A 105,513-nucleotide genomic window follows, 5' to 3' on the forward strand; every position below is an offset into this window, starting at 1 on the left:
CATGGTATCAGAGCTTAGTTATCTGCGTGTAAGGCTCAACAGCCACACGTGCTCCCACGTCACCCAATACAATTTGTTCACGTGTAAGGCTCAAAATATCGCCACATGTGCGGGGGCGTGTTGAGAGTAATGTGGAGCAATGTCCCACATCGGAAAACTAGAGTTTAGCATATCTGCTTATAAGACTTGGGCCTCTCCACCCATTGCCAATTGGTTTTGGGTTGGATGCTCTAATTCTATCATGGTATCAGAGCCAGGTTATCCGCGTGTAAGGCCCAACGGCCACACGTGCTCCCACGTCACCCAATACAATTTGTTCACGTGTAAGGCTCAAAATCTCGCCACACGTGTGGGGGCGTGTTGAGAGGAATGTGGAGCAATGTCCCACATCGGAAAACTAGAACTTCGGTGCTTATAAGTCTTGGGTCTCTCCATCCATTGCCAATTGGTTTTGAGTTGGATGCTCTAATTCTATCATGGTATCAGAGCTTGATTATCCGCGTGTAAGGCCCAACGGCCACACGTGCTCCCATGTCACCCAATACAATTTGTTCACGTGTAAGGCTCAAAATATCGTCACACGTGCGGGGGCGTGTTGAGAGTAATGTGGAGCAATGTTCCACATCGGAAAACTAGAGTTTAGCATATGTGCTTATAAATCTTGGGCCTCTCTACTCATTGCCAATTGGTTTTGGGTTGGTTGGATGCTCTAATTCTATCATGGTATCAGAGCCAGGTTATCCGCGTGTAAGGCCCAACGGCCACACGTGCTCCCACGTCACCCAATACAAAATAGGAACATTATTGGAAATTAAGTGCAAGTTGCCCCAAGAAAGAATCAACTAGTGTGCTTTTATCTATTATGTATTAGGTATAACCATCTCTCATTGATACCCTCCAATTAACACTGTTGATTCAGCTTTCAAGTACCTAATATATCTCTTGTTGCAACTTTGATGGGTTCATGGGCTTCCCGGTTTTGATATTGATGGGTTCAATTTTGAGCAGAAAGACTCATATACAATAATCTTTTTAGGGGGATTTTGTATGTACTTTATCAGGGCATCCAGACCCCTAATTGCACTAATCAGTGAACTAAAATAATCAAAAAATTATACAAAAAGATGGGGTGTTGCCTCAATCTCTAAATCACAAGGCTCCATAATGGGAGCACCGGAGCAATGCATCTGTTCCTAAAATACAGGGATGGTGCATCCCATCATTGTGTCCTGTGAAAGTTAACCATTAAATGCGTTGTTCTTCAAATTCAAATTATGTCATTTAGGTGCCACCAAGACTACTGGGTTCTGTAACTTCTGTTATCTGGCAGCTAATTTTTATTGGTGAAACCAAAGTTGTACTTATTGGCAAAAAAGAAACAAAATTGCAGTGTACATTGGTGGTAGTCTAATGCATTGCTATTGGAATCCAATGTTAGCTGACTTCACAATAAACTTTCAGGGATTCATGTTTTCTATTGTATAAAGTTTGGTCAAGAGATTCATGAGAAATTTTATATGGGTATTGTTCATATTCTCTCTGCACATTTGTCATTCCACTATGTCATCCTTCACAAAATGGCACAAATCCAGAGTATTTCGTTAAATAATAGAACGATAATTAAGTTCATAGCCATATAGGATAGCTCACTCAAGCCATGCAATTTAATGGAATTTAAACAATCTTATCCTATGCCTAACAAGAATGCATTTCATATTTTAATTGCATGCCCAAAGGTACTTTATCGAAAGAATTTAAAGATTATACATGGAGATAGCTGTTAAAGTGGATGTCATTTATATGGCCTATGTTAGATTATAAGCTATACTTGTTTCAATTATAGTTAAGTGCTACATATTAAAGGTTATGAATTCACAAAGGTGATCCCAAACAAACTTAAAAAGTGTTATAAATTCTTTTTTTTTTACTCACACATAATATACAAAGCCAAACAAAAATAAATAGAGGATCCGAATCCACGCTTTTCTTAGAAAAATATAAGAACTTAACTAAGCTATAGTTGCAACACATTTATCATTTATGCATTGACCTTACTGTACCTTCATCGTAGTGATCACAAATATCCCAATTAAAACTCACATTTTCCATTATAATTTCTGAGTTAGTGCACAACATTATTCCACTATAGTCAATTAGTCATGGCATGCTAACCATGTCTAGGATCAAACTTAAATGATATTTTGGTCTGTCTGAATTGACTGGATGTTAGTGATGCAAATCGATTGGCCAATTATTGAAGGCAAAGGTAGGGTTTACTTAAGCTAGGGACTTATTATGGAGCTGTCCTAAGTCCTAACCCCACTTTTTTTTCACAAAAGAAATCAAAAGAATGATGGGGTATTTTAAATATTACAGTGCTTCCCTCTTTATTCTCCACCAGTGTCCTTTCAGAGTGGTATTTGGTGTGTTGTCCTTGTCTTTATAGATAATTGAAAGCACTAGCCATCCAGAAAAGCTATTTATATTCCTAATATTTCTTTTTTAAGAACAAACAAAGGACCAATTATTAACTAATCATCAAACCTTTATGCCCTCCAAGTTTCCATTGCAGTCCTTCTGAGTTTACTGATAACTGAAGCCAGCAAGTCTAGTTCTAACCTCTCATACAATATTTTTTTAAAGCAAATTAGATCAGGAATGAATCCTAGTTGTGAAACTAGCTGACTGGTGCTCCCCAAATTAGAAGTGACTAGGGTACCTATAATCACCATCTTGCTCTCTTCTAAACTGATGAAAGATATAAACAACCCAGTTGAACAAGCTCAAAATGTATACGGACAATCATGGTGGTCATCTTGGGGTCTCCAAAATCTGTTAAATTCCATTTATCTTGGTGTTATACATAGCAAATTCAAGTGACATTTTTGTAATGAAGTTCTGCTACATAAAACAATCAGGGGTATTGTGGTAGTTTCCACTGAGGGTCATATTAAGTACTATTCTCTTAATTAACTATGTCCATCCACTAACTTCTTAGACTTAGTGCCCCCAACATCAGAAAAGTGGTCTATCTCACCTTTTTCGTTAAATTTTAAACTGAAAAGCTTAAAGCTTGAATTTTATATAATTAAGTTTCAATTTTCAGTTTTATCTCTAAGAATTCCACTCTAAGTAGGTTTAATGTTCCCTGCACTAATTAATACAGATATATAGGAAAGCATATCCCATTTGGTCCATTAATTCTCTCTTGAATGAGAAAAGAGAGCTGCTTACAAAACAACAAAGTTGCTGAACATGGGTTTCATGTTTCTCAAGAAGTTCAGTATCCTGTTTCTCCTGATTTCAGCATCATTTTTATCAGCCTCTTTTGCATCAGGTTGGTCTCTTTTAAGTCTTCCACTGCAGCCTTTGGTTTATAAAATCATATATATACATACATTGTCAGAGACTCAGAGATGTTACTAAAGAGTTGTATACATATATATGTATGTATATTTATAAGTATATGTACATATATATTTGTATAAAAGGGTTGATTGAATAAGATGTAATTAATTGGCTTCAAATTATGGTCAACATATATGCAACATTATGTTGAAGCATGTATGCCCACATGCATATTAATTAGGATTTTGTTTCAAACACCAGCCCCTTGTTTATAATGTTTATGACTATTTACTGTGCATGGGTTTTTTCTTTGCTTAATACTCTGTCAAGGCAGGACATGCAACATATCATATATGTGAACAAAACAATAAAAGTCTCTTTATGAGCCTTCTTTCCATGTGCAGCATATATGTATAAAGAAATTTGTAGCATCATCACTATACTTTTGATTCTTCTTGGAATGCATTATGTGATGTTCTTAATATTAATTTATGCAAGACAGAAGAAGAATTTCACCTTTTCTTATATGCATGAATGAATTTGCAGGTCGAGGATCCAAGTTTGTGAATAAGGTGGCTGAAGATCAAGTGGATGAAACTCCAGAGGTTTGTATAATTAGAAAGAGTTAATTAACTTCCTTAATTCTTTGGTTTATCTTCTTCTTCCTCCTCTTCTTCATTTTGCTTTCCACTTTTCAGTGATCAGTACTCAAAATCAAATAATCCTTCAATTTAGTACTGTTTGAGAAATTCACATATTCCAAATAAATATTAAGATTGGATCAAATACAATTACTCTACATCGGATAAGTGATTGTCTATTATTTGGTTTAAGTGGGATATTTTCCTAAGTTGTATCGAGCTCTTTTGAGACAAAACACACACATGTGGAGTTGAGGATAATACCATTGTAACAGAATCCGAAAGATGTGACCCAACAATAAAACATTACCAAAGTTAATTAGTATTATTAGTAGTACAATATAACCTCCAGAATTTTAAATCTTGCTGACTGATCATTATCTGTTTTTTTACATGGTAGGAAATATCAGGGAAGCCATTGAACCACAAGGAAGCTGCCAAAATCCATGAGAGGCTTCTCAGAGCTAACACCAGAGACTATGGCAGATACGACCCAGCACCTGCTCTTGCTAAGCCTCCTTTCAAGCTCATTCAAAACTGATCAGCTTCATGGTTTAGCCATCAAACTTGGCAGTCAATGGGAGAGTAGTGAAGTGACTTATCATTAAATAAAAAAATGAAGTAGTAGAGCTTAATAATATATCCCACTATAAAGTCTTAAAATTAAGAATGTCTTAGTACTCCTTAGTGTAATTATGTGACATATATATAGAGAGACATATACTAAGTTTTGAAGTGTAATAATATGTATTTTAAGAAGAATCTTTGTTTGCCATAGTAGTTTAATTAACTGAATTATGTCCAATCCTGTATGTAGTTTTGGGGAGTTGACTCCTCTTGCAAAACATGCATGCATGAAGCCATAGGCATTTGCTTTAGTCTTTTGGGTTTACATTAGGCCTTTGGAATGGACAGGTGCTGACCCGGCCCGTGCCTGTTCTTGAGTCATTTTAAAAGAATTTCAAAAGAATTCCAAGCTTACTTGAACAAATAAATTTCCGAAACTTTGAGAATTTCAAAAGAATTCCACAATTTCATTATAGAGCCGGCCCTGAGCATGAGAGGGAGGGGTGATCACCCGAGCCCCGAATTGAGAGGAGCCCATCACTATTTGGGGCTCAAGGTGGTTTCCCTTCCCTTCCATGACAAATTAGCGTGGTGTGTAGTGTGACTCATATTCATCAAAAACTTTTCTGTTTATGACTAGCTAGCAGTCGACAAGCATATGCATCTTTACAGAGATACAAAAATGCAGAGTTCCAAATTAATGTATCATGGAATATCTGTAAAAACTGAAACATAAATTATGTAGCATACACAAATCAACAGACATAAGTATAACTCGACATTAATATGATTCTATTGATAAGCATATAACCTTAATATATAATTAACTACTAACCTGATGAAGACATATTACTGGCAATTAAATACCTCAAGTCAAGATGCTCAAGTCTTCTAGCCATCACAGCAATGAATTAACCTCTCTCACAATGGGGCAGAGCTTATTGATTCTAAGTGTTAGCTGTGTGATCAGGGACCTGTGCTTATATAGAGTACTCATAGATTCCTAGTTCTTCCCATCAAGGACTTCAGAATCCAATCCTAATAGGACTCTATATATAGACTTTACTGGATCATTGCCTTGTTTATAACATAAGGCATTTAGGTAACTAAGTCTTCCTAGTCCAACTCAGATAAGTAATCTATTTAAGATGGACTTGCTGATTTATGTCTTATTAATAAACCTATTACTTGTATCTTAAGTATTAGTGTAATATTGACTCCGAGTAGAACAATGTATTAGTCCATTTAATTCTTACAATATCATCTTTCTACTATTAAGGTATAGATTCTCTATTATTAGATGTATTTGCATCACATGTGGTGGCCCACTACGAGGTGCAGCTCCACAGTTGTTCCTCTCCAATTATTGAATATAGTCCTAACTGTCCAATTTTTTTAATAAAGCATGCATGTGATGCTTGCTAAAATATTGTCTTAAAGAGATTGCGGCAAGAGCAATGGGGAGTATTTGAGAACTTGTTTTATTAATCTTGAAAAATGAAATTTATAGATCCGCCATTGCCAAACTATAGTTGCTCACATGATACATGTATGTTGAACTTCTGTGATGGATTTTAACATGATTGATGGTTGTACGACTGAACATGTTTGTCTTCCACCGATCGATGTACAAACCACACAAGCTGCTGCAATGAATTTTTGAGAATAATCTGTACTCCTACTCCTTGGTGCTAGTACCATCATGCCACTGAAAATATATCAAATTCATTCTAGTTGTTAATTTAACAGATATATGTTTACCAATTTTCTATTAAGAAATCACTTAAATAAGTTTATTTACAAATATCTTGTGGAGCTAGTTCACTCAACATTGTAGTTCAATGATTTAAGTCATTTATTCTTTACAACTAAAAAATGAATGGTTTCCACGAGAAGTCTCTTAAATAAACTTATTTAAGAGTAATATATTTGAATTCTTTATTGTCCTTAGTTTTACTTGTTTCAATAATAAACCTTGTAAATAAATTAAAGAATTTTAAATACATAGATATAATCTTACTTGTATTCAAAAAGTATTACAAATTTATTTCATCTTTTGTTATGTACCCAATACATGACTAAAATTAAAAGTGAAGCAAAAACAAGCAGATGATCTATATTCATTTAAGAGATCCCCTTATAAAAACTTCTTTTCACTATTGAATTTAGATCACCTACTTCTTTATTAGCTAAGGGCAAATAATGAAATAGATTCATGGCCATTTTTTTGTTTGAATGAGGTTACATATATGTATTTCTAACCATTGAATTTATATCACATAGTTAAGATTGAAAAAAGAAAAAATAAGAACGGCAGAGAATGTACTAACGTACATTTGCTTCATAAAAGAAAAAACAACATAAATTTGCGAAAATGCCATGAAAAGTAACTAGGTATCGCACTGGACCCTCCAAAGCAGCCCAAAAAGTTTTCTCATATGAAACTTGCCCTTGATTTGCGTAGTTGTGAAATGTCCTGAAAAGTCTAGGCATCAGTGCATCACCTGCCAAGCGAATAAAGTAGCTGCCAAAGCACAACCAACATGGAAAACCACATTTCTGAGATGTGGAATATGGAATACAGCAGCTGCTCAACATAATAAGGGGACAGTACTTGAATAGAGGCTGGTTTTTTGGACTTTATTTGAAAAAATTATTGGGTATAACCTCTATATTGTTAGATAGTTTAACCAATCTAATGTGTAAAAGTATTATAGGACGTCAAATTTATATTTGTACGGTATATTATTAATCAATAATGCTAGTTGTCCCACATTTGTATCCCACATGATGTGTCAATACTTTACTGGAAGGGTATTTCCTTTTTCTTTTTTAGGTTTTATTTTTTAATTTTTAGTGTCCAATGTATGAATGTCATGTAAGATGGTATAAAATTGTGGTATAAAAATGTGGTAAGTGTAGCATTACTGATTATTAATAACATCTATTTATATTATAACACATAAGTTTATTATATTATATGGCAATATATCAATTATACAGGATAATTTCTCCTTAATCTGCTCACTATAATTACTTGTAAGCAAGAATGACATGTTTAAATGCTTGGTATAGGTGCCACCTTAACCAACATGCACATGTTTCAAAGTTTGTACAATGAGCAAAAAATAAGGGATTTTATAATATGAAAAGAAAAATAAATACTAGTTAGAAGAATGGAAGAATGGAAGAATGACAAAAATTACTCCATAATATGAATTGGTGATGTGACATCACCAATAAAGAAGATGATAGATCCAAACTCCAAACCTCAATGAACCAAACCCCTTTTTCTCAATCTCTCTATTGGTGGCGTCGGATCACCAATCCTTATTGCAGGAAAGTTTTTTTCAAAGAAGAGACCGTGAAGTTGGTTTTGTTTATTCCTACTTTCTTAAAGACAAGGGAAGGAGGGTCAAGTCACATACCTTCTTGGTCACAAAGATATAAGAACTTTTTATGGGAAAAATTTAGTTGATCGGTTCTTGCAAAGGGGCTGAAATGAATGCTGATCAGCAAGGTTTTTGACATGCAAGTTGAGGTTATAGTACTGCCTTTTTTAAGAGCGGCTAATTTCTAACCAAAGTCGGTATTGGACTCAGTTTGGAATTCAAGCCCGGGCTGATCTCCCTTTCATTTGTTGTGCGATGGAAGATGGGACAGTGAAGGCATATTCTTGTTTGGGTTTCGTCATGACAATTGGGATGGGCTGGTAAGGTCCAAGGGGCCTGCGTGGGAAGGACTCCTACATAAAATTACCTATTCTATATTTTAAGGATTTAATGGATACTATATCAAACTATGTGACAAGAAACAACTTGAATCCTCGATAAAACCCTAATCTGGATAATCTCTAATTAATTATGCAGTCTCTATAATCCCACTTTCCTTGCCAATATTGGCACAATTCCAACCGTCAAATAGTGGTTTGCCTAATATTCCAAACCCAGGCGGCAAAGATTTGTTCTGAGTCATGGCTTTTCATTGTAAGTTAGCTCTTGGCTTCTCCTTGTAGCCTTCCCATTGGTAATTATAAATGACACTAATCCTCCATTGATGTTGATGTCCATTTATTAATTGGATGACTCTCAAGTCTTAACCACACACGCTTCCACTTGACAACACACTTTTGAAGTTTGAAATTTGCAATGGCCACCTCAACACAAAGCCAAAAAGACATCTTCACCCTCCCTTCTACTCCAAGATCCAATTTTAGTAAGCACAACTTCCAGGACATTTTTGGTAAGGTAGAATCTTGCCATCTTGGACTAACAAATCATCCACTTTGACTCCTAAAAAAAAAGAAAAAGAAAAGAAAAGAAGAGAAGAATAAGGGCAACTGCAGCATCAACCTCATATTATTTAATGAAGCACATTATATTCTCATTTACGTGCACAACTAAAAGTCCAAAATTGGTCATGTTGTTTACACTTGCACCCTCCAACTGGTCTCACCACCTAATTAATTGTTTGGCTTGCTAAATCAAATCACACCATATTAAAAAGATGTGTGAAATAGAAAAAGGTTGTGCAGTGCTTAATTATAGGCTTATAGCACAAGCATATTGTAACAAGAATTTATTATTAATAAACCAAGTAAACAGCATGTATTTGTAATGAAAAACAAAACTTTTAGTAATAGATCAATTATATTTTTTTGATCAAATAAATAGTTAAATAAAGTAATTGTAATGAGTAAACGCAATAAAATCTAAAATGAATACTATTCTTTATATTATTGTATCATTTGATTTAATTCTCGTAATTTTTGGGATCTGATTAAATTTTCAATGTTTTATTCTTGTACTTTACTTTGATTTCCTTAGTTTGTACTTGATTGTTATTTTAATTTCATATATTGATTCTTTAAAATTTGTGATCTCTAATGATTCTTGATATCCTCGTATAATGGCTTAAAATCTCACGTTGGTTAAAAGCAGAAAAATTTGGCTCAATAAGTAATTAGCTAAGTAATGATATTTTAATCTTTTACATCTAAAGTAGCTACTAATTATCAAACTCAAAAAAAGTAGCTACTAATTATGTCCAACTAAAAAATTGAAAAAGAAAAAGTATGACCTACTAAATATGAAACAAAAATTAATATTGAAAACACCTGGCATGGATAAATTTTCATGTTCACAATGAAAACATAAGGAATATTTTGGATATGTAAATAGTGAGTTTGGATCTACTAAATACATACTTAAATTAAGTAATGAGGGATAAAAATGAAAAATGAGAAAGGTGGGGAAGATATAATAAAAAAGAATGTGAGTATTTTTAATTCAAAATTAATTAATTAGTTTGGCATGTTGAAATGGAATTGTCATAATTTTAACAATTTTTTTTTTTACATTAACCTCTATCTAAGTTATTGGTTTAGTAATATCTTCTATTTTATACGAAAATGTTTCGAATTTAAATTTCTGTACTTTTTGTAGAAAAAAAAAAAAAAAGAATAACCTGAGAAGAATTAACTATTACAGTACAGAATTTAAATGATATGCAATAAGTGGAGAATAATAGTAATTATTATAATTATTATGATCATGATCAATCTCTTTTTGTGCTGAATTTAGCATTAATGATACTTTACTTTCTTTTCTTTTGTCGATATTAATGATACTTTGCTGGAACGTGAAAAGCCCGGAATGCGTACTGCGCACTCCGCGTACTCCATACGACACCGCCACCAAAATGAATCTTCAATAGCCTTTTAATCTTTCGTAACAGAACAACTTCAAAGTACAACCCTGTCAGCACAATTATCAACTACAGTGTCAGTATGGTACTACCCCTTAAAGCATGGTTTAATTTCCCTAAATCCCAGATTCCCACCAATAAAATTATAATTATTCTTTTTGCCCTTTTTTAATTTCACGAATCGATCGCGAATAATAAACAAAGCGCACACGTGGCGTCACCAAACGCCGTCAGAGCAAAACGGCACCGCTTCGCTGAATAGTCCACCAACGGCGTTACCAGAACTGACTAAAACGACCTCACTCCACCCTCTTTCTCTCTCTCTCTTCTGCAATCGAAGAACAACACACCAGCAGCCTCTCTCTCAGTCCCTCTCTAGCATTATCTCTCTCTCTCTCTCTCTCTCTCTCTCTCTCTCTCTGAGTGCGTCGTAATGCAGGTTTGTGTTTTTGTGTGTTTGTGATGACGATAATATAGTATCGGCAGCTGAGCATGTTGAATTTTAATTTTGTTATTGATTTTTTGTTATTTTTGTTATTATTTATTGAATTTCATAGTCTAGGGATTTATGTGTTGGTTTTTGTATTCGAAACATATGGGTGTTTTGACTGTGAATTCCATATTTTGGGCGTAAACCTCGGATCTCTCTGACCTATGTAGCAGTGACTCAATATTTACTATTTTAGCGCTTTTTTTTTTTTTTTTTCGATTTTAGACTCACTCTTGGAGCTTCCTTAAGAGTAGCAGATTGAATCGATTCCTGGGCCTTTTAATATTTCCAAGACTATATCACTGTTTTTGTTTTTGGTGGTGTCGGTGTTTTCATTTGTACAATAGTGTGCTGTCTAATTTTGAAGCTATACTGAACTACAGAGGTTTATTTGACCGCTATATATTTAATTAGAGTACTGCTTGCCCCATTTTTGTTTTCACTGTGTATTGAACTGGAAAAGGGGAGAACTTTGAGATTCATGAAGCATTTTAAATTGGGTAACCTTTATTTTCATCTTTTATGGTTTCCATTTTGAATTTGGTTTTTGGTCTGAATTTCTCACTGAGATGTAGTTTCTAGGGTAGTATGCAAATTTATCTCCTTTCATGGTATTGTTTATTGTTCTGCAGAACTAGGGATTTATTAAAATTGATCACTTCCTTTTCTCTTCCCCTTATAGTATACATCTTTATTATACTGTTGATCATCATTTTGATGGGTCCTTTCTTTTATTATAATTGCAGAGGAACAGCTGTTTAGGGGATTAAGTGTGCTGTGATTATCAGTTCATCTTCAAGTTTGAGAATGCGAGTTATAGTTGAGGGGTTACAATTGTAAGTTTAAATTGTTGTGTATTTTGAGGATGGGGTCTGCTTGTTGTGTTGCTGCTAGAGACAAGACTATAACAAACAGAGCTAATAGTGAAATTCTGCATCGCAATATTCGGTATTCACCGACATGGAGCTTTCGGTGGGATAACCGAGTGGGGGTTGCAGCTGAAGAGACTTCTGCAAGTTGGTTTTCTGATGGAGTTAGTAGAAATGATGGATCTGAAGTCAAATTCGAGTCAGCATGTGTATCAGAGGAGGGAAGTCCATTGGAACTTTTTCGAAGACATACAGAGCAAAAGTCCTCAGTTTCTGAGGGAACTGCTGGGCATGTTAGGACTCCTGCTTCAGGTAATTTTTAGTATGCCAGCTCTTTCATTTGATGTATAACTTTGTAATTTTGTAGTGAAAATTTCATGGTTTTCTTTTCTCTTCTGCGGAGGTTCTTATAGGCAACCCATGGGTTGGCATCAGAGAGGTTACTCTCAACTTTCTCAAACCCTCTTATTCTTACATTTGTTCTTGCAAATTGTCCATGAATTTGGCATGTATCATATTGTCTTTAGGGTCTCACATGCTTACAGGAGGCATTGACAACTATACAAACAATATTCTTGCATCCAATAAAAGTAACTAATTGGATGAAGTCCAAAGTAGACCAGTAGAGTGAAGTAATTTGATCTGTATAGGTGCCAACTAGTTTACATTTTAACCAATTTTCTCCCAAACTACCCAGTATGCTAAAAACTTGGTTGTTTCCACAGTTTTACTAATGCTGTTCATACCAAAGAATTTTGATAATAAGAGAGGATATCGAGTTTATAAATTAAACTTCATAATGTGGCAGTTTGTTTGCGTGTAATCCAAAGGCAATTCTGACATATTGCTTGATGGATAGAAGCTCATATTTCCATGAAATGCCACACTGAACCAAGGTTGACTTTATTGGGCCATGTGTTGCCAAATATGAACTGATGAGAAGGAGAATAGTAGTTTGGAAGAAAGGCACTAATGAAATGGATTACATTTTTACATGAAGCTGATCAAGAGGGTTCAAAGCAACAAATCCCTGTATGTAAACATGGATGGAAGAAAAAGTTTGGTTTTTCCTTATTTTGAGATAATCTAGCTTGCATTATTTATTGAAGCCATGAGGAATTAGAAGAAAAGGATTGAATGACTTGCAACTTGCAACAAAAGTATGAAGAAATGTAAGTGCATGGAAGTGTTAGGAAGATGGTGGTTTCAAACTACGCAAACACAACACCAAAGATTTATACCACATTATATCAGTTAGAATGAGAAGATGAGAGACATAGTTGGTTAATTTCTGAACTAGAGCCCTGTACATTAATGCATGTTCTTATCACATGGTTTTAGGTGACAATGAGAAGCTGTCATGATTACACTTCACACGGTTTTACATTTTTTAGGTATTAACGTTTTTCCAGCCAATGGCCTTTGGGTCCAGTAGCACCTCCTTCCCCTTAAGAATAAGGCTAGTGTTGTGTTCTTATCGCTTTCCAAAAGATATTTCCAGCTTTTCATGATGCCATAGTGGTAGTTTTAATGCTAACATCCTTTTTCTTTATAAGTTCTAATGCTAAAATTGTATCCCACTCATAAATACAATGTTGGTATTTCTGTGACTGTTCTTCTCAAAACCATGTACTATGTCTCTTTTCTTGGTTTTTATGTCAATGAAATCACTTTTTTCTTGAGTGGTTGTTTTGATTTTGTTTAAGTGGCCTGCTAGCTCTTACAAAAAAAAAAAAAAAAACAAAAAAAACAAAACTGGCCTGCAAGTTGGGCAGGTGAAATGAGATATATAATGCCTTTTCTGTCTAGAAAGCAGGTTTGTTGTCAATTCCTATTCATTAGATAGTTTTGATTCAATATTATGTTCTATAAAAGATAGTTCAATCAAAAGAAATTGAGATTACACTGACCTTGTAGAATCTTAGAACCTATCTTGTGAAGCTCTGTGCCTATTTCAATTTTCTTGCAATTTATGTTGAAGGCTTAAAAGGGCTAATGTATCACACACCCATGTGCTTCTTAGTTTTTAAATTACTTGTACTTCATGCTTAACATAGTATTTACTTTTCCTTTTTTCCCAAATGATGTACTATGAAAATAGAATAAAATAGCAGTTTATTTGTTAAATAGATGGTCTCCTAAAGATTCTTTTAGTTGAATTTTTCCTTTTATACGTTAGTTGTTTACCATGACATGTTATATCTGATATTTTTGTACATGTCTATTACAGATAAATCTATTTCAAGAAATATTTCCATGGATCCAAGTCTAGAACAGGTATATCATATGCGAGTGGAGGTACTTTCTGCTATGATTTAAGCACCATTAATTCCGTAGCAATCCATGAAAATGACATTTTTCTCCCTCATTTTTGGATCATATTGTAGGCAAAGGAGTCAACAGAATCCCCAACAGTTTCATTTCCTTCTCCTACTAAGTTATCAGTTTCAGTGCCTTCTACTTCATCATTGTCTACGTCCCCATTGTCATCCCAATGTCACCTGCCTCCTGCTAGCTCAACCCCATTAAGGTGGCCCCGTGGTTCTCCAGGAAATCAGCTATTAAGGCAAGTGTCTGACAGCCGAATCCCAGGAAACAAGTCACCAAACAGCTACTCAATTTCTGAAGATAGGACAAGGCTTCCTTCATGGAGCAATGAATCTGCTAGGGGCTCCCGTGGTGGGTCTTCAGATAGTTGGTCTATGCATGCATTTTCTGAACTCATGGCCACATCTAATAGAGAAAGGTGGTCTTTTGATAGTGAGTCCTTTGGCTTTAATCGTGAGAAGATAACTAGATCCAGTAGCAGAATTTCAGCTTCACCCTCTGTTGATTTGCAGACGTGTGGGGTTTGCTCAAAGCTTTTGGCTGAGAAATCTTCATGGAGCAGCCAAAAGATTATTGCAACCAATGAGCTTTCTGTGGTTTCAGTTCTAATTTGTGGGCATGTTTATCATGCCGAGTGTTTGGAGCATATGACGCCTGAAATTAACAAGTATGACCCAGCTTGCCCAGTTTGTACTTTTGGGGAGAAACAGATGCACAAGTTGTCTGAAAAGGCATTGAAAGCTGAAATGGATTTGAAGGCTAGAAACAAGAGATCAAGGAATCGGGTGTTAGATATTGATTCTGATTCTGTTGTGTTTGATCACTTGAAAGGCAGTGAGCATCAAGGAAAGGGTCCTAAGATGGGATCCAGTTCCAGCATGAGAAGCTCCTTGGGGAAGCCTTTTTTGAGACGGCACTTCTCATTTGGCTCCAAGAGTGCTCGAGCCTTACAAGAGAATCATTCTACTCGGAAGAAGGGGTTCTTCTGGGCAAAATCTAGCAAGATGTGAACTCACTTAAAGATGTTTGGGAGGTGAGCATATCTGTTTCTCATGTAATATTTGCTTGCATCAGTATATCAGTAAAATTTCTTTACTATTCCTTTGGCATATTATATAAATCCTACACTGTTCATACACCACAGCCATGATTTATCCACCTGGTATGTCTGGGATTAAGTTATGTTTGGCACCGAAGTCCTCAACTTCAAAACCTCCGAATACGAGACCTGTGTTGTCTAATTGGATTTTTTTTTTTTTTTTTGGTTCTTGTTGGACTCAGTATTGCTATTACAGATTTCAGTGTTGATGCTCCTTTTGCAATCTCAGTTGGATAAAGAAATGCGAAGAGCACATTTATCAAGACATTGCAATCATCTGCAACTGCATACAGTCTTGAGATTCAACAGGGTTAGCTTGTGGAGTTACACTGTAAAGAAGAAAAAGAGGAAATATATATATATATATATATATAGAACAGTTCTTTATAGTGAAAGAAAAAGATTGTAGAATGGAAATGCATAAAAAGACCTGTGATCTGATTCTTATTTTGTACAGATTTTTTTCTTTCTTGCTTGAATTCATACATGAATTTATCAAAATGAACTTATTGTATGTTGGATGGATCCTGGGTTTGCCAAAATGGCAATATCATCCTTTCTTTCAAGTGTGTTGTGTTGCGCAGTAATTTTTCTGCTTGGCCACCATGCAATATTACACCATTTTAATTGGCAGACCCTTATGTTAGTTGTAGATGATGATTAGAGAGCACATAGAGATTTTAAAATTTGGATGATCAAATGTGTAGAGACCTAGAGAGAACAGAGAATTTTGAAGTGTCGTCTTCTTTATATCTTTTGTGTCTTTTGGGTTTCTTCATGTAATATCAGCTGTTGGATTTAGTTAGATGAGCTTGTAGAAGCTCTAGCTCCATTCGAAACACTAAAATAATATGATTTTGCTATATTCTATGATAATTGATGCTATTTTCACTTGTTTGAGGTGCAACTCAAGCGTCCCCCACTGGATGTAAAGGCAATCAACGTACTTTACGCAATGGACCAAAGTGACCATCCCAACCATTGAAAACATAAAATACGTGGGTTGTTTGACAGGGGCGATATTCGACATTTTCATATTCGACATTTTCAAGTATCACAAAATACTTATTTATTTCATAGCATATCATATTCTGTATAATACACAAATATGATGTTTTCTCATCAACATATGTTGGTTAACAAGATAAACGCAAAAAACAATAATGGTAGAGAAACTTGACACTTCTTCAATAAATTTCAGTTTTAGTACCAGATAAATTCTCCCTAAAACAAAATTATACTTTTATATCTTTAATGTCCAAGTTTTTTTTTTTCTTTCTTCTATATTTTTCTATTGATTCATATCTTTCGAGTAGAATTATAATGAGATATTGGACAAAACTAAGTGGTTCCCACTATAATGGTAATGGAGTTCTTGGAGTGCCTCTAATGTGAGTACATATTGAAAAAGTCCTAGTAAATGTTGCAACCAAAGGATAGAGAGTGAACTGCAAAAACGTGGGGGTAAACTTGAGAGATTTCTTCTTTTTGAAGTTTGAAGTATCTATTGGGTAGAATGGAAGTGTTTGTTATTTGATGATTTGACATTTGTGTGTTTCACATTTCCAAACGACCTCTCTTTATTAGCATTATCAGTAAATCAAATTTTAATTAGATTTTGGGAGGTTGTTCAAAAAACAAAATCCATATCAAATGTCACTGCTGGATGCAGGGTGGGGTTAATGGGGTCAATTGACCCATGAACCCAGAAATGCTGAGGTTGAGGTAAAATGTTGATCTTATAAAGCTTGTGTCTTGGTGGCAAGTGCAGGGGCAAGAATGCAAATAAGGTGTTTGTATAAATGTCTAAAAAAGAAAAGAAGACCAGAAGAAGGGGAAGAAAGGGTGAGTCAAGTGAGATTCTTAATCTTGACCTTATAACGGTTGATTTATGAATCTGCCACAGTCAAACGTACAACTGAAATTAAGGACTTTCTATAGGGCATTATGGGCAGTCATTCAGTCTTACAATTCAACAAAAACATGAGACTATCAGATCATCAATTAACGTATAATAGACGGTCATACATACGGTTATCTGGTTTCTAGATAATCAAACCATCCGAACCAATATTCACGGTTAACTAAACCATTCGAATAGGGCTGGATCGACTTGGTTTGGTTTTGGTTCTCAGGTTGGCAATTTTGAAAATGTTGGTTTGGTTACGGTTGTTCATTGGTGGTTTAGTTTTTCGAACCATACACACCTAATTTAAACTTGATTGCGATCATTATAAAAATCAAAAATTAAAAATAAAAATTGTCAAAATTGAAACTACACAATGAAAGTAAAAGACTACTGATTTAAAGACAAAAAATGTCATTTGATATATTTTTTGTCGAAATATAAAACACAAAACACTTTTTCTTATGATCAAAGGGGTACGTTTAGACAAAATGGTGAAGGTGAATTGAGTACATGGTAAAATTAAAGTAATTCGTTCGATTCCTTGAAATTAAGTAATGAAAAAAAAAAATTAAACGGCCGATGAAAGAACATCCGGATGATATTTTTGTAGTCTCAGACTCTCAAGTGGAGATTGATCTCTCCTCGATCCCAATCCAAAGCCACAACCACGAAACATCTGTCACCCAAACAACTTAACACGTGTCCTCTTTTATCTAACGTGGCAAATGTTCTTCAATCTTCATGGCTTCTTTCTGCAGACTGCAATACCACGTGTGAACACACTGTGACATGCAAGGCAACACACGCCCAGCTAGTTAGCTTTTCTCCACCGTCATTCACTTTCCTTTTAAAAAACGGCCCAACCCTCATCAAACTTATTGTACGTTCCAAGATCAAATACCATTTCTGATTTCTTTCATTCAGAAGCTCTTTCAAAATACCTAAAAATGGCTGAAATTAGAGACGAGTATGGCAACCCAGTGCCACTCACTGACCAGTACGGAAACCCAGTCCAATTGACAGACGAGCGTGGCAACCCCATCCACCTCTCTGGTGTGGCCACCACACACGGCCTCACCGAAGGGCACACGGGTACCGGTGCACACATACCAGGCACGGGTGCTCACGTGTCTGGTACTACTGGTGCGCACGTACCAGATACGGATGCTCACGTGTCTGGTACTGGTGCGCACTTGCCAGGCACCGATGCTCACGTATTTGGCACGGGTGTGCACACTAGGACTGGTGGTATAGGGACCACGGGTGGAGCACTCGTGCCTAGTACGGGTGCTCACGTGCCAGGTACCGGTGCCCCCGTACCTGGTACGGGTGGTACAGGGACCACGGGTGGGTATGCGGCAACAGTTATGGCAGGGCATGGCATGCTTGGTGGTAAACCAACAAGTGAACCTCATACTATGGGTGAGCATCTACAACAGCAACGCCATGGGGGTCTTGCTGGTGAACAGTACCGTCGCACCGGCAGCTCAAGCTCAAGCTCCGTAAGACATTTAATTTTAGTTTCTTTAATCTGAATCGTGTAATTATTTTAATTATTTGCATTAAGTTCAAGTTTCTGAGACTCGTTTTTTTTTTTTGTTTTGGTGCAGTCTGAGGATGATGGGCAAGGTGGGAGGATTAAGAAGAAGAAGGGACTGAAGGAGAAAATAAAGGAGAAATTGAGTGGTGGAAAGCACGATGAGCATGCACAGACTCCAGAAGTTGGCACCACCGCTCATACAACCGCAACAACCACTACTCCTCATGGTGAGCATGAGAAGAAAAGCATGATGGACAAGATCAAGGCGAAGTTGCCTGGTCATCATGCCCACTAGACCAAGCTAGCTTTCTATGCATTCTACTCTAGAATCGATGTGAATTGTATGCACTTTGCGAGCCCTGTGAGGCAATGTAATTAAAGTGTAATAAAGAAGCCTGCTTTAATTCGTAGTTAATTATCTGTATTCATCTAATTAATTGCAAGGGTACTTTGCTGTAGGCACTTCTTTCTTAAGATAGATGGGTACATTTGAATTGCAGCCTTTTTTTATAATTAATAGAGTATTTTACTATTTTGTGTCTTATGACTCTTATCTTAACTATTATTATCCGAATTAATTAAAGGGGGACGTGGTAGTTTATTAGAGTTTCCAAGGCTTATTAAACAGGCTCATTGGGCTGGCCTGAGTCAGCAGAAATGCAGCTTGATTTTTTCAAGCCATGGGCCTGGGCCTGGGACGGATCCTCCCCCGTTATATATTTAACCTTCTAATATTAAAAAATAAAATCTCTTTGGCATACAGTCGGATTTGCAATAATATGGTTGTAATTGTTACTTAATTATATATTATAACCTTCTAATTAATATTCTTGGCCAAAAAAAAAGACCTTCTAATTAATATTAAAAAATAAAATCAGGAGTGAATGTAATTCTAAATGTTTGATTACAATTTGATGGTGGTGGTGCGAATGGATCGGTCTACTAAAAAGTGGACGAATTTACTCCCACTAAGAAGCGAAGATTAATTGTTTTTTTTAATGCATTTGTTAATTTATTATTTTCTTCAAATTGAGCTTATAGAGAAAAACTTGTAAAACCGAGTCCTCTTTCACCTCTGCGGCCTCCAGCGGAGTATCCGTGTCTCCCGGCAATGCTCTCACAGATTCCCAAACCCCTCTCCTACTCCTCCTTCCAAAACCCTTCCATTCCTATTCCCATTCCCATTCCCAATCCCAACCCTCCCACCCTCCGCTTCTCAACTCCCAACCCCTCACTCTCACTCCTTCTCCGTCGACCCACGCTCGCAATGGCCGCCTCCAACTCCGACCTCCCAAACGCTGCCGTTCCGCTCCCCCTCGGCCTCGACGATCGCGAGCTTGATCGCTTCGCCGCGGTTGCCAACACAGTAGCTGACGCCTCCGGTGAAGTCATTCGAAAGTATTTCCGCCAGAAATTTGACATTCTCGATAAAGAAGATTCCAGTAAGTTTCTGTTTGTGTATATGCTTTGTTTGCTTGCTTAGAAAACTGAGAAACTTAGAAATGGAAAAAAAAAAAAAAAAATTTAACTTAGAAACGGACAAATTTTCTCTGTTTTTTTTTTTTTTTTTTAATTGGTACTGGGTTTTTTTTTTTTACCGTTGAGTTTTGTGCTGTTTTTGTATATAAATATAACTGGGAAAAATTATTTGCTTTGATTAAGCTGAGATAGTTAGTGTTAAGCTGAGTGAATTAAGTTTTAAGAGAGTGAGTTAGTGATTGGTATGGACTTTTGCAGTGTTGGAAAATTATAATAAATCATTGATTGCCTGATTGATTGTTTTACTGCAGGCCCTGTGACAATTGCAGATCAAACAGCTGAGGAAGCTATGGTTTCTATTATATCAGAGAATTTTCCTTCTCATGCTATGTAAGTTTTGTATGTAAATTAATTCATTTCCTAGAAAATTATAGTGGTAAAATTCCAAGTCTTTACGTTATAGCTGATTAGATCCAAAATATGACCTTAAAAAAAAAACCTAAATTTAGCTAAAAAGAAATATTATTAGAGCCTTTATGTGTATGATTGGTTTGGTTTCAGATTTGAAAATGATAGCTTTTGCTAAAGGTAGCTAAGTAGTTTTATTAGATAGAGGGGGTGTAGATTTCTGATTTAGCTTCTTTTTTTTTCTTTGGTGTCCTTTTCTGACTGTTTCCTTGACAACCCAATAAGAGAAAACTCATCTTGTCTAAATGTTGAATTTTGTATGTACAACCATGAAGTTCTATATTTGGTTTTGCTATTGCTAAAGTTATTATAGAGTTGTATTGCAGTTATGGGGAGGAGAATGGGTGGAGGTGCAAAGAAAAGTTTGCAGACTATGTATGGGTTTTAGATCCAATAGATGGGACAAAAAGTTTTATCACTGGTATTTTTCTTTTATTTTTTTAAATTATTGTTATGAACTAAGCTTTTTCCAAAGCTTACTTTGGTGAATCTGCACCTTTTTTTCCCAGGAAAACCCGTGTTTGGTACTCTCATTGCTCTGCTACAGCGGGGTAAACCAGTAAGAATCACCTGCCACAACATGCATAAATAAGAACAGGCTTCTTCCTCCCTTTTTTGAAATAAAAAATAAAAGCGAATATGCAATTGCAGTATATGTGTTTCAAGGGAAATATGTTTTACCATCATATACAACAGTTGGGAATAGAAGACAGTTTTTTTTTTCTCTATTGAAAAAGTAAAAAAATAGTGTAAGAGAAGGGAAGAAAATAGATAGATCATCACTTTTCAGTTGAAATACTTTTGCTTTTGTTTATGCACGCAAATCTTATTTTCAGTTTCATGAGTGTAAAATTGCAAACTGATTTAGATAGTTGCATATAGTTTGACTTCCAAGACATATACTTTCTTCTTGAAACGATAATTGTTTTTTCTCCAGATTCTTGGCATAATCGATCAGCCTGTTTTAAGGGAAAGATGGGTTGGGCTAAGTGGAAGGAAAAGTACATTAAATGGACAAGTAGTGTCCACACGAACTTGTGCAAATCTGACAAAGGCTTATTTGTATGATTTTTCTCTTTTTCCTTTTTGAGTACCTTTCTATTTATAGTATAATATTGTTGTACAGAAGGTAAATCAAGTGATCTCTATCTCACATTGTATAGAAAGTAAAATGTTGGTGCACAAACCCTTTGAGAGATGGATGTATAACCTTTGTTTGTTTTGGTTTTTTGGGATTTCTCTTATATTTTTAATTATTCCTCTGATTAGGTACACTACAAGCCCACATCTATTCAGTGCAGAGGCAGAAGAGGCATTTATTCGTGTTAGAAATAAGGTCTGTTTGCAACTTTGCATCCATTCATAAAGTAAAGAGGATGCATGGTTTTAAGCATTTAGGTGACAGAGAATTCTGCTCGGTATCAGTGGGATGCACTTGTAAGATGTGGGTTATATGAGAGAATCAGATTCTGTTCATAAGCATTACCTGAAAGGGAAAATAGAAAAAATAAGTTGGGCAATGTTACTGTTTTGGGTTTGGGTTTGCAATACGTTAAAATATTGTCCATCATTGGTCATGCAATGTAATTCTATTTGTCGTTTTAAGTTTGTATGCTTTTGAATTTCTTTTGGTTTCTTTTTTTTTTTTTCCCCCTGTATCTTTTACTTTTTGTGGTGTTCCAATGTTTTGGGGGGTAATCTGAAGTTGTCACTTGATAGTTGATACCAAGAAATATTGAGAGTGAATATAAAATTGATGCTTCAGTGGAATTACCTAGTATATAGTTAGACACCTGGAAGTTTTATGTGAAAACTTGACTACTAGGTTTATTCATATAGTTTTTGTCCAGTAGTTGTTTTCATTCTTAAATATTCCATGTTTGGTCTGCAGGTGAAAGTGCCATTGTATGGCTGTGACTGCTATGCTTATGCCCTTCTGGCTTCTGGTTATGTGGATCTTGTTGTTGAGTCTGGTCTGAAGGTAAGTTGAATTCTTCATTGTTAAATTGTTTATACGACTAATACACCAAGAGATACACTCTCTTTTGGATTTGTTCGTCCATAAATATAGCTCTATTCCCATGATAAGGGCAAACCAAACAGGGGATGCATTACATGAGTGGCACCTATTCTATTGACCTTTCTGGTTGAATTGGAGAAAAAAAATATAGAACAGAAGGGACTTCTATTATTTTCTGATGATGTGTCAGAGTACCTCTATCATATGTGCATTTTGCTTTTCTGCACTTATGCTGTGTATTTTGCTTTTCTTTATTGTTTTTTTGCCTTTTGTTACAATGAATTGGCTTTACTATGCAACCATACAAATCTAGTTGCACTCTTCGTGACATATGAAAAATGTTATTGTGTTATTGCTTTTATCTAATAATTATTTAACTATTTTGTCAGCCATACGATTTTCTTTCACTGATACCTGTGATAGAAGGTGCTGGGGGTGTCATAACTGATTGGAAAGGGCACCAGCTTTATTGGGAGGCTTCTCCAAATTCACATGTAACAAGTATGCTAACTTCCAGTGAAGTGTTTGTGCTGATATGGCTTTAGTTATATCTCATCTCTTCCTGATTGGAGTCAATATTGATTATTTGAGTTATAAAGTTTAATGCTATTATTGATTAATGTGCTGTTTAGCACTTGCAACTGTGTTTCTAAATTGGTCAATGGTTTCTGTTGTGTTCTCCAGGTTTTAATGTATTGGCAGCTGGAGATAAACAGATTCACCAACAAGCTCTAGAGTCGTTACAATGGCAATGAAATTTTGCATTGTACTGAAAATATATGATGGTTTGATGCTTCGGCTTCTCTTTTGGGATTTAAGGTTCATACACCAAGAGCCAATGACATCATGGAGCTATGTGGATTGATCAATGGGTAAGAAGTGAAATGCAAAAGGTGATCAGGAGAAGCTGCATTTGTCTTCGTATGATATACATGTGCAAGTAATTGCAGCAGAATTGGTCTTCCAATATAAAATATTCAGCAAGGAGATGCTCTCTCATATATCTAGGTTTGTTGGCATTTTTTCACTGCTAATTCTTCAGTCGTAAAATGACAAGAACCCAAAGTCACCTTCAAGCTGCTGTAGGTTTCTTATCCTATGATCTAAAACCAATGTTTGAATGTAACATGAATATTGATAGTTTCAGTCTGTTTTTTAGTAGATAGTATGCCCTTTTTTTTTTTCCTGGTAAATAGATAGTATAAGTCTTTGATTCAACAACCAAAAATAGAACCAATAAAAAAAAATGCGATTCTTGAAACTTGAAGGTAAAAAAAATGCGATTCAGTCTTTGATCATTTTTTTTCATGTATTGAAACTTGAAGGTTGCTGATTCTTGAAAAAGAAAAAACTTGAAGGTTGCTGATTCTTGAGAAAGAAAAAACTTGAAGGTTGTTGTCTTGCTAATATTAAAGTTGTGACTATACCACCCAACTGTATTGAAATGATTGTAGTTATGATCATATGGCTAAATAATTTTTTATTTAATTGCATTGAAAGGTTGATGATTTAGTTATATATTATGATATACATTATGTGGTGGTGGGCCTAAAAAAGTGGTATGTTACGTTTGATCTTACATACTGACATGTTTTAGAGCAGCGTTGTTGTAAACACAAAGCCGACCATGAGGGTACAGGAAATCGTACCACACAGGATTTACGATTTTATAGGGCTCCAAATGTTAAGTCAAAGTATCGAAGTATACTTCAGTCAAATATTGATGCAACCCTAAATCGTACAAAAATGATACTTCCGCAAATGTCTTTTCTCTATGTGTTACACATATACACACCAATAATGAATAAACCAACACAAAAAACAAAATTATAATAATTTGAAATTACATTCACACTAATATTGTTAGTTACCGTTCGACAATTTCCACCGTCCAACAGGGTTAAAAAAAGGACTCTGAGCACTTGCCAACGACCGAGCCCACGACATTGATCAATCTTGAGCCGATTTATCATGTTAAAAGAATGGCTGGACCTTTTTACACTAAAAGCATTAGATGAGTTTTTTTATCATAAATACCTTCCAAGCGAAACTTTTTTCATTTATTGTAATTGTTTTTGGGAACATGAAGCCACGAAGGGTGTAAATACTAAATAGTAAAATATATAATTAAGATCAAATAATAAAAAATATATTGTTAATTAGTTAATTTTAAAGTATTCTTGCATATATATATAATTAAGACAAAAAATGACTAACAAAAATAAATAAAAAATATAAAAATAAATAAATAAACAAGTCGGAGTTGGAAGTTGGAACTAATCCCTAACGTGGGCGATGAAAATGTTTTGGGGTTAGTAGTTAGGGTTTTACCATCAATATCATTTGAAGCTCTACCTGGCCATCAGCAACTCCTCTAAGCAAGCTCAGTAAGTTCCCTCTTTTCTCTCTTCATTTCTTCTTCTCCATTTTCACACTCAAGCAAGCTCCTGCATTTTCCTACTTGTTTCCCTCATACTGAAAAACCCTAATTCTCACTCAATTTTTATCGGTCTTTGCTGCCAGGTTAGGTTCCAACCGGTCCAACAGTTCGCACTTCGGTTTCAGATCGGTCAGTTGCTTCTTGCGTTCCACTCTTCTCTGTTTTTTTTTTTTTTTTTCTAATTTTGTTTTAAGATTTTGTTAATATAGGAAGATCTGTTATTTTATAATTTTATTCTCGATAATTTAATGCTGGTTTACTTATTTTTTTAATTCCTTTCACCTTCATGATTAGAAATGTGCCGATATAATACAATTGTTTCATCATCATGGTTTGCTATCAATGATTACTTTTTTTTTTGAAACTCAGTAATTTTAAGGCTTTGCTTATATTACTGGAATGTTTGTTTATGTATATTCTTTGCTGTTTTGATCATTGGAAGTCTTAGGTTTAGTGTCGACGAACTGAATAAATAATAGAAGGAATTGTGGTTGCATATGAATACTGTTATGTTCAATTATTTTTTGCTTATCCTTGGAAGCCTCAGGGTTTCTTTATTTTGGAGCACTTTTGAGAATAGGACATTTTGATTTCATACTCTTGTGTCTGCTGATGCATTATTGCATCTTGTTTCTGTTCAATTTTGAATTAAAAAATTACAGAGTCAATCAACTGATGACCCCTTATTCGTAGTGAACAATTCTGTCATTATGTAAGTCTTAAATTAGTGTTGATATTGTTCTTCACATTGATTTTCATAATTATCATTGTTCAAACAGATGAACAGAATGTCATGCTATAAGATGATTTCATGCATAAAAAAAATCGAGTGTGTGTGTGTGTGTGTTTCTTCATCCACTTCTTTTGTTGTTTCCTTTTTAAGAAATTGGTCAGTATAGCGAATTAATTAGATTTCTAAATCTGTGACAACTTTTTCTGAGTTTCTCTATCTACATTTTTCTATGCAGTCAAACAGAGCATTAAAGAAGCTTGTCGATTTGGTTGAAAAAGTTACTGTTAAGGAATGGCCGCAGCATTGGCTTCAAAGTGTTCCCGCGGTATGTGATTTTCACAGGGGTTTTCAAGTAATCTATTTGTGCTATTGTGTCATTTCTTGCTCAATAATAGACTCTAAGGCTATTCAGTTAGTGTTAGGAAAATCTCTGTAAACTTTGATTCTTCAAGAATCAGGAGTTTCTTGTTTATTTTGTTGGAATTGATTATGTGGAAATTAGATGGATTTGGGACATCATAGCAAAGCAGTTTGAGGTAGAGAACTAAAAAAATATAAATAATCAACAACTCTAGCAAAAACCTTTGATATCAATCAACTCAACTCTTTGCTTAAGCATTTGCATATGGTGTGGAAGCCTAGCCCATGTAAATCAAGTTTGTTGCATCAGAGGTCAAGGAATTATCCACAACACTCTTTACTTTAAGTAACCCCGTGCCTGCATAATGACTTTCGGTGACTGTAAAAACTGTTGTTGGTCCACTTGGTGTATAGCTGTGGTGGCTTCCTCATTGTCTCCCTCTCCTTTCAAGATAACTAATGTAAAATAGTAGAGTGGACCTGAAAAGATGCCACACTTTCCAAATTATGGCTCTTTAGTATGGGGTGTAAATTGCATCTCTTGGAATATTTCTATGTTGCACTGAATCATATTTTTCTGATTTTCCTGGATTATAACAGTAATTTAAGCTTTTTGGTCTCTGCTCTATAATTATTCTCTTACCTGTTTACTCACTGCAATCTCTCTGCTGGAAAATAAACCTAGTGGGCCGTTCATTGTTGGGGGGCCTGGGCAACAACTTGTCTGGCTTATTGAGCACATCAAATGAGATGACATGCAGCACTTTCTTGTCTCAGGTCAGTGTGTTTGTCTGATGCTCCATTACTTTTCGTATTGATGTGAGCTTGATTTTTTATTTTTTTTTCTGTTCTTTTTGCATTTTGTAGCAGCAAAGGACTTTCATACAGATGAGGACTGTTCTCAAAGTCGTGGACAACTCAGGAGCAAAGAAGGTGATGTGCATACAAGCTTTGAAGGGGAATAAGAAAGGGGCAAGGTTGGGAGATACTATTGTTGCATCAGTAAAGGAGGCCCATCCCAATGGAAAAGTGAAGAAAGGAGTAGTTGTGTATGGTGTGGTTGTCCGTGCTGCCATGCAACGAGGCCGTTGTGACGGGAGTGAGGTCAAGTTTGATGACAATGCTGTGGTACTTGTTGACAAGCAAGGCCAGCCAATCGGGACTAGAGTATTTGGACCTGTCCCACATGAGTTGAGGAAGAAAAAGCATGTCAAGATTCTTAGTTTGGCAGAGCACATTGCCTGAAGTGTGGAGCACAGTGGAATGCAGATGTACAATAAGAACAGAATGTTCTTATCTTCTGATCACTTGTACAAGTAATGAGGTGTTCAAATTTATTTCACAATACCCAAGTGACCAGTTTTTTCAGTTAGGTCTTGTATTGCTCAGGCTCTCCTGTCACTTTTATAGCCCACTCATGTGTAATGAATGGTTACCAAAATCAAGGATGGGTATTGCAATTTGTCAAGTTTTGATTTCAATTTATAGAATCAGCACTGAATAATTATGAATATTGGGCAGATTCCGTTTTTCCTTTGCAAGTTTTGGATTAAATCACGCAATCGATATTCAATATATTCTGTACTAAGAACCAGAAACCAAAAACCACACTGCATTTTTGTGCCAAACCTCCATAACCCAATCTCCAAAAATCCAGCCAAAAGCCTGTTATTGTGTTGAGATCAAGTATAAATAGAAAGAACCCATGTCTCAAATCCCACAAAGATACCTCACAGAATTAATTGAATTTTTCAGTTCATGCATGCTCCCAACCAAAAGACGCATTCGAACTATCCTAATTTTTGAGAAATTTTAAAAACTAGCATTTTTTTGGTTTTTATTAACTACTTTTATCTGTTTATTTAAAAATTTTGAAATCTAATTCTTTAGTAGTGCTTGAGCCTCAATCAAGAACTACTCGAACTCCTGTCGAGCAAAATTTTGAACACTAACATTTTTTTTGGCTTTCATTAATGACTTCTAGCTGTACGGCTATTGAGCACTACTACATGATTCGAGCACTCCTCAAGAGTTAGATTAAATTTTGGGTTAAATATAAAAATAATCAATGAACTTTATGCTGATTCTCAATTTGGTACACTAACTATAAAAAATGTCAATTTGGTTAATGAATTTTTCAAGTTGTACCAAAGCAGTACAAACGTTAACTTTTATAAAAAAAAAAAAATTAGAGCATCTGGTCACATGAAAATATGATGAACGGTCTAAAATGCCTCTGAAAATGTAGTAACATGGTGTGCACATGACCAATATCCATTAATTTTTTCGATGGAAGTTAATGTTTGTACTGTTTTGGTACAGCTTGAAAAATTTATGAACTAAATTAACATTTTTTATAGTTAGTGCACCAAATTGAGAATTACTGTAAAGTTCGTAGACCATTTATGTATTTAACTCTTAAATTTTTTTTTTTTTAAATGGCAATATTGGAAAATATTTGAAAAAAGAAAAAGTTATGGAGTATAGAAAGTAAAAAATGGGGTTGTTTTAGAATTACCCTGAAGCCTAACGTAGCGGTAGATTGAGTTTCTGAGGTTAACCAAAACCCTAGGGTTTTTCATTTCCGAGCTCAAATCTCTCTCACTGTCTGTGACTCTGTGAGTGCACGTAAGTCGGTCAGAGAATGACGAAGTTCAGGAAGCTAGGCCGACACACGGCCCACCGCATGTCCATGCTCAGGTTCCTAATTAATTTTCCCAATTTTAATTTAACATTTATTTTGGTTTTTGAGCTTAATTTCCATGCCCAAAAGCTTTTCTCTTAATTTCTTTTAATAAAAAGATTCTGATTTCCATCTCCAGGACGATGGTGTCGCAGCTGGTGAAGCACGAGCGCATTGAAACCACTGTTGCCAAGGTACTCCTCCTTCTTCTTCTTCTTCTTTTGGAATTTCCACATTTTTACAATTTTAGGGGGTTTCTGGGATGAGGGTTTAGTTAATTATTGCGATTGAAGTATCTGATTATAAAATTTTTGAAGTGAATTTTAACTGGGGAAATTTGGTTCATTTTGATTAACAAAAGTTCATGAGACTCCCTAAATTCCACATTTTTTGATGACTGGGGAGTTATTATATTAAGTTTCAGTTTCTACGTTGTTTATTTTTCAAGAAAAGTAATTTTATGTTTGGTTATTTTCATTTTGTTTTCTTTTATTTGCAGGCAAAAGAGATTCGACGTGAGGCTGATAAAATGGTGCAGCTTGGAAAAGAGGTGTGCATTGATTTTGCTAACAATTATGTTTAAGATTAAATTGTTAATCTTCATAAGATGAAAACTTTGCTTTTTTAATTGTTTTTTAGCAGAGGTATTTATACGTTGGCCTGTAGCCATTGAAGAGGATCTCAAAGTGGCTATTTGTACTGACAATATCAATCTATTTAACTCTTTCAATTAAAGAAATTAATAGGTCTGAAATAACCCACTTTCTGAATGATATATGAGCAGCATGTCTTTGAGTGACCTCAAGTTTCAAAGTTTGTTTTTCTTATGAGTTGTGACTTGTCATTGTAATTGCATAGAAAATTGTATTTGATCTGAGATAGCCCAACATTACTATATGAGATTGAAATATGAGGTGCATGCATTGGAGTGACCTTGAGTTGCATTGGGTATGCTTCATGTTATCCTTTGCTCAAGGAATCAAGTTTTGGAACTTCTAAAGTTCCAAACACATGTTTGGTGTTTTTAATTTGGTCTGCAGATGTGGACCTTACAATTCATTTGAACACTGCATGTTTGATGATTCAGTTAGTCTGTGCGTTTTTGTATTTGGTATTCAAATCACTTGTCTGATGAAGACATCCCTAGATTAATTAAATGAAAAAGGCTAGTTGGACCTGCTATTTGGATCCGAAATATCTACAGTCATAGATAGGCTAGTTTATTATTTAATTGGAGAGTGACCTATTAGAGGTTGTGGTAATCACACATTGCAAGTGCCTTTTTTTTTGGGAAAGGGGAGGGGGGGGGGGGAAGGAAATTTGTAAACCAAAATTTTGGATTTTTGTTTTACTATTATTTTTTTCTTTTGGGGGCATGAGGGGCTCTCCTAAGTCCCAACAAAATCTTCACGCAAGTTCATATTTATGTGACAAGGAAAATTAAAACTCCAAATACTATTACCTGATAAATCATACCCTAGAGAAGCCATAAGGTCAGCTGCTCAGTCAGTTTCATGAAAAATTGATTTATTTCTCAACCAAAAAAATGAATATGATCTATTTGAAACTCTCCTATATTAATTAGAATTTTTGTATTTTGAGAGGATTGCTTAGGCAAACCCAGTGAATGTCTATCCACAAACACTTTAAAAGGTATTTGGCAAAGTTCTAACTCAAAATCTGGGTGTAAGATTCTGATGTATGTAAAGATATATGCTTACCTGTACATTAGTTTTCTGGTGTAGAGTTTGGGGTTATCTTCACCATAGATTCACTTTTATTGGATTTTTTTGTCTTCTAGCATGATTATATCGTCTTTCAAAATTGTCACAGGGTTCTCTCTGTGCAGCAAGACGTGCTGCTGCTTTCTTGCGTGGGGATGATGTAATTCACAAGCTATTTACAGAACTGGCTTATCGATACAAGTGAGTCTCAAACCTCTTGTTTTTCCCAAGTCTTGTATCTTTCTGCTTGTTACATTGGTTGGATGTTATGTTACAGAGATCGAGCAGGTGGATACACAAGACTACTTCGGACTCGTATACGAGTTGGTGATGCTGCACCGATGGCCTATATTGAGTAAGGCTGTTATTTATTAGTTGACCGAAATATGTTTGCCTAATTTAGAGACTTGTAGAGGTGGCAGGGTTTACCCCTGCCCATTTACCTACTCTAAGTAAATGAGTATCAGACCACCCATTTCACATTCGGGTGAGGGATGATCCATTTAAGACCATAAGTGTGTGATATATAGGTGCACACTCGTGACCCTCCCAAACAGAAAACAAAAAGAGACAAATCCACCCATTCAGCCCATCAATTCGAATTTTAAGAAAAATCAAGTGGAGCCACAGAAAAATCAAATGAGATCAAGCACCAAAACATCAGCAGCACAATTCACTTGTCTACCTACCCAACCAACCAATTTAAATGCCTTCTCAGTCAATTTATGTGATCAAATTTGTCAATAGTAAAGAGTGAAATTCTATCCACTAGATATCTCTAGTAATACATAATTTGTTCATTGACTGCTTTCATCAACATTGATTGAAGCTGGATTACCTTTTGACTATGAATTGGCACACTTGTGTAGGTTCATTGACAGAGAGAATGAGCTTAGACAATCAAAACCACCGACCCCTCAACCACCACAGAGAGCTCCCATGGATCCTTGGACAAGATCCAAGCTTTGCAAGCAGTTTGCACCTCCTAAAGAAGATAACAGCTCTGGGATTTGATTTACCGTTTTGACATTTATTTTCATAATTTCCTTAGAGAAAGTCTCCAATATCTTGTGATTCTCTCCAGAGAACTCTAATTTTTCTTTTTTGGTCTGTTAACTTCTTTGATTTCCTGTGATTCACAGGTCCAGGGAGTAGGCACTTATATTAGGGTGCACTTTGGGTTCTGCTATCTATTTTATGTTTAAAAACACATTGCAATTTGTAACCAGAGAAAGATAAATTACATTGCAATTGCAATTGCAGTTGCATTGGCGAGTGTCCATGTGTGAGCTGCATCAGGCTTTATACAGTAATGGGTTTTTTTTTTGGCCAAAGTATATAGTTATGGGTTGAATACCCAAGACAAGGTCATTTTGCGCATAAAATCTTCGAGTTGTCTTGTCTCCTAAAAGATAAAAATTGAACGCTGAGGTAGCCTTCCTATGGAGGGTACGGAACGGAACCAAACAATTTCATAATTCTTACAGCGTTTTAAGACCAAAATTAGCACAAGCATCAATCTCAAAATTTGCTTCTCTGAAAATATGTTTAAAACCAATGGCTTTAAAGTAATAGATGAGAACTTCATGTCATTAATGCAGTCAATAATAATCTTCATGAGGCAAAATACGGTCTTATCCCTCCAGATGTACAACAGGAACAGAAGGTTCTTTATCTTCTGATCAATGTACGAGTAATGAGGTGCTCCAATTTCACAATACCCAAGTGACCAGTTATTTCAGTTGGGTCTTGTAATGCTCAGCAATCCCGTCAGTTTTATATAGTCCACACGTGTGTAATGAATGGCACCAATATTACTGAAGTGGGTAAGACGAAAAAGATTGTGGACTCAAAAAAGATTGTGTTCAATTTACTGCATTTGTGCATCGGTATGTGTTGAGGGTATGGAGGAAGGTGAATTCTGTGAAGCTAGGGAAGACTTGGCTGGTCTTGAGAAGGACAATGAGAAAGTTGGGGCAGAGTCTGCTGAAGATGAAGATGATGAGTATTAGAATTAGAAACTGCCAATGGACTCACTCATTGGTTTGTAACATCGTCTACTATCTGCTACCTTGTTTTCCTTATTTGTTAAACTTAGGATTAATGGATGCTTTGTTTGTTATAATTTGGTCTTGATCTGATCATGTATGGCATATTTGTCCAAGCATTAATTCTGGGCATTTTTCTTTTCCCGGAAAAGGGGTGAAATGATTGACTCACATCATCTCATGTATTTTTTTTTTGCTAAACTGTACACCAACGTTTGCATATCAAACGACTACACTTTTCCTCCTACGGAATCAAAACAAAAAAACTGAACACAGGTGAATTCTAACTCCTTGTTTGTCTGCTCCGAATTTTCATCTTCTTGGGCTTCCTTCAATGCTACTCCTTCTCCCTGAGTAAAAACAATATAAAAACCGAATCAAATCAGTGCAGGTTAATTTTAGGATACGGGCCGGCCCAACTAATCTGGGCTCCAAAATGAAATATTTGAGGGCCCAATAATCAAAATCCTTGTAATTTTACAGTCGAGTCCACGGGGGTGAAAAGATACAAGTAAAAAGTTTCTTTTTAAAAGGAGTAGAAAAAGCCAAAAGCGGGAACTTTCGCGCGAATGTGAGAGGCCAAAGCAACTAATAACTTGGAAGTTTCTGTTGATGAGGCCGTTTGGATAGTGAGAAAATTATCAGTAAAAAACAAAGACAATTGGAAATTCACCGGACAGAAAAAGTTGGATATTCTTAAGCTCATATAAGAAATTTACACCATCGTTCGATCCGATTAGAGGATTTAGCAAAATAATCATTTATTTCCAAAACGATTTAAGAAAGAACAATTTTCCGTTGATTTCCAAGAGTTTCCTCGGCTTCCAAACAGCAGGTCAAAACAACCAAGAAAAACGAAATCATCAAGAATTTGCAGATCAACGTCTGAAAACCATCAAGATCATCACTGATTCTAGATATCGGTCCAGAATTCATGATCTCCTCCGTAACAAAATCACATAAACTAAGAAATTAATTCAATTTAGAAAAAAAGAAAAGAAACAAACCTCAAGAATATTAGAGAGCTTAGTGCAAAGCATTGACAGTATTCTTGAGAGGCGAGGAAGGCAAGATAGGCCTGGCGAAAAGCACAACGTCCATGCGCGAGGCGACGGCATGAGCGACCTTGTTATTGTTATCTTTGGCGCCACTGAAAGTAACACTCTCGCCGAGATGCGAGTCCTCTTCTCTGATCCTCAAGATCTGGCTGTGCACGTACGACATCTTCTTCGTCGTCGTCGTCGTCGTCGGCGTCCTCCTCCATCGCCCTACCGACCTCGGCGACTCCATCTCCTCCGACGATCCTCCGCTGTCCTGATCAAATTCCTCTTGATCGGAACACACCTTCGACGACTTGGACGACACGACCAGCGAGCTCCGTTGTTGAACCTCCATGACCTGATTGATCATCGATTTATTCATTGATTCGTGAATATCGTATTTGGTTGTTCGAGAGAGAGAGCGATACGGTGCCGTTTGGGCAGTGGAGAGTGCTTTGCTTCGGGATTTGAGGCTTTTATTGCGACTGGGAACTGGTTACGTGCTAGGAGGAAACTTATGGATGCGCGACACGTGGCACTGGTGTTATTAGAAGTGATGGGACATGTGGTCGATAAAACTCGGACTCCGAGACCGGCCCAACGGCCTCTGACTAGTTTTGCTTCCCTGAATGGTTGCCACGTCATCAAGTAACATTTTTTTGATAACTTATCTCTGTTTTTGGGGATAATTAGGCGGATTAGTGATTAAACTAATCGATCGTGGATTAATCAAAGGATTATTTGACCGTGTCACTATCCTCAACAGTGAAGAGCAAAACATGCACCATAATTGGGATCTCATTTAGTATAATTTTAGTGGGATTAAGTGGGGTCCACGTGGCACGGGGTTTATTGTCATGGATGAGACTTGGACAAGTGGCTTGGGGTTGAAGGGGTTAAGTCAACTTCAACACATTTTAGGACTTGTAAAAGTTGTAATGCCCTCTCTCTCATATTAAAATAGAAACGTGGTGAAGATAAGATGAAGAAGCATTTTGAGCATTTGCAAATAAATGGGATTTAAGTAGACACGTGGTGAGTAGACTTTACCTATATATTTTCAAATGAAAAGCATGATGCTATTTGATTTTAAATGCGTGCACGAGAGAGAGAGAGAGAGATAGAGAACCAACTCCAGAATTAATTAAAATGTAGCTCTAACAATATAGCATCAATAATTGGAGGCCAATTAAGGCTCTATAAGAAGAGACCTTGACTGAAAAAGAAGAAAAAAAAAGATGGGAACGAATTACTGTAGTCATTAACCTGTGAACGAATAACAACCAAAGAAAAAGATGGGAGATACTTGATGGGAGAACATGGAGGCCCAAATTAATTAATTGGGTATTTAACCAGACTACACGGAGGCCTAAATTAATTAGGGACCCCCAATGGTAGTTAGGGGTCGGCTTTAGACATTTATGTTTGATAATCATACAATTATCAGATAATATCATTACGGCAAAATTCTTTTTTTTTTTACTTTATATATATATTAAAATGTTATAAAATTAACTAGTTAGTAAGTTAATATAAAATTAATTATTTTTTTAAACTTACTACATAATGTAATTTCATAATTTAGACAATTTATTTTTTAGATCCTGTTTAAAAAATCATTTAGTCATACCTAAACGAACTAAGCTCCACTGCAGCCCCATAAAAGGAAAATTGCAAACACTAGCAGTAGAAGACAAAAGGGAATAAGTAACGTTTTTGTTTTCACTTAAAAAATTACTTTTTCCTTATTTTAATGAATTAAATTGTCTATTTTTTATGTAATCTTAGAGTTAGTTGAGTTGTGTTAATTAGTATGTGCGTAGATAATTTATTGTTTTATACATGAATACTAGCAGTCTTTTATATATCATTCTAATTACCTTTTACGTTTCTTCTTAAATTTCAAATATATTTCTTGGTATTCCAAAGAAGTTAAGAAACGTGGTCCAAAGTAGCCTTGTTTGGCTCGAAAAAACTATAGCTTTCAAATGGTACCACCAATGGCTAGATCAACGACCCACTGCAGGCCCATCCTTATAACTGGGCAAGATACCACTAACCCTCTAAATCTTGACATTAAGGCTGAACTCAAAAGTTCTTTTAGTTGATCAGTGCTTACAGATTGGTAGCTTAATTAATTAATATGATTACTTAAATTGTTATTGTGATATATATCTATATATATATATTTTACTTTTGGATGCTGCCTTCATTATAGTGTAGCTTAAAATTAGTTCTTCAAGACTTCAAGTTTATCTTATAACTTAGGCACCTGCATTGATATATTAGCAGTCTCATGGGTAACAAGTACTTGTCACAACTGCAAAGTATAACAGAATTTCCCCAAACCCACTCATTCCCACCCATTAAGTAAATTAATAAAGAATGCCTCATTGAGAAATGAGTAATCTACTACCAGTCCACCTACTAAAAAACAGAGGCTGAGCATAAATGGTATGTTCTGACCCAAAAAAAAAGAAGCATGAATGGTGTGGTCTGAGTCTTCTGACAAAAAAAAGAGCATGAATGATTGAATGGTGTGTATTCAAAACAACGATATACAAAGAAAATACATAAACGGTAACTCAAACTTTTGTTCAATAAAAACTCATTCATTAAAATTAAATATTGACAAGAAAAAAAATCGCACTTTGTTACTCACACATGTACGAATTTGCAGATTATAGGAAACAGACCAAAAAATTGGTTATAACACCCACTTGTTAATAAAATAGATTCCATCCTAATTTTTTTCATTAGTAAATTTACTATATACTTTACATAACCAATGAAGAGAGAAATTGTGAATACTAATCGCGTGAAACTAGATAAATTTGAGTTAGATCTAACAAAACTAAGGCCAACATAACTTATTATAGAGGATCCTAATCCTATACTAAAAACTCAATTAAAATTCAGTCAAACAAAGTCAGCATTCCCACATTATCAACTCTCCTTGTTCTTGTTATGGGTTATTGAGATTAGAACTCCAAATTTTTAATTTTTGATAGACATATCGAAGTGGATGTTGGTAAACGTTTATTGTGATTGTATATTACGAGTACAACTCCAATGTTTTACTTTTCATACCCATATAGCTGGTCTTAAGTAATGAATCTTGTGGTAGCTTAACGCCAGTTTAGCAGTGAATTTATTGTCTTGGCTCATTTTCAGGTGGTATTGTTACTGTGCCAAGCCTGTCCTCACTTCAGCTTATTTTCACTTCACCACTTAAATTGAGTTAATTTGACATCTTAATTTCGATAGGTTTGATTACTTCTTGTTCAGTAGGACCCAACTCCAACAGCAAACATCAATGACCAATGTACCTCATCATACAAAAATGGAAGAAAATTGGGAATTTTGGATTTCATATCCTAACAAAATCCAAATAGCAAAAAAATATATTTGCAATATTTCAATTTTTTTATAAATAGGAAAACACACAGAAAGACGTCAGGGTTGGAGGAAGGTGGGTTTAGATCGGGTTTGGGTAAGGGGCCAAAAAAAGCAAGATCGGGTTGGGGTTGGGGTTGGGGGCAGATGGGTACTTTAATTTTCTTTATAAATGAATAAATAAAAATACTTTTTAATTAATTAATTACAGTTTAACAATTTTTTAATGGGGTGGTGAGCAAATTTGCTCTTCAGATTTTTCATCACCCCAGCACATTCAAGAAAACCTGTTATAAATATTTAGCAATGCTCTTAAATAAAGGAGATAATAGTCTTAACACACCACACAATTCATTACATAACCAACTATATGGGGTATCAAAATTAAAACATGGGGCGTTCTCAATAAACCAGAAAACTGAAAGTCAGGAAAGGAAACTAACAAGAAAATAAAATGACAAAATCAAAACAAGATCTAAGCCCGCTAAAATGTATTGGAGTTTGGAGTTCTCAATACATTGGCGTCTACTTCATTCCTCCTCATCTTCATCGCCATCGCCACCAGCTGCCTTCTTAGCAGCTGCCTTCTGGTTCCTTCTCTTCACCCTTCCAGGGCGACCACCTCCAAGGGGACTTGTGAGGGAGAAATCAATGTGCTTCTGGGAATCAACCCTCACCATGAAAGACGGGATGTTGACCACCTGCCTCCCAACCCTGATAAGGAAAATTAGTGAATAAAACAATAAACACTATCAGCATCAACAATAAACGCACTATCAGCTTCAACAATAAACACACTATCAGCTTCAATATTAAACACACTATCAGCATCGACAATAATCTTATTACATAACATGCAAGGATTGTCATGAGCTTTTCTGCAATAAACTTATTACACATCTCTCTAAAACACTGCACCATGTAGCAGATACATGTCACAACTGCAGAAATATGGCACATCCCACCCACCACAGAAAGTAAATAAATAACAAATAAAAATATCTTAGCATGCCTCATTCAGAAGTGAATGAGGCATGCTACCAATAAGTAACTGTACCTGATTAGGACATTGCAACCATTAAAGCGCAATTAACAATCAACAACATTGAACAAGTTAAGAGCTGCTAACAATTGATAAAGAATGAAAACAAAGACCACATAATAAGAAACTATGAGAACAAACAAGGATTATACCTGATGTGCCTTTGCCTAATGAGCACCCTGGCGTGATGAATGGACTTGGCCATACCAGTTTTGAACACAAGGGTTTGAAGCCGACGCTCAAGGAAATTCTCCACAGTCAATGCCAAGACATAATCAAGCTTGTTCTGGCTCTCATCCAGAAGCCCATACCTGTTCATTCTGCGCAGAAGAGCCTCACCTTCAAAAATTCGTCGTGGATTTTTCTCATCAAGAGTGAGAAGTTCCCTCGCAGCATTACGGATGCGGCTCAGTGCATACTGAACTCTCCACAACTCACGCTTGCACCGAAGCCCATATTCTCCTACGAGCTTCAGTTCAGCATCCAAACGTTCCTTCTCATAAGGTCGACGTGGTTTCTTGAAAGTTTTCCCATCTGATACAACCCATTATATGCATCAAATTTTTTGATAAAAGTCATTCATTTCTATAAAATAATGACAAGAACAAAAATCTTAATTTGAAACTTAATTTTTCATACTCAACCATCTACAAATTTTCAGATTATAAGAAACAGACTAAAATGGATAACAACTATAACAGATTATTAAAGCAGATTCCATTCATAACTCATTTCCAATAGTAAATTTAATACACACTTTAATCACCCACCTAAGAATTTTATACTAAACACTGTGATTTCTGACTTTTTTCCCTTTCCAAACGACAAAAGCTATAGAAGCAAAATAGTTGACAACAAAATTGGGAATGCTAAATTCGTGAAACTAGAAAAGCTTGACTTAGATACAACAAAAATGAGACCAACATTATTTATTTTAGAGGGTCGGTACAATACCAAAAACTCAATCAAATTGATTGAAAATATAACAACAAAAAATTTGAGCAAATAAAAAAAATAAGAGTTTAATACTCTTTTTAAGACAATGGGAACACAGATCCCTGGAGCATTTTCAGGGGATGTTTAGTTTACTAATAATAAAATGGTGAAATCAGAAGGTAGAGACCAACAACGTTTCCGATTGGAATAGTAAAACGAAGCAATTTCAAAACCCTAATCGAACGATTTCAAACACATTTTAACAGCTCACTCAAAACCCTAATTGTTCTACACATATAAGATACAGAGAGAGAGAGAGAGAGAGAGAGAGATAGGGCTTACAGTTGCGGTAGAAGCTAACGTGCACCATGGCTCGGTCAGCCTTGGGTCAGATCCAGGCAAGGGTTTGAAAGCTGCCGAGTTGTGAGGTGAGAGAGTGAAACAAAGTGGACAACGTTTTGCTATATATGCGAAGTTTCAAACCCTAAAACGGCTAAACCCTAGTCACAGGATGAGCGTAATGACCAGTTTACCCCTCAGTTGTCCAGGTCTACGACTGGGCTGGGCTTCAACGTAGAAAGCCCATGCCTTTGATTGGGTTCGGCCCATTTGGGCGCCTCTACCCCTTCTGGACTTTTGGTCCAACTAAATCAAGTAATGTCCACCCCCTTAAACAAGTTTTAATCTTTATAACAAGATAAATTAATTTCATGTATGCTAGTGAAAAATTTAATGAAAGATTGGATTTCTTTTGGTCATAAATTCATAATGAACGTTTGGATTCAAATCCTTCAATTTTTTTTGGGCTCAAGGTATTTAAAATTTTATTTTGTATATTTGTTTGGGTACAAATTTTATTTTGTTTATTAAAATTAAATAACTTATTTTTCTTGCAGTATTTTTGTTTTTTGTATTTGTTTTTATTGAATGGTGGTGTGAGCTTATTAAACTACCTCTAGATTAAAAAAAAATTATTGAGTATAACCGATATACTTTTTTTATATTATACTTCTTTTAACTTCCAAGGATAAAGCTATTTGTATATAGCATGTGACCGGGGATATAGGTAGGGGTGGACATAACCCAATGCAACCCGACCAACCCAACCAAAATGGGTTGGGTTGGTTCAGTTTCTAACACCCAATTTAGAGAGGTTGGCTTATAACATGACCAATTCGACCTCAAATGGGTTGGTTAGCAGGTTGAGGTTCCAAATAACTGATCAAACTCGACCCAACCCGACCAAAATAAATAAATAAATTAAATTAAATATTCACATGTCTAGTTTCTCATCTCACCTTATTTAGAATGGTCAAAGGCTCAAACCAATGAGAACTCATCTCACCTTCCCTAGCTAGTTTCATGGCCTATGTTCTTTAATATCATAATAAGTTAATATTAATCTTTCACATGGTTTTATTCTTTAATATATTAATATTAATGTTTCACATATATAGTTTTCTTGTTTTACATGTGATTGTAATTGTTCCACTGTAAAAGCAGACATGCACTGAATTGGGTTCATATGTAGAAAATAGAGACATTAATTTTATAACTTAAAGTGAGTTTCATTCATTTCTAATTTGGGCCTAAATTTTAATTGTATTTTGAGACATGCCCAAACCGACCAACCCAACTCGAATTTAATTGGTTTGGTTTGGTTTGAAAAATCACCAACCCGAAGGCATTGGTTTGGTCTACGATTTGAGGGCTAAACCGAACCAAACCGACTCGTGTCCACCCTTAGTTATAGGTAAATTATAAATTTTATCTCTATACCCTTTATTTTTCTTGTAAAGTAACAAACTATAAAATTAGTATGATAAAAGTAAATAAATTAGTGTGAGAAAGATTGAACAAAAGTGATGCAAAGGAGGGTTATAAAGTAAGTTATGGGGATTAGTTAAAGTGGTGAGGGTGGTTAGGATAATGAGTTAGGATGATGAGAAGGGATTTGTTCCCTCAAATAAAATTATAAGAATAAAATTTTAGGGATTCTAAATTTGTGTATTAAATTTGGATATTAATATTTTACTTGTCGTAATTTATGAGTCTTAGGATTTGATTAGAGTTCAATTTTTCTACCAAAATAGAAGAAAAAGAGATAACTCATCCTATTAACAAAATTTCCTATAAAAAAAAGAACACCAATAAGGAATCATTTAGATTATTATGCGGCAATGTATCGATTATGCAAAATAATTTTTCCAAGAGGAGGTGGGGGTGGAGGTTGGGTGGTATTTGTCTCAATGCTTTCAAATCAACAAGAGCTAAAAAAAAGAAAAAAGTGTATTATGGAAAAATAATAATGAAAGGACTTAGAAGAGTGATTTATTAATATTAGGTCAAATGACACTTTTGATCCTTATACTTTCACGAAATTTTTATTTTAGTTATGTATTTTTATTTTTGGCAATTTTGATTAAATACTTTTTATATGATAGCAATTAAGTATAAATACTTAACATCGTTTAAATTGTTGGCGAAAAATTTGATATGGAAGCACGTGCTTCGCACATGAGTGACATTTCAAATATTTGAGTTTACTTAGAAGCCTATTTAAGTCATTTCTCGTTATTTAACATATTTAGTTTGACGTTAAAACTTGTTATTTTTCTTTACTAGTTGTGTATGAGAGCGGATTTGAGCTTATATAGGCATCCATATAGAGTAAGATGTCTGAAATATCACTCACGTGCAATGCACTTCGATTTTTCATTATTAATTTAAACGAGATTAATAATTTTGACTTAATTATTATTGTATTGAAATTTGAAAATACATGATTAAAAGAATATGACCAAAGTGCAAATTTAGTGTCATTTGGCCTTAATATTATTTAAAGAATTAAAATACAGGCGTGGACGTTTCTCTCTCTCTCTCTCTCTCTCTCTCTCTCTCTCTCTCTCTCTCTCTCTCTATCCTTGTCTCCGCCATCATCATCCTCAATTTCTCCTTTATTTACCCGCTATTTCACTCCCCTCTGCAATCGAAAACCCTAATTTCTTCAATTTCTTCAGCTCAAACCCCTTAAAACTCCAAAACCTCTTTCTCATGCTCTTGTTTCGTTGCTCATCTGCTCAATTCGGGTCAACAGCTAGGGTTTGCTTGACGAACCCAAATCATCCAATCTCAATCGGGTTTTAGGGTAGTTCGATTCAAACTGAGGATTGGATTTAAGGCTCGTGGTAAGTGAAATTTGAGGAGATGAGTGCTCAGAAGAAGAGAAACTTCCAAATTGAGGCTTTCAAGCACCGGGTCGTGGTTGATCCGAAATACGCAGAGAAGACATGGAAGATCCTGGAGCACGCGATTCACGAAATTTATAATCACAACGCAAGCGGGCTTAGCTTCGAAGAGCTTTATAGGTTTGCTACTCTTAGCTTACATGTAACACAAAAACACACGCACATATGTATAATCTATTATTGGGTATTGAAAGTTTTATACTAATTTGGAGGTCACTTTCTTTTTGGGTGTCTTGGAAATGTGTAGATAACCTTATTTCTGAGCATTATTAGGCTTTAATGGGTCTGCCCCAGTTATAGTTTGTAGTCTGATTCTCTTACTGTCGGACTATTTTGGATTTTTTGTTATGCATGTTTGCTTTTTCACCTTTGTGATTTTCCATTATCCATCTTGTGGATTATATGCTGATTTAGGTCTAACTGATGTCTGATGGTCTTTTTCATCCCTTTGTTAACTTTAAATTTGTTGCCTATTGCCCATTAGTAGGTGAGAGGGTAGTGTGGGCGCTTATAGTTGGAAAGTGCATGATTCTAGGCTATCTAAAGAGTGGGAATATCTTAGAGAGTGTAGGCATAGACGATCGGGATTGGAGTTGATTGCTATGGTACTAGGAGATCTTTGTATCATCTCTAGGCCGCATCCTTTCTATTTTGTCCATATCTGTTTGCTCTAGACTTTGGGTTATTCATGCTTGAGAATATTGCTATTGTCTCATCTATTTCCTTCCATTGCATTGATTGTTATCTCTCACCCATTTTTCTTTCTGAACTTTCATCTTATTCTCTTTCTTCACTTGGGTGAGTTTCCTGTCATTTTTCTGTTTATCTGTTCTTGTTGTAGTTATATAAGGGTTTTTCATTTTCATAATTTTGGAATGGTCCTGACCCATATGTTGGTCAGGACAAATTTGGACCTTATTTTCTGCCCTTTTTGCAAGGCCTATAGTTTTCATACCTTGACATGATTTCGATATCTTGAGAGAGCTTTGCAGAGTAAGAGTGTTACTTATTGAGGAGGGAGGATTCTCTCTCTCTCTCTTTCTCACCCAGTTACTAACACACACATAATATATATTTTCCTTTTCCACAATCTCTCAGTGAGCTTCTACTTATTTTTGATATAGTAACCATGTGGGGTGAGTGGGAAACTAGAGCAGATGAATTTTAAAAAATGAGCATATTTGAGAAAGAAAAAACAAACAAAGATTATTTATAAGTTTGTGCAACTCATGGGCGACCTAATAGCCTGACCACTCGTCCCAAATGGTAGGTGCCCTTATACTTTGAGGCTTAATTGTCAAAATTCTCATGTTTGATGTTAGAGGCTTAGAGCCAATGATTTAACTAAGAAAAAGTTTTACCTTGTGTGTCTTGTCCAATGGGTTATGAGTTATATTACTATCTAAATTTTAGCCATTTATCTGATGTCTTTCTATTCTGTGTTCATACTAACAAAATCTTGTGATTATAATTTTAAAACTTTGGAGTTCATAGCTGACTGTCGTAATCAAGTCAGCTTGTTTGCAAGGGAGAATGTGCTTGGAATTCATTTTCAACAATTTATTATATCTAATTGTTGCAAGTTAACTTGCAAGTGCTTTGGGTCTTGCTTTATAATTACTGTTTCTTTCACATCTTGAAACATTACTCTTCTGATGTTTAACCATCTGTCATGCATTCAGGAATGCTTACAACATGGTGCTGCACAAATTTGGGGAGAAACTCTACTCTGGTCTGGTGAAAACCATGACTTATCATTTAAAAGAAATATCTCAATCGATTGAAGTTACTCAGGGAGAGTTGTTTTTGGAAGAGCTGAACAGGAAATGGGGGGATCATAACAAGGCGTTGCAGATGATTCGAGACATATTGATGTACATGGATAGGACTTTCATTCCAAGCACCCACAAAACCCCTGTTCATGAGCTTGGGTTGAACCTGTGGAGGGATGTTGTCATCCACTCTAGAAAAACCCAGTCTAGGCTTTTGGATACGCTTCTTGAGCTAGTGCATAGAGAAAGAAGTGGTGAAGTAATTAACAGAGGATTAATGAGGAATATCATAAAAATGTTAATGGACTTGGGCTCTTCTGTTTACCAAGAAGACTTTGAGAAGCATTTTCTTGAGGTTTCAGCTGATTTTTACCGCTGTGAGTCTCAAGAGTTCATAGAGTCATGTGATTGCGGGAACTATTTAAAGAAGGCTGAGAGACGCCTAAATGAAGAAATGGAGAGAGTGTCCCATTATTTGGATACTAGAAGTGAAGCTAAGATAACTAATGTGGTGGAAAAGGAGATGATTGAAAATCACATGAACAGACTAGTTCATATGGAGAGCTCAGGTTTAGTTAATATGCTTGTGGATGACAAATATGAGGACTTGGGAAGAATGTATACCTTATTTCGCAGGGTGCAGAATGGACTTGTATTAGTAAGAGATGTCATGACTTCTTACATCAGAGATACTGGTAAGCAGCTAGTTACTGACCCAGAAAGGTTAAGGGATCCTGTAGACTTCGTACAACGTCTCCTGGATTTGAAGGATAAATATGACAAAATTATCAGTTCGGCATTTAACAATGACAAAACATTCCAGAATGCTTTAAATTCCTCTTTTGAATACTTCATTAATTTGAATGCCCGGTCCCCTGAATTTATTTCTCTGTTTGTGGATGACAATCTTCGGAAAGGGCTAAGGGGGGTTAGTGAGGAGGATGTAGAGGTTGTACTGGACAAGGTCATGATGCTTTTCCGTTATCTTCAAGAGAAAGATGTGTTTGAAAAGTATTACAAGCAACACTTGGCAAAGAGGCTTCTTTCTGGGAAAACTGTTTCTGATGATGCAGAAAGAAGTCTGATTGTTAAGCTCAAAACAGAGTGTGGATATCAATTTACTTCTAAATTGGAGGGTATGTTCACTGATATGAAGACCTCTCATGATACAATGCAGGGTTTCTACTCAACAGTTGGTCCTCAGTTAGGTGATAGCCCAACGCTAGCAGTCCAGGTCCTCACGACAGGTTCATGGCCTACTCAGCCAAGTGCCACATGCAACCTTCCAGCAGAAATTTTGTGGGTATGTGAGAAGTTTAAGAGTTATTATCTTGGCACCCATACTGGGCGTAGATTGTCCTGGCAAACGAATATGGGCACTGCTGATTTGAAAATGAATTTTGGAAAGGGCCAGAAGCATGAGCTTAATGTTTCCACGTACCAGATGTGTGTGCTGATGCTATTCAACAATGCTGACCGGTTGACCTATAAGGAAATTGAGCAGGCTACAGAGATACCAGCTTCTGACTTGAAGAGGTGCCTGCAGTCTCTGGCGTGTGTTAAGGGAAAGAATGTTCTTCGGAAGGAGCCTATGAGCAAGGACATAGCTGAGGATGATGCCTTCTTCTTTAATGACAAGTTCACAAGCAAGTTCTTCAAGGTAAAGATAGGTACTGTGGTTGCACAAAGGGAATCTGAACCAGAAACTCAAGAAACCCGGCAGAGAGTAGAGGAAGACAGGAAGCCCCAGATTGAGGCAGCAATTGTGAGGATCATGAAGTCAAGGAGGGTACTGGATCACAATAATATTGTTGCTGAGGTCACGAAACAGCTGCAAGCGCGATTCTTGCCCAACCCTGTTGTAATAAAGAAACGGATCGAGTCCCTCATTGAGCGGGAGTTCTTGGAGAGGGATAAAACAGATAGAAAATTGTACAGGTACCTTGCTTGAAGAAACACTATGGTTGGTTTATTTTATCATGGCATTTGGCACAAGCATTCACGATTTATCCTACATTTGGTTAGTTGGAATATTGTTCTTGAATCGTAACAGGCTTTGGGTGGGTTCCAATGGAGTTCAATGAATGCCTCTTTGTTGCTTTAAGTCTTTTCTCTCTTTTATTAAACTTTTCAGAGTGGGATGACTGAAATGTATTGGAAGGAATCAATCTGCCTCGTACGTATGTCTAATTTTGATACCCAGTATTTAAACCCCAATGACAATGCAGGGTTTATAAAACTTAATTGTCAGGACTTCGTTTCACAAACGTTGGGGCCTACATGGGCTTGGTTTTAACTTTTAAGCTTGGCTCGTGAAGCTTTGAAGTTTATAGAATAGAATTACTTGGAAACTAGTTGAAGTATTTGGCTGGGTTACGCCTGGGTCAGGTCGCATGGTCATGTTTTTTTTCAGTTTTCTTGAATTCTTGACTGGGTGAGGTCGCATTCTTGGTTTTTTCACTTAATTTTTTTTAAAAAAATTTTATTTATAAGTAAATGGGAACTTTCAAAATAGGGGAATAGTGAATAATATATCAATCATCAATGTAATTAGACTGGAATTCTCGATTATCATGATAATCAGCTGCCAAACTTTTATCTTCCTAATTGCAATTTTATTATATTAAATCTTTCTTTGATTAATTGACAAAGTATGAAGGATCCCAGCAAACATTCAGTGCACAGCTCAACACCAGCTGAAGCTAGAAGCCAACTAAAACGACATAGAGACCAGCATTGACTAAAAGACTACAAAATACAGAAAATTGAAAACTCTGAAGATCACCAGTATAAACAAACACAATACATACACCAACCACATCAGAGCCTTTAGATCAAAACACTTCATGGAAACCCAAAATTGGGTATAGTTTTCTCTGATCTTGTCGGGTTAATCCATGTTCAAATATGTTGTTATCTGTACTTGGTGTTCAGATGTAGTATGAGGGGTTTTTTTTTTTGGCAATTAGTTGTAGCTGAAACAGTTTCTTTCCTCTGATAAAATGAATATTATTGCAATTATTCTCTGTTGGCAAATGGTAATTTCACCAACAAATTCTTTATTTTTCTTTTCATGGATCATAAATATTCATTCCAAGAAAAAGAAACTGATTCAGCTAAGAACAATTTAAGAAAAATACTGCACAAACTGAAAAAAAGATTAGAAGCCTCGTACAACAGTTGAACACCAACTATTTACAAATAACGGATTTGAAGCTTTTTTGGGAGTGAACTCTAGAAGTTGGAGATGAGATGTTGGAGGAAACCAAATAAATTGCGTGATAATTCTTATGCCAATTTGTTTGGTGCCCTCCAACCCTCAAATACGACTTTTAAATGGAAAAATAATGTTGAATTCAGGATTAAATGCCAGGATGAGATGGTGGAGGGAATCAAACAAATTGTGTAATCAATCTGATGCCAATTTGTTTGGTTACCTCCAACATCACATAGGGCTTTTAAATGGAGATATAACATTGACTTCGGGTTTAAATGTCGGAGATAAGATATTGGAGGAAATTAAACAAATTATGAAGTTCCCATTGAGAGATTAATTTGTTTAGTTACCTCCAATTCTCATTTATGGCTTTTAAAACAGTAATGAAGAATTTATAATTTAGAGATTGAAGGTGAGATATTGGAGAAAACTAAACAAAGTGGACACTTCTTATTGAGAGATTAATTTGTTTAGTCCCCTCTAATTCTCATCTACAACCTCTTCATTTTGAGTGAGTGCAGGGTCTGAAGAGCAACCATGTATTTATAACAAAGCATGGTCGGATTTCAGTCTGACACAATAAACATGTTTCATTCATGCATTGCCTCAGGGAGCAAAATTTGCATGCCACCAACCAAACATGTACAGGCATACTGACAAAATGCAACCGACTCTACAGACTCAAAAATGTACAAACCTGTGTTTATTAGTTTTGGGCCCCAAAAGCAAAACTTGAAGTTATGGCCCAACCCAATTTCTTATTGGGTCATTTGGGCTAAGACTGGCCCAATTAGATTTGCATAGTTTCTCCAATCTGACGTTGCCCTAACTGCTGCTGGTTCTGAGTTTCCAACTTCTAAGTTGTAACCAACAACCAGCTTCAGGCTCTGAAGCTCGAACTTCTCAACCATGTCCTCGAAATGGCGTGCCATACAGCACCGCCATCGTTACACTTACAACACAGTCGTTTTCCCCACCTCCTACACCGAGTCCTTGAACTCACTGCCACTACAAGTATCGCACTCAACATTCTTTTCATTACTGAAAGAACTAATCTCTCTAAATTCCACATATGCCCAACTGAGCCACACAAAGAGCCTCGGTTCGGCTTTCGGAGACTTACTCGCTAATGGGGACGAAGCTTTAGTCTCCCAAGCCGCACCCTTTTACTTGGAGCTTCTGTTTCTGGAAAATTCACTGCCTTTGCACAAAACCATCGTCTCTGTTTTGGCAAAAGCTCGTAACTTTCAGTCTCTGATTTGCCAATGCTTCCGTAAGCTTTGCAAAGACTATGGTGGTGGCAAAGGGAAGCGGTTCTGCGTGTCCCGCTCGGCGTTATCGGTACTGGGTATGCCTAAGTTGGGGTTTTTAGTTGATGTTGTCGAAGAATGCTCGATTTTGATTGCTTCGGATATTGTTGTTAGCTTGAGTGGTCTGCTTTCGGAGACTAAAGCGTGCGCTCGGCCTTCGCCAATCGTTTTGGAACAATGTCAAGAGGCTTTGTCTTGTTTGTATTATTTGCTTCAGCGTTTCCCTTCTCAATTCAAGGAATTTACTGGTTCTGGGAATGGTTTTGATGGTGGTCAGTTGAATGTTTTGGAGATGAGTATGACTGTCGTTTTAAGCATTTTGAAGTCGGTTGCTTTTTCGAGGGACTGTTTCGTGGCTGCTGGCGTGAGCTTTTGTGCAGCACTGCAAGTGTGTCTCAGTGTTGAAGAGCTCGGCTTGTTTATAATTGAAGGTATATTTGATCGAATTGATTGTAGTGGTTTGGATGCTAATATTGCCAAAGTTCCTTATAGAGGGGATCTATACACTGAAATACGTAAATTATCTGACTTGAGTAGACTTTGCTTGATAAGAGGGATTCTTACAGCGGTTTCAAGGACAGTGCTTAACACCCCTTTTGATATGTCAAGGGGTAATTCGAATGGCTATGTGGGTCAAATAAATGGTGGCAGTTGTGTTAAGACTATACTCTATGATGGAATTTTGCCCGAGTTATGTAGCTACTGTGAGAACCCTACTGATAGCCATTTTAACTTTCATGCGTTAACTGTGTTGCAGATTTGTTTGCAACAGATAAAAACCTCAATGCTAGCTAATCTTACCACCCCATCCGAGCATTATGATCCAATACCTGTGGAAATGGGAGCCCGGATATTGAAAATTGTATGGAATAATTTGGAAGATCCTTTAAGTCAAACAGTCAAACAAGTTCATCTCATTTTTGATCTCTTCCTAGACATTCGATCCACCCTTCGTTGGTCAGAAGGCAGTGAGAGAATAAAGTCATTCTTGCAACATATTGCTTCAGATCTTCTTCGTCTGGGTCCTCGCTGCAAGGGGAGATATGTTCCTTTAATTTCACTAACCAAGAGATTGGGCGCAAAAACTATGTTGGATATGAGTCCTGACCTGCTGTTTGAGACTGTACATGCGTACATTGATGATGATGTGTGCTGTGCTGTCACATCATTTTTGAAGTGTTTACTTGAGCACTTGCGTGACGAGTGTTGGAGCAGTGATGGTATTGAAGGTGGTTATGCACTGTACAGAGGGCATTGTTTGCCCCCGTTTTTATATGGACTTGCTTCTGGGGTTTCAAAGCTGCGCTCTAATTTGAACACTTATGCTCTGCCAATTTTACTTGAAGTGGACGAGGACAGTATATTTTCTATGCTTGCTTTTATTTCAGTTGGTCCAAGTAAGGGTGAAAATCAATTGTTATATCCTGAGCTCTGCCATGCAAACATGGAACTCAGAGTTGAACAGAAAGTGGCCATCTTAGTTTCACTGCTCAAGGTATCTCGTTTTCTTGCTTTGATTGACGGGGACATTGATTGGTGCAACGATTCTGCAGTATGTCAGAAATTGGGTGGACTGGAAAAAGATTTCCCTGATCAAATTGCTGTTGTTTGTATCAAGGGGATAAAGGTTGAAGTTGTTGTCGAGTGGCTAGTGCTGGCATTGACCCATGTTGATGAGTCATTACGTGTGGAAGCTGCAGAGTCTCTTTTCTTGAATGCCAAGACAGCTAGTTTGCCTTCCCATTTAGAACTTATGTTGTTAAAGGAAGCAGTGCCATTGAACATGAGGTGTCCCTCTACAGGTTTCCAAATGAAGTGGAGTAGCTTGTTTAGAAAGTTTTTTTCTCGGGTTCGAACAGCCCTGGAGAGACAATTCAAGCAGGGAAGCTGGCAACCTCTTGAGAATAACAACAATGAAAAGTGTCTGTCAAATGGAAGTGAGCATACTGAAGCTAACAGAGCAAGTGAACTTTTTCATTTCATGAGGTGGTTAAGTTCATTTCTATTTTTCTCTTGCTATCCTTCTGCCCCTTATAAGAGAAAAATAATGGCCATGGAGCTCATTCTAATAATGCTTAATGTTTGGTCTATCGTGCCTGCTACTCAAGAAAAATATGGTTCTTTTTCTATTGAATGCCGTCTCTATCCTTATAATAAAGGAATCACTCTACCTGATTCAACTTTGTTGTTAGTTGGATCTATAATTGATAGTTGGGACAGGCTGAGAGAGAGTTCTTTTCGCATATTGTTACATTTTCCAACCCCACTTCCTGGAATTTCAGATGAAGATATGGTCCAGAATGTGATTTTATGGGCTCAGAAATTAGTTTGCAGTCCACGTGTGAGAGAAAGTGATGCTGGAGCTCTGACTTTAAGGCTAATTTTCAGGAAGTATGTCTTACAGCTAGGATGGACAGTCAGAACTTCAGTTAATGTAGCGTGTCTTTGTTCACAGTCTGGATTGGAAAACGGGGATCATCAGACCTATAATTCTAGACACCCTGTAATGGAATATTTAAGATCATTGATTGATTGGTTGGATGTTTCCGTAGTGGAAGGGGAGAGGGATCTTTCTGAAGCATGCAAGAACAGCTTTGTTCATGGGGTATTACTCACACTACGATATGCTTTTGAGGAATTGGACTTCAACTCTGATTTAGGACTGTCTAGTATCTCAGAGATGAGACATTCATTAGAGAAGCTCATGGAGCTCGTGATGCGAATAACTTCTATGGCACTTTGTGTGGTCTCTGCAGATGCTTGGTATCTTCCTGAGGACATGGATGGGATGGTTGATGATGATGATTCTTTCTTATTGGAGGTTCCAGATGAGGTGGAGGTGAAAACATCTCTGCTGGAGCATGAAGATAGGAACCCCAAACTTGTACAGAATAACAGGCAATCCGAACAGAATGTAATGGTTGGTTGCTGGCTTGCAATGAAAGAGGTATTTGAATTGTTGTCTGCTTGTAGTTTTTCATTGGAATGCATTTGTAGTTGAAGGTATATAATTAAACCATCAAATACCTAGGATATATGAAACTGTAGTATGTAGTTGTACTGTCAAGGACAGGTTTGGCAAATTTCGTACATCAATGAGGACCATGTATTTAATGGTTAATTATGCCTTAATTTTCAGGTAAGTCTTCTTTTGGGAACTATCATAAGAAAGATTCCTTTACCAAGTAGTCCTTGCTCAGAATCATTTGATTCAGAAGGCACCTCTTCTTGTGCTTCTGATGTTTCAATTATGATTGTTTCGGATGCAATGCTTGATTTGAAACAACTTGAAACAATTGGGAATCACTTCTTGGAAGTCCTTCTGAAGATGAAGCATAATGGGGCAATTGATAAAACAAGGGCTGGATTTACAGCTCTTTGCAACCGTTTACTTTGTTCAAATGATCCTCGGTATGTTTCTGTTTCATTCTAACTTTTTTCCAGTTGGTACATTCTAATATTATATACTATTTTATTATGTTGTCTTCAAGAAAGCTACTTTAGTATAAGATTTTCATGTATATCATGACTTTTATTCATTGAATTATGTCATCACCATTCAGAAGATTGCTTGTCACAAAAGATATGAGACAAAAGAAATAATGCAGCCCCATAGTTTATGTATGCTCCTAAGGAGTAATTGAAAGCTGAATATCTAAATGTTGAACTAAAATTTAATGAGGCGTGCAATGGCCATAAAAGAAGAGGAATAATCAAAGTCAACTAGGTTAAATTAGTAAATACTATTTAGTTAGCAATATATTTTGGTACAAAATCAGCATATTACAAAATTGTCCTGTCTAAGACTTACGAAATGACTGGGAACTGCCATAGACCAGTGAAAACCAAGGGTTGGCTGAAAAGCTTGCTAGCATGGATATGAGTGCGACATTACATGAACTTCTAAAAAAGAAAGAATAGAAAAGAAAAGAAAAGAAAAGAAAAGGCAACACTATATGCATATGCTGACGCACAAAACTTCTGAATTTTTTTTGATAAAGTACAGCATGGATTGCGTAGTTCATGATAGATGCAATCATAGTTCATAAAATATCCCAGAAACCCTTCCTGTTTTTTGCATTACAAATTATAAAACACTTCAAAAGTGGCTATATTCTTTTGGATGTGGTACTTTAGTTTTAATTGATGGGGTAAATTTTCAATTTCTTATAAGACCAACTAGGTGCTGTTAATTTCTTCCTGTCTATAAGAAACTACTGTTGTATATGCCTGATGTTAACTCGTTCAACTGCATTCTGGAGATTGTTTCTTATGATGAGTCCATTTTCTAAGATGGTTTTGCCTATTCAGACTTTGTAAGTTAACAGAATCCTGGATGGAGCAACTTATGGAAAGAACTGTGGCCAAGGGTCAAATAGTGGATGACTTGTTAAGGAGAAGTGCTGGTATTCCTGCTGCATTTATAGCTCTATTTCTCTCAGAGCCAGAAGGTTCACCTAAAAAACTTCTCCCACGGGCCTTACGGTGGCTAATTGATGTTGCTAATGCATCTTTTCTGGACCAAGTTGAAACCAACGGCTCTAATGGTGACCTGTGTAAATTTTCTTCAACAAAGTCAGACAAAATTTGTGAGTCTGCACTGCCATCAGAGATAAATATTAGTGACAAGGTTTCAAAGATCCGTGATGAGGGTGTCATTCCTACGGTACATGCATTCAATGTCCTCAGAGCCACTTTCAATGACACCAACCTGGCCACTGATACATCAGGTTTTTCTGCTGAGGCCATGATTGTTTCAATTCGCTCCTTTTCTTCTCCCTACTGGGAGGTTCGGAACAGTGCTTGTCTGGCATACACTGCTTTAGTGCGTCGCATGATTGGATTCCTTAATGTCCAGAAGCGAGAGTCGGCAAGGCGGGCACTAACTGGGGTCGAATTTTTTCGTAGGTATGGATTCCGTGACTAATGAATTCAATATATTTTTTTTGTCTTTCATGGTCTCCAAATTTTTATATACTTTTCAGAAATATATGCATTGATCAACCCATCCATGAAAGTATAAAATTTCACATAATTGAGGTCAAAGTTTAATTTTTAATCCCCACAAGGCCTCTAATTTGAGTTCCTCTCCAGGTTGACTAAAACAGAATTTTAAGGACCACTATGTTGTGAAAGTTGCTTTTGATACTTGGGAAACATGCTAGGAGGGGCATCATTCTGTTTCTGCTTTTTTCTAATATGTGAATTGCTGTTCTTGAGAATGACTAATGCATTATTCGTGATAAAGTGGAGAAGTTTGGACCAGTATGCTTTGTGTACACTTTATTGGTTCACTTTTATTAACACACCTTACTCCTTTCTGTTGTGGTCTCTGATATATGGCTAATGATGAAAAATTATGTACGAGTCTAAAGTTGCACAGTTGACATATAAATAAATTCATGTTAAGAGAGGGCAGAATCGTTTCCTCTTTTCACTGTCTTATTTGTTAAAATTTTCCAGTTTGCTTTTATAAGGTCTAAACTAAAGCAGTTATAAAAAGAAAAAAAAAAAAAAAGACAGAAACAAAGAAAGGGTCTAAACTAAAGCTTGCAAGTTTAGCCCTTTAAAATGCTTGTGGGGTCCAAGCACAGTGGTAGTGGACAAATGCTATACTATATACTAGGAATGCATTGTCTGAGTATTCTATTTTTCGATTGAAATAAAAACCTTGGACCTTTTTAAAATTTGGACTTAAGAATATGGTTTCTGGATAATGGTTTAAGCTGCCCTAGCTATAAGTAGGATGGCTTCATCATTTGGGCTTTACTTTTCTAACATTCTTGTTATCATGGGTTCTTTCTGAATGCACTGAGATTATATTAGGTTTTCCTGAGTAACACTTAAAGCAAAATGTCTTTTTCCATGTAGGTATCCCTCATTACATTCATTTCTATTCAAGGAACTGAAAGCTGCAACTGAGTTGCTTGGGGATAGGCCATCTGGACCATCTGAATCCAACCTGAAAAATGTTGTGCACCCAAGCTTGTGCCCTGTGTTGATTCTGTTATCCAGGCTGAAGCCCTCAACAATCGCAAGTGAGACTGGAGATGACCTGGATCCTTTTCTGTACATGCCATTCATTAGAAGGTGCTCAACCCAAAGCAATTTAAGAGTCCGTGTTCTTGCATCTAGAGCTTTAACAGGCCTTGTATCTAATGAGAAGTTGCCAACTGTTCTCCTCAATATTGTATCCGAGTTGCCTAGCATAGATAACCAAGCCACGATGACTCCTGAGTCATCCCTATTACTTCACAAAACCGAAAGAAGACAACAGAGTTCATCTAATTGGATTCATGGAATTCTATTGCAGTTAAGTTCTCTCTTGGATACAAACTGTAGAAATCTGGCTGACTTCTCAAAGAAAGATCAGATTCTAGGTGACTTATTTCAAGCTCTTTTATCGCATTCATGGATTGCAAAGCCCAGTTGTTGCCCTTGTCCAATCCTCAATGCCTCTTTCTTAAAGCTGCTGGATCACATGCTCAGTATTGCAAGGACGTGCCATATGAGCAAAAAATTTTATGCTATCTGCAACCTACTGTTGGAGTTATCTACAGAATGTTTGGATGTAGAAGCTTCTTACAGGCATCCATATTATGATCCAACAATAGCAGAACTTCGTCAACAAGCAGCAGTGTCCTATTTCAGTTGCGTGTTTCAACCATCTGAGGAAATGGCTGAAGAGACTTTTCAGATGCCGCAGAGATGTTCTCAGATTGATTCAAGAATTTTGAAGATACCTGAAACAAAGAACACTTTTGCGGGACTCCAGGAAAGGGTGGTCCACTCTCTGTCAGATTCAGAATATGAAGTTCGACTTGCAACATTGAAGTGGCTGCTGAAATTCCTAAAATCAACAGAATCTGGTAGTGATTCCCATGATCACATCAGTGAGATTAGAATTATTCAGCAGTGGATCAGAACTAACCTCCAAACATCATTGGTTGATCTCTTAGATGTGGAGAAGAATCACAGATGCTCATATTACATTCTCAGGATTCTATTCACTTGGAATGCACTGCAGTTTCAGAAGATTAAGGATGAAAAATGCACTGAAACAATTTACGTTGGTGGTATGGAATGTGATTCTGTGTTTTTGCTTTGGGATAAGTTGGTTTCCTTGTACAAGCTCACAAGACATGCAAAAACTCGAGAAACACTCATCTGCTGCATGGGAATCTGCATAAAGAGGTTTGCAGGTTTATTTACAACTTCTGTTCTCTCTGATGCAAGGATGAGTGAGTCTGACCAGTTAGAAAAATTGGCCCAACTTTATAGCAAAATTTCCTTTTTCACCAACATTATTATGAAACATAGTGCTTCGTCTGAGCCAGTAAACATGCGCAAGGCAGTGGCAGAGTCTATCATAGCATCTGGTTTGCTGGAGCAAGCTGAGCTTATTGGTTCTACTGTGTTCAATAACCAAATCCCTTCTGAAAATCCATGCTCTTATTTTGAACCAAAAGAAGCTGTTAATATATATGCTCATCAAACACTAGATATATGGTTCACATGTATCAAGCTGCTGGAGGATGAGGATGATGGGATTAGACAGAGGCTTTCCATGGGTATTCAAGGGTGTTTTACTTGCAAAAGATCTGGAAGCTCTCTTACTGGAGTAGTTCCAACTCAAGTGGAGAAAGTGATAGGATCGAGTTTTGAGCATCTATCTTCCATCTTTGGCCACTGGATTGGGTATTTGGATTATCTTTTACGCTGGATACTGAGTGCAGCAAGTTATGAGGTGTCCAAAGGAGATCTTGTGAGACAGGTATTTGATAAGGAAATTGATAATCATCACGAGGAAAAGCTGTTGATCTGTCAAATTTGTTGTTCTCAATTGGTGAAGCTTCCAATAACAAAATCTTGGGCGGCCAACGTTCTGGACAAATGGCAGTTTAGGGATTATTTACAAGATTGGAGACTCAGATTTTCCCGCCAGTTGATGTCATTTGCCAAGGACCGCATTGGGAAACTAGGTGGAGCCGATTGGGTTGGTGGAGCGGGCAACCATAAGGATGCATTTCTGCCACTGTATGCCAATTTGCTTGCCTTTCATGCCCTCTCAAACTGCATATTGAATGGGAACACTGAAGATAATATGCATCTACTGTTTGATGTTGTTGAACTCGCCAGAGCTATCAATCCATTTCTGAGGAACCCTTTGATTTCTAACCTGTATTTGTTAATAGTTAAATCTCATGAAGATGTTATTGGTTTGACCAGTGACGTCTTGATATCCAAAATGAGAGTAGATTATGCAATTTGGGATGGATTCAACCCCCATTTTCTTCTTAGTTAAAGATCTGATTTGTATAATACCTGTGATTCACATTGTTCACTCAAAGGTCCTATCAGAAACATATATTGTTCACTCATACAAGGTTTTGGAGAATATCAAGGGAATTAACTGTTCTTTTTCTCCTTCTTTCTTTATTTATTTCTTTTTCCCTTTTTTCTGGGGAATGTACTATACAGGTCAGCTGAACATACAAGAATTAAGCTCTACATTACTACATGTCAACTTTCCTAATGCAAAAGCTACATTTCTGTTGGAGCTTTATGAGATTCAAAGGAGTGTACTCCCGCCAAACAAATAGTAAAACTCTGAATTGAACCAAAACCTGTTCGTCACAAATTTCTGTGTCCATTCAAATTCTGAGTGCATTCAAGATCCACTTTTCTTGCATGCAATCCTACATTAACTAAAACCAAACACGGTCGCAGCATAACACATTGAAACTACTGACTATATTTCATGCTATCGTGGTTAACACTCGTACATCAAAAGAATGTCTATGCTTCCCCTCCACATGAAATAAGAGTGCTGGCCTTTCTATAAACACAACCATTAAATGAACAATACAAATTATAGATAAGGAGGTCTAGTTTTTTTATTTTTATTTTTATATATATAGCAATGTCTCTCAAGTCTTAATGGCTTCTCTGCACTGCAGGAGTGCAGGGCTCATCTTCTAGGTTTTCTTTGTCGAAGCATTTTGTAATTTTGTTGATAAGATTTTAGGATGGAAATTTTAAATTGTGAGAATTCCACTAGAGGAAAAACATGAGAGGATTTTGTGTTTCTCATAAAACCCACTAGACCGAAGATGCACTAGGATTTTTTTTTTTGGTATAGAAAGAATGTTCATTGATATCATTATTGAAACGTGATTTGTTCATCTGCTTGTAAAACTGAAAGATTGGGTTCGCTGCCATTGAGGAGGAGACCATGGATTTTGTGAAATATATGTCACTTTCAATAAATCCATATACATTTTTTAATGGACAAAGTGATCATTGCCAATAAAGATGGGCAAAAAAGAGAATTTTTATTTTATTTTTTAAAAATGGATAAAAGAGATAAAGAACTCAAAATGATCAACCTGATATCAAAACAAATTTAGCAAACTTTGTACAATATTTATCAACTTCCTTATAAATTAAAAAAAAAAAAAACTATAGGGGTTGGTAGACCCCATTTCCCCCACCATGTCCTCGCCACTATTAATCTTCTCCGTCATCATCCTCACCATTCTCCTGTGCATGCACATCAGAAGTTGTCAGGACAGTCATTAAAATCAATTGGAATTATTCAAGGAGGTCAACTCGGCCTAGATTGAACATAATATAAATAATGTCAACTGAAAAAGCAGAACTAAATTGAGGTGCTGGGATTAGTTGGTTGCAATCAAGAATTGAGAAGTAAAACTCAAAAAGTACAACATAAACAATTTATTTCGTAACATGTTGCATGCCACTATGTAATGAAAGACCAATAACTCTATTATGTAGAGATGAGCAATTGTGTACAACTCAAACTATCTTCACCGTGCAACCTTTTACCACAAAAGAATACAACATATATAATGTGTATAGGCGTGCGTCTAAAAAAAAGTGAGAGCATCACAAATCTTTACAACCTTTGCAGCACCAACTGGTCCAATTACAACATATATTAGAGAAGAAGAATATATTTTTTATTTATTAGAGTTAGAGAAGAAGAAAATGAATGCATATGTAATGTAATTTCATCCACGTTACCTCGTCATCATCTTCATCACCTTCAGAATCCTCTTCATCAGCCTCCTGAAACAACAAATTCAAAAGTTACCCATTGCCTGCCAAGGTTAGGATTCCCCCGGGGAAAAATAGAGATGTCTCCTTAGATTGAAAAGGGAAACTTTAAATCTCAAAATCTTCATGTTTTTTTTTTTTTGTTCTTGGTAAATAGGCTCACACTCCCAATAGATCTTGGACATAAGACATTAAGACCTCACCCTCCGACCCATACTAATGACGAGGAGACGAGATGCCATCCCATTTGTCCCAAAAGCCTTAATAAAAAATCTAGAAATCTTTCCTAAGTCCACATTTAAATAAAAAAGGAAAAAGCAGTTGAAAGGTACTTTAAAACACACACACACACACACATGATAAGAAAAGATTACATTATTGAAAAACTTTAGAGGATTGGGCCATAAGTCATCCTTAATAATCTCTGCCACCTGCAATTTCACAGTAAAAAGATGCAGAAATAAAGAGTAAGAAGAAAATGAAAGCTGATTCATATAACTTCAATTGAAACCCAGTAGAATTGACTACAGTTAAATCTTAAAGGATTATAACTAAAAACCACCGATAGGGCATAAAAATACTATTGATTACTTTTGAGATCACTGATGGATTTTCTTTTCTTTCCTTTTAGAAAGAAGCATTTTACATATGCAAAATTAGCATGCATATATACATGCAACCATACCTCAGTGAATAGATATACACAAAAACAGAAGTTACCTCATCCTGAATCTCAGCTATATCTTTCTGTTCAGTTTCACTAAACCAACTGAAGAAACTGCAATTATCAAATTATTGATAGGTGAATCAAAGAGCATGAACTACAAAAATACATTGTAAACAAGAAACAAGAATAAGCAAATTAGTTCAAACATTTTTGTTCAAAACAAACTTAATGGATCAATCACACACGTTGCTTACTTAATATATACATGGCAAAAGAGAGCTTAGCACTATATGGAATTTATAGTCTTATCTCTTAATGTAGGAAAAATGTGAACAGAGTCTACAATCTTTTATTTCTTGGTTCAGTTGTACAAAAACTGATAGACTCACACTTTATGCCAAGCAACTAAAGATCTTAATAGCTCATAAACCCTTCAACCCCAGCCAACTTGAACTAAATTAGATACAAATAGGCACATAGGATGAAAAGAATAGAACCTCTCCTCGGCAGGTGGTCGTTTGTTTCCTTTTTTCTCGTGATTAACTCCATTTGCAACACCCTTCACCATTTGCAATTCAGTAAATTTTATGAAAAGAGAAAAAAGATAAAACAATGTGAAAAAAAAAACGATGACAAGGACCAAAGGTGCAAGAGTGTTGTGAATACCATGCCTTCCTTCCATTCGATGGTTGTACCAGTAATTTTATTTGTCCCGTCATCAAAGAATGTGAAGGTTTTAGTCAGCTTTGTATCTTTAAAATAAGGATTGTCGTTAAAATTCTGAAATAGAGGAATTCAAACACTATTAGAGAAAAAGGGCAGAATATATAAGAAAAAAAATCCAAAAAGACAATAAATAAAACAGCCAGCATGAGAAGAGGAAAAATAATATTATGTGAATGACTAAGGTCAACTAAAGAAGAAGAACAAGCTTACAAATGTGATAGAATACCCTGACTTGAGATCTTTAAAGTCCTCCACATCAAGAGAATTTAAATACTTGAAGATCTATGGAAGAAAAGAAAAGAAATAGTAAATTCACAACTATTCAATTCCAGTCATCTGACAGAATTAACACAATAAATTTTGGGTCATTATCGAATTATTTGTCCGACCTTCTGGTCTTCTGTGTTCAAAAGATCACAAAGTGCAGGATGGCTCAAGATCTGCGTGGAGCAATAAAGCAAAAGTTATAATATAACTCGCACAAATTCTCAATCAATCATTAAACATTTCAAAAAAAAAAAAAGATTTCAAAAAGAGATGGATAACTAACAGCAGTTAGCCAGAAGTCAGGAATGGTTTTTATAATCTCATTCCGTTTCATATAGACGGGCCTGCGTATGTCATTATACTTCTGCTCAACTTCCAACACTTTGTCACTCGCTTCTTCATTAACCTGTTGTGTGCCAATACAATTTCAAACTTCATCAGAATTATATACCAATAATAAATCTCAAGTTGATATCCAATGAACAACTATTTTGAAATAAGCACAGAAAAATGAATAATAAAATCAACTTAATACATAGGGCCATATTTGGACATCCCATTCCAATAATATTTGAATTCTCCTATTAATGTTCTGTCATAACCTTTTATCACAAATTACCTTATAGCGTTACCAAGTTACCAACTTCATTTTTCTGCAAATTATATATGCTACTAGTCCAAACAATACCCAGCTTTATAGATTGATTCTAGCAAAGCTGAAGAAAAAGGAAATAAGACACTCAAATCTTATGAGTAATAATTCCTTTTTACAAAAATTGAAAAGAAAGAATAAGTTGTCACAACTAACCCAAATATCATAAATAGATTCTCAAATGAATAAAGAAGGTCCTCCTTTTAATTCCCAAACCTTGAAAAACCCAAGTTCCAAAATCTTTATTCGATTAGCTAAATAGGTATATGATACTGCATTAAATTACATTTTCTCAAATACAGAAAAAAAAAAATACAAACTAAAATTCGGATACCAACACCAACAAACCCAGCCATATCAAATTTCAGAAAAAAAAGAAAAAAGAAAAGCGAAATTGAAAGCTACAATAGTGATATACAAACACTTGGGCATATACATTGTACATACAGACATATATGCGAAACACAGAGAGGGAAAGGGAGGTTACAGAACCTTCTCGAGGTCGTCTTGAACCTCCTGCAACTTCTCGATGGAAAGCACGAGCTCACTATCAATGTGATCAGTTTCGTCCTCCTCCGGACCTCTCTCAGTGGCCTTTGCCTTCTTCCCCTTGTCCGCCACCATTTTGGAAACGAACCTAGTTTTCTCGGGAAAGGAAACCCTAATTACTCTCCGGAAAGTGAGGAAAACTCAGCTAGGGTTTTACAACAACTGTGTATGTATATATATATATATATATATGCTTTTGGGTAAACAGAGAAGATCGGCTTCGGGGTTTCGAAGTGGAAGCTGTTGGTTGCTACCAGCCTATCGCGTATTTATACGAGGGAGAAGGAGTGAGTATGTGTGTGTGGGACCCTCGCTCTAAGTGGACCCGGCCCTGTTGGGCTCGAGTCGCAAAGAGAAAGAGGAAGGCCTCCGGTTTGGGCCTGCTTCTAGGGTTTATGTTTTGGGATATTTTAAAAGAACCCCAATGTTTTGCTTTCAAAACTCTACAAGATTTTATTTCAAAATTTTTCCAATTTTATCCCTTAAACCCTTAATTGTACAAACCTCCCTCCCCCACTACCCACCCTACAAGCGTCACTAGTACCACCACCAGCTAGCATTGTTGACACACACCACCATCAGCTAGCGTCGCTTTCAACTTCCTCCCCTTTGTTTATCTCTTTCCCTCTCTTTTCCTTTCTCTTCCTCTCCTTTGGGAGAAAGGCGACATTGGTAGGGCGGGTGGTGGGGGAGGGATTTTGTCTTTCCTTTTTTTAACAATTATGGTCTAAAGGGTTAAAATAGGAAAAAAAAAAATTGTAAGGTATTGAAAGGGGGTTCTTTTAGAATTACCCTTATGTTTTGGGCCTTTGGCCCTATCTAGCAATTAATTAGAAGAGACAAAAAAAAACCGATCAAGTTTTTTAATTTTTATTTTTTATTATTCAAAAGCAAAAGGAATCAAGTTTAATTAACCGTCCGCCTGTATAAATAACGTCTGGCACTGAACTTCCCTCCCATTTTGTTACACTCCCTTACTCTCACCAGAGAGAAAAAACCAGAAAAATCTTTCACTGAAACTGTAAAGTTAGGGTTTCTTTAGCCGCTTAAAGCTTGTATATGCAGCGCTGTTTGGCTACTCTGAAAATGTACGGTACATTGTTCGCCGAGTCCTGAGGTTGATTCGGAGCTGAAATTAGGGATTTCAGATGGATCTGGTGCGAGACGTACTTAAAACTTGATTATATTTGAATTAGTTTTCACTTTCATTTGAAAAAGTACTGAAAATCTTAATTAATCGCAGGAAACACAAAGATTCGGAGCCACGGAGCTCCTCAAATCGCTTCCAAAATGTTCCTATTTTTCGTATAACCTCGAAAACTTCGCTATGAATGTCGAAGTCGACGACGATCGCCGGAACGCGAAGAGTGAAGTATTGGACCTGGTCGAAGCTGAAACGTGCTTAATCAAGTCCATTTACCTGGACAACAAGGCTCAGCTCGTAAGCCACGCCAAACGGCTCGTCGAGACCAGCTCGGAGCCGCTAGACCGAAACACAGTGTCGAGGCTCCTCCACCTCTGCTGCGACTTCGACGCGGCGGACTGCGCCGCCGCATTGCTCAGTGGAGAGCTCGGAACGGTGCCGTTGGTGAACTGTTTGGACGAGTCGGGGAAGTCGGCGCTGCACACGGCGGCCGTGGCTCACGCCGCGAAGTGCGTCGAGGTTTTGCTCAAGAAACACGCTCGTACGGACCTGAAGAGCAGGGACGGCCAGGCACAGCTAGCTCTGGAGCTCTCGCTTTCTAGCACAAGGTAAACCAATCAAAAACGTCCAAAAAGGACGTCGTTTTCACTGTGATACGTAAATAGTAAAAGGTGACCCCTTCCCCAGAAACACCTCTGCAGAAATTGCTTCATATAGAAAATTTGCTTTTTCTTTGCAGTTCGCTTTTGACTATTTTATATTAATTGAACCTCCTTTTTTTCTTTTCCTTACATTAATTTTTTTTATTTTCTCGACCGAATTCTTTTTTTTTTCTTCTTAATTTTCAAATGCTGCAAGACCTAATTCGATCGCCTTGTGATTTCAGGTTGGATGTGAATTGGAATCCAGATGGTTACTCCATTGAGGACTTGGTCGTCCTTGTCGGTGAAAAGGTTAACTGTTTGCTTGATTTGTTAAGGCTGTTTGGTAACCTAGAAAGCTAGAAAAATGAGAGAAGAAAATTATGAAAAAGCTGACAACTTTGAAAACCAGTTTTTCTTGTATTTTTCTTCCGCTATACCACAACTTTACAGCGTAAAACAACGCTGATTAACTCTTTTTAAATCTATTGCAAGATATTTATCTTTTTATTTTCCCATATTTCTCAGGATTTGACCACAGTCAGACTTCTCAGTGAGAAAACAAAGGAAATGGCTGAGGTAGCTTATTCAAACGCCATTAGAGGGCGTATAGTTGCTTTAGCTGCTCTGCTCATTGTGGCCGCCGAGAAGGTTAACGAGTCGGTCTTGGAGCTGCCTGATAACGATTCGGGTTCGAAGCAGAAGGTGACCATTTACGAATGCGTTATACGGGAAGCTTTGTCCCTGGCCCGTGCAAAGACGCCGTCGGGGGAAGCCAAACGCGCCACTACTGCGACGGAGGAGAGCGACAACTCCGAGAAAAGGAACCTTTTGCTTCGCGAGATAGAGTTGCTGCAGCTTTTCGGAGCTGTTGCTCAAAGCGATCGTACGGACAAGAAGGTGATGTCACCACTCATCCGTGCAGCCCAGGTAAGCATAGCGTTCTCTTCTCTTATTATAAAAGAAGAAGAAATTCTCTTTTTTTATTTTTTTTAAATTAGAAAAGGAACGATTTAATTGATAGATAAAAATCATGAAATGCAATGGACTTCTGACCAAAAAAATTAAGATAAAATGCAATGATCGAAGTATCGAACACATATTTTGTTTGTTTTGGTAAACCAATGAACACATCTACTTTGGGACTTGTAATGAATTAATGAATTGATGACCCCACCAAACATTCTTTTCAGATTTAGTCCTTGTTCTCTTTCATTGCTGTTTTCTGATTGTTACTTGTTAGTGGTTGGGGTCTTGGCCTTGCTTTGTATTCTCTGTTGTATTTGGGCTTTGGGTCTGTTTGCTTGTGACTTCTGGTGTTGTGGCCTTGGTGTTTTCTTTTTGTTCCATTGTTTTTCCTTCCTTATTTAATTAATTGATTCTAAAAAAAAAAAAAAAAAACTACATGTGAGGCACGTGTCTCATTCCTGCATGCAACGTAATTAATCTATAGTTGTAACTTCGAATACAATCCAGAAGACAGTATGTCAAATTTGCAGGGAAAAATATTTGCTAATTGAAGAAGCTGCAAGTCCCTGTTTTTCAACTACGGAGTGAGCAAGTACCATATATATAATATACTTCATACTAATTTAGTGTTGGGATTATATTGTGATGTGACCAGAAACTTTATGAAATATGGATAGGTGGGAGATGTAGCCGTCATTCAGCTGCTTCTGAAGACAAATATAGATTTAAATGATGCTGATGCAGAAGGGAATTCTGCTCTTCATTGGAACCTTAAATTGTCAAGATCATCATATCCACAGCAGATGAAGTATCTCTCTCTCTCTCTCTCTCACTCACGCACACACACACACATGGACAGAGTTAATTACCTTAAAAAATTTTGGTTGCCTTCTCATTCCCAGAATTTTATGGCTTCTACTTAAACATGGTGCCCAAGTGAACCAAAGGAATAAATTAGGGTTAACTGCATTTCATATTGCTGCTGGTAATGGTAATTCAGAGGCACTTCAGGTACTGTGTATGTTTTCTCTTCAGCATACTTCTCCAATTTTCTTAATGCATCAACTTCCTCTTGGCCACCAAAAATAGATTAGAAGCTTTAAGTTTTCCTGGAATTTGTTAGTATTTACTACTTTGAGCCGATTGACAGGTCCTTCTACTGGAAGACCCAGATGGCATCCAGTATAAGACGGAAATTAAAGAAACCCCACTGTTTTTTGCCGTGAAGAATGAGAGTATGGATTGTGCTGAGCTTCTTTTGAGCTGGGGAGCAAATAGTGAAATCTTCAATCTGCGGTAAGAATCAATTAATAAATCCTTCTCATCCAGTTCAATGATGTTAGTATCTTTTCAGTAGTTGTCTCTAGGAAGCTGGCCGTCAGAATTCAAACTTCAAATTCTAACATTTATTTGTACATGTCTGCTCATATGTCTGCAAAACTGTTAAAATTGCCAGTAGACAAAGACCTATAGACCTGGCAACCTCCCAAGATATGCGTTTCATATTGATGAACCCAACCAGTGTTAGACAAAGTAAGTTGAATTTCAAAAATGTGTATCTGAGGATAAGATCAAATTGTACCAATCAATGTGGCCCTGTACATTTTATTTCACATCCCTATATTTTGATGTGCAGTCAATCATGCTCTCCTCAATCAACATAAATATACTGCTTTTGCACAAGGTGATGAGGCCATTTCAAGCACCTGCGAATCTCTTCTAACCATGACAGATGAAGACACTGCTACTGAAAGGTGACCCCTCTTACATCATGTGCTTTGTGTGTGTATGTGTGAGCATGCACCCGTTAATTTCTTGAATCTGTTCATATGTTCAAGTTTCTACTGCATGTGAATGCTAGAAATATTCACTCAAGCACCAAGATGATCTGTAAATACTTCGACTCTCCCCGTGGATGTGTCAGAGGATCTAAGTGCTTTTATGCACATGGTGAGGAGGAGTATCGGAAAGTGAAGCAGGGAGCATACCAGTATCATTATCCTGTTGCTAAAGAACAACGCAAAATCTTTGTCGGAGGGCTTTCTCCGTCAGTAGACTCAGGTTATCCCCCTGTGAAAACTTTAATAAAAAAACATTTATGTTTTATTAATATGAATAGTCAACAATTGATAAATCATAAATGGTTTAATTAACATATATTCAATTTTATATTTCTGGATAACATAATTCTCTTAATTTACTTTGTGAAGCAGATTTGTTGGGTAACTTCTTTGAAGAAAAATTTGGGCCAGTAGAAGATGCTGTAGTCATTTTAGCTCAAACAGAAAACAAGGTACAATCTCGAGGATTTGGCTTTGTCACATTTAAAGAAGAGAAATCTGTTTCAGCAGCTGTCCAAGCCCACTACATAACCATGAAAGGCAAACAAGTTGAGATAAAAAGTGTGGTCCCAAAATCGTTTTTAGCAACTGAGCAAGAGAAAATGTCACCTCGACAACAGGAAGAAGAGAGGAGTTGCCAACCTCAACTTCCAGCACAGACGTCACCCAACGAGACGACTATGGAAGCAAATAAAGGTGAGCAAGGTTCTTGGGTTGATAAGTTACTCCATGGCCAACCAAAGGCGTGTTCCATTGAACCTCAAGCACATGTTCCCAAGACCTTTGAGGATCAAAGCATTCCTACATGGCTAAAGGTTTTCAAGAAGTGGTTTCCTGGCTTCTTAAAACATCTGTCAAAGCACCCAAAGAATGGAGAATATGCTCTCTCTTCTCTTAAAGGTGATTTCAGGGCTAAATTTGGCTTAGAACTGAATCATGCCTCTCTCGGCTTCCCTAAGCTCAGTGACTTCATCAAATCTTTCTCCAAATTATGTACCATTAAGTTTGTCCCCATAGGCAAACGTGGAGCTCCCAATCACATGATCCTCCTGCCAAGTAGTCCCAGGCCTCATCACCAACTCCATACACTCAGAATGCCTCACATTCCCCCTTTTTCTCCAGCCAGTGATGATAGTGGTGATTCAAAGTGTTGGAAGGACCTTTCGTCAGGGTCTGGTGAAAATGTTGGCATTACTGGTACTAGCAATGAGGATCACATGGTCCTCCTGCCAAATAGTCCCAGTCCTCAACACCAACTCCTTCATACACTCAGAACGCCTCACACTTCACCTTTATCTTCAGTGATTGATGATAGTAGTGATTCAAAGTGTCTGCAGGACCTTTCGGCAGGTTCTTGTGAAAAAACTGGCTTTACTGGTACTAGCAATGAGGAAGAGAAACCCTCCCATAGGTACCCCGAAGTGAACTCAGGGAAGGATGTATCACAGTGTGTGCACCCAAGGTTCCTCCAATTCTTGAAGCCAGATCCTCTATTCCATGGCCAGCCATGGGTGCAAAAAGATCAAGGGAGTATAAATCCTAGGGATCCACAACGACATCTGGTTCTGGAGGCCCTTTCCGGAAAAAGGAACAAGTCATCTGGGTACATTCTTCGTGAATTTGATTTCTACAAGGTGAGCAGTGGCCAGTGGACAATATATTATGATTTCTATACAGTTAAAGAGCTCTTATATACTGTGCACATTATGAGATTATGATGATTGTTTCACTTCCACATCGAGATAACACTATAGTATTCACGCAGGATTACAAGGAATGCATAATGGAGGGGAAGTGTTTTGCATGCAAGCAGCGCAAGATGTTCTGGGCCAACTTTCCATGCCAACACTCACTGTGGTGCAGCGAGTGTAAACTGCAGGCCATGCGAGCTGCTGGTGTTTCTGTCCACAAATGTGTGGTGTGTGATGCGGAAGTACAGAGAATCATTTTACTTGCGTTGCGTGGAATGAATGGTGTCAACCTGTGAGTTCCCACCTTTATCCTGATCATATAGGAAGGTAAAGATCTATCTTTGTAGTCCATCAAAGAAGAAGAAATCTTCATTACTTGCTAACTGATGTTGTCATTGCTGCAAAGGTTTCCATGGACAGAGGAGAAAAACTTGAAGTGCTATATACCACCTAAGCTAGATATATATATATATATATAAATATATAAATATATAGTATGTTGAATCAAAACACAGAAAGAAAGAAGAAATGTATAGTATGGGGGTGTGGGTGAAGTGTAAAGTGCACCCAGAAAAGTAAAACGGAGATGCAGGTTGGGCAGAGTTTCCCTCCCGTCACTAGTACTACACATACTTTTGAGTTTTGAACTCCCCAATTCAATTCTAGATTTTGTAGTAAAAATAGTAACCACAAATTGTAAGCATCCTCTAGCCACTGATATCAATTTTTTTTTTTTTTTTTTTAATTTCTTCTTCTGAAATATCTCATTTTGTTGAATTTACAATAGAACTAACCTAAATTTAAGTCAATTAAAGACTTTTAACCTTTTTCAAAAAACTTTAGAAATTTGCTTGAGAGATGTTCCAGCAATTCTTGAAGGGAGCTTGCACTACTTTAAGGGAGTTTGAGCACAATACTACTCGAGGGTCAAAATTCTAAATTTTTTTAAAGAATGTTAAAAAATCTTTAATGAAAATCAAAAATGAGTTAATTTTTCACATTTCTCCATTTTGTTCATCCTTAGACAATATAATATGAATGAACCAAAATCAGACAAATAAATAAAAAAGAATGAACCAAACCTATCCCGAGACGGCGCAAATAGTCAGTTATATCCGGTCCTTACCAAAACAAAAGACAATTATATCTCATGGTCAGCACTAGAGGCTAGTGCTACCAACCAAATCACGTAAGGATTGGTTTTTACAAAATTGCCCTTTGCTATTTATTGTTCTGGACGGTGATCGATTTTGTTTCTTTGTTAATTATCTCTTTTTCCAGTCCAAACTTGTCAAAATCACGTTTTGAGATGGGCAAAAGAGGAAGAATGGGATAAGAGTGTCTACTTCACGATGTGCTTATGTATTGTATAGTTCAATTCGCGCGACATTGTAAGTTTCCCAAAAAGGAAGAGGACCTTATCTGATACTTGTCAACTTCGCCATAGACGACATACTATCTTTGTCAATTTGCTTGGTCGACCAAACGGAATCACATTACTACCGTTTATTCAAATGACAGGTCGTCTAAAGGACTGAAACTTCTTATCCATAAAGTTTGTACGCTACTACTTGTCATTGTATTCTACAAAACTTCAACTATAGCAACTGCTGATTATTGAGGGATGGACAATAACTCTTCGAAAGGTTAAAAATTCTTAAAAACTAGTTCAAAAGTAGAGGGCAAAAGGGAGGAAAGGGAGAATGAGGGTTCATCTTACTTAATTCTCAACCACTATAACTTTCTATCTGCCTAATTGAGTACATAATTATAGTCTACAACCTATCTATTCTAAAAGTAAACCACTTTAATACCCGGGAATAAGATTTGGTAAACAAAACAAAACAGGAGCTCATGAAAGTAGCAAACCTGTTGTTTCTTTGTAGCACGGTAAATGTTGCAAATTCTGTCCACATGACACTCCCAGAAAATGGAAAAGTACAAACATCTACAGTTTGTTGTGTTGTGTCTCACATCTGCCTATTATCGTTGTCTATCTTCGCCTACTGGTAACTTCGTTGGCTATATGTCAAAATTTGCACACACTGAGTGCCACAAGGTATTTGTGCATTCCGCAGCTCCACTAAATTCCTTTCATCATCAAATCCCCAAACCCTGCCTGCAGATTATTGTTCTTTTAACAATTGAAACCATATTTGGAAGATTGGCCACACAAAAAAAAAAGTACAAACATGTTTGGAAGAATACAGAATTTATATTAAAATATAATAGAACCAACACATTACTCCATAAATTTATATTCCAACCATCACTTACAGCAAAAATGATACTGGGATTCAGGTGGTATGTTAATTACAAAACAATTCTAGTACTTGACCATTCAGGAATAGAAGATTTCATGAAGCACCATTGCCGCAACTATAAAATGTGGTTAGTAGTCAAATTACCTGCAAGAACACTAAACAGCTACCTTCTCTGAGACCTCACATTGTGGAGATTGGTTATGCCTTTTCCTACAAGTCAGAAAAATTAGTTAGCACTGTGAATTATAAAGACACAATCCAGAACAAGAATCATATGAAATAACACAACTAATCTAAAGTTTTCCTTCTTCTATTAAATATATCTGTCTATCCATCTATAATTCTATCTACAGGTTAGCTTTTTCAAACACAGATTTGATTATGTTATCAGCTAATGTGAATAAAGGCTCTTTTCTGCCACTGTCAAATAGATGACAGCTCAAATCCCTCTAGGTTCATTCTTAACTTACACCAGTCCCTTCTTTAATCTTTTCAGAAAATTATTTCCAACCAAAATCATACCCTTGGAGCTATAACTTTAAACTGAATAACAAATTAAGAAGATGCCAAAAAAAAAAAACCTAGTCCATAAACTTTCATAGACATCTTTGAAATCAGCAATATTGATACAAATGGTCAAAACAAAACAACTGAAACAGGTACAAAATAAAAGATTAATCTAGAACCGCAGACTAAACCAGAGCAGATGCCAGAGTGCTAATATAAACAACTACATCAATTTAGTAAGAAGTCATTGAAGAAACTTTATTCAGAGGAACTTACTTCTCATATAGCTTGATGACTGACCTTGGCCTCTCATAACTATCTTCCTTCTGCTGAGGCTTTGGTTTCCTTGCGTTCCTTGACTCTGGTTTCCAATTAGCATTGGCTAGAGACTGGCCCAACAATTCAGCAACGTCTGTTGCCATTGCCTCAGCCTTCTTCACATAAGGAAAAGTTTCCTCCTTGAAGTGGTGTGACAACCACAAATACATAGACAAAACTTGATGCTTAGACTCAAGATCCAAGAGCTCCTTATTGTTACGGGCAGACTCCTTTGGTATGCCCATAGCAATATTGACTGGGAGATTCTCACTATATGACGATGCAAATCTTAGAAGATGGTACATAGCTTTTGGGTCTCTGATATTAACTGGGGCAAAACAGAAGTTAAAACGATCCTCCAGAGATAATTGCTCGACTTTCTGTAACAAATTTGCAACCTTCTTTATATGATCATGTCGACACAAGAAGTATGACCCATCCAGACGGCAATTTTCACCAAATTTTTCAAGTAGCTGGCAGAATGTAACATTAGAAAGTTGTCCTGCAAATAGCTCAACCTGCTCAAAGAAAGGGAAAAGGCCCACTTTCTTAACTTCATCAAAAGGTTGCTTTAAACAGTCAATCAAGTAATCCAGATCATCTACATTCAATGTGGTAGTAAGTCCATCTGGATAAATGCTTCCTCTGCGACCAGCTCTTCCAGCAATCTGCTTCACCTGAGATGCTGGAACCTGGACATTTTTGTCACCATTGTACTTCACAAGGCTGTAGAATACAACCCTCCTGATATTAAGATTCAGACCCATCCCCACCGCATCAGTAGCAACAAGCACATCAAATTCATTATTTTGATCATTAAACAAATTTGCTTGCTGTCTACGAGTTTCCGGTGGCAAGGCACCATAAATAACACAACAACGGTGGTTGGTGTGTTTTTCAATTGCAATTTTAACTTCAAATACCTCTCTCCTTGAGAAAGCAACCACACAGTCTCCAGACCGAACATTTTTGAGATCTCCCAAGAGCGTTTTGGCTTCAACGACCAACGGCTTAAACCTCTCATAATGGTGCTCGTACAACTCATCACCGGTATCTGAACAGATCTTTCGAACAATATTCAGAACACTTGGATCCCCACACAAATGTATCTCATCAGCCTTCAGCCCAAGCAATGCTCGTGTCCATGCAAAGCCTCTATACGGGTCTGCCATCATCTGAATTTCATCAATAACAGCAACATCATACAAGTCATCGGTAGACACCATCTCTACAGTACAAGCAATATGGTTTGAGAATGGGACAAATTTCTTTTCTTGTCCGGTGTGAAGACTACAGTAAACCCCAAGCGCATTCACTTTGTCAAAGACTTCCATAGCCAATAACCTCAGAGGACTGCAGTAAATACCCTTCTTTGCTTCCATAAACCGTTGCAAAGCATTGTAAGTTTTACCACTATTGGTTGGACCACAGTGATAAACTATCTTACGCTTCATAGCCCGTGCAAATGGAAACCACGAATGGGGCTTAGTGAGATCTGCTGATTCAATCATACCATGAAACCGCTTGATCTCATCAGTACACTCTTCTAAACAATATTCAACAAATACCGGAAACAAAAACTTAACTGCATCATCAGATGGACCAAGTGACACCACATACTTGGCAATATCAGCGGAACACTTCTTGAAGAAAAAGTTCCGAAACTTGTGCACAGCAGTAGGAAAAAATGACCTGCCAATGTATATTGCAAGAGCCTGATCAGCTGCCCAACCTGAAATCCCAAAATACCGGAATATTTCGTGAAGAGTCTCCCAATCAGACCGTCTCTGCTTCACACCCTTTTCAGCATTGCGAAGCTCATGATACAATTCAAGAGGCTCGCGTGATGCAACGTGCTCCAAGCTCATAGGTTTCACTGAACTCACATTGTCATCACCGTTTTCCGACTCAATTATCAATGAATCACTAATAATACCCTCATTATCACCATTGTCTCCTTCACAATTTGACAAATTGCAAGCACTATCCTCATTTACAATCTCAAAATCCATACTTTTCCCAGCATCCGCATCAAAATCACATTCCGAATCAAGCATTTTTCCACTACAAACACTATCATCATCCACATCTTGGTCCCCATCTTCCACAGCAGTTGAAAATGGTTTCATATCAAGGGTATCGCAGCCCATACATTTTGGGCTTTGAGGGAGCAATCTAAGACGAACTGGGTCCATTAAGCTCGTCGAAAATGAACGGTTTGGAGCATCGAAAGCTGGAGAAAATGGTATATTTGGCAATACAGAGCGGTCATATGGTCCAGAGCGACAGAGATATTGATTCCACAAGAAAACTCTAAACCTAGATATGTTTTTCTTAGAAGCATAAACTCGAAACAGAGAGCTTGCAGGGCCTCTAGCCATTATTGAACACTCACATAAAACTTAGAAGGTCATAAAAATGATAAAATCAATAATAAACGACGATTTAAACTTCAATACGAAGAAAAAGCCCAGAAATTTAGGAACGATTTAAGCAAATAAGAGAGTGCGAATTGAATGGTATAAAGAGCACACCTGAGGCAAGAAAAAGTGACTGATTTGAGAGCGAGAGCGCGAATTGAGGGAAAGTGGTGGTGAGGATAAACCCAGAAAAACCCTAAAGCTGGGTTGGGTTTTGAGTGTTGAGGCTAATTTCTTGCTTAGGTCGGTTGGTTCAGAAAATTGAGACTCGGGATTGACTCGCCGGGTTCGATAATACTGACTCGGATTTCAAATTTGGGCCGACTTCGGACAGGCCTATCTCAGAATTTAGTGCCATACTGTGGCCCAAACATGTGCTGGGTCAACGGTCAAACCTGGGCCAAGATATGGAATTGCAAAGCCCTGGCTCCTAGATTCTTTTGCTTTTTTTTTTTTTTTTTTTTCCTTCATATTTAGATTCAAAAATAATACTAGGGATTTTGTATCACAAATTTGATTTCCAAATAATATGGCAGCGTATGTGTCCGTGTTTATATGGGCTTGGCCGCAAATTCTTCTGTTAGTGACCATTAAAGTACCCCAAAATCTATAGTGATTTTGGTTCTTTCTTCTTTTGTTTTGGTACATATTAAGATGATTTAAAATGGTACAGTCATTGATTTAGTGAGTACTAGTTATAATATTGAGTGGAACTTATATGTCCAATCCAAATACATAAAAGAAACAATATATTGCCAACTTGTATAATTGGAATGTAGGAAACTGTACAGTGACACACGAAAGGGAGTATGTTTTTGGTACTAGCCATTAGCTACAACATTACATGGTGATCAAGTACTAGAGCTAGAAGAAAGTTTCCTTTCCTGTCCTGTAAATCAATTCAATCAAGTATAGCATTTGTTTGTAGAATAGCTTGTGGACATGTCACTGGGACAAGGTGGTGAATCAGATGCCAGACTGGGCTTCCAAGCATCATCTGAAGCCAAACTGAAAGGAAATGCGATTGATCTGATGGTTCCCCACTGGCTATTATTATTAGCCACCTGGCTTGTAGAACTACTTATGTTCTTCCTGAAACCCCCTTCATTTTCTTCTGCTGTGTTCATATTCCCTTGCATTTGATCCTGTGGCATACTGATTGAGAAGCCACTAAACTGATGTTGAGAACCATCAAAGTCTATACTCCCAGAGGTGTTACTCAAATCACAAAGTAAGGCAGGGTTGAAAACCATGGAAGCAGCATCAATACTAGACTTGGTGGGTCCTCCTGACATTTCCATTGGAGAGAACATGAAGCCATTGGGGATTTCTCCATCAAATATGGATGGTTTGGAGACTGCAGGATTGATGGGTTTGTAGGGGAGCATATCAAATGCAGAGTAATTGGTGTTAGAAACTTGTTGTAAGTCATTGTTACTCCAGAACTGGATGGCTGATCCTATTCCTATGTCAGTTGTGCAAGACATGTTCTCTGAACTCAACTGAGTGCTGCAGTGTGCACCTTGAGTACTGAGTAAACAAGAAGCTGTAGGTTCTGGAAATGGAGACACCCAAGATTGAGAAAGAGCTCTCTGTGCCATGGAATTTGTTTTTTTGAAAATCCTACAAATTGCCCATGAATCCTGTAGAGTTTCAAGGATGAGACAGTGATTAGCAACATGATGTATTCAAACAAAGTCCAAAATTAAGCAGTTGAACAAACAAACTACTTACATTTGCAGGAAGGCTTTTATCTAACAACTTTTTTGGTGGTGCTGAGTCTCCGAGAGAAGGAAGGCGAAATTCATGCATCATCCAGTCAGTTTTGATCCCTTTAGCAGCTCTGCCTCTGTAGAACACAAGGGACTTCTTCAAACCTATGCACTTGGTGCCCTCAGAAGAATAAATAGGCCTATCTGTTCCAGTTGCTTTCCAAAACCCAGCTCCTGTGACTCGGTTAGGCCTAGCACTGTTCCTGTATTTCCGGTCCCTTGGGCAGTAGAAGTACCACTCTTTCTCCCCACTACTTGCCAGCTCTGCTTGCACATATCAAATACAACTTATAAGTTGAGTGACAAAAAACCAACATAACATACAACTTGTAAAATTTTGAAAACTGGTTAAGAAAGAAAGAATGAAAGCCATTTATGAACATGGTATGAATCAGAGACAAGCTTATCTTACTTGGAAGATCCCAGGGGTCATATTTATAAATGTCCACTTGCTTAATTAGTTCAATGGGGAGAAGCCTTTGCTGTATTTTTCTCTTGAGGTAAAACCCAACAAGCTCCTCATCAGTGGGATGAAACCGAAAGCCTGGCAACATCGCATCATCAACCTTATCCATCTCATTCTTCTCATCCATATTTGTCTTCCTTCTCTAGAGTGCTTAAACGTATTTTTTGTGACCTTTGTGAGTATGAAAATCTAGGAGGCTCTGGCTTTGTACAAACAAGAAAGTTTTGGGAAACCAAACTAAACCAGACCCTTGAGGAACAATGACTAAAAGACTATTAATGAAATAGTACAAGAGCTTAGGGTGTGAAGCAGTTTGAAGTTGTTTAACATAAGCTCAAAGAGAGTTCACTTCATCCAAAGCAAGCAAGCTATCATGTGCCACCTGAGAAGGGGTCTGCTTCCGAAGCTTCGGCCGCCCTTTCAGGGTGACTAATGGAGAGTAGCTTTGCACGAAAATCACGATGACTTGGTGAGGCTCTCTCAACTCTCTTAAGAACAGCTACCAAGGAACCTGAGTCAAGTGAATGGGATTATAGAATTAAGGCTTTTTAATAAGTTGGTGCTTCTTCAACTGCTTAAGAGGGTTATTTAAATCCAAATTAAGGATCTCAAACAGTCTACAAATTCAGCAAATTTTGGAATTTTAAAAACCAAGTTGCTTTCACACTTCCTCATGTTCACTCCCTATAGAAACCACCTTTTTTATCTTCAAACAACCAAAGACAAAATGACAAACAGAGGTTCCTTGTCATAGTATTAAATTTAATCTTTTAAATAATCTTCTTTTTTTTGGCTACCTCCTTTTAAATAATCTTTGCTTGATTTCTTTTCTTGTAAACCATGTAGGATGGACCAACTTCCAATACCAGAAGGCTCAAAATTATAGTCAAATTAAGAGATATCTATGCAAAAATTTCAAATTCCTCTGAGACCCCTTTTGAGTTTTGAGGGATATACAAAATTAGAAATATCATTTCTGGAATACCTGGATCCGATAATGCCATTTCTATTCCATTATTCTATGAGCTTCTATTCCCTCATCTGCCACATATGAAAACGTGACATGCCAGTGCATATTTTAATCTTAAGATATTCCCAAACCAGTGATTAAGTATAATATTAATAGGGGTAGCTCAAGCATACCAACTTCTCTGTCATTGGTCCTACTTGGCTTCAACCAGTAGAAAAGGCCACCATGCAAAATAAACCACCGGACTAATCTTCATTTACACACTAATTAATATAACACAATATTATAAAAAGGGGAAAGAAAAGGTAATGGTAAATTGGGTCATGTGAGCAAAATAATAATAAAAGAAACAAATAAAAACAGGGGGTTAATATCTTTTTCCACTGCTGCAGTGATGACAAGGTTAGGCAAACAGTCCTGGTTGGGGCTAAAATTGCTTTGGACTGCACTATTTAGGGTAAACTTAGACTGTTCACCAAACTGTAACAAAGGGCAGTTCAACTACTAGAGCTTATGGTTTGACTAGTGATGTCACCTGACATCAAATGTAACATACATACAACACATTTTGTACAAACAAAAAAGAAAGTATGCCAACAGATATACTGGTATGAGCTTCTTAATGTTTTGAGTATACAGCTTAATTTAAAGATGAAAAAGTCTGAACAATATTTAATATTGAACCCTTTACTGTTTTGTTTCAATGAAAGGATCTGCCTCAATTTTGTCAATTATTTCCATTAGTTAATAATAAGCAATGGGAAGGCAGAGGCCAATCCCCTTGATTTCACAAACATTGGAATCCAAAATTCCTAATTTCCAAATTTTTTTGGTATTGTCACTGGCCAAAAAGAAAATATTTTTGGTGTTTCCAGACACCAGTTTTTGAGATGCTGCATTGCTCCCAAAGAGTAGAGACTTGGGCTAAGTCCACTTGAGATGGTACAAAGAGATAGCTGCTCATGTCAACCACTAAACTGCTCAACAAGTAATTAATTAAGCCAAAAGTGAGGTACTAAGACCACTGTGTTTGATTTAAACTAATTGTCCTTTGCTCCAGTTTGCTAACCATGTCTGCTATAGAAATAGCAAGCCATGAAGCATTAATTAATTAATAGGGGAAGATCCTTTAGGGTCAAAAATGGCCAGTTGGGGACTCAAATTTAGTGAAATTCCCCAGATAGTTGACCCTCGTTTGCAACCCTTGTTGTCTGTTCCTTGACCTAGGATTTGGAACCCATGCGTGCAACCTAAGTTGAAAAAATGAATCATACTCCTCCAAACCAAGCTTTCTTACCTCTTTCTCTGCAAACATCAACCCTCCAAACACAACCATGTTCCCTACTGGACAAATCCACATCAATGTTATTGACTAATGCATGGCTTCTGTTATTTAATGCTCTAATTATAGTATGGTTTTCCTTAACCTCTTCAAATTCCATGCGCCCTTAAATTATTATTAATGCTTTCTATTCTGTGTAAATTTAAGCAACACTACAACCCATGCACCATTTTCAAATTTTCACATATTATCTTAGTATTGTGAACAAATGTGAGAGTAAATTTCAACCATGCGTGCTTGTTCAAATTACTCATTCTTAATAAACAATAAGCCTAGGTTTAGCTTATGGGATTAGCTAACTAAAAAGTCTAGCACTATTGGTTTCTTGAATATAAGAGTATAAATGTGTTTTTCAAGGGCTGAAAAAATGATGAATCTACCCAATAATTAACCTCGGCAAGTTACTACTACTTTCAACTTCTTATCTTTAACTATCTTATACAACAAGTTGTTCCATTTTACTGAGAAGAGATCAAAAGGTTCTTGTTTTCTAAAATAGGAGTCAAAAATAGCAACTGATCAGTCTGATCATATATCCATAAGAATAAATGAGTTGCATACATAATCAACTTGCAATTATTAAGCTATAATTATATATTGATAAATGGAATTTATCAACTTACAGATATATGCATCATTATCAACATTCTCAATCAGATTTAGGCCTATATAATATTATTTTGGAATAATTAACCAAGAAAAATCCCTTGGAAAGCAACCTTCCTTCATTATCTTATGACTTAAATAACCCAAATTTCTGTCTTGTTGCTTACTTGCTAAGTTACTGTTCAAACCTTATCATTAATGGTAGAGACTTGTGAATACAGAAGGAGCTCCATGCACCCACCTTCATCAAATTATTACCCATTCCTTAAAATAGGGTTTGTATGACGAAATCAAATTTGAGGAATCTTAAACCTATTCCTTGGAATAGAGTTTCCAATGTTTGAAAATGCTAAAAATGGAAATATTCTTATTAGGGTTTCAATGTAATTTACTTTAAAAAACATAAATATAAGGATATGACCGTCTTTTTGATTTATAATATAAGTTAAAACAAGAAAATGAGAATGAAAACCCACCCCTTTTCGTAGGAATGCAAAACCTTCATTTTGTGGGCTTTGGATGCTAATGGAAGCTAAGCCCAAAGTAATTTAATTTGATTATCTGACACAAACACAATTAATTCTAAATCCTAATGTCATGTCCATTTTTCTTTTCCTTTCATGAAATTTTCCAACCGAATTGAAAAAAAAAAAAAAAAAAAAAAAAAAAAAAAAAAAAAAACCTAATCAATTGAAAAAGACAAGGGGAATTTGGATTCAACTGCCAGATTATTGGAACTTGGTGATGTCAAGTTGATGGGGATGTTTAAGAATCTGACATGGTGTTCGAAGCTTGGAAGCAAAATAGCCAAAGACAACACAAACATAAACTCAAATCTAGTCCTAATACTAAATTTGATTTATGGGATAAAATATGTATGTGATTTCTTTCACATCAACCGACTTAAATTATTTTCTTTGTATAATTTACATAAGTAAAATTGCGTTCGGGAATAAGGTGATAGGCCACAAGCTGGTGGTGACTTGTAAAATTAAATTAATCATTACTATTATTGATGGAATTTTGGAGAAAGATGATACCATCAACATAATATTTTTGCTATTAATTTATTTCAACAAGTAAAGACTAAAGAGTATAACTACGTTCAGACATTAACCAAGCTAGACCTATCATTCCCTTTAATGGAAATCCTTTTCACACCTATACATACCCAAGCCTAACCCCATTATGTCCTCAAGCTCCATGCTCCCCAACATATAATAATTTACCCATATTAGCAAAATAAAAACCAAAAAACAAAAAATAAAAATACCCCTCATTCACATCATCTCACATCGTCTCAATCGTGCCAATCATCCAACATGTAAGATGATAACTGGTCAATTAATAACAATCCTAAAAGTTGATTGTATTTAGGCATTGAATCAAGTTTATGTCACTCAAACACATCCTCAATTGCAATGTCTCTGAAACACAAAAAAACAAAGTCTCACCTCCTTGGGAACATGACATTAGATATGAAAATTGATCAATAACTGAAAATATTGAAGACAAGTTGAATCAACCAATTCTCCCTGAACCATTAATTATATACAGTAACTCCTCATTGTACATCCCATATCGAGCAAAATTAATATCCTATCATATAATTGAAGAAAATGCTTTGCTGATTAACATGTAAAAAAAAGAATCAGCATACCCTATCATGTACTCTTTTCCTCTAATGTTATAGGAATCTCCAAATTTTCACTGCTCCTCTGAATCTTTAAAATTACTTTCTCCCCCACGTTATATTCATCCAATACACTGTTCAACTCTGCTTTGCTTTTAACCTGATATAAGATGCATAACATTAATACAAAGTTTCCTTTTTTTTCTTGCCAAAACATTGGTAGAAAATAATACTGCTTCTTGATGTCACATGAAAGTAACTTCATATAAAGGCTTAAGTTGTTGAACTCTGTATTTTATTTTATTTTATTTTTCATTTTTCATCTTTTTGAAATGGAAACTACGAGCAGACAGAGTCAAGTTAAATAACTCTTGTTATACAGGATTATGATCGGACTTACTTCATAGTAGTATACAATTAACTGATTTTGCATCTTGATAACAGAAGCATGTTATTTTATGCATGGAGAGGAAAGAATAAGAGTTTTGAGAAAGGAACAGCTCACAGGTTTGTTGTCAACTGCAACAATGATATCCCCAAGCATTATATTACCAGCAAATCCCCTTGTGGTTGGAAGTAGGCCAGCCTTTGCTGCAAGACTATTTCCAGGTACCTGCAGCATTATAAAGTCAATCAAATGATCAAGAAGCAAACTGTCCATGGGCGGATGTGACATATACTCATTTAGAGAATATTAAATGATCTCAAAATCCACAGGTGTATACCTGTAGAACAAGAGCTCCATATCGAACATTGAGTTGATTTGCAACCAGGTCTGGAGCAATATCCACATTCAAACCAGCTCGAATAACCTAACATGGATGAACCAGCAATAAACGAAGACACATATGGGCTTCTTTTGGTTAACAGTAAATACATAATCCAAATATTCCACTAAGTAGTGTGTTTGCTGGTGACCTATCAGCATAAAGACACAAAAATTTGTGCATTCGAAACAAAAGTGTAATAGTAAAATGCAAAGAACCACCAAGTGCATTAACTACAAGATGGATATTAAAAGAAAAGTCCGTTGCAGGGAAGGGTTGGCGCAGGTGTTAGATTGGATGTTGGTTTGTGAAAAAAGTAGTTAATAATGAGTGGGAACCATAAAATACTTGGTACTTATACTTACTTTGCCAAATTGGATCAACTGAGGTACGATTTTGAGTACAGTTGATGATGGGATGGCAAACCCTACACCAGCTGATGTCCCTATCAAACCATTTAAATTTGGAGGAAATCAGTTTGCAACTTCCATTTGAATTTTCTCAAATATCAAATTTGAATATATATCAGAGTCACTGTAATGGATTTCACTTTCATAATACAATAATTGCTTACCGTTCAGATAATAATACAAAGTGGTGATAGATAAATCTAAAAAAAACTTACCTGTCTGAGTAAATATTGCAGTATTAATCCCAATTAAATTTCCTTTGGAATCTAGCAGGGGCCCTCCACTGCCACAGTAGGAAAAAGGTAATGTTCAGGTGATGATGATCAAGTTTCAAAAAATATTTACTTCTCACTGATTAAAAGAATTACCTTCGACGTCTAAAAACTTCAAAATGAAATTGGCACTGGCTATGTGCTCCTTGATGTTAAAGAGGGAAAATGGGGAACTGTGAGCTTCTTAATTAAGATTTTCTTATTAGAATGAAATCACTAACCTGTTCCCAGGATTGATAGCTGCATCTGTTTGAATCCCACCACTAATTGTAACTCCAGTTTGACTAAAAATGTCTCGATTCAGTCCACTAATAACTCCAACAGTGAGGGTGTGATCAAAACCAAATGGGTTTCCAATTGCTAAACACTGCTGCCCAACTCTTAGAGAAGATGACTGCCCCACAACAATTGGCCTCAACAGATCTTCAGATGCGTCTACCTAGCAAGTTAGACATCTTAGTACCTAGCTATGGTAAACTAATAACTCACAAAAGAACAGCAAGCAGACTTAATTGAATTAACATATATCATTAAGCATACTCTCCTACAGCAAAAACTGGACAATAATGAAGCACAGTTTCTTTATAGAAAAATATTATCCAAGTACAAAAAGAAAAAAAAAAAAAAAAATACCTTCAAGACAGCAAGATCCTTTGCACGGTCAGCGCCAACTAGCTTACCCTCAAAATTCTTTTGTACCCTTTTAAAATTCAAGAAAAAGAGAAAAATAAATTTCTCCATTAAGTACTCTACTTAACAATAATGCACTGAAAATCTCACCCTTCCAGTGCTAGAATGTTAACTCGTGCAACAACCTGCCCAGGACCTGGATTCCTTGAGAGGGCATTGCCAATTACTGGAAGTAAAAGAGCACAACTGTTAATTTCAAATTTAAGTCCATTCAATAGTCTTAAGATGATCCACTATCATAAGTATAAATTCAATTATATCTTTGCACAGAATCCACACAGTAGAACAAGAAAATGTCAGTCTGAAAAGAAAACCTATAGATTATGAAGCCAAAATTTTTGTACCAAAAATACTTCAAGTTATAGGCTTGAAATGTAAAATTGCTAAAAGATGTATCGAATTGCTAGTGAAAAACCTTGTTGCAATTAATCCAACATGTAAAACAAGGGAAATCAAAGTAATATACCAGAAGGAGGGGTATCAGCAATTGCAGATAGGTATGAAAATTTACCAATGAATGTAAAGAATAATTTTCGGGTTAATACCAGAAATAACATCATTAATGGGGAGAATCATGCAAGATGTATTCATTTAATGTTTTGAGACCCACAACAATATTCTTTTATATCAACATGTGATTCTTCAAGTTCCTTCACCAGCTCCTACCATGATAATTTGTTACAATGTGCCCTTGTCCATCCCAGACTACTCCTGAACCATTTCCTTCAGGAACCTGCTGATACATATGTTAAACATTATTTGTAGTAACACCATATTTCACATTTATAAGTATGGCGTACTTTATAATACTTGGAGTATGCCACATGTGAAATGTGAAAAACAAAAAATCGAACAAAAAGTGAACCAAGTTGATATGTCTCCTTCCAAAAACTAGTGGGAACAAAATTAAAAATAACAACCACGCACCTCGACCACACCAGTTATATTAAGTTGAGGACGCAATGTCACATCAAAAATGTTAACAACAGAGTATGTCTTCTTCTCAAAGAGTTGCACAATTCTTTCCTATCAATGAGACACGTACCAACAATCCAGCCATAAAAATCAGGGAATGGAGCATGAAACAAATAAAAGAATGATTCCTCCTATAAAGGAATACAAACTATGAACCTCAGTGGGGAAGAGTGGCCCGGAAGGGAAAACCGGGGGAGTTACTTCTTCAAGAGTCACAGATGGATCCCCTAAAGCTTGAGCTGTAAATCCATATGCATCATCAAAGAAAGTTGACTATGGACCAGTTACCAGTCTACATTGCAGATGAGAATCTTGGCAAGCATAAAGTCCACAATTGCTTATTATGGCACCCAATGCATTAGCTACATTCATAAACTTTTTCACAAACTAAACATCTTATAAGAAATTCTCCACAAGCATGACAATTTAAAATGAAGACAAAGCTGAAAACTTGCGAACCTGATAAGTACCTTGAAGGATCATAAAACGAATACATGAATATACTCGCAAACATTGCCCGCCTTGTTGTGAAAGGAGTAGTCTCGCATACTAATGGATCGAAATCCTTGCTCAGTTCTTGAACACTCCTAAAAGGAACCATCAAACATCAGAGTTCCAACAAAATAGGGAAAACCCAGAAACTAAAATCATATGGCACAAGATAAAAATGTACATTTAGAAACACATGGGTGCACATGACAAGCAAAAAAACAAAATAACTAAAATTGAGACACGTATAAAATAATGAAAATAATTTTATTTACTGCTATTCACCTAGTAACATAAAGCACAAGATTTACCAGAATGCGTTTGCATGAGTAAATATAAAACCTTAGTTACACATGAACATACACGTATACAAAAAAAATGCTTGAATTTAAGAAAATGTAATGCTACAGAATCAGAGAAAGGGGAAAGGAACCTTTGAGTGGAAATGGGGAAGGGAGGAACGGCGTCGTCTTGGGAATTAGCACGGTGTGACTGAGAGTGAGAGCAGGCAGAGGATATGCCATCAAAGCAGAGCTGTCTTCGACCTATGAAGCGGGTCTTGGGAGTACCCAACCTCAATCTCAGTGCATGAGATTGCAGAGAACAGGTATTGGATGCTAACACTTGCATTTTTACTGAACCCAATATTCCAATAAGCAAAGAAAAAAGACAAACACAAAAACCTCTCTGTGTTTGTGAGACTTGGAACTTGGGAGATAAGGGTTGGTTGGGTTGTTGTTCACGATTCTCACTTGTATCACATGTTGCGATTACCATTCTACCCTCGGATTTTAAGTGTTCAATTTAACAGTGACAGTGCGTTTGGTTTGGCAGAAACGGACGCAGACAGGAAGTACCCGCGAAGTGCTAAAAATGGAAAGGTTACTTTTAGTATTTTATTTACAATTTTAATTGGTTTGTGAGAAAATAAATTAAAATACAAATGTAAAGGGAGTGTACTTTTTAGGAAAAAATTTATAAACATGACACATACTTTGATGGTTGTTTTATTTTAGAATATTAATTTTAATTCGTGTTAATAAAGGACACATATTTTTATTTTGTGTCAATTAAGGACCCTGTTTTATCTCAATTTTGACCCGATATTGGATCCATCAAAACTCCACCAAACCTAGCAAACTTATACTTAGTTTGAAGCTATGCATCTTCTCTTTACAACCAAATAAAGATCACTCAAATCGGACATCTACAACTTCAGATAATTGGCCCAAAACTAGGGTATCCGAAACTATTCAATCGGACTTTTGAGAAAAAATTTGGAAAATCGAATAGTTTCGGATACCCTACTTTAGGGCCAATTATCTGGAGTTGTAAAGATCCGATTTGGGTGATCTTTATATGGTTGTAAATAGGAGATGCATATCTTTAAACCTAGTATAATTTTTTTGAATTTGGTAGAGTTTTGATGGGTCTAACGTCGGGCCAAAGTTAAGATAAAAATTTAAAAAAAAAACATAGTCCTTAATTGACACAAAATAAAAATATATATCCTTTATTAGCTCAAAGCAAAATTAATGTCCTGAAATGAAACAATCATGAAAGTATGTGTTTTGTTTATAAATTTTTCTTTACTTTTTATATCAATCCTTTTTCATTTTTTTTTTTTTGTCAAATCAATTCTTCTGAGAGACACTTCCATGAGCCGTCTCACAATGAGGTGGGACCCACACAATGACATGGGACCCACACAATGACGTGGGACCCACAACAGGTGATACAAGTTGGGCCCACAACATGTGATCACAACATGGGCCGTCTTCTCTCATTGTGAAATTGGGCAATCTTCTTGGTTACATTTAGAGAGAATCAATCCATAATCGTAGCCTAATCATGACAACCCTCGAACTCAACTTTTTTTCACTTACAAATGAGATATCAAAGTTTATTAGCAGGACAAAACCCCAAAATCAATTCAATAGCACAAGGATTGGTATCCACAGACAGGATTAAAACTTCTGTATTTTACTTTCAGCTAGGTTGCGGACGAGCACAACCTAGCTGGGTTCATTGTAACAAACAAAGCCACCCATTTGGCAAATAAAACGAATGCCTCATTATGCACAAGGCAGACGAGCACAACCTAAATCTTTTCCAGATAAGATGACAATCAAAGAAATTATAACAAAACAAGTAATAAGCAATTGATTTGTCATTGAAATGAAATATCCCAAGTAATCAAGTAGCAAATAACAATAAAAGCATCCCAATCTAGCTCCCAAAGTCATTCATCAACACAACCTAAGTCAAAATCTTGCTCAAGCATATCTTATAATTCAAAACACTTTTGATTTATCACATTTAGGTCCTTGCAGCCTGCTTTTCCTTGGCCTTCTGGATCTTCAAAACCTTCTTCACAATCTTTTGTTCTTCCACCAAGAAGGCTCGAATAATCCTACATAAAATTGGAAAATAAATACTCAACGTCATGCCCTGATTACTATACACATGGAATATAAGAACAGCTGCAGGCCACAAATTATAACTATTTACCCCTAACATACCTCTCCCTAACAGCACCTCCAGACAACACACCACCATAGGCCCGGTTCACAGTCCTTCGGTTCCTAGGTAACCTAGACCTCTTGTATTCAGCAGGTCTCAAGTGGGGAATCTGCAAGGAAACCAAAATTGCTATCAGCCAATGATACAAGAAGAAAAAGAGTCCTAGGTTCATAAGAAAGGGGTCATTAAGCATAAGAACACAAGAATACTGTACGGCACATTAATTCTAAGCTTTCATAAGGAAATGTGTATTATATTACATAATATAGGAGCGTCAAGTGTGGTATAAGTAATAAATAATAACGTTTGGAATCAAAAGAAACGGAGGGAAGATAAGAGTGATGGAGAGGAATTTTCAAGTTTCAAGAATTAGATGAAAAATATAACTTATGTTGCCTAACTTAAATATTAAAACTATATATATATGCTCAGTTGCAGAAATACTCTCCATCCGTTTCCTCCCTATCCAAACAAGGATCAGAGATATTAGAAAACTCTTCTCTTCTCCTAACTAAAATTGTCAAACACACTGCAAGTCACTCATTCGGCTAAGCATATTGTTTGAACCAGAACATTCAGTTATGTATTAAAATCGACCCTGTTATTACCTATCACTGGACTTTGAAATACATGAAGATTACTGCCTACTCTCTTAAAATTAATAGATTGCATCTGTTCCCAAAGAAATTACTCACACTACAACACCATATACACAAAATCAAGGAAACAATGGAATCCAAAGTAGCACAAGACCTAGCGATCATCCATCACACAAATACAACAACAAATTCGTAAATTCACATTATGAACCTAACCCAATAGCTCAATGAAACATAAATACAGATATATCTTTTCATGGGCACACACACACAAATTGATCAAACGCAAGAAGGAACAAACATACCCCTTGGATTCTCTTGCCAGTAACAGGGCATTTGGGACCACTGGCTCTCTTCTTGGTGGTCTGATACACCAACTTCCCCCCTTATATTCAAAACCCATAACATCAAATCAGCCAAAGCAACCAAACGAATCTTCAAAAGCTAGCAAGCTCAAATGAATTTTGAACAGATTTCAGCCAAAAAAAGTCAATGCTGGGAAAAAAAGTATCATACCAGGGGTTTTGACGACGCGGTGCTGGTTCGATTTGGTGGCGTAGCTGTGACGCTTTCGGTATGTGAGCCGCTGCACCATTTTCGAGTGCTCGTTTGGCTCTGCTCGCTCTGTGGTGTGACGGACTGCAACAAAAGGGTTCGAATGAGCAGAAGAGAGAGTTTAAATAGGGTTTGAAGCAACGAAACCCTAGATCTAACGGCTGTAACGAGTGTTTAATATTTGACGGTGGGGATTTAGATGAAAATAAGTGTCAAGGGATATGCAAGAGAGAGTAGACGGTGAAAATATAAACTGCAGAGTGAATAGTTATTTGTAATTTAGATTAAATAATTTTTACCTTTTTTGTTTTGTGGTCTGAAATAATTTATTACTACGAGGAAATTACAGATTTAGTCCAATTATTTTATACTTCGTTCAATTTTGGTCTATAATTTTTTTTTAAGTTCTGTTTTAGTCCACTAATTGTTTCACTTGTTCAATAAAAATCCAGATTTGTTTTCTCAAATTTGGCATGTCTTTTACTCTATCAAATCTCACTCAAATTCAGCAAACATATACTTGTTTTAAAGTTATGCATTTCTTCTTTACAACCATATAAAGATCATTCAAATTAGAGTTCTAAAACTCAAGATAATTGACCCCAAATTTGGGTACCCGAAACTGCCAATTTTTCAAACTTCACACAATCTCAATTCTTTTAGATTCTAATACTCCAAATTTGTTTTTATGACTAAGAAATGATGAAATATAACTTATACTTCAATTATAATTAAAGAAAACACAACCTAAAAGATTTAAAGTCACAAATATGAACCTTTATTGAACAAATGAAACAATTAGTGGACCAAAACATAACTTAAAAAAGATCGTGGACCAAAATTGAACTAGGTATAAAATAAGTTGACCAATGTAATTTCCTCTTATTACTATTTTAACTTTTTTAAATAAGATTTCTTTTTTTAGTATTTTATTTTTATGTTAATAATTATAAACCCCCTAGTTAGAGATAAAATCTCTCATAACCTCCACCCAAAATCTGACTCTCTTATCACCCCCAATCTTACACTTAATATTTTCCTAAACCCCCTAGTCAACTAATACCCAGTCAACTTTGACTCCCCATATTTTAATTTTCCAGTTTTACCCCTTTTGTTTTATTTTCATTTTCAGCCAACTAATACTCTCTCTCTCTCTCTCTCTCTCTCTCTCTCTCTCTCTCTCTCTCTCTCTCTCTCTCTCTCTCTCTCTCCTATCTGTTGCCTCTCTCCCCTCTGCGTCTCTCTCTCTCTCCCCGCTGCTGTCGCCGGCGCGTGCGCCGCCGTCTGGCGACGGTTGCCGACAAGACCGGTCCCATCACACTCGCCTCTCCTTCCTCTTCCTCCCTATGCCCTCCACGTGCCGTGAAACTAAACGTCGACGCCAGATCTGCTCAAGTCTGATTGTCATCTCCGGCGGTGACTTCGCGATTCCGGCGACGTCGCAGCTGCTCTCCACTTCCAGAAGCTTCCTCTCGACGTGGTGAGTGTGATGGTAGTCTCCGATTCTCCAACTGACCACCGTGGACGACGAATCGACTCCGAGAAGGTCCGAGACTTACCGCTACCATTGCCGGCGATTCCGACGGCGGATTGAAGTGGTTCCGGTCTCATTCTTCTCCCCTCGACATTCTCTCTCTACTGGTATACAAATTTGTGTTCAATTGCCTCGAATTTCAAAAGCCCTAATTTGAAAACCCCAACCTCCGCTGCTGCCACTCTCGGAATTCGGCGGCTCCGACCACCCATGGTTAAGATTTTGGTATGAAAATGCTCATCTCTCTGAGTTCTTTATGTTTGTTAAATCAATTCTTTGATTTAGATAATGAGATTGAAATTCTTGTGAATCTGATTTATAAGTATATTTGTGAACTGATTTGTAAGTATGTTTGTAAACTATTTGTGAAATGTTGTGAAATCTGATTGTGAAATTGATTCACAAACATTTTTGAAATGTACAGTTTGCGAAATTGATTTTGTGAATCAATTTGTGAAATTCTTGAAATTAAACAGTTTCAGTTCGTGAAATTGTTTCACGAATTGAAACTGTTTAATCAATAAATTAAGTAAATTTGTATATACTTATAAATCAATTTGTGAAATTCAGTTTCACCCCAAATTCAGTTCTAGCTTAATTATGTTAATCGGATAGAAATGTGGGTTTTTTAATTGATTTATAAGTATATACAAATTTACTTAATTTATTGATTAAACAGTTTCAGTTCGTGAAACAGTTTCAGTTCTTGAAACAGTTTCAGTTCTTGAAACAGTTTCAGTTCGTGAAATATGAGTTTTAAATGAACTTTGAATGAAATTATGGTTCTGAAATATGATGAATCAAATTTGCAGGTAGAAACAGATCGAGGCAGTGGCGACTGTCGTGTACTCGTCGCGCGTGAGGTGATCGGACGACGTTGTATTGTTGGCTACTCCTCTCATCTCAATGACTTGTTGTATTGTTGGTTTTTTTTTGATAAGGTTGCTGTGTTCTTTTTAGTGAAACGGAATTCAGTAAAGGTGTAACTGTTTTAGTGAAGTGTAATTGTTTTAGTAAATGTGTAATTGTTTTTTAATTAAGGTGTAATTGCATTTTAGTCGAGGTGTAATTGTTTTATCACTTAATTCAGTTTCAGTAAGTGAATTCATAACTGAATTCTTCAATTTAGTGTAACTGAATTTTTGAAATTCAGTTTCAGTGTAATTGAATTCTTGAAATTCAGTTTCAGTGTAACTGAATTTTTGAAATTCAGTTTCAGTGTAACTGAATTTTTGAAATTCAGTTTTAGTGTAATGAAATTCAATTTCAATGTTTGATTTTAGTTTTAGTGAAATATTCAGTTTTAGCAAAAACTTTAATTCCAAAAAAAAAAAAAAAAACAGTTTCACCAAAATACAGTTACAGTGACGTCAGCATGCGTCAGCGCGCGTCAGCATGCGTCAGAAGGGTAATTTAGGATTATAAGTTTTAGGGGGTTTTGAAAGAGTTTATAGATGGGTGGGGGTTTAGACAAATTTTTTTGGTGAGTAGGGTGTTTAAAATTAGGCACTATTTATTTTTTAGACTTAAGTCATTTTGTTTCACAAATGGTATTTTAAGTGAATTCAATTTTTGTGAAGCATGTTACAACATTCAAACTCTCATACTAACTTAGCTTTCTTTTCTATTGCAGGTATAAATATATTTTTACACCAAAAGTATATTTAAGAATATAAAAACAGATAACCAAAGAAAAAATTACAGTACATGATACATAAGTTCATTTTACACCTCCTAATGTTAAATTAATCCACCTAATAGTTTGAATGTCGAAAATATCCAATCAATGATAAATAAGCATACATTTAAAAAGGAGCCGCTGAGATTGACAAAAAAAAGAGGTGTTGAATAAATAGAAAATTAGAATTAAATACCAAATATCAATAGTTTTTCAGCAAAACAGCAAGAATAATTTTTTTTAGTTTAGGTACTAACCTAAAGCAAGACATTTTAGATTAGGTCACAAATCAGTTTGCTATATAATTGTGATTGTCGAACAGTCACAGTTGTGACTGTTTTAATTTCATAAAAATTTAAAATTTATAAGAATTTAATGCTTTTGATTTAGATTTGGGGGATGAAGTTCTATAACCCAGAGATTAAACATTAAAGTTTAAACCTTGCAAATATTGAAAAAACAAAAAAAATCAATAAAAAAGTTATGACTGTTAGATAGTCACGGCTCGGTACAACCATATTTTTTAAAGTTGGTACCTAAACTGAAATTTAGTATCTAAAGTAAAATGATATAAACGTTTTGGTAGTTAAAATGAAAAAAAAAAACATTACAATTTGGTACCTAAAGTCAACAGACCTAATACCAAATCCTAATAATTTTTTAGAATAGCATGAAGACCATATAATATTTCAATTTGACTATCAAATTTAAATGTAATTTTTTAGATTAGGTCACAAAAATATTGGCCCCTTTGTTTTGGGCGTTTCTATTTGACATTTTTGTCCTTGAGACTTTTATATTGTCTTGGAAGTTGGCTAATGTAGTCTAATTATATTTGTGAGCATAAAATTACAACGTTGCCCTTAATTTAGTTTAAGGTATAAAAATGTGATGTATGGTATAGAAATGGGGTGTAGAGTATATAAATGAGGTTTAATATTTAAAATTAAGGTTCCAGAGCTTATGGCTTAGAGTTTAGGGGTTCTATCCAAAACCCGTGAACTAAATCCTAAGCTGTTTTACTGCATGGCAGTCAAAAACAAACCTAATACTTTTTTTATTGTAGTGTCATGTGATGTAATATTTGTGAATTATAGTACCTTAGTAGGCGTAAGTGTAAAAAACTCGGGGATTGGGTTATTTTTTCTAATTTAATTAAATTATTTAAAAGGGCAAAATTGGAATCATAAAATACCAATTTTTATTGATGGACACATGTCACTAAAATGGATAGGAGACAGAGAAGTCACATGGAATTTGGTGACAGCAGATTTGAACTCTCTTAATATCATTGCATTAATTCCAGGAACCCACACACACTTGTTGTATCAGAAATTAATGCTAGCTAGAAGACTAGAACTGAACCTAAAATACTCAGTCGCTAGCTTAATTTGTATATATAATAAAATGATTGGGAAATAAGTTCAAATGAGTGAATAAAATAGTCTAATTCTCCATATATTAGAAAACGTAGTTCGCCTTTAATTTCAAAAATATAATTATCAGACAATAGCATGCATGTAAATAAGGAGTAACATTTCGTTTTTTGGATGTATGAAAATGTTAACACATACCCATCAAGATTTTGCCGAAATAATCAAAATAAACCAAAATAATCGAAATAACCCAATAATTTATTTACCCCTCACTTTGAATGCCCGTAACTTTTAAACCGTAACTTCAATCGATGTATGGTTTGCGTTTACGGCTCGTGTGCTCGAGACCTGTCCAACGAGTCCAAGTTCGAAACCAAAAGACCAATAAACAAAAAGTCAACTTTGAGTCAAACCTAATTTAAAATAATAATCTATAATTTATTACAAAACCTTTTATTTTTCAAATAAATCCCCAAAATGTTTTTAAATAAAAACAAATAATGGGAAAAACATGTAAAAATTTTCCCAACTCCTAAATAAAATTAAGGGATATATAATTGAAAAAAATTTTGGGACCCCACAAAGAGGTAATAGGAGTTTTCTACGACAACAAGAGGATTCGGTATCCACCATTTTTTGCTCTATGGGGTTAAGAAGTGATAATTACAATTATGGGAAAAACCCTCCAATATTCTACGTACCCATCACATCTGCCTTACTCGGTTAAGTCTGATAGTAATCCATGGGCACAACAAGAGGCAAACTCTTCAAATGAGTATAACTATGGGCAAATTCAACCACAACAGATTCCTGATCCATATGGTTGGCATGTCGACAATTACATGCAAAATTATGCTGGAGAAGTATCTTGGGGTGATTATTCTTCGCAGTACACTTACTCTGGACATGATAATACTGAAGCCTGCGGACATTTTGAACCTCCTAAAAACTCTATGTGGTATTGAATACTTATTTAATTCATGATTTAATATTTTAGTATAAATAAATTTGAGGTTTTAGTTATGTAATTATTAATTAGTGAACTATTTTTTTGACAATATTTGCCTCCAACGCGCATTATATTTATCTTATATCACATGAAACCTACTATATAATTTGGTTTCTTCAATGTTTTTTATCAATGTAGTAGATAATATGTTAAATAAACATATGTTCTTTCAAATTTTCTTATTTTGATAGCAATTTTCATCGTTTTTGTCTAATTTTTGTCGAAATCGAAATTTCAGTCAAAATTTCCATCGAATTTTCTCGAAACCGAAATTTTACTCCTTCATGTAACTATTAGTCACTGACACACATGTACATGAAAAAAAGACAATTAATTACATTAATATGACCAATTTTTTTTAATCAATTGGCATTCATGAGATTTGAATTCATGACTTCTTCCAAACAATAAAGATATTGGGTGCTATATATCTTCTAAACCAAATGGTCATTTGTATATTAATATGACAGTTACATAACTTTATATTATAAGTTAACTTGTGAAATTGTCACGCTTAAACTCGGGCCTAGATGATTTGGACACGTGGTAGCTGTTTTGGCTCAAAAATGAGATTTCTTGTGCCACGTGGGCAACGAGATTAGGGCATGCCACCGCCTTTTAAGGGCGGAAAGAAACCAGGGGGAAGCCTCGGTCAGGACGCATGGGCCGTGGTTTGTATCAGGCGATTGTGGGTCGAGGCTCAGTATCAAATCTCGTCCAAGGCTATTTTCTTTCCTAGATAGCCTATAGGACTTCACTCAAATTGTGTGAAGATGGACCCGATGTGTAAACTCAAAGGTAGTTGATATTGGTATCAACTCAGATTGCCTCAAGTAAAAACAAATAACTTTAAAGTGAAAAACAAGAGAAATATGGTGTGGGTGAGGTTGGTAGCTAATGGTAGTCCTTGCCACAAATCTGACCATATCCTTGTCCCGATCATACCATTTCTAAGTAAATAGACTCTTGAAAATAAGCGCAATGACTAAAAGAGCTGATAAAGAGGAAATATGGTTAGGACATAACTAACTATTTTTTATAACTCTTAAGGCCATGATACTAGCCACATGTTATTTTTACCCATTTGGTATTGCTGTTTGTTTTTTAGTTTGATAATGTGCTATAGATATGTGTATCTTAATAAAATATGAGTTTATTATTTTTAAAGTTAATGATTATAAAACCCAAATTTGGGCTCTTAATACCTTTAAGACCCAGGTCATTTTTTGGTTTTTGAAGAAGGCCCAGTTTATACCAAACCGGTCCTCTCTTCCGTCTCCATCATTCTCTGTCTGTCACTCCGTCTCTCTGCCTCTCCCTTTCTCATTTCTCTCATTTCTCTCATTTATCTCTCCTCACCCTCATCTCTCTCTTCTGTATAGGACCTTCGTAGGTGGCGACTTGAAGAAGAAGATCGACGGCTTGAGAACCATTGCGAGAAGATGAGCCACTGTGAGAACAGTTTGAGAACCACCAGTGCCGACTGTCATCTCCGGTGATCTGCAATTTCTGGCGACACCAAGGTGTCGAACCACCACTAGTCGATTCCTCTCGTCAATCTGAACTCTATGGTGCCATTCTCTCACCTCCACGACCTCTGTAGGAGGCGACTCAAAGAAGAAGATCGACAGCTTGCCGCCATCAACTTGTTTTCCGACGACGGTGCGACTGTTGCTGACCACCAGAATATTCCTTGCGTTGAGAGGAGTCTGATGGTGTGGTTAGATCGTTCATTCGACCACTAGTTGCAGCAAATCGAAGCTTGGAAGTCAGCGCCTTCTCTCCCTGTTTTCCGACGAGGCCGATGGCGGCTCCGGCCGATTTTGGTATGTACTCTCTCCCCTTGACATCTTCTACTTGTTAGTGTAATTGATTTGAGTTTGATTGTTGGTAACTGTAAAATTTCTAATTTGAAACCCTAGGCTACCTTAAATAATTCTCCAAATCCTATTCCTATCATGACAACTATCCTTTTTTTCTGGAAATATCAACCATTACAAACAAATTTCAGCAAAAACACTTAAGCTTTACACACAGAAAACCAATAGTACAAATATTGACTATGAAACATTTTCACAAGCATTTTCGAGGTGACTGTCATCACACCTACTAGGCCTGTGTATACAATGAGTATGCTTTGAAGAGCCAATATGATACAAGCATACACCTCCAGGTGATATATTAAGATTGTTATGTTGGATTGATATGACAAACTGAGATGTTGCTAATAAAAATATAGTTGTGCAATCGTTATCAGAGCATGAGTTTGTTGAGTGCTGCTAATTATTATTAGGTGATAATGGATTTGTGTTGCAAACCACCATATGGTAGATGTCGGATTATTTTGGGTTTAGTTGTAATTAATTGAAGTTGATAATGGTATAGAACATGGAAAGGTTTAATTCCAGTAGATTACAGTATCTCATCCTTTGGCCCTTGTTTGCATTATCTTCTAGTTAGGTATCACAATATGATGGCAATTTCTCACATGATCATGCATATTTTGAATCCAGTTATTATTTTAATCAAGTTATCCATTGACCATGAAAAATTAGATTATTGTGCCTCTGCCTGAACCAAAAGCAAGAAGAGCCATGTTTGAGCAACCAGGTAGCTCTCTCTACATATTTTTTGCGCATTCACACACACTTGTTTTAATGTGCTTGCATTTATCAGTCTTGCTCTTGCTGAGTACTTAACTTTCTATTTTTCTTTCGACAGAAATGCCATGTTAAGAACAAGGATATCCGGAAGTTTCAAGTTATTTTTCTTTTTCAACGGAATTGTGATTCTGTTTTAGTTTGTTGTAATTGTGTCATAAGTTTATAATTCATTTAGTTATTTATGCTTTCACAGTGATTGTATTAAGTTTAAATTATATTATCTAATTTATTGTTATTGTTATTATCAAACAATAACAATACTTGATTGCCACTGTTGTGCAGTAGCAATAGGTGATTGCTACTGTCGGACAGTAGCAATAGGTGATTGCTAGCAATATGTGATTGTTACTGCCGGGCAGTAGTAATATGTGATTGTTATTAGCAGTAGGTGATTATTACTGTCAGGCAGTAGCAATATGTGATTATTACTGTCAGACAGTAGCAATAGGTGATTGTTACTATTCGATAATAACAATTATATTTATTATTAAAACATAAAAGATTACTGTGTGACAGTAGCAATCAAGTGATTGTTACTGTGTGACAGTAGCAATCAGGTGATTGTTACTCTCTGAATTTTGTAATTTTCTATGGTTTGAATTTTGGTGATTGTTATTGTATGACGATAACAAGATATATTAGTTATCTTCAACAGGTGATTGTTACTGTAAGACAGTATCAATTTCTGATTGTTACTGCCAGACAGTAGCAATAAGTGATTGTTATTATCAAACAATGATAATAATTGATTGCCACTGCCCGACAGTAGCAATAGATGATTGTTACTATTCGATAGTAACAATTATATTTACTATTAAAACGTAAAAGATTATGGATGCCTCATCTTGATTTTTTGTATTTTATATTGGTTATTATTTAACATGTTTTATGACATGAAAATACATAAATTATTATTTGTTTTTTTTGGGTAGTTTATGTACCAATTGGTACTGAAATGGAAAAAAAAAAAAAAGGGAAAAATGGCATTTTAAAAACACTGTAGCGCGCTACAGTAACGGCGTCACTGTAGCGCTGTTACTGTAGCACCATTTTTTAAAAAGTGGGCCGCTACAGTATTTTACTGTAGCGCTTGGACCGGATGAATAGTAAATTTTAAAAAATGGACTTTAAAAAAAAAAACCCTTATTTTTATTAGCGTGGGTGATATAAAAGATTTTTTCTTTTTCTTGACATGTGATAATAAAATAAAGTTTTGCCTAAAAATTTTTCAAAAAACACAGAAAAAAAGAAACATGTATGTGATTCACACTTACTCAGATTTCATACATACTGAGTGCTAAATAAAATCATAGATTTATTACAACAAGCAAACCAATCTTTTTAGGTACAATAATTAAGCAAACCAACAAGAAACACAGCCTAATACACATAAATAAGAAATCATCCAACACTTGTTACATCCAACAAAAGGAATATCCCCCCGCCTTTTGGCCTTGAAACAGATGATTCTTAAGCTAAGCAGCTTACCCAGATCGAGTTGGCATTCATTAACTCTTGAAGGATATCCCCCCTCCTTTCACCTTACGAAGGCGAGGACAGCGTGATAAAATTTTTTCATCATCTATCTTCACGCCAACTGTACCCACACCCCATATTGACAAGGATCGTAGGTGGTTAAATGTGGTTGGTGGTTGGAAGATTTCCATGAACTTATTGAGCATACTGCGCTCAGGTATTTGTATTACCAATTTCCTGAGATTGGTGAGCGTGGTCAGATCTTTCACATCGGCTTTGTCGGTAGGAAAGTTTATTAGGGTCTGCAGGTCATTCAGATTTGCAAATTTCAACTTCTTGGTCTTAGATCCACAATCATATGGAAGACACAGATGCCTCAATTTCTTCATCTTCCAAATCACATTCGGAATTCGCTTTCCCAGAGTGAAAGTACTTAAATCTAGGGCCAATAAAAATCTCAAGTTGCCTATAGATGAGGATAGCACCCCTTCCTGAACAGAACTTAAAGTCAAAACCCTTAAATGGATCAAATTTGCTATTCTTTTCGGTATTTTGAATCCATCAACTTTTTCAAGATCTAAGACTCTAAGAAACTTGAACCTCTCGACCATGGATTCAATTAGGTCCTGATTTATAACACTATATCGGTCTATTGGGAAGCCTAATGCAGACCTAATTGGAGGACATTCTTCGCTTCCCAAAGGGATAGACCCGCTGAAATTATTGAGATAAATTGAAACTCTGCGAATTTTACCTGCTGATGTTGGCCTGTTTATCATTGTAGAAGAAAAGAAGTCCGTCTCTCTGTTGCTGTTGCAAAGTTGTACGATTTGGAAGAAATTAGTCTCTTTGGCCTTTGATGACCAACATAGTTCTCGCAGAAGATCATGCATATATGCGAAAACTTTTAATCCTTCCGCCTGAACTTCTTTTCTCCACTTGCACCAAATACCTTTCTGTTAACTCTGTCAAGTAGCGATATGCAACGTCCTCTAATGTCTCTTCCTTCTCTCCTTCACTTGACGATATGATGGCTTCTGCCACCCACAGATTGATTATTCTTCGCATCCGTATCTCAAAATCCTCCGGGAACTGGCCTAAGTAAAGAAAGCATGGTTTCAAATAGTATGGCAAATCATCATAACTTAGAGCCAACACCTCAAAAAACCCCAGCTGTTTTTCTTTGTGGCCTTTGACTATTTTCAGGTGTGATTTGATATTTTCATGGACCATATTCCATTCATCAATGGTATGTTTTGTTGCCAAAATACCTCCAAGCACAACAATGGCCAGTGGCAGACCCCCACAATGTGGTACCATTTCTCGCCCAAGCTTTTCCATGCTTTTGACACTTATAAAAGCTTGGTTAGAACTAGTAGCCGCCCTTCTGTTTGCTGATTCATCTGAGCCATATATGCACAACAAAAGTTAGACTATAAACACAAATTAATGGTACATATATATGGATATATCCCATAGTAAATAACACTTTAATTACGATCGACAATATATGTTATTGGACATGATACACATAATTTGATGATGGACATTGTATAAATCATTGAAATTTCCTACTTTTGGTTGGATTTGGGTGGGAAGTGAAAGGAATAATTATCCCACTAATCTCCAAATTTTGTTACCATTTTTATGGAGCTACTACCTATTAATCTACCATTGTAGAAATAATTAATGAGAAAGTATATATAGATTGTCACCATTGTAAGATTCGTTTGGGTCTAAAGTGGGAAAGTATAATTATTAATCCCACATTTTCCTCTTTTGGTTGGATTTGGAGTGGAATAGGAATAATTATCCCACTAATCTTTCAATTTGGTTACCATTTTTATGGAGCTACCTATTAGTCAACAATTGTACAAATTAATGGGTCCTAAGGCAACCTTTTCCTCTACCATTATTTTTTAAAATAATTGGCGACTCCAAAATATGTGAATTGTCACTAACTTTAATTTAGTTTCAATTTAAGGTGACTTTGGCCATATTTCTTGTAGTGACACAAGTCGAAGAGATACGAAATAAAGCTTTCATTTGGATCTTAATTCAATTAGAATTTTCACTGCAAATTGTAATATTTTACTTTAGACTTACTATCGATCAATTTCTTCCTTCGAAAATCTTGAAATACTTAAGCCAATATGAAAAAAATTAATATGTCATCCAAGTAAAGATCAAGCACTTGTGTAAAGCACCTAATTTCACTAGATCCTGCATGTATATAAGATAAAACTAAATTCATAAAATTAATCATTATATAGGAGATCGAGAAGTTAGGTATTACCTGCATCGTCTAGTACTCTTCCAAAAACTGCAATCTTGTGGAATAGTTCCCAGCTTTCTTCATCGTTTAGACAGGATGGTTCATAGAGGAAACCTCTCGGATCTGCACGAAAAGCTACATCTTTGTTGCGAGATGTGAATAGGATTTTGGTTTGTGTGTCCTCGTGAGGTGGAAAGCCAGCACTTAGCAATGACCACGCATCACCATCCCACATGTCATCCAGAATCAACAAGCATCTCTTATTTTTCAGTACCTCAAAAAGCTCCTTAGCTATCTCATTATCTTTCTTCTTTAAACTCTCTTTTCTCTTCGCTTCATCAACCAAGATAACTTTAAACAGAATTTGCTCCCAAATGTCTCTTGTTTGCCATTGTTGAGATACACACACCCACACAAAGAAGTGAAAATATTCCCTAACTTCCTCATGATGGTAAACCTTCCGAGCAAGCGTGGTTTTTCCCAATCCACCCATACCACATATCGAAACAACTCGACTGTGGTTTCCTTGTTTCAGAAGTTGTGCCACTAGTGTGTTGGCATCTTCCTCTAACCCAACAACATTACGGTCGACGACATGAGAATAGGTGTGTCGTAATTTTCTCTTCACAACCTTGTAAGAAGAGCTTGGGCCCTCTCCTTCCTCCAACCTCTTTATGCCATATGAGTCCATATGCCCCGTCAACTCAGAGATGCGGCTCTTAATCTTCCCAATCTTTGACCCAACCTCATAGAGCGTTTTTACTGTTTTCCCACACTTAGAAAACCTTATGAAGAAATTACTGATTCCATGTAATTTGCTCCTGGATCCAATTTTGAGGTCAAATGTGTCGATGATATCATCTGCATCATAAGCAAGATCTCTGATTTCTGCAACCCACTGCTGTACAGTTGCATCTCCTCCTTGCCTTGAATCTGCATCTCTTAGGAAGCACCGCATCCGCTGTAGCTCTCGCTGCAATTGCCCAACTTTGTCACGGACTCCATTCAAGAATTGGGCTTCGTGTATGACCAAACCACCAAGCCTTTCCAGAAGAAAACAGACAACGATCTCAGCCATTTCACTTCGCTCAAAGGATAGTACCTACTGTCTCACTGTTTAACAATTTTTAAAAGGCTAGGTGCGGTGTAAATATTGTTTAAAGGACACAAGTCAATTGTGTTAAACCATGAGTACCTAGAACTCATAATTTCTCTAGTACAAGCTGGTGGTGTAGGACTCATGCACGTTGATTGACTTCTCTTTAATTCATTCATCTTCTTTTTATATTTTTGTTTTGGCACCACCAGTTGTATAGAAAGCTGAGGTAACTTTTTTTGTGGACTGAATGATCAAACAAAGTCTTTGTGGACATTCTTTCCACAAAGACTTTACTCACGTTGATTGGACTTCTCTTTGAGAACAAACAAATTGGCTGTGGGAGCTTTCTATACAACTGGTGGTGCCAGTTGGGTTTCATTATATTATCAACCAAAACATATATAAACAGAGAAAAAAACTTAGCTATCCCGGGGACGGACTCAGAGAGAGAGAGAGAGAGAGAGAGAGAGAGAGAGAGAGAGAGAGAGAGAGAGAGAGGGGAGGATGGGGACATGCAAGTCCTTCTCATAAACAGAAGATGTTCGTACACCATTGGGATCCATCTAAAATCCCAACCTCCATGGCTTCCAAATCATACAACCCACTCTATAACATGTATGAAAATTTTAAATTTTTCGTACTTGGAAAAAGAGAGACCCAAAAAGAAGATGGAGAAACAGCAGAGAATAATGGGAAACAAAATTTTTTTAGAAATATAAAAACTTGAAAAAAGTCTGAAACTGGGCTTTGTTTCACTGATGGTATAAGTGGCTTTCACAACCTAATTCTCAAATTGTTTTTTTTCTATGATTATCAGATCGAGTTGGATGTTGCCATATTTGTGGGCGGCCCACTTCCTTTGTCGGTAGGAGGAAACCAAGCAATTATAAGTGATGAAGATCAGCCCACGATTTCCCATTTAAACCCAATTTAAATGATGAAAAAAAAAAATCGATGCTAATTAAAAATTTAAAATCAAGATATGAAGAAACAGTACGTTAATTATCAAGTTTAATTAGATGAATAAAATGGGAACCTAGCTCCAACAAGATAATACCCCTTTTGATTATTCACCTAATACATAAGAAATCTAAGAGGAAACAATCAAACAAAAAAAAAAAAAGATTTGAGAGAATAAGAGGCGTTGGCCGATCTTGAACAGAAAAAGCATGGGTTTCAGTTTGAGTTTGAGTTTGAGTCTTTGATCCATCAGAGAAAATTCAATTTTGGACACTTGAAGTTTGAGAAGATTCAACGTTGGAGACTGAGGGTTGGAGAACATTTAATGTTGTAGTTGGAGAACAATATTTTACGATGCAGATTGTGTATAGTTGGAGAAATTTACAATTTACCAATGTAAAATTCTATAAAATAAAAATTAAATTAAATTCATTGGATTTTGAATTGGGTAAGATGGTCTTTCACAAAAAAATTATATTAATTTGATTTAGAAATAAATAGTGATGTGTATAATTATTAATTAAAAAGATAAATAATGATGTGTAACATTTAACTTTCCCATATAAGATTACGACATATGATATTGTGCCCTAATGCAGCACAAATTTTTTTTCTGATATGTATCAGGCTCTTTCTATTGAGGTATACCTCAACTTATTTATGTTGAGGTATACCCTATTGGGGCCCACACGAGTCGTTTTGTGTCGATCCGAACCGTTCATTTTTTACATCTCCATTGATAAATCATCCTTACAAAAAATTAGCCAAATCGGAAATCATTTGCCTATCTAACTTTGATCAAATAAATGGACGAACCAAATATTTTCGATGAAACCGTCCATTTCTTTTATCAAAGTTAGATAGGCAAATGATTTCCGATTTGAATAATTTTTTACAAGAATGATCTATTAATGAAGATGTAAAAAATGAACGGTTCGGATCGACACAAAAAGACTCGTGTGGGTCCCAACAAGGTCATACCTCAACATAAATAAGTTGAGGTATACCTCAATAGAAAGAACCTGGATATGTATATATAGAGAGAGATAGAGATAGAGAGAGAGAGAGATAATAATAGCTATCAATGAGCAAAAATGCCAATTATTAATTCTACCAAACGAATCCCTCCATTAAAAGTCCGTTGACTTTAGTTACCAAACTTCAATGTTATTTGACAAACATTGAAGTAACCTACCGAGATGCTGAGATGTAAACTCTGTCGGGGATAGATGTGCAATGCAAAGTGTCAATTAACATGCATATACAAGTTTAATTATTAACCCCATTTTTGAAATATGTCAATTATTGACTTGATTTAAATTGTTTTATTTGTAATAATTCAAATGAATAACATAAGTTAATAGCTATATATTTTTTAATAAATTAAGATTTTAAAGTTTATTAATTTCTTTCAAAAATTATACCACTTAAATTATAGAAAATTTGGGTTAAATACCTAATCCCAATAATTTTTTAGAACAGTTACACCATATAATTTTTGGGTTGGGCTACTAATTAATAGACTTAATTTTCAGAATATGTTACAAACTAAGAGCCTGTTTCTTTTAGTCCTTATTATTGACATATTTGCCCTTCGGCCCACGTCTGATGGAAGTTGAAGTTTGTAAAAATGGTTTTGCCTCGAGACTCTTTTAAATTGGGTCGTATCATTTCTCAATCTCGTTCACCAACCTTGCTATCGAATTTGTGATATCCTATTTTTGACACAAATTTTTAATAAGATTCACTCTATATAAGAGTTTAATGATTCAAACCGTCTATTTTGTAGGTCTTCATTAAAAAATTATCTTTACAAAAAATTAAGTAAATAAAAAATTATTTACTTATAAATATTAAATGGTCAACATATCAAATATTTATTGAGTCCATTAATTATAAGGTACTGACAACATTTTTTATTAACCAAACACACCCAATGCCTCATTCTTACTTTGCAGGTCACATCCTACAAAAATTCAACGGCATATTCTTCTTTTGTGGGCCACATGCTTCAAATTCACTAGATCTTCATGCCACGTAATCACCAAAATAGACACAGAAAAAACCAAAATACCAACCATATCCTTACAACTGCAACGGGTCAAAAAAATTAATAAAAAGCTAACAAATGGATAGTGTCTGATACTGATTTGTTGGTTAGAAAAGATATAACTTTTATATAAGGTTGTTGGCCAAGATATTTTAGAATAAAGGATTAGAAGCGTTCTTTTTTTTTTTTTTCATTGAAATATGGTTTTTATTTATGAAAACCATAAAATGACAATGTATGTTTACTATACCAAAGCACAAAATGACAATAATTCCTCAAAGATTTCAGTTTAGTAAGCAACCATATGAAAGTTTCTGCAGTTTCAGTTCACTTGTAATTCCAGAAACTGCAGTTTCAGTTCACTGTAAACTGCATAAACTGCAGTTTTTTATGCAGTTTCAGTTCACTTGCAGTTTCAGAAACTGCAGAAAGTTCACTTGTAATTCCAGAAACTGCAGTTTCAGTTCACTGTAAACTGCATAAACTATAGTTTTTTATGCAGTTTCAGAAACTGCAGAAAACTGCAGTTCTAGAAACTGCAGAAAAATGCAAAAAACTGCAGTTTGACTTAAAATGGCATAAATGCATAAAGAGAGAAGATGAACGTGAAGAGAGAAGAAAGAGAAAGACAAAAAGGAAATAAAATGACAATTGACCAGATTTCAAGATAAGCCAACTAGCTGCAACTTACCTTGTTATTAAAAAAAACTAATTGGTGCACTAGAGAGTAAAAACAATAAGTAAAAGGTACCTTAGAGTAATTAATTCATATTTATTTTGTTAACCACTTAATATTAGTCAACAAAGTAGTACTATTAAAGTAATAATTTTTTTTGAGATATGAAATTCACACTCTCTAAAAAAGTTTTTTGCACTCTATTTATTTATTTATTTATTGAAATGACATGTCAAGTATGCCCATGCTTCTATTCCTTATCTGTTTTAGGTCCATGAACCTAATCTGTGGTGTTCTTCTCCACCATCTCACATCACCCATCAATGTCCACTTACAGATTATTAAAAATATATTTTCTCTATTAATAAAACCTGCAAAATCAAAAGATAAAAGTTTTTAAGAAAAAAAAGAAACATGTGATTCAGATTTAATACATACTGACTGGTAAATAAAATCATAGATTTATTACATATGAAGATGGCCTATAACGCCACCCAAGCAAATTAACCAATCTTTTTAGGTACAATACAATAAGAAAATTAAGGAAACACAGCCTAATACACACAAATAATTAAGAAATCATCCAACTTAATACATCCAAAAATAGGGAACAAGAAAACACAGAAAACAAAGTAACAAACAGAAAACTAGCTAGTCTTTTATTAAGCAACAAGTGAAGAGGCTTAATTCCTTGGTCTGATCGAAGCAGTAGCATATGTATATGAACCCTGCAGCCTCTCGATCTGTCCAGTCCTGACAATTTGGATCATGACAACAATTTGGATATATAAAAGCAGTACTAGCACATATATATATATATATATATATTGGAATTGAATAGATGATTAATCTTAACCTAGGCAGCTTACCCGGAGTTGGCATTCAGTAGTAGAGATCACATTCGGAATTTGTTTCACATTCGGAACTGCTGTAAACCTTTTGTATGGATTCAATCAGTTCCTGATTCAAGCCACTATATATATTGGTCTATTTGGAAACACATGTATGAAAATTATGATTCTGATTCCTGCAAATAAGTAAACACATGTATGAACATTATGGCCCCTCGTTTGGGATTGTTATGGAGGACCAAAAGCTGCTGTGGATGACAATTCTCAATCACCTACAGCAGCTTTGGTGTTTGGTAAAAAAATGAAAAAGTGCTTTGCCCCACAAACTAAGAGCCTATTTCTTTTAGTCTTTATTATTGACATATTTGCCCTTCGGCCCACGTCTGATGGAAGTTGAAGTTTGTAAAAATGGTTTTGACGAAATTGCCCCAAGACCCTTTTAAATTGGGTCGTATCATTTCTCAATCTCGTTCACCAACCTCGCTATCGAATTTGTGATATTCTATTTTTGACACAAATTTTCAATGGGATCCACTCTATATAGGAGTTTAATAATCCAAATCGTCTATTTTGTAAGTCTTCATTAAAAGATTATCTTTGCAAAAAATTAGGTAAATAAAAAATTATTTACTTACAAATATTAAATGA

General features: G+C 36.1%; 17 protein-coding genes and 1 pseudogene across 26 annotated transcripts; 9 read left to right on the top strand and 9 right to left on the bottom strand.

Moving 5' to 3' along the window:
* The first annotated feature begins 3,142 nt into the window (after nucleotides 1-3,142).
* Nucleotides 3,143-4,745, top strand: LOC147277031 (protein CASPARIAN STRIP INTEGRITY FACTOR 1-like). The gene is made up of 3 exons (XM_086255282.1): nucleotides 3,143-3,337; nucleotides 3,895-3,953; nucleotides 4,390-4,745. The coding sequence occupies exons 1-3, from the start codon at nucleotides 3,256-3,258 to the stop codon at nucleotides 4,528-4,530; spliced, it is 282 nt and encodes a 93-aa protein (XP_086111408.1). The 5' UTR covers nucleotides 3,143-3,255; the 3' UTR covers nucleotides 4,531-4,745.
* A 5,830-nt stretch (nucleotides 4,746-10,575) lies between these two features.
* Nucleotides 10,576-15,562, top strand: LOC147277032 (RING/U-box superfamily protein). Of its 5 annotated transcripts, none has more exons than XM_086255333.1 (5): nucleotides 10,576-10,701; nucleotides 11,499-11,933; nucleotides 13,852-13,919; nucleotides 14,009-14,982; nucleotides 15,231-15,562. In XM_086255333.1, the coding sequence occupies exons 2-4, from the start codon at nucleotides 11,618-11,620 to the stop codon at nucleotides 14,957-14,959; spliced, it is 1,335 nt and encodes a 444-aa protein (XP_086111459.1). In that variant the 5' UTR covers nucleotides 10,576-10,701; nucleotides 11,499-11,617; the 3' UTR covers nucleotides 14,960-14,982; nucleotides 15,231-15,562. The 5 variants fall into 5 exon arrangements, with proteins under 5 accessions (XP_086111459.1, XP_086111462.1, XP_086111461.1 ...); XM_086255336.1 differs by having other exon boundaries at nucleotides 15,245-15,562; XM_086255335.1 differs by having other exon boundaries at nucleotides 15,278-15,562.
* Nucleotides 15,563-17,904: 2,342 nt separating this feature from the next.
* On the top strand, nucleotides 17,905-18,876 carry LOC147277033 (uncharacterized; annotated as a pseudogene).
* Nucleotides 18,877-19,465: 589 nt separating this feature from the next.
* On the top strand, nucleotides 19,466-23,708 carry IMPL2 (inositol monophosphatase family protein). Its single transcript, XM_086254480.1, has 9 exons — nucleotides 19,466-19,939; nucleotides 20,288-20,366; nucleotides 20,771-20,865; nucleotides 20,954-21,003; nucleotides 21,382-21,506; nucleotides 21,714-21,780; nucleotides 22,336-22,425; nucleotides 22,854-22,965; nucleotides 23,149-23,708. Exons 1-9 carry the CDS (start codon nucleotides 19,609-19,611, stop codon nucleotides 23,217-23,219), a joined length of 1,020 nt encoding a protein of 339 aa, XP_086110606.1. The 5' UTR covers nucleotides 19,466-19,608; the 3' UTR covers nucleotides 23,220-23,708.
* A 1,014-nt stretch (nucleotides 23,709-24,722) lies between these two features.
* LOC147277035 (Ribosomal protein L14p/L23e family protein) lies at nucleotides 24,723-27,538 on the top strand. Of its 2 annotated transcripts, none has more exons than XM_086254398.1 (5): nucleotides 24,723-24,851; nucleotides 24,988-25,033; nucleotides 25,873-25,962; nucleotides 26,683-26,774; nucleotides 26,865-27,538. In XM_086254398.1, exons 3-5 carry the CDS (start codon nucleotides 25,929-25,931, stop codon nucleotides 27,240-27,242), a joined length of 504 nt encoding a protein of 167 aa, XP_086110524.1. In that variant the 5' UTR covers nucleotides 24,723-24,851; nucleotides 24,988-25,033; nucleotides 25,873-25,928; the 3' UTR covers nucleotides 27,243-27,538. The 2 variants fall into 2 exon arrangements, with proteins under 2 accessions (XP_086110524.1, XP_086110525.1); XM_086254399.1 differs by having other exon boundaries at nucleotides 26,868-27,538.
* Nucleotides 27,539-28,539: 1,001 nt separating this feature from the next.
* Nucleotides 28,540-31,685, top strand: LOC147277036 (uncharacterized). The gene is made up of 6 exons (XM_086254486.1): nucleotides 28,540-28,697; nucleotides 28,820-28,874; nucleotides 29,180-29,230; nucleotides 30,514-30,605; nucleotides 30,682-30,759; nucleotides 31,274-31,685. The coding sequence occupies exons 1-6, from the start codon at nucleotides 28,642-28,644 to the stop codon at nucleotides 31,416-31,418; spliced, it is 477 nt and encodes a 158-aa protein (XP_086110612.1). The 5' UTR covers nucleotides 28,540-28,641; the 3' UTR covers nucleotides 31,419-31,685.
* Nucleotides 31,686-32,622: 937 nt separating this feature from the next.
* On the bottom strand, nucleotides 32,623-33,858 carry LOC147277037 (uncharacterized). The gene is made up of 2 exons (XM_086255313.1): nucleotides 33,460-33,858; nucleotides 32,623-32,802 (listed from the first exon to the last, which is right to left on the bottom strand). The coding sequence occupies exon 1, from the start codon at nucleotides 33,845-33,847 to the stop codon at nucleotides 33,479-33,481; it is 369 nt and encodes a 122-aa protein (XP_086111439.1). The 5' UTR covers nucleotides 33,848-33,858; the 3' UTR covers nucleotides 32,623-32,802; nucleotides 33,460-33,478.
* A 3,342-nt stretch (nucleotides 33,859-37,200) lies between these two features.
* On the bottom strand, nucleotides 37,201-39,328 carry LOC147277038 (Ribosomal protein S4). Its single transcript, XM_086253634.1, has 3 exons — nucleotides 39,209-39,328; nucleotides 38,083-38,464; nucleotides 37,201-37,602 (listed from the first exon to the last, which is right to left on the bottom strand). The coding sequence occupies exons 1-3, from the start codon at nucleotides 39,234-39,236 to the stop codon at nucleotides 37,419-37,421; spliced, it is 594 nt and encodes a 197-aa protein (XP_086109760.1). The 5' UTR covers nucleotides 39,237-39,328; the 3' UTR covers nucleotides 37,201-37,418.
* Nucleotides 39,329-41,770: 2,442 nt separating this feature from the next.
* Nucleotides 41,771-46,062, top strand: LOC147277039 (cullin-3A-like). The gene is made up of 2 exons (XM_086255324.1): nucleotides 41,771-42,234; nucleotides 43,797-46,062. The coding sequence occupies exons 1-2, from the start codon at nucleotides 42,074-42,076 to the stop codon at nucleotides 45,835-45,837; spliced, it is 2,202 nt and encodes a 733-aa protein (XP_086111450.1). The 5' UTR covers nucleotides 41,771-42,073; the 3' UTR covers nucleotides 45,838-46,062.
* A 1,918-nt stretch (nucleotides 46,063-47,980) lies between these two features.
* On the top strand, nucleotides 47,981-56,838 carry LOC147277040 (thyroid adenoma-associated-like protein). Its single transcript, XM_086254613.1, has 4 exons — nucleotides 47,981-51,360; nucleotides 51,553-51,824; nucleotides 52,725-53,321; nucleotides 54,285-56,838. The coding sequence occupies exons 1-4, from the start codon at nucleotides 48,013-48,015 to the stop codon at nucleotides 56,716-56,718; spliced, it is 6,651 nt and encodes a 2,216-aa protein (XP_086110739.1). The 5' UTR covers nucleotides 47,981-48,012; the 3' UTR covers nucleotides 56,719-56,838.
* A 947-nt stretch (nucleotides 56,839-57,785) lies between these two features.
* On the bottom strand, nucleotides 57,786-61,606 carry LOC147277041 (NAP1-related protein 2-like). Its single transcript, XM_086254618.1, has 10 exons — nucleotides 61,298-61,606; nucleotides 60,437-60,559; nucleotides 60,276-60,326; nucleotides 60,097-60,168; nucleotides 59,827-59,940; nucleotides 59,658-59,719; nucleotides 59,214-59,271; nucleotides 58,868-58,924; nucleotides 58,461-58,505; nucleotides 57,786-57,956 (listed from the first exon to the last, which is right to left on the bottom strand). The coding sequence occupies exons 1-10, from the start codon at nucleotides 61,427-61,429 to the stop codon at nucleotides 57,924-57,926; spliced, it is 747 nt and encodes a 248-aa protein (XP_086110744.1). The 5' UTR covers nucleotides 61,430-61,606; the 3' UTR covers nucleotides 57,786-57,923.
* An 896-nt stretch (nucleotides 61,607-62,502) lies between these two features.
* Nucleotides 62,503-68,178, top strand: LOC147277042 (uncharacterized). Its single transcript, XM_086254614.1, has 12 exons — nucleotides 62,503-62,511; nucleotides 62,598-63,106; nucleotides 63,385-63,451; nucleotides 63,668-64,069; nucleotides 64,786-64,916; nucleotides 65,011-65,119; nucleotides 65,259-65,404; nucleotides 65,565-65,641; nucleotides 65,745-65,862; nucleotides 65,970-66,169; nucleotides 66,322-67,583; nucleotides 67,715-68,178. The coding sequence occupies exons 1-12, from the start codon at nucleotides 62,503-62,505 to the stop codon at nucleotides 67,934-67,936; spliced, it is 3,252 nt and encodes a 1,083-aa protein (XP_086110740.1). The 3' UTR covers nucleotides 67,937-68,178.
* Nucleotides 66,047-73,391, bottom strand: LOC147277043 (ATP-dependent RNA helicase). Of its 5 annotated transcripts, none has more exons than XR_015123921.1 (4): nucleotides 70,712-73,391; nucleotides 70,049-70,114; nucleotides 69,510-69,759; nucleotides 66,047-66,187 (listed from the first exon to the last, which is right to left on the bottom strand). XR_015123921.1 is itself a non-coding variant. In XM_086254615.1 (3 exons), exons 1-2 carry the CDS (start codon nucleotides 73,108-73,110, stop codon nucleotides 70,060-70,062), a joined length of 2,478 nt encoding a protein of 825 aa, XP_086110741.1. In that variant the 5' UTR covers nucleotides 73,111-73,391; the 3' UTR covers nucleotides 69,099-69,759; nucleotides 70,049-70,059. The 5 variants fall into 5 exon arrangements, 2 of the variants coding, with proteins under 2 accessions (XP_086110741.1, XP_086110742.1); XR_015123919.1 differs by having other exon boundaries at nucleotides 70,688-73,391; XR_015123920.1 differs by lacking the exon at nucleotides 66,047-66,187 and adding an exon at nucleotides 67,926-68,038 and having other exon boundaries at nucleotides 70,688-73,391.
* A 663-nt stretch (nucleotides 73,392-74,054) lies between these two features.
* On the bottom strand, nucleotides 74,055-75,514 carry NAC094 (NAC domain containing protein 94). The gene is made up of 3 exons (XM_086254617.1): nucleotides 75,334-75,514; nucleotides 74,884-75,185; nucleotides 74,055-74,792 (listed from the first exon to the last, which is right to left on the bottom strand). Exons 1-3 carry the CDS (start codon nucleotides 75,512-75,514, stop codon nucleotides 74,055-74,057), a joined length of 1,221 nt encoding a protein of 406 aa, XP_086110743.1.
* A 4,308-nt stretch (nucleotides 75,515-79,822) lies between these two features.
* On the bottom strand, nucleotides 79,823-84,276 carry DEG8 (Trypsin family protein with PDZ domain-containing protein). Its single transcript, XM_086253827.1, has 13 exons — nucleotides 83,975-84,276; nucleotides 83,512-83,639; nucleotides 83,209-83,291; nucleotides 83,005-83,103; nucleotides 82,744-82,810; nucleotides 82,168-82,243; nucleotides 82,021-82,087; nucleotides 81,609-81,826; nucleotides 81,331-81,398; nucleotides 81,071-81,150; nucleotides 80,664-80,750; nucleotides 80,444-80,551; nucleotides 79,823-80,098 (listed from the first exon to the last, which is right to left on the bottom strand). Exons 1-13 carry the CDS (start codon nucleotides 84,169-84,171, stop codon nucleotides 79,970-79,972), a joined length of 1,407 nt encoding a protein of 468 aa, XP_086109953.1. The 5' UTR covers nucleotides 84,172-84,276; the 3' UTR covers nucleotides 79,823-79,969.
* Nucleotides 84,277-85,693: 1,417 nt separating this feature from the next.
* On the bottom strand, nucleotides 85,694-87,333 carry LOC147277046 (large ribosomal subunit protein eL34-like). The gene is made up of 4 exons (XM_086253511.1): nucleotides 87,180-87,333; nucleotides 86,969-87,048; nucleotides 86,064-86,173; nucleotides 85,694-85,954 (listed from the first exon to the last, which is right to left on the bottom strand). The coding sequence occupies exons 1-4, from the start codon at nucleotides 87,256-87,258 to the stop codon at nucleotides 85,861-85,863; spliced, it is 363 nt and encodes a 120-aa protein (XP_086109637.1). The 5' UTR covers nucleotides 87,259-87,333; the 3' UTR covers nucleotides 85,694-85,860.
* Nucleotides 87,334-96,758: 9,425 nt separating this feature from the next.
* LOC147277047 (putative disease resistance protein At1g50180) lies at nucleotides 96,759-100,487 on the bottom strand. The gene is made up of 2 exons (XM_086254314.1): nucleotides 99,251-100,487; nucleotides 96,759-98,357 (listed from the first exon to the last, which is right to left on the bottom strand). Exons 1-2 carry the CDS (start codon nucleotides 100,305-100,307, stop codon nucleotides 97,840-97,842), a joined length of 1,575 nt encoding a protein of 524 aa, XP_086110440.1. The 5' UTR covers nucleotides 100,308-100,487; the 3' UTR covers nucleotides 96,759-97,839.
* LOC147277048 (putative disease resistance protein At1g58400) lies at nucleotides 96,987-97,733 on the bottom strand. Its single transcript, XM_086255595.1, has one exon. It carries the CDS (start codon nucleotides 97,731-97,733, stop codon nucleotides 96,987-96,989), a length of 747 nt encoding a protein of 248 aa, XP_086111721.1.
* Nucleotides 100,488-105,513: the final 5,026 nt, after the last annotated feature.

This window comes from Dryas octopetala, chromosome 8 (assembly GCF_963921425.1).
Source record: "Dryas octopetala chromosome 8, drDryOcto1.1, whole genome shotgun sequence".
Classification (NCBI taxonomy): Eukaryota; Viridiplantae; Streptophyta; class Magnoliopsida; order Rosales; family Rosaceae; genus Dryas; species Dryas octopetala.

Coding starts and splice junctions, on each gene's coding strand:
- LOC147277031 (XM_086255282.1), top strand. CDS start 3,256: ATGGGTTTCATGTTTCTCAAGAAGTTCAGTATCCTGTTTCTCCTGATT. Junction 3,338..3,894: donor ATCAGCCTCTTTTGCATCAG/GTTGGTCTCTTT, acceptor ATGAATTTGCAG/GTCGAGGATCCAAGTTTGTG. Junction 3,954..4,389: donor AAGTGGATGAAACTCCAGAG/GTTTGTATAATT, acceptor TTTACATGGTAG/GAAATATCAGGGAAGCCATT.
- LOC147277041 (XM_086254618.1), bottom strand. CDS start 61,429: ATGGTGGCGGACAAGGGGAAGAAGGCAAAGGCCACTGAGAGAGGTCCG. Junction 60,327..60,436: donor CTGACTTCTGGCTAACTGCT/GTTAGTTATCCA, acceptor TGCTCCACGCAG/ATCTTGAGCCATCCTGCACT. Junction 59,941..60,096: donor CAGGGTATTCTATCACATTT/GTAAGCTTGTTC, acceptor CCTCTATTTCAG/AATTTTAACGACAATCCTTA.
- LOC147277047 (XM_086254314.1), bottom strand. CDS start 100,307: ATGGCTGAGATCGTTGTCTGTTTTCTTCTGGAAAGGCTTGGTGGTTTG. Junction 98,358..99,250: donor AAGAGTACTAGACGATGCAG/GTAATACCTAAC, acceptor TATATGGCTCAG/ATGAATCAGCAAACAGAAGG.
- LOC147277048 (XM_086255595.1), bottom strand. CDS start 97,733: ATGATAAACAGGCCAACATCAGCAGGTAAAATTCGCAGAGTTTCAATT.
- LOC147277043 (XM_086254615.1), bottom strand. CDS start 73,110: ATGGCTAGAGGCCCTGCAAGCTCTCTGTTTCGAGTTTATGCTTCTAAG. Junction 70,115..70,687: donor GTCATCAAGCTATATGAGAA/GTAAGTTCCTCT, acceptor TCTGACTTGTAG/GAAAAGGCATAACCAATCTC.
- LOC147277036 (XM_086254486.1), top strand. CDS start 28,642: ATGACGAAGTTCAGGAAGCTAGGCCGACACACGGCCCACCGCATGTCC. Junction 29,231..30,513: donor TGGTGCAGCTTGGAAAAGAG/GTGTGCATTGAT, acceptor AAATTGTCACAG/GGTTCTCTCTGTGCAGCAAG. Junction 30,606..30,681: donor GAACTGGCTTATCGATACAA/GTGAGTCTCAAA, acceptor GTTATGTTACAG/AGATCGAGCAGGTGGATACA.
- LOC147277038 (XM_086253634.1), bottom strand. CDS start 39,236: ATGGTGCACGTTAGCTTCTACCGCAACT. Junction 38,465..39,208: donor CGTTAGCTTCTACCGCAACT/GTAAGCCCTATC, acceptor GGGTTGTATCAG/ATGGGAAAACTTTCAAGAAA. Junction 37,603..38,082: donor ATTAGGCAAAGGCACATCAG/GTATAATCCTTG, acceptor TTTCCTTATCAG/GGTTGGGAGGCAGGTGGTCA.
- NAC094 (XM_086254617.1), bottom strand. CDS start 75,514: ATGGATGAGAAGAATGAGATGGATAAGGTTGATGATGCGATGTTGCCA. Junction 75,186..75,333: donor TGACCCCTGGGATCTTCCAA/GTAAGATAAGCT, acceptor ATGTGCAAGCAG/AGCTGGCAAGTAGTGGGGAG. Junction 74,793..74,883: donor ATAAAAGCCTTCCTGCAAAT/GTAAGTAGTTTG, acceptor GAAACTCTACAG/GATTCATGGGCAATTTGTAG.
- IMPL2 (XM_086254480.1), top strand. CDS start 19,609: ATGCTCTCACAGATTCCCAAACCCCTCTCCTACTCCTCCTTCCAAAAC. Junction 21,781..22,335: donor TTATTCGTGTTAGAAATAAG/GTCTGTTTGCAA, acceptor TTTGGTCTGCAG/GTGAAAGTGCCATTGTATGG. Junction 22,426..22,853: donor TTGTTGAGTCTGGTCTGAAG/GTAAGTTGAATT, acceptor CTATTTTGTCAG/CCATACGATTTTCTTTCACT.
- LOC147277037 (XM_086255313.1), bottom strand. CDS start 33,847: ATGGAGGTTCAACAACGGAGCTCGCTGGTCGTGTCGTCCAAGTCGTCG.
- LOC147277040 (XM_086254613.1), top strand. CDS start 48,013: ATGTCCTCGAAATGGCGTGCCATACAGCACCGCCATCGTTACACTTAC. Junction 51,825..52,724: donor CTTTGTTCAAATGATCCTCG/GTATGTTTCTGT, acceptor TTGCCTATTCAG/ACTTTGTAAGTTAACAGAAT. Junction 53,322..54,284: donor GGGGTCGAATTTTTTCGTAG/GTATGGATTCCG, acceptor TTTTCCATGTAG/GTATCCCTCATTACATTCAT.
- LOC147277032 (XM_086255333.1), top strand. CDS start 11,618: ATGGGGTCTGCTTGTTGTGTTGCTGCTAGAGACAAGACTATAACAAAC. Junction 11,934..13,851: donor TGTTAGGACTCCTGCTTCAG/GTAATTTTTAGT, acceptor TGTCTATTACAG/ATAAATCTATTTCAAGAAAT. Junction 13,920..14,008: donor TATATCATATGCGAGTGGAG/GTACTTTCTGCT, acceptor ATCATATTGTAG/GCAAAGGAGTCAACAGAATC.
- LOC147277035 (XM_086254398.1), top strand. CDS start 25,929: ATGGCCGCAGCATTGGCTTCAAAGTGTTCCCGCG. Junction 25,963..26,682: donor GGCTTCAAAGTGTTCCCGCG/GTATGTGATTTT, acceptor AAATAAACCTAG/TGGGCCGTTCATTGTTGGGG. Junction 26,775..26,864: donor GCAGCACTTTCTTGTCTCAG/GTCAGTGTGTTT, acceptor TGCATTTTGTAG/CAGCAAAGGACTTTCATACA.
- LOC147277046 (XM_086253511.1), bottom strand. CDS start 87,258: ATGGTGCAGCGGCTCACATACCGAAAGCGTCACAGCTACGCCACCAAA. Junction 87,049..87,179: donor CCGCGTCGTCAAAACCCCTG/GTATGATACTTT, acceptor TTTGAATATAAG/GGGGGAAGTTGGTGTATCAG. Junction 85,955..86,063: donor GGAGGTGCTGTTAGGGAGAG/GTATGTTAGGGG, acceptor AATTTTATGTAG/GATTATTCGAGCCTTCTTGG.
- LOC147277039 (XM_086255324.1), top strand. CDS start 42,074: ATGAGTGCTCAGAAGAAGAGAAACTTCCAAATTGAGGCTTTCAAGCAC. Junction 42,235..43,796: donor AGCTTCGAAGAGCTTTATAG/GTTTGCTACTCT, acceptor TCATGCATTCAG/GAATGCTTACAACATGGTGC.
- LOC147277042 (XM_086254614.1), top strand. Junction 64,917..65,010: donor TCATATCCACAGCAGATGAA/GTATCTCTCTCT, acceptor TCTCATTCCCAG/AATTTTATGGCTTCTACTTA. Junction 66,170..66,321: donor TTCTCCGTCAGTAGACTCAG/GTTATCCCCCTG, acceptor TTTGTGAAGCAG/ATTTGTTGGGTAACTTCTTT.
- DEG8 (XM_086253827.1), bottom strand. CDS start 84,171: ATGCAAGTGTTAGCATCCAATACCTGTTCTCTGCAATCTCATGCACTG. Junction 82,811..83,004: donor ATATAACTGGTGTGGTCGAG/GTGCGTGGTTGT, acceptor ATGTATCAGCAG/GTTCCTGAAGGAAATGGTTC. Junction 81,827..82,020: donor AGGATCTTGCTGTCTTGAAG/GTATTTTTTTTT, acceptor CTAACTTGCTAG/GTAGACGCATCTGAAGATCT.